The 142,484-nt window shown below is 45.9% G+C and overlaps 4 protein-coding genes across 9 annotated transcripts; 3 read left to right on the top strand and 1 right to left on the bottom strand.

Annotated features, from left to right (window-relative positions):
* The first annotated feature begins 7,992 nt into the window (after positions 1–7,992).
* Positions 7,993–55,512, top strand: LOC114435410 (uncharacterized). The gene is made up of 64 exons (XM_028405078.1): positions 7,993–8,020; positions 8,409–8,514; positions 8,557–11,095; positions 11,948–12,009; positions 12,155–12,193; positions 12,273–12,602; positions 12,681–12,934; positions 13,018–13,247; positions 13,331–13,483; positions 13,599–13,697; positions 13,772–13,818; positions 13,966–14,753; positions 14,848–15,033; positions 15,115–15,149; positions 15,334–15,480; positions 15,674–15,802; positions 15,889–15,927; positions 16,051–16,179; positions 16,272–16,398; positions 17,825–17,995; positions 18,082–18,116; positions 18,203–18,367; positions 18,447–18,581; positions 18,673–18,711; positions 18,795–18,935; positions 43,147–43,235; positions 43,322–43,345; positions 43,440–44,431; positions 44,577–44,762; positions 44,949–44,977; positions 45,256–45,408; positions 45,494–45,622; positions 45,727–45,765; positions 45,882–46,010; positions 46,107–46,239; positions 46,770–46,922; positions 47,005–47,039; positions 47,152–47,316; positions 47,388–47,522; positions 47,604–47,642; positions 47,728–47,868; positions 47,942–48,030; positions 48,130–48,153; positions 48,448–48,869; positions 48,968–49,002; positions 49,110–49,262; positions 49,364–49,492; positions 49,637–49,675; positions 49,981–50,106; positions 50,206–50,332; positions 50,432–50,602; positions 50,680–50,714; positions 50,811–50,975; positions 51,047–51,181; positions 51,263–51,301; positions 51,384–51,524; positions 51,845–51,930; positions 52,015–52,038; positions 52,134–52,599; positions 52,754–53,575; positions 53,647–53,725; positions 53,974–54,090; positions 54,186–54,307; positions 55,003–55,512. Exons 1-64 carry the CDS (start codon positions 7,993–7,995, stop codon positions 55,063–55,065), a joined length of 12,333 nt encoding a protein of 4,110 aa, XP_028260879.1. The 3' UTR covers positions 55,066–55,512.
* LOC114435585 (uncharacterized) lies at positions 27,164–35,016 on the top strand. Its single transcript, XM_028405376.1, has 3 exons — positions 27,164–34,750; positions 34,851–34,883; positions 34,965–35,016. The coding sequence occupies exon 1, from the start codon at positions 31,150–31,152 to the stop codon at positions 32,506–32,508; it is 1,359 nt and encodes a 452-aa protein (XP_028261177.1). The 5' UTR covers positions 27,164–31,149; the 3' UTR covers positions 32,509–34,750; positions 34,851–34,883; positions 34,965–35,016.
* Positions 55,513–56,710: 1,198 nt separating the features above from the next.
* LOC114435411 (alpha-tectorin-like) lies at positions 56,711–61,867 on the bottom strand. The gene is made up of 20 exons (XM_028405079.1): positions 61,756–61,867; positions 61,554–61,622; positions 61,380–61,451; positions 61,196–61,269; positions 60,807–61,028; positions 60,633–60,704; positions 60,433–60,529; positions 60,213–60,342; positions 59,676–59,904; positions 59,311–59,467; positions 59,104–59,191; positions 58,931–58,993; positions 58,588–58,790; positions 58,373–58,504; positions 58,100–58,284; positions 57,860–58,008; positions 57,512–57,757; positions 57,231–57,393; positions 56,994–57,074; positions 56,711–56,757 (listed from the first exon to the last, which is right to left on the bottom strand). Exons 1-19 carry the CDS (start codon positions 61,865–61,867, stop codon positions 56,994–56,996), a joined length of 2,544 nt encoding a protein of 847 aa, XP_028260880.1. The 3' UTR covers positions 56,711–56,757.
* Positions 61,868–64,472: 2,605 nt separating this feature from the next.
* dysf (dysferlin, limb girdle muscular dystrophy 2B (autosomal recessive)) lies at positions 64,473–113,057 on the top strand. 6 transcript variants are annotated; one of them, XM_028407023.1, is made up of 57 exons: positions 66,503–66,911; positions 69,203–69,258; positions 69,476–69,567; positions 69,816–69,921; positions 70,904–71,027; positions 71,185–71,441; positions 71,513–71,641; positions 71,712–71,774; positions 71,857–71,907; positions 71,994–72,024; positions 72,098–72,213; positions 72,289–72,415; positions 72,758–72,861; positions 72,949–73,017; positions 73,117–73,160; positions 73,267–73,349; positions 74,232–74,264; positions 74,501–74,616; positions 74,768–74,881; positions 74,964–75,141; positions 75,226–75,350; positions 75,911–76,017; positions 76,099–76,294; positions 76,752–76,898; positions 76,971–77,102; positions 77,203–77,369; positions 77,501–77,615; positions 77,707–77,812; positions 77,911–78,053; positions 78,312–78,485; positions 78,557–78,641; positions 78,732–78,809; positions 80,172–80,353; positions 80,437–80,577; positions 80,894–80,923; positions 81,011–81,046; positions 81,201–81,242; positions 81,700–81,801; positions 81,884–82,045; positions 85,901–86,047; positions 86,172–86,237; positions 90,382–90,441; positions 97,780–97,878; positions 100,479–100,607; positions 100,821–100,976; positions 101,082–101,173; positions 101,439–101,609; positions 101,689–101,831; positions 103,307–103,446; positions 103,525–103,613; positions 103,992–104,087; positions 104,170–104,311; positions 108,838–108,937; positions 110,004–110,176; positions 110,257–110,366; positions 110,452–110,599; positions 110,748–113,057. In XM_028407023.1, exons 1-57 carry the CDS (start codon positions 66,839–66,841, stop codon positions 110,802–110,804), a joined length of 6,354 nt encoding a protein of 2,117 aa, XP_028262824.1. In that variant the 5' UTR covers positions 66,503–66,838; the 3' UTR covers positions 110,805–113,057. The 6 variants fall into 6 exon arrangements, with proteins under 6 accessions (XP_028262820.1, XP_028262821.1, XP_028262823.1 ...); XM_028407019.1 differs by lacking the exons at positions 66,503–66,911; positions 90,382–90,441 and adding an exon at positions 64,473–64,812 and having other exon boundaries at positions 85,901–86,081; positions 86,167–86,237; XM_028407020.1 differs by lacking the exons at positions 66,503–66,911; positions 90,382–90,441 and adding an exon at positions 64,473–64,812 and having other exon boundaries at positions 78,315–78,485; positions 85,901–86,081; positions 86,167–86,237.
* Positions 113,058–142,484: the final 29,427 nt, after the last annotated feature.

Raw genomic sequence — 142,484 nt, forward strand, 5'->3', positions numbered from 1 at the left:
AACGTACATGTAAGAGATGAAGATCATTTTATGTTTAAAATTATTTTAAATGTGTTTAAACCACAGATATGAGGTAACACTGTGATGGTGAACTCTTCCTCATGATACATGTGATGAAGTGTGACCCTCACAGATGACCTGTAGTAACTGTGGAAGTTTTCCCGCCTCGCTCTTGCCTCTAGCTGTCTCTCTCTCTCTCTCTACTCGCTGCTCTCTTCCTATTCCTGTCCCCCTCCTCCTCCTCCTCCTCCTCCTCTTCCTCCTCCTCCTCCTCTTCCTCTTCTCTCCAGCTGCTGGCTCAGAGAGTCGGGCTGACTGTAGCCCAGCGTTCCTCCTGATTCGCCTTTCAGTCTCTCGAGGCTTTAAATCCTGCTGAGCTCACTAATGGCTTAAGCCCTGTAAAACCTGAGATGCTTGGATCTCCTTGATTCTGGGATGCTTGAAATTCTGGAATACAGGCCTAATGGAGGACGTTTGGGAGGATTTAACAACTTAGTTTAGGATTGTTTTTAACCATTTATCCAGCAGCAGAGGAGCCGGGTGATGATCTGCCGCTGACAGCCTGTGAGAGCAGATCAGTCGCTGTGATTCCCCAGAATTGTTCCTCTGGATACATTTCCTGTGGGATTACACGTGGATTACACTTCGGATTAGACATTTTACTTTCACTTCTTAATTTTTGGATTGTTTTATTGATCAAATTTCAACAAATTAACATTTTCTACCACAAAACAAACAAACCTATAGGTGTGTGCAGCAATAAAACGTCGTCTGGTCTGTGTTGGTCTGTTGACGGCCATGTTGGAAGAAGAGAAGGCCGCGGCTTCTCAGCAGCAGCAGCAGCAGAGCGAACCATCAACGATCGGCACCAGCAAGAAAAACACCCGCAAAAAAAGGACGGGCCGCACACTCAACAACCCGGCCGCCACGGCCAAACGGTGAGAGTGTCGATCTGTGTTTCGTCTGTTTCACTGTTGAATCTGTGCACTCAGCAGAAGGTCAGAGGTCAGAGCGCCATTCAGAGAAACAGCTAAACTAGCAATCTGCTAATTTTTCAGATTCGACTGAAGATCTAAGCAAATGTTAGCGTTAGCCTCCCCCCCCTGTTTCAGCTCGAAAATCTGACATTAGCAGCAGATGCGTGCATGTCGGAGTGAATGTACAGCGTCCACGTTCTCCTGTGCTCAAGTGGAACAATTAGCAAGTGTGAAATAGTCCTCGGGTATTAACCCCGGCTCGCCCTGTTGAATCCACAGCTAAAACAAGACAACAACTGCATGCGACGGGGTTATTGCGACTGTTTCATCTGTCAAAGGCCAAGGCTTGAAGGGTTAACTCAGCTGTGCATGCCACTCTGACACATGTCCAGAGATTTATACCTTAATTGATTCCACTATTATTATTCAGTGAATGGATGAAGATGCTGCCTTGTTGTTTGGACAGAGCGGTGTGCTAAGACCAGCAGACTCTAAGGTGTTGGGACAGTTTGACGGTTGCTCAGAGCTTCGTTTGTCTACTGTTCAGTGTTTATGATCCATTCATTCCTTCACATCTTCATTTCCCAATGTGTCGCATTCATGCGTTCATCCAGTGTATCCTCATCTTGTCCACGATGACAGAAGTCTGCACGTCGTCTTTACTGTGATCGTTTCTTTGGCAGTAGTCATGATTCAAGCATGAATCCCTGAACAGAGTTTTACAGTTTTCCCCCGGGCAGCTGACACACCAAATGAGGCGTTATTACTGCGGCCGTGTATCACATGTGCAGGAGCCATCATGCTCCTCGGCTGAGATCTAATGACATAAGGAGGAGATCCTGTGTGTTGAGAGCAGTGGAGAAAAGGTTAATTAAGAAGAGCTGTTTTCACGTCTGCACTCTTTGACATCAGATTCAGCAACTCCAGGTGTTGGTTACATCACGCTATAGTCTGAGCATGTTTGGATAAAGGAGATTGGACCATTCTAAATCAAGCTAACGTTAGCTAGTGTCACCTACGGAGGATGTTGGGGTGTGAGCATAAACGTGAATTCTTTTGGATTCTAACTGAAAAAGTAGCTTTACTGAATGTTAACCCTGCCGACACTTAAAGCTCTTTCTGTTCAACAACACCACTGACCTTGTATGCAACATTTAGCCTGCACACACACACACCACATAAAGGTTTGAGGGGCTTTGGGTTTTGGAACAGGTGGATTTAACCCCCGCAGCTTCTGCTCCCTGTGTCTGTTCCTTATCAGGATGTCTTCATCGCTCCTTCCACATAAAGTTACACATTCTTCTGAAGTTCACGCCCATGTGTCCTGTTGGACGGCGGCACGGCTCGCTAGTCCACCTGTTGATCGTTAACACTTTAACACGACGTTCCAGCCAGTCTCCCTCAAGTACATTTTACTGGTTTCAGTGGTTTAAGTTTAGCATCACACGGAGACTGTGTCATAAAAGTGTCGGTGCGGCAGAGGAGCTAAACAAAGACTGTGAGCGTACACAGGGATCGGAGAAACCTAACAGACCTCCACAAGCCCAAAAGAAGGCTCGTAGATCTTATATACCTGATCCTAACTAAACCACGAAAGAGTCCCAGCGAAGTAGTTAACTTCCTGTTGAGCTGGATCATCACAGTAATTCTCTTTCGTCATCTCCTTTCTAAGTCTGGAGCTTAATTAAAAATAAAAAGCAGCGTGTAATCTAAGACTTAACGAGCAGCCAGGTGAGAAAATGTTGCGTTTTGGTATTTCTCAGCCGTGTGTTTGAGCACAGACAGTCGGGTCACTCGGTGTTGGACTGCATTAGTCCATCCAGTTGTAAAAAGAGCTTCTGGGTCAGCCAGCCTTAGACTCAGGTTGTTAAGTGTGATAACTGTGGACAGGACAGCGCAGAGCGAAGCCACGGCTCTGTGACGGGATGTGGGGTTAGTCGTCCAAAAGGAACCGTCGACTGAGAGGGAATCATTTCCCCGTCCCCTCTGTATATTTAGCCTCCTGAAATAGTCTGGAGGTGAGCTCGCTGCATCGGTTAATACAGTGTCAAGAAGTGTGTGAGTGCGTCTGAGACGGCGACACTGTGGTGATGAAAAGTCTGGCTGTAAATGCAGCTGAGAAGTGATGATGAAACTCGAACTGGACACATACACACGACTACATGATGCAGTATCGCTGTCATTTTCCGCTGCATGATCTCCCGGTGAGGTCAGTCCAGAGACATCTCCAAGATTTGACATTAAAGCAGTCAGCGTGTCTCAGGGCTCGAACTTAAGTCAGTCAGCTTGAGCAAATTAGCGTGTTTAGAGAGGCCCGAGAGGCTTTTAAAGAAACTCGTCTGGTAGCTTCCTGTGGGAAATCAAACATTCATATCAGTAAGACTCGAAGTTCAAGGAGCACAATGAACAGCTTCATCTCTGTGGTCATTACTTCTTTGTCCTGCATCACAAAAATGTCATATTTATGTAGCTTGTGTCACCCTCAAGTGGCCACTCGAGGAACTGCACCTCAAGTTTTGGACACCTTCATATTGGCTTCGTTTTTCATCTCCGTAGGTTGTCGTGATCTCGTCGTAACTGCCGCCCATCCCTCCACTCCTTGTTGCAGACCTGTGTTGGTGACATGTGGGTGGACGGGTACTAGCCTAAATGCAGTTTACAGTTGAGCAGAAACTAGCTGGTTATGCTAACCTTACAGCTTTTCACAGGTGTTAGCTTACACAGTTAGCTGCCACTCAGTTACACCAGGAAGTCGTTGATATTTACCGACAACACATCTCCCTGTAAGAAGCTCGTTGTGTGGTGTAAGTTGGTTTTTGTGTAGCGACGCAGACATTTCCACCTAGTAAACACTCCGCTTATAACTTGGCCGCGTTTAAACTTCGAACAGCTGCTGCGAGCGGCTCCCGGGCCGCAGCCATGTGACTACAAGTCATAACTGTTAGTCTCATAAACAGTCAGGCAGTAAGGTTTGACCTTAGAAGACCTTAACGTGAGCATGTTTTCAAGAGTTCTGACTGGAATGAATTCAAACTGAGTAAATGTTTAGACGTGCATTAAAGTAAATGACAAGCTGACACACTTAATGCTGTTTCAGATACAGTCCAAGGACACATAGCCAGGTTCCCTGTGGAGCATGTTCGGACTGGCTGGTGCTGAGTGTCTACAGCTCTGTGTGAGCCAGCAGTGATTTATATTCATCAGCACTTAATAGACTGCTAAATGCTCCTCAGAGGATGGATACACATGCAGATACAGGCGCTCAGAAATGTAGAATACCTGGATATATATACTTAAATATACAACTGATGTCATGATAAAATGAAGACATGAAATGCTCATGATGTGTGGAAAACATCATGTTAACCCGCCGTATCTGCAGAGAGATTTATGAGCCTGACATGTGCAGCAGGAGGCTTCGCCCGGTGTGGGTTACTACTCTGTGCCTCGGCTGCGTGATGATTTGAACCCATCTGTCTGTCGCTGGGCGTGTCGCGGAGGACACGGGGACTCACCCAGAAAACTGCTGAGGTAACTGCATGCCCGCGTCACATGACCTGGAGCTGTCAATCTAAATAGGGCACGTTGGGTTAGCACCAGAGGCTAAAAACGACTATAATACACTGTGTACTGTGTTAGCAAATAGATACCAACAGACAAACGAGTGAAGAATTACTGCTTGATGAACTATATATGTTCTGCTCACAACTTGAATTGTGCTGTCTTCTGTCAGGTCCTAGTTTCCTCGACCTTTGACCCTCATTAGTTCATCCTTGTGTCTAGGTTAACATGGAGCCATGAGGCTGAACACGAACCGCCTTTATCTATGTCCCTGCAGCATAGATTTCCAATTTTTGCCACGTTGAGGAAATAAGAGCCTTTTCAATGGAAAGACACACACAGGGCTGAAGACAGATGCTAATTTGAGATTTTGCCTTATTCATCTGGTGTCTGGTGTGGTCGTCACTCGATGATCTGATGATCTGAGAAAATATGACCTGGTCTCAGAGGGCGGGGGAGGTGAACGCTGCGGATTCATGTGGAGACAGAAATCCATGTCAAAATAAGAGCTGTTAGAGTGAGAGACGGCTTCCATGAAGAACATCTGTCCTTATTTCCTTTGGTGGTTTACTTCTGTGTTTACTCACTTGACGTCAGAATGGCAGCTTCTGAGCCCCCTTTCTTCTTGGTGATGGAGGTTAAAGGATGGTCGACTTGTGTTCTTGGGTCTGTGGTTAGACCTGGTGGACCCAAATTTCATCCACGGTTACAAACTGCTGCAGAAGCCTCTCAGGGTCCACCTTAAACATGACACCATCTCCTGAAGTTACCTCTGTTGTTACATCATGTTTTGGATCCTGTTGATGGTGGTGGTGGCCTTTTGGGACAGTATCTGCAGGCTTCACCATGTTTGATCAAAAGGAACACCCTCACTACACCCTTGTGGACGTCTTTGAGACTTAGGTAGCGGACGACATTGTGACTTTTAATTATTGAAACAGAAATCTCAGAAAAGTGATTTGGTCTGTTTGTCTGTCCGCTCTTATATCTCTATGGATGCCTGTACGTCCATGCGTGTGTGTGCAGGCTTTGAGGTGAGGTCACCGTCATGAGCCTCCGTCAGCATAGCGATGACAGCTGAAAATAAATCCAAACTTCTTTTGGCTCAACCTCCCACAGACACACACTCTGACAGGCACAAACACACACTCACACACACTGCCAGAGCGATGCCAGGCAGCTGTTGCGTCGTGGTCAGGTGTTAAGCCCTGTGGTCCGGGGGAGGGGATAAAGGGGATATATTAGTAATTTGCTGCAATACCCAGCAGAGAATGATCCTTTAATGAAAATATTCATCATCGCCTTTTGGTAAACTGTTGATTCAACAGTCTTTAAAGTCAATATCCGTTGATTATCAGAGACTTATAGCTCACATGGGGGCTCTCCTGAATATAGGCTGCGTCTGGTTGTGCGTCACCAAATCTAGTTGTTGGAATATGTAAGCGTTATGCCGCAGTTAGAAAGAGAGCAAACATGGCAACGCCAGAGACATGTCTTTAAAAAATCCTGGCTGATTCATGTTTTTATTTGCAGGACGAGGACGTGTCCTCTTTTTTTAGGGTTTATACAACATGCAGGACAACACAGTCCACATTTACTCTCTCATGAGTTGGTGGAGACTTATGCACATTATGTTCTAATATTTAATATTCCTGTTTCATACTCTTCAGTAAACACAAATAAAAAATATGGAGAATTTGTTCAAATTTTCAAATACAGAATTTTAATAGTTACGATAAAAAAAAACGACATTCAAATATTAAAGAGTGTTTTAAATAATACAATAATAATACACGAGTTAATAAATATGCAATACTTTAATTTACTTTTTAAGTGCAGGCAGTAAAGTACTGTTGTGTTTTGTAGTATTTGTTTTTTTTTTAACTTTTTTAATTTTATTTTAATTTGGCATTTCTGCGCTTTAAAGCTTTTATTCTGACGATCAAAACCGGAAGCCTCGTCATAACACGTGACACACATCAACCTGCTTCCTGCTTGCTAGCGGAGGCAGCTAACGTGATTTAAGCCCAGGGAAAGTTTGTGCACATCGACGCTTCAAGACAAACACAAATAACGAACGGTATGTAACAACAGGTTGTCATAAAAATACAACAATTACACAGCGACGCACAACTACGATGTACTCGCTGTGACGTCGATGCTATCGGGTCCCGCAGACGACTAACGTTAGCGCAAGTTAGCAAGAACTTGCAGCCTAAAATGGCCATAGCCATTGTGATGGTGTTTGGCGTTTTGGCGTCGATACGTAGCGAAATAAAAACATCATGCACGACTACAGCATCATGCATATAGTTATTTATATCATGTTTTATCAGCAGCAGCCTGTAACGGTGGATGGTAATGGTGGTGTTGTGACGCAGTGTTTAAAGAAGTGTAGTCCAGTAATCTATATACTGCACACAATTCTGAATAGATGTTACTTGTCTCTATATCTGTGTCAGAAATAAATCTGTCTCTCCAAAGAGCACATCCATAAATGATCAGATGATCACAGGGGGTGCATCAACGTTCTTCCTGTATGGTAAATCTTTCACTTTTGTTATACAGTGAAGCCTGCTGTTAGGTAAACATTAACTAGACAAGGACATTTCACATGTAGGTTTGCTGTTTATGTTGCAATGAATTCTGGGAGAGGGTGACTGCAGCATGTTAAGGCCTGCAAGTCTTAACAGTTCATTTTTAATCCTTTATAATTAAAATCATTTACATGTAATGAGGCACAAACACCTGTATGTGCCTGAAAGGTGTACTGCTGTGAAAATCTACACATTGTTCAAGTGAAGACTTTGTGCAGCCCACCAGTGGACCACAGACCGTATAAACCAATGTGGACGATCCTTCCGTGATGTCATCCAAAGATTCTGGAAGACCCATTTTGTGTCCATGTGGGAAGTTTTGACCGTCGCCGCCATCTTGGTCTACTGAAATACCCAGACGTCCAAAATACAGGCAGCTCATCACACCGGACTCAGTACGGCTGTCCATAGGAGTACATTCAGCTGGGTTTGTGATCGGAGAGCTTTCTGAGGTGGCTACTTTGTTCAGTTGTGGGGTCACGCTGTTAAAATACAGAAATGTGTGAGAAGTTTTAGTTTGTGAAAGTGGCGATCCTGTGTGGAGAGTCTTTGTTTTGTCACAAGGCCTCTTCAGAACAGGCGTTTTGACTTGTCACTGTAGGAAAGGCACCAGTGTTATATTGGTAACTGGCCAAGCAGAGGTCACAGCATGGCGTTGTGTTGATTCTGTGCAGAGTGGGCTCCTCTTCCTTTTGGTTATTGATCCTGTTATGGTTTTAATACGCAGCCATCGAGTGTGTTTTCAACCTGATGTCCAGCCCACTAATTAGCTCTTTTGTTGTTTTGATTTCTTTGTGAATCCTGCTCCCCTCATCCCTAATCACCATTTGACCAACACAGTGCAGTGTCCCCCAGAAATGACCTACACAGTGTCAGTCAGCTGTGGTAATAATTCATCCTACCATATTTCATAATAAACTAAAAATATGTTAAACCTAAAACAGCTTTCTTGTTTTTCAAGCCTCTCCCTATGTGAAAGAAGGTCATGTACCCACACAGCTCTTGTTAACGCTGTGCATACCTTTTTAACCCTCTACTGATTTTTACCAACTTAATACATTTTTAATTTTTTTTTAAATAGTATTAAAATAGTTGAAAAAAGCTTTTCCATCTCTGGGTGCCAGGGTCAAAATCCAATAGGGAAGGAAATAAATCATTTCCTCATAGCTTAGCATCACGCCCCCCACCCCTCCTGACTGCCGGGTATGCCGTGACTTTGTTTTCCCTGTTTGTCTGTTCTTTGATGCTTTTCTGACTCTGTTCTCTCTGCTAGTGGAGACCAGGAGATATGCATTTATATCTGACAGGAAGCACCCGACTGAGGACATCCAGACGGCGCTTTCCAGATGGATTAAGAAGCTGAAGCCCAGTCCTGTTCAGTAACCCCCTTTCTTTGTATTTTTTTTTTTTTTATTTTCCAGCTTTTCATTGCGTGTGGAGCGTTGTGCTCCCCTCTCCCCTGCCCCCGGGACCCTAACCACCCCCCTACTTGGAGGGCTCCCTGGGAGCGCTCTACTGATCGGACAGCAGGCCGCATCCTTGCGGCTGGCTCAACTCAAAGCCCAACTTGCACTGAGTCAGATAAACGGCATCCTTGCTGCTCGGGGACAGACTGTGACCTTGACAGCAAACTCCAACACATCTACTCCACATATCCCCACGCCACCACCCTCCCCGACTGCTGCGGCCATCAGTCTTCTTAACCTTTTGAAGATTGCTAATACCATGTCCCATCCAATGTACAACCCCTATGCCTCTGGGAAACAAAGTTCCACCCAGGCTCAGTATGGACTCTCCAATGTACATGGCGACACAGATTCCCGTAGGGCATCTGCTCATGTTGGACCTGTGTCCAACTACACCTCTTCTGGACCCTCTGTACCTCCTGCCAGCTCTAGTAGGTCAATCCCATCACTGCTTTCTCTGCCAGTGAACTTCAAACCAAAGCAGAGTAATGCTGTGGTAGATGAGGACATTGAGAGGTCCGTAGACATGCATATTAGCAGAGCCAGGGAACAGGTGATGCACCAGCCTGTAGGCCAGGGCTCCATCTTCACCGGTACTCAAAGAGAAGAGTTTCTTCCTTCAAGGGCAGACCTGATGTCCAATGCAAACTCTTCAGCCTCTCAAAAACACAGAGTTTCTGATGTTGTTAGTGGCAGTAACTCACTGGACTGGTTGCCAAGCTACAAAAGGACCACTAAGGATGATTCCTCTAAATTCTTTTCATCATCTGCTTCATCCAGCTATCCGAGCAGTGGTGATGGTAGGGGTAATATCTCCAGTGAAAGAGAACTAGAAATGCAGTCCATTCCAGGTTTAGATTATAACTACCCAGCGAAAGTGCAAGACAAACCTGTGAACACTACTGAGGCCAGTCGCCCAAAGTACACTTCGGAATCAGCTGCTAACATCCTTCTGCATTTTGGACTTGAAAAAGAGGACTTGGAACATCTCATCTCGTTTCCTGAAAACCAGATCACCCCTGAAAACCTTCCATTCATCCTGCGCCAAATCCGTCTTAAGAAGGCCAAGAGAGACACCGCTGCCCCTCACTCAAAGCCGTACCTGGACTCCCAGCCCACTCCAAGTATGAGTGGAATGGACAGACTGAGTAGTTCGAGAGGGGTAGGGATGCAGCAGGATGAAGTATCATCCTCTATTCTTCAGCCAAGTAAAATTATTGACTATGGACATATTAGCAAATACACAGAAGTAGTTGGGGATGAGATTGGAAGGACCAGTGGCAGTAGAGCGCATGGTGGTGGAAGTGGTGGTATTTCGCTGATGGACACTCAAAATAATAGCAGCCACAATAGAGAACCACTACAAAAAACAGTGACAGAGGTAAGAAGCGCTCCGTTGGTGTCTCTACGTGACCAGGGGGACTCTGTTAGCCGTCTCAGCACTTCATATTCTTCAGTGCGGAATTCTTTGGCACCTCTAAGCACTGATACTACTAAACGATTGCAGGTCCAACCAACCCAAGCTCCTCCTTTCTCCTCTTTGGCACTGCCAAAGAAAGACACTGACTTAAGACATTTGACTGGAATCTCCAAAATCCCTGCAACAAAAGAGCCCGAGCCAGATCGCCAGTCAACCTCAAAACCCAAACCGACCTGCACTCTAGTCCGTGGTGTACATCCTGGGCGACCTGGCCTTGTGCTTATTGGCAAAAGTGATGATACCCACACTAAGGAGCAGAAAAGGGCAGGACAAGCATCGAAACTCAATGAGCAGATGAGAAAGCAACAGGCCCAGCAGCAGCAAGCGAAGCAACCGATCCAGCAGCAGCAGCAACAAGCGAAGCAACTGATCCAGCAGCAGCAGCAACAAGCGAAGCAACTGATCCAGCAGCAGCAGCAGCAGCAGCAAGCGAAGCAACCGATCCAGCAGCAGCAACAAGCGAAGCAAACAGTTCAGCAGCAGCCACAATCTAAGCAACAAGTCTACCAGCAGCAACAACCTAAACAACCAGTCCATCAGAAACAAACAAAGCCACAGGTTCAGCAGCAACACGGGACGCAACAACATGCTACACAGCTGCAGGAGAAACAGCAGCAGGCGAAGCAACTGGCTGCACAGCTGCAGGTGAAGCAGCAGCAGCAGGCGACGCAGCTACTGCAGGTGCAGCAGCACGCGCAATATAGCCAAGCTTTGCTGTCCCAGTATTTGTCAGCAAAGCCGGCTCCCCCATCGTCCTTCATCCCTGGCATCATGGATCCGTCGCGTTCCGTTGTGCATCCCGTATTTGTTCCCCCATCTACCGCTCAGTCCAGCCTGGGCTCGCTGAACATGATCCCAATGGGACTGCCATCTTCCACCCAACAGCAGCCACCCAAGGAACCCGCCACCAGGCTTCTTCCGATGACTGCCCTGATGCATGACTATGCTGCTGCCACACCAAGAACGTTTCCACATACCTGTTCTCTGTGTAACAAAGAATGTACTCATATGAAGGTGAGTAGAAGACCACATTCTGTATTCTCTCCATAAAACATTAAATGTGTTAAAGCTGTCGGACTAACTTTGATGTATTTAAATATTTGATGGATTCCAGTCATGGCAACATCTGGGTCTTTTTTTAATGTGTTTATGAGACAGATAATGGCACTTGTATGGTCATTACCATATTTTAGGTGACTGTTATGTTGTATTTATCTTCAAAATGGAACCTTGGACGGCGAGGAATCTGCCAACTCTGAAGAACGATGGTTCCAGAAGATGATAGAAGATTACTGTTCTTCTCCGTTTCCCACAGTTTATATTTCTATCGCTGTCGGAATAACTTTGTGGCATTTTGTTTTCGACTCAACCATAGACATTGTTTGAGGCAATTACCTCTACAGATATATGCAGATAGGCTTTTTTTCTCCCTGGTTGTTTCTTACAACTTACCCAAGGAGTAATTTTCTCAGGCTGAGTTTTTGTCCCGATCCAAGTCTGATACCTGCCAAGATGACCCCCACCAAACTCCAGGACATTTTGCTGCGTGACATGAGAATGAAGAACCAGCACTTGGGAGTATCCCAACCCCAACAAGACATTTTATTGTTATTATTTTACCACTTCTGTGTTTAAAATTTCATGATAAAGGCTTGTTAACTCTGCAGTAATCATAAAACTTACCAATGATTTAATCTTCTCAATAGTTTTACTCACAAAATGGTACGACTCAAGTCTGTATGCTGAGCTGTCTTAGTCACGGCACTTCTCACCTGAGGATGTTGGACAGTCTTCCCTTTGAGGAACATTTAGATGCTGTGATAGGTCAGTGAGGAATGTCTAAATCTTACTTGTTCTGACTGCTAGGATTGGATCTCCCACCAGAACACCTCCCTCCACTTGGAAAACTGCAAACTCCTCCGGACACAGTCAGTATCCTTTTTTTCTTTTTTCTTTGGAAAGTTGGCTGCTTGGTGATAAATGTCTTTGGATCGGCAGCACTGGAGAAACCCTGCTCTTTGCTGTTTTAGTTACTGCTTCTGATCTTGTTGTGTGTGTGTGTTTCTTGCACAGATACAAAGAGTGGGATGGTGAGGTGCTGTCATTGTCGAGGTAAATATTTTTGTCAGATAACCACAATCCACATGGAACGGCATCCCCCTTATTTTTTCACTTTTACTTCTCTTCTTAGCACTCCGGGTCAAGACACCAAGCCTTCCAAGCATGAGAGCCGCTCCCGCTCGCCCAGTCCACGCCGCCACCGTGACTCTGATAGTAGAAGGGCGAAGCGCAGGAGCCGCTCACGTTCCCGCTCACACAGCAGATGGGACAAACGCAGGAGTACTTCCAGCTCTTACTCGGACAGCCCCCACCGCCGCTATCACTCTGAGAGTAGATGGGACAAACGCAGGAGCCGCTCCCAATCTCGTTCATACAGCCCCCGCCACTACTATGACTCGGATGGTAGAAGGGACAGACGCAGGAGCCATTCACGGTCACCTTACAGCTCCAGGCACAGGAGGTTTGTAAAAACATAAAGGGAAAGTTTTTACAAACTCAAATATATACCATCTAATCTTTTTATCTACACTTCCATTAGGTCCCGGTCTCACTCTTGGTCTCCACGATATGACCGCCCCACCACCTCCCGTAACCGATCACGTTCAAGGAGCCACGAGCGACGTTCTTCACCGAGGAGGAGAACTGAGAAACGATCCTCGCCAAAGAGGGGCCGTGACCAACGCCCATCTCCAAAGAGGAGTGAGGAGCGCCAGTCCTCACCGAGGAGAAGCCATGAGAGCAGATCAGCAAGCAGCACAGAGCAACTGGCAAAGAAACTGCTGGAAGCCTCAGGTTTGAAAAAAACGTTCAAGCACAATTGAAGTTTACAAAGATAGGTTGTTTTTCAACTGTGACTTTCTGCTGTGTCCTTCCAGCTGTCCAGTCTCTCTCAAATCCCTCTGACCTGGAGGCTGTGGTGAAAAGTCTTGCTCCAGCGCTACTGGCTGAGCTAGCCAAGATGAAGCCATCCTCACCATCATCATCATCCTCATCCAAAGCAGGAGGAAAGCGCTCTTCATCGCCAACCACATCAAAAAGTTCAACGTCAAAGTCGTCTAAAGGGAAGTCTGTCAGTCAGAAGAGTGAGGGAAGTTCTTCAGCCAAGGTCGGTGTATATGTCAGTGGCACAGTGTCTGACAGCTAATGTCTTCTTGATTGTTATTGTTGATGTCCTGTCACTATTTAAAGCAGGATCCAGGGCATTCTGGCAAATCCCCTTCTCCATTCACAGTGAAGCTACAAGGAGTTCGTAGTACTCTCTCACACAAAGATGTGGAAGTTGCTGTGGAGCAGTTTGTAAAACACTTGTCATCAGTTGTGTTGTATCGGTCCAGACAGGAGGTGAGTGAGTTCTGAGCTAAGAATGACTATAGTGTACAGTTGTTCATGCTTTGTGTTATGAGTTAATAGCCCTGATGATTGTAGTAACCTGTTGCATGTGTTTGTGCACATGCAGGCAGTAATTCATTTTAAAAGCGATGAAGATGCTCAGATGCTGAAGAGCGTGAAGAGCTTTGAGATAAAAGGAATCCCAGTGACAGTGGTCAGAGACAAGGTATTGTGTCCTTCTGTACAGCTTTGTTACACCGTCAGTGATCACATGGCACTAACATAAAGTGTTAATTTCAGGAGGACAGTTCTAAGAAGTCAACAAAGGATTCAAATGCGCCTCAGAAGTAAGATACGCCTCATACAGACTCTTTACAACAGTGGTGGAGGGCGATCAATCATTAGAATAGGACTAGCTTACAACAAAGAGAACCTTTGCTTCCACTGATCCATTTTTCTGCCACTCAGACCATATAACTCTGTTCTCTTCATAGAAAAACTGCCAGTGTCTCCACTCCTGAAACCACGAAACCCACTTCAGCTGGAACAGCCATAACATCTGGAGCCAAAACATCTGGAGCCAAAACAAAACCAACAGGCAAGCTCGCCACAAAAGCAAAAGTTTTGGTTTCCAAAGCGAAAAATGTCTCGACCAAGCCGGCAGTCAAAACAGTAAAAAAGGTGGCTTCAAAAGGAGCTGAAATGAAGAAAGACGCTTCAAAACTTCCAGGAGTGAAGAAGGATCCAAAAAAGCAGCCTGCCGCTGCTTCAGAAACGGATGACAAGGATAGAACACCTGACGTGACGCCTCAAGCAACAAACAACACAAACAAGGAAACGGGAAATTCAGCAGCTGATCAGAGTAAACCTAAAGCGGAGGGTGCAACAGTTGAGGTGGAAAACATTAAAGATGAACCGTCAGAGGTCAAAGATGAACCATCAGAGGTGAAAGATGAACCGTCAGAGGTCAAAGATGAACCGTCGGAGGTCAAAGATGAACCATCAGAGGTCAACATAACAGAAGCCTCAGAGCCCATGGAGGTCGAAAGTTCTGCTGAGGTCGAAGAGGAAAAATTCACAGAGACCAAACCCAGCGAGAGAGATCCACCAACCTCTGTAACTCCTATTGACACTCCTCAGATTCCACAGCCCGCCCAAAACACTCCACAAACCTCAATTAAAGCTTCATCAGGTTTAGGGGCCACTGTGCAAAGACCGCAGATCAAGACAGCACAAGGCTCCACTGGATTCAAACGGGCGAAGCCCAGAAAAAAGAGAAAAGGTACCATAACATCTAAGAAATGTCACGCTTTTTCTTCTTCCCTTCCTTTGAAATTTTATAAATTTAATATACGTTTGTGATCCTGTGACTGCAGGAAAGGCAAAAAAGAAACCAGCGCCACAATCAGTCGGCAATGCCAAAGCCGTACCTGCACCTGCTGCTGCTGCTGCTGTGGCTGCGAGTGAACAGCAGCCAGACACAGCCGCACCGTCTTCAGCCGCCGGTACCTCGCTGACCGTCGGAGAGATGTTAGAAAAGCACCTGGGGCAGGGCAAAATCCGTAAGATGTCCATCTTTGTCATACATTTCTGCATGTGTTTAGAATTTGTCCTCATTTTTGACCAAATCCTTTCTTTTGCAGCGTTTGTCAATGTGAAAACCATCAAGTCACGTCAGGTATGTGTGAACTGCATAAAGACACATGTATCCACACAAAACCAATATAGAATGTATGCCAAGCCTATAACGCTACCACAGAAAAACAGCAAAAATGGAGAAGAATATGTGGCGCACACGCACAAAACTGGTGTAACCCATGTAGACATGTGCACGAGGGAACTCATTTTCTTCTTTTTTCCAGCTTCGGGATTACAAAGTGTTGTTAATAACCAACCTGCCAGAGTATCATGATGGATGCTACACGGCTGATGACGTCGCCCAAGTGCTCAACCCATTTGGATTTGAGTACATTGACAACAACATGTACATTATTCCTCAGACACGCATGGTAGGTGGACACTCAGGTGTTAATGTGTGTTGTTTTACTCTGTGTATCTTGCTTTATTAGACAGCTGTGGATGTTCTCATGTTAGCAGTGGTGTTTCTTGTTGTCTGCTAATATTGCCACCAGTCTGCAGCTTCTCATGGCACGAGATTTCGTTGCAGCTCTATAGGTGCCTAACATTTGTTTTTCCTTTCAGGCCTTCGCTCTAATGCCAAATGTCAACTCAGTGAAAAACATCGTAGAAACGTCCACGAAGACGGGCATTTATCTCAAAGGTTCTAGACTTGGTGTGCAAGCCGTTAAACGCTACATTTTTATGAAACCGGTAAGCTGCTGCACATTGAATCTGAAGCCTGTTGACTTTAGCTTAGCATAAACGCTAACCCTGCCTCTGTCATGTTTTTGTTTCAGCCTGAGTTCTATAAATCTCTGATGAAACTGATGAATTTAGTAAGTAACACAAACGCACAAAACATTTGTGTTTGTTCCTGTTTTTGTCTCAGCTGTCACATCAAACAGTGATGTGATGTATGGGTGTCTGCTCTTTGAATGCATGTCCTTTGTTTGTCACAGCAAATGTTTGACCGGAGCGGAGTCAGAACGATCTACATTAAGAACATCTCACAAAGCGAAGCTCGAGATCTCAGGGAAGATTTGAAGAAAATCGACTCTGTTAGGAACTTCCTGCCCCTCCTCAATGAGGTACAAACACACTCAAGTACACACAGGTTCATGTTTTTAAAAAATGACTTCTCATTTATCTTATATGGCCTGTGTGTGTGTTTTTTTTTCAGGTGTTCATTGAGTTTGATTCCATACGTGATGCTGATCGGCTTGGGGTTTGGCACAGCTTCCTGAAACAAGGCTTTGGCTACAAAGTCTACAGGCTAGAAGGACCTCATAGCGCATTTATGTCATCACGTAAGTGAGCAGCAAGCCTCATTTTATATGATTCAATTCAATTCAGTTTTATTTATATGGACTCGACTCACAAGGAGAACCTTCCTGCTGACAGTCAGCCGGGTAGAGGAGGAGAAGAAGAGGGAGACAGGACAGAGAGGATGAAGGAGAGAGAGGAGAAGAGGGAGACAGGACAGAGAGGATGAAGGAGAGAGAGAGAGAAGAAGAGGGAGACAGGACAGAGAGGATGAAGGAGAGAGAGGAGAAGAGGGAGACAGGACAGAGAGGATGAAGGAGAGAGAGAGGAGAAGAAGAGGGAGACAGGACAGAGAGGATGGAGGATAGAGAGAGAGAGAGAAGAAGAGGGAGACAGGACAGAGAGGATGAAGGAGAGAGAGAGAGAGAGAGAGAGAAGAAGAGGGAGACAGGACAGAGAGGATGAAGGAGAGAGAGAGAAGAAGAGGGAGACAGGACAGAGAGGATGGAGGAGAGAGAGAGAGAGAGAGAGAGAAGAAGAGGGAGACAGGACAGAGAGGATGAAGGAGAGAGAGGAGAAGAAGAGGGAGACAGGACAGAGAGGATGAAGGAGAGAGAGAGGAGAAGAAGAGGGAGACAGGACAGAGGATGAAGGGGAGAGACAGAGAGAGAAGAAGGGGGAGACAGGATGAAGGAGAGAGAGAGGAGAAGAAGAGGGAGACAGGACAGAGGAGAAGAAGAGGGAGACAGGAGAGAGAGAGAGAAGAAGAGGGAGACAGGAGAGAGAGGATGAAGGAGAGAGAGAGAAGAAGAAGAGGGAGACAGGAGAGAGAGAGAGAAGAAGAGGGAGACAGGAGAAGAAGAGGGAGACGGGACAGAGAGGATGAAGGAGAGAGAGAGAAGAAGAAGAGGGAGACAGGAGAGAGAGTGGAGAAGAAGAGGGAGACAGGGCAGAGAGGATGAAGGAGAGAGAGAGAGGAGAAGAAGAGGGAGACAGGAGAGAGAGGATGAAGGAGAGAGAGAGAAGAAGAAGAGGGAGACAGGAGAGAGAGGATGAAGGAGAGAGAGTGGAGAAGAAGAGGGAGACAGGACAGAGAGGATGAAGGAGAGAGAGAGAAGAAGAAGAGGGAGACAGGACAGAGAGGATGGAGGAGAGAGAGAGAGGAGAAGAAGAGGGAGACAGGACAGAGAGGATGAAGGAGAGAGAGAGGAGAAGAAGAGGGAGACAGGACAGAGAGGATGAAGGAGAGAGAGGAATGTTCATTTATTACAGAGAACAAACATGACAGGTTGTTGATGTTGGAGCAAGATGACAGTGATTACATTATAGTGGATATCTATATATATATCGTCAGTCCATAGATAATAATAGTAATTACATGGTAATTAAGACAAAGATGAGCATGGTGTGAGGGGACTGCTCAGTGGATCTTGTTTGATCATGTTAACTATTTGTTTTGTTTCTTTACAGCACCAAGACTGCCAGAAAACGCTTTCCCAGAGGGCAAGGATGTGGTTACCGGGGCAACCGTCCCTAGCGGAACAACCAGCATTCCAGACGGTACCATAGCGCCATTTTGGGTCACCATGACGACCAATCCCTTTCTGTTCCCCACCACGTCTCCATGGTTCATCATCCCGAGTAAGAGAAGCAAGATACTGTAGAATATAACTATGTCAATAAGTCATTTTCCACTCAATGCTGTTTTTGTTTTTAAACCCACGAAGAATTTCACACCATCAGGGGAGTGGAGGACATCGAGGTGAGCAGATTTGTTTCTGTGAAGCAGCAGTCATCGGAGGAATCGGGTCATTCTCCTTTTAAACTGTTGCACTTTGTGTCCTGCAGCAAGCCAGCCCTGAAGCCGCTCCGTTCCACACCATCATGCTGACCAATGTGCCGGAAGGAAACTATAAACTGGAGGACGTGGCTAAGCTGGTGTGGCGTTATTTCCCCAAACGGACTCTCCACACCCTGTACCACAACGTGATGGTGCTGACGCTGCAGAGGAGGGTGAGGAGTGGACGCTCATGGTTTCATTTATTTGAATTTGAACACGTCATGACACCTTTTCTTTCCTCTTTACCTCCAGGCCTTCGTGCATTTCCACAGCTGGGATTCATGCTGCAAATTTGTTCGAGATTTCATCAGAAATCCTGTTTCTATTGAAGACTCCACACTCTCCATACACTTCGTCTTACAGGACATACATCGTGGATGCAGCGAGGTATGCAGAGTACTAAAAGTCAAGGTTAATTGAGCAAGAACTGCGTTTTGACGGCATCCATAATGCTCCGTGTCTGACATTTTTTTAACAGGAGACCATGTACAGATCTCTGATGAAATGGAGCAACGCTGTGAGTGTTTCAGTTTAAATTTGTCGCCATGTGTGAAAGCTGCTCTGCTCATTAACTCTCCCAACTGTCGGCTGTTTTCTCAGCACGTCCCAGAGCTGGAGTCTTTGGAGGAGCGGCTGCTGTGTGTCGGGATCTCTGAGACTAGCGCCGAACTTGTCATGATGGTCATGGATGCGGTGGCGTCCGTTGCTTCTTTTGTCAGCTTCCTGCCGCTCGCCAACAGAGTACGACAACACCAACACTAAAGGATGTCTCTGACTGCTTGCGTTGTTGTTCATGATTTTTTTTCTACCTCAGATTTGCATCGAGATGGCTGAACCCAGCGGTGTAATGAAGGTGGTGGAGAAACTTCGCTCACTGATGGATTCATGCACAGATCAAAATTGGTACGTGTCACTAAATTTGGTGTAAATGACCCCATAGTCAGGTTTTTCACCTCTAATGTGACCAGTTTTTTTTTTTTCCCCTGCAGGAGTAAAGTACGCCGCCTTGAACCGTGAGTATTTCACATTTTCCCTTTCTAGCTAAGAGAGTCAAAACAGAACTTTTAATGTGTCCATGTACTGACACCTCACATACTTAATTTCAGTTTAAAGAGCCTAAAACAGCGCCTAGAAGAGTCCAGTGAGATCGCACTGCCTCAGCCTGCTGCACCTCCTGTTGACGGGGCACCAGCTGCTCTGCAGACCAGTGACCCTGCTTCTGCTAAGGCGTCAGCCACTGCTGGATCTGCCACAGAAGGACCAAGTGACGTAGGAATGGAGACCAGTGACAAACCGGGAACTGAGATCGCAGCAGAATCCACCATTGCTCCTAAAACTGACGATGTGTGTGACGCTGCACAGAAAGCAGAAGAGAGGGCAGAGGACTCGGCACCATCGGCGGTGACTACTGCTGACGAAAACGCCGTTCCTGCTGCTTCAGGGGGGAATGTCGCAGAAGTTCCTCGCATCGATGAGGATGTCTTCAAGGCGATTACAGCAGCTCTCCGCGAGCACAGACTAACTCGAGGAATCAGGACGCAGAGCGAGGAAAAGGAGGTGATGCTTATGATAACGTGTGTTGCTTTGCCTCAACAGTGACTGATTTAAAAATACTGACCCCCTTCTCATTTTTAACGTTTGTTGTTTAGAACTCCAGCAAAAGCAACACAAACCCTGAGAGTGAAAGAGATAAAGGCCCATCAGGAGAAACGGTAAACCACACGTTGCTCCTCCTTAAACATCAGAATCCTTCAGACCCACCAACACAATGATAATATTTCCTGATCTGACAGACCTTTGTAATTTTATTAACTGACCTGTTTCATAGGTGTTGGTAAATTAATTGTTTTTTGTGCTTCATCCAGGGTCAGCATGGTCCAAGAGAGGATGTTCCTTCAGACACTGACCCCTTTGACGAGCAAAATTTCAACTTGGATGACTTTGTCACTGTTGATGAAATTGGTGAAGACATGGGAGACGCAGCCCTCGACGAGCAGAGCTCATCTTTGTCCGAACCATCCCCCAAGAGGAAAAAAGAAATGAAAAGTCCTGACGTGTCGTCCGCAACCAAAGAGACCTCAAAACGATCCTCGAGAGACTCCAAGAGCTCTGCCTCTTCATCTTCCTCCTCCAAGCCAGCTGCTTCAGTAAAAAGCAGCTCCTCTTCAAGCTCAACCTCTGCATCACCAAAGAAGCAGAAAGATTCATCAGAACCCACCAAATCCCAAACCAGATCCTCATCCTCCTCCAGTGCCAGTAAAACCTCCACCTCTCCACACTCTGCTGAAAGAAAAGAACAGCAGAGCAAGGCGAAGTCTCCAGCCCGATCATCGCATACTTCAGCCTCCACTTCCAGGACCCGTTCATCAAAGAATGCTGGAGCTGGCAGCTCAGACACACAAAGGAAGGAAGCAAAGCACACAGGGAGTGCTGCAGTAGGAAAGTCTGACCACACGGGGTCAGCAGAGAGTGTTGCTGTGAAAACTGTTGAGTCAGAGACGAAAATAGAAACGCCATCAGAGATGCATCCACCTGCACAGCAGACTGTGCTGCTGGACAAAGATGTTAAGGATGGCACACTTAAAGAGTTAAACCAAAACGAAAAGACAGACAGCCGAGACGGCGGCACTGAGACCCATTTACTTGTACCTGAGCAAGGTCAGGACCTGGACAGCTCTGAAGATAAAAACAAGAAAGCCTGTTCAGAAGATTGCAGTAAAATGGAAATGGATTCTTCTTTCCACGTGATACACGACATAACCGAAGGCCAAGCTGCCACAGTTCAAGAGGACAGTCCGGCTGAAGTTGAAGGGTCCACAGTAAATCCTGAGGGCATGGTTCAAGATATTATCAGTTCCGAGGAGCCCTCCAAAACCCCCAAAGATGTCCCAAGTTCAAAAGACCAGGATGACAACGACCCTTTAAAGGATGTCCTTAAACAAGAAGCCTCTGAGATGATGACTGTAATAGAAAATGACAGCCCGCAACTTGAAACTGCCCATGACCAGGTACCTGGAGCAGACATTAGAACCATAGAAGAAGAGGAAGCCGTATTCCAAGTAATCGATTCTGTGGAAGATCAGCCACCAGAGGCGAAGCCAGACACTGACACCGAGGAAAAAAAGACCAAGAAGAGCAATGCAACAGATATAAAAAATGATGGACCGAGCAGGAGGATCAGCTCGAGAAATAGAACGTGTGAAAGTGAGGAGAAAGAGAGATCCCCCAAAAAACTGGACAAGGTGCAATCAAAGGACAGCTCGTCAGAAAAAGAAACAAATGCCAGCAAGGGTGCTGAGAAGGCGACCTGTGAGACTGTAGATTCTGTTAATACTGTTCCAGATGTCTCAGAACAGCCTGGCAGAAGAAGGTCTGCCCGAGGAAACAAAGAGGCTAAACAGACCACATGCACAGAAGCTTCAGCAAAACCAGATGCAGAAGAGGAGGCTACATATGAGGTTCTAGACTCTGTGGAGGAAGAGGCCGTCACAGAAGAGCCAACAACAAGAATTACCAGAGGAAGAAGGGGAAGATCGGCCAAGAAAGACACTTCAAATGAGAAGACAAAGAAAGAAGAGACACCAACGAGGAGGAGGCAGACGCCTGCCAGAGAGTCACGCGAAGGATCCAGAGAGAAAACTCTTAAAGAGAGCACACCTACCAGGAAGACTGATGCTGTTTTAAAAGATGAGACGGAGGAAGAGGGAACCTATCAAATCTTAGACTCTGTGGAGGATGCAGCTGTTCCTGAGGATCAACCAAAAACAGGACAGAAAGGAAGGAGAGGAAGACCGAGGAAAGACAATAAAACGACCAAAAAACAAACTGCAGCACAGAAGAAAGCTAGAGCGGCTGAAGAAGACGCAAATTTTCAGATTCTTGACTCTGTGGAGGATGAGTCTGTCGATGACCAGCATTCCACGGTCCAGTCTACAAGTCAGGAGTCAACTCCTAAGAATGAGCAGGAGGCGGAGGAGGAAGAGCCATTGTACGAGATCTTAGATTCTTTAGAAGAAGATCAAGTTCAAGACGAACTAGCGACCACAAAAGTGTCGGGTGAAGACATGGAGAGTACTACAAAGGATGAGTGGACAGCTAAAGACGGGGCACTAGCTGAGAAAGAAGACACGCTGACATCTTGTTGCACAGCTCCTGATAATGAAGTGGAAGCTGATGCTGATCCACATGGTGCAGGAAGCAATAAGAAGACAACTGATATCCAGAGAGAGGACACTTCAGGAAGTGCTGCAACACCGGATGAAAAAAAGAAACAGAAATCACACAATGAAAAAGATGCAACTGCTGCAAAAAGTGTTCTGGTGAGCCTGGATGAAGTCAGCGAGGAGGAGGAGGATTACCCTGACGATGAAGCCGAGAAAGAGGAATTGAAGAAGAAGCAAGCTGCTGCTAAAGAGAAGCAGCTCAGCAAAGAGCGGGAGGAGAGGAAGAAAAAAGAGAGGGAGCGAAGGAGTCGGAGCGGCAGCAGAGGAGGGGCGAAGGAGGCGAGGGAGGAGAAGGAGGTAGATGCTCAGGAGCTGGTGACTCTGGATGAGGTGGGAGCAGACGATGAGAGAACACCTGATGATCAGGAGTGGGATCCACAGACCACTGAAGGAGAGCTGCAAGGGCTCGTCACCCTGGATGAGATCTTCGAAGAAGAGGAGGAAGCGAAGGTGGAACAAAGCACACCGGAGGCCCACTCCGCACTCAACCAGGTGGACTCCTCAAACCCAGAGGTGAGGTCAGGACTGAAACTCTCCCGTTTGATTTTCTGTCACGTGTTGAAACATGGATGTGTCTGTTTTTAGACTTCCGTACAAAAAGATGGCGGTGAGGTGAAAGGAAAGGCGGACGAAGAGGAAGCGGAGAGAACCTCAAAAAATGCTAAACGCAAAAAAGAAGACGAGACAGGTCTGTGTTATTTTAATGCTCGTCCTCCCAGATTAGGTGGTGCCAATTAGTGTTCCGACTACTGAAGTGAATGTTAGAGGCCAGAAGATGACCTTATGAATATGAAGTCATAAAGGGGACCTTTGCATAGACATAGACGTGGTCCTGGACCCTGGGGTTCCTGCAGAATCCCTGATCCAAGGACATAAAAATGACTGGATTGGCAAACAAAAGGAGTTCTAATGTGGTTTAAGCCGGCTCCTGTCCTCATTAATCAAGCATCATTACACAGTCAGTCTCTCTGTGGTGCTGTTGTGCAGACGATGGAACGTGATGCAGCCTCAGGGGTCTGCAGTTAACCTAGACCTCCATGTTAAAGTCCAACTTCACGTCTTGGTCTCTGTTGATAAGAACGTAGGTCCTTCTGGTCACCACTGTTTGAAATCTGATCTGAAATTCCCTTTGGTTTGTTGCTTCAGAGGAGAGTGCGAGCTTTGTGACAGTAGATGAAGTGGGAGGGGCTGAAGAGGACGAAAAGGAAGCAGCACCTACCAGGACGAGAGGCCGACCCAGGAAAAAGAGCCGGCAGACTCCTGGTACAGACAGACACAGTCTCTGCGGCTGTCGTCTCTGAAACTTGAAACTCAGGTCTTTTACTTTCTTCTCCTGCAGTGAGGAAATCTACCAGAGGGAGCGCGAAAACGGAGAAAGAAGATGGAGGAAGAGAGTCGCTGCCCCCGGCTCCACTTGATTCCTCCTCGTCACTGGACAAAGGTCCATCTGTGTCTTCAGCAGGAGGCCAGCCGGAGGTCCAGAAGGCAGAGGTGGACACGGACGTGACCTCTTCTGTGCTGCAGCCGGAGTCTGAAGGCCCTGATGAGCAGACAGTGGAAGTGGGGGAAGAAGAGGAGGAGAGGGAAGGATGGAACCAGGCAGATGTTAAAGGTTCGGGGGGGATTTGGGGCTTCCAGGTTCCACTGAAGAATGCAGACTTTCTGTATTTTTATAGATGTTTCTGTTGCTAACATGTTTTTTCTTCTCCTTCCTTAGTTGCTCGTAAACGTACGAAGGATCTGGTCGGACCTGAGGCTAAGCGATCTCGTTCTCAGTCTCCTTCTGTTGCTTCAGACTTTAAACTGCAGCCGTTCACTCCCAACAACCCCCTCGGTGAGACACACACACACACACAGCAAATATAACCTCAGACTGAAATGTTCCCTTTACCTTCCTGGTCCTTGCTCCTCCTCAGGTCAGGAGTTTGTGGTCCCTAAGTCCGGGTATTTCTGTAACATCTGCTCAGTTTTCTACCTGAATGAGAGGGCCGCCAAGGACCTGCACTGCAGCAGCCAGAGGCACTACGACAACCTGCAGGTACGCACATTATACATAAGTTCATCACGACAAAAGCTCAGGATTGGTCTCACTTTGTGTTTGTCCTCCTTTTGGTTTTTCAGAATCATTACCAGAAGCTTCAGGGCAAACCTACAAGAACACAAAGTGCTCAGGGCTCCGTTTCGGACTGATCCAGTCTGAAACCGCTTCATCTGGTTCAGGATGAGAAGAGATGGGCCTGCTGCGGCCTTCAGTATTTAGTTTTCTAATCCTATTTCTGCAGAATTAAAATACGAGCTGTTACTTGGAGAGCCTATAACCTTCTTGTTCTTTTTTTTAAAGCTGTGTAAATGAAGCACATACTGTGAAAGGATCATGTAAAGCCTTATTAACCCTCACAGTCCTGAGAAAGTATTAATCAAGAAAGAAATGTACCCGAGTCAATTAAATACTGTGTAGACAGCTGTTTTTTGTTTATATGTGCACATCAGCATCTAGGGTCCAAATTTATTAGTTATTGTCATTTCTGTCCATTTAAACCCGAGTCTCACATGAGTTCTAAGAAATAAATGTTTTTTAAAAGCATGTGTTAAATGTGTCCTGTTTTGTCATGCAGAGGGTGTTTCTTGCTTTACTCAAGCTCCACCTCTTTGCCTGTATTTGGAGTTTAGGAAGACTGTGATGCCAACATGGTGACAGAGCCTCCAAAGGGGGCTTTTCTGAGGACATACAGTTGCAGGCTACTACAGATAACTTACACTGTCAGCACAACACACAGGTCTGAATAGATTCATATTTTTGTTATATAACAATAAATGCTACATATTGGTAGGGACTAGTCCCTATGGTCCATGCGCAAACCTACGCCCTTGCCCTGTGATGGACTGCTGACCTGTCCAGGGTGGACCCCGCCTCTCAGCAATAGCTGGGATAGGCTCCACCCCCTGTGACCCTGCACTGCAGGACGAAGCAGGTCCACATGATGGATGGATGGTTTGATGGCTAGCTGTGCTGGGTTGGTATTTCACCTCTTCTAATCTGTGGGGCATGTCGTGACCTTCCCTGGTCACCCCGGATTGTCAGACTCCGTCTTCTGTATTCAGAACATTGAGTGAAAGACAATACCCTGGGTTTGTAGTTTCGCCTTTGCAAAGGGAGAACACTCAGTGAACACAGGCCTTTCAGTCTGCTTCACTCCCCTCCATAAGTGTTCTGCCCCTCCCTGGACACAGGCTCGTTTTATTGAAAAGTGGAGTTACATTTGCATAATAGATAAACAGTTTTTCAAGACCTTCATTGGTATTCCCATATTGGGACATGTTGCCCTTTTATTCCCACCTACCAATTATAATAATTGGTCTAACATATTTCTGTGAAACACTCTGTATCCCTCCTATGTTGGATGATTTATCTTACGTCCGATGCCTCCCAGTGCTTCGGCCTTCACCGAACTCCCTGTAAGGGTGTATGTGTGTGTGTGTGTGTGTGTAGAGAGTGAAGACCTCCCTTTTTCTCTGAGTGTAAGCATACATAACTAGTAAATATATGCTCTGTATCATGTCAGTGCGTAGGTAACCTTATATAATTCCACAGGCAGCAAAGCATACTCCTGTGTTTTTCATTCTGCTGTCCTTCTTGTGATTTTTCTTTAAATCAACTTCATTTCTTTCTTTAACGTTTCTTGCTGCTTCTTCTTCTCTGTTAAAAAATTAATACTTCTCTGACTGGTGTCCTCAGCTTTACTTTTTTCTGCTTCTTTGCTTTAAGGTTTTTTGTGACAAAAATAAATCAATAAAGACACAGGAGCAAAGATAAGACAGTTCAACTTTCCTTTATAAAGACTACACACAACCCATCTGACACCACAACACACACACACACACACATCAGAATTCCTCAGCCTCAGGTACTAAGTCATGGATACCTGATCACACAGTGCAAGTCCTATTAAAACAAGTAAATTATCAAATAACTAAGTGTAGTGTTTGCAGATACTAGTGCAGCTGTGCGGCGTCATTCTTTTGGAATTTAACCTTGAGAGATGAGCACGGCCGTCTTCTCTCTGCTGGGAGGAGGATAAGAAACAGAGGCTGGGAATGCTGAGCTCCACGCAAGCTGACTCAGGGTAAGAGCTTTAAAAACTTGTTGTTATTGTCACACACTAATGCCTAGGAATAGATCCACCTTTATATATTCTCCTAATCACTGCGACTGTCATTGGCTGTGATGCTGTTCACTTCTCAGCCCTCTCTCCTTGCACTGTGTGCCTCCATGTCTACTTTGGCTGTGTGCTGTGTGTCTGTTGAAGCTGACGAATGGCATGGATGCCAGTAATGCATGTAAGTTAGGATTCTTCTAGAAAATCTTTAGTCAGTCAGTTACTTTATGAAGCAAGTAAGTGTGAATTGGTGCAGTCTGCCCTCCTCTGATTGGTTGATAAAGGTGCCTGAATGATAAACAATCTAAATAAAATAATAATACAATGAGGAGTTAAATAGAGAAATAACAATATGTACGTATGTACATCATAAAAAAATATAATAATATAACATGGCGAAACGTTATTAAAAGCCTACGTATCAGTTGGAAAAGTCGGTTTGTCCACATATTTTATTTTATTTTATTTTAGTTTATGTGCTAACATAAACCGGAAGTGACTTTATTTTGTAGTGTTTGCGTGCATTTCTTGCCGCCTTCTGGATTTTATTTTGTAGGATCTGCGCGCGCATTTCCTGTTTTGACATCACAAAAGATGGCGCTTTACAAACTGCCATTATAAACAGAAGAAGAAGAAGAAGAAGAAGAAGACACAGGAAGAGAAGGAGGAAGAGAACTTTCGTGATTTATTAGCGACGCACCGTCTGCTCTGCGCCAGCTCGGAACCGGACACACAGAAGAAGCGTCGGAAAGTTTGTAGGACTTTTTACCGCCGGGCGGGACGCGCGGGCTGGGTCCCGTCCGCCGCCTCTGAACACACGCAGCCGGAGCCGCGGAGGGTCGTTTCAGGTAAAGTGTGGGTGCGCGGTGACAGCTCCGAGCTAACACCTGTAGCTGCACCGCTTTAAATATGTCTGATATTACTGTCGGTGAATAAATCGATAAATACAAGTCTGGGAAGGAAAAGAAAGTGTGAGGAGAAGTCTTATCAGAAACATGTATTGATAAAGTTGGAGGAGAACCTGTGAATGTCAGGTGTCATCATTGACTTGGTGCTTCATTCTGAGGTGACCAGTCCAAACCTCCTGCGTCTGCAAAGTGTTTTCTTGGCAGATTAGTCTTTCAAGTCTCCAAATTCCAGTGATCAGCAGTGTAAGTCTTACTGTCAGGTGGTCTCCTCCTGAGGAATGCTCGTTTCTGGCACTGTGGAGCGTCACAATTGACAGTTTTGAAGGTTTCCCTCCAGTGTCTTCTTTGTTTCACCACCTTTGGACGTTTCCAGCCTTACACCCACTGTCCTGATCCCAAGTGGAGGTGGTGGAGCCTCAGGAGAAGTCGCAGCATATTCTTGGACATCCTCCACTACGGGTCGTGCTCCTGCCTTTTTCACTCTGTCCTTGGTTTCCATGACATTTATCAGTCTCCTGGGCGTCCCCCCTGAACAGTTGACACCAGACCAGGCTGCTCTGCTTTGCCTTCATGCCTGAATCTCGGATGTTGTCACCTGGTCCTGGTCCTGGTATGTCCTCACTTTTGAGGACATACATCATCCCTCATCTCAACCCCTGCTTGCACAACACACCCCATCCTATCCTTCTTCCAGCACTTTAGCCCTCGCACATATGGTTTACATCATCCTAGATAACCCTAACCTACTGACCCGAGGAACATCTGGAAGAAAGCATGCCAACAGTAATAGATGTAGGCAGGAGGCCCTTTGATCAGCAGCTCTAAGCACCGTACAGTTCCTACCACAAAGCCATGAAGTACACCTGATGACGACCCACTGCAGGTGAAGGTGCTGGGAGTCTCTACACACCAGCAGCACTGTGGCTCTGCAGTTAGATACACACAATGAAGGACAAGACAGACGTGTGGTTAACACAGGCTCAACTATTCAAGTAGAAAATACTTTCTGTGAACCTGATTTATATGTTGAATGAACACTGACCACACCACACATCTTCTTTTCAGATGGCTTTTCGATACCTTGCCATGTCAAGATGACACTTGGCTTTATTGTGTGTGTGTGGTTTGACCTCCAACTCCTGTGGCTTCAACAGTATTTTTGCCATGTTGGTAATGAAGGAATTTCTTTGCACCATTTGTTCTAAATAACAGGAAACTGCATTGGCAAAACATCAAGCTCATGGTCTGGGAATAAGCGGGTGCCTTGGTAGACTCTTGTAGGAACCATGAAGTGATGTGCTCATCCACCTCTGTGTGCTCCAACCTGTCCCTTAGAAGCATGTGTTGTTGGTCCTGAAGGCTGAAGAAATAATACTCAGCCCTTTGTCCTGCTTTGTTGCCTTACCCTGGCATTAAGTTTCTTCCACATGCCGTGCAAGTTCAGCTTGTTCAGTTCAGTTCAGTGTTCTCGTCCTGACACTCTCTTTGGTGTTTATGTTGTGGACAAGATGCCCTGCCATCGTTGGTTTAAAGCACATGAACTTTAAAGTTTGGGCATGTGATCAGTACAGTAACACTTGAGACTGGAGGGAACAGGAACTTTTGGTCACCATGACCTGACGGCATCTGTGTAGTTTTTTTTATGTAGGTGCAGTAGATAAAATCAATTTTAATTCTAGGTTATAAGGCAGCAAAAACATGAAATGCCAGGGGGCTGTGAAGGGTGAAAGTCTTTATTCTGCACTGTTACCATACAGTGTGGGTCCACATATCTAGAAGTGTGTCCCTAACATTAATCATTACTCTATACATACTACTGTAATATGTTTTTATGAGTGTTTATGTGTAGTGTGGAGTTTCCTTCTTCTAATAGACTTTGTACTTCACTCCCTCTGTCAGTTGTTTTCTGCTCTTTGGAGACAGCTCTGGTTGATATCAAGCTAAGGTTGTAAATCCAGAGCTTGACAGAAAGAATGTGTTCATCTCCACGACCCCATTTTGCAACGCGCCTTTCCTGTGAGTTTCTGTTCCTGGTCACCTCCAGATCTGACCCACAGCTTATGAGATTTCAGGATGTGAAGTTACTTACATGGGGGAAGAGGTGTAAGCTTTTATGGTGCGCCATAAAGTCACTCCCTAATAGGAAAGTGATCTTTCTCATGGAGAACTTATCTTCAACTTAGGTATATGATCAACAGAGTGGGACCCCCTTGTTGGGGGAAAAATGGTTCCCCCTAGTTCGGGTTGCAAACAGACTCGGAGACAGAGACAGGTTTACTTGGCCAAGGAGAAGTGCCTCACCGGAGTGCCGACAGTTCTGGCTTTTCCGGGGTTGCTTCCTTTATTTATACACAGTGTGAATATCATATGGGTGTAGACATCTGTAAGCATGTTTCCTGAGATAAGTATAGCAGAAAAAACGAAATTGCCAAATAGGGTAATAGATCATAAATGGGGAAGCATACATGGGGAGGGTCAGTACATTTATACTGAATCTAACATAGTTTTCTTCTAACACCCCTGCTATTTCCTTCCTGTTTTCTCCTGACTCTCAGGTTTAAGGCACTGTAGGTCATTAGAATGTGCACAAGAATGATAAATATTACACAGCTGTTAGCAGAATGGAGGTTGTTTTCGAGTATTAGGGCATCAGAAAGGGAACACTGTGGACAGAATGGGTGGCTGTGAGCTTATTATTCAACTGTTAAAGTTTGCTAATAAAGTTGAACCAGCAAAGAGACAGCTGGTATTTGGGCCACACCTAGGCTAAAAAGCTGGAAATGTTTTGCACTGTGCCCGAGATGTGACTTCATGGAAACCTAAATTCCATTCTATGTATGTAGAAATGAAACTGAACGCCCTAAATGACCCTAACAGCTCACCATCAGCAGCATGAAACTCAAAGAACAACAGGAAACGAGTAGAAGTATTTGACAGTTCTCAGTTCTTCACTGTGATGTGATTTACTGAGTTCACTGAGTTTCAGTTCACACCTCCTTACCGTATGTCTAGTCACAAATACGGGTCCTAAAAAGAACACTCATACAAGGCACAAGAGACATACTTTATAAAAAGCACACTCCAGTAAAGGTTAAATAAAAATGACCTCCTTCTTGTGCAGATGCAGACCTACGACCTGGTTTTTTGTGCGGGACAAGTTGCAGTAGGATGGAGGTTGTGGTGGCGCTGGACAGGGAATGCTGTAGAAAGCCTGGCTGGCCATGAGCTTGATGTTGAAAGAGGGGTTAGGTAGGGGTAGGGACAGTGGCTGTGTGCAGTGTTGTTTTTGCCCACTTTCCTGGCTTGAACTGTTTAATATGTGCTAAAATGGAAATTGCTTCTGTGAGTTGTTAAACTTTAAGTGTTGTTGTGGCGTTGTTGTTTTCACCCTCTCCTTTGATGGTTTTGACTTCCTTTGTTTTCTTTTACTAGTGAAGACGAGGGAGGTAAATGAATGAATGAAAATCTGAGCGGAAGCACCGGAGAAGGAAAACCAAGATGACACCTTCCAGATGACGGATTTAACCGACATGAGAAGCTGAAGCCAGTCCTGATCACCTTTTCAACTTTTAAGCTTTTTATTTTTTTGCCACTTGTACTGCCTCATGGCCCTTAAGGAGCCTTCTACCAAGAGGGCTCCCTGAGAGCTTGCTATAGAGTAGATGCCATGTCCCATCACATGTACAACCCCTATATGAGTGTGCAGGCTGAGGAGTCTCTCCAGAGAGAGACTTCTCACCTTGGACTGGGGTCTAGCCTCAACTCTTCTGGAGAGTCTTCTGCCAACTCTGGTGGAACATTCCCGTCACTGCAAACACTGCCCGAGAGCTCCACTCAGGCAGGAATTGATGACAACATCGAGAGGTCTGTAGACATACATGTTAGGACAGCCAGGGAGCAGGTGAGACACCAACCTCTAGGCCAGGACACCCTCTTCGCTAGCACTCAAAGAGAAGATTTTCTTCCTTTAAGGACAGACATGACTTCCAAACCAAAGTCTTCAGGCTCTCAAAGACACGCAGTTTCCGGTGTTCAAAGTGTCATTAACTCCTTGGACTGGTTGCCAAGGTACAGAAGGCCTACTGAGGATGATTCCTATGAATTCTATTCATCATCTGTTCTATCCAGCTATCCCCTCAGTGGTGAAAGAGAAGGAGAATCCAGTCCAGGTGATGATGGTTGTCCACTGCCAGACAAACCTGCTACCAGTACTGAGTCCTTTTCCACACAGCACACTGTGGAATCAGCTGAGAACATTCTTGTGCGCTTAGGACTTGAAAAAGAGGACTTGGCAGAGCTCAGCTATTACCGAGAAGACCAGATCACCCCTGAAAACTTTCCATTCGTCCTGCGTCAAATCCGCATTCAGAAGGCCAAGAGAGCTGTTGCAGAAGCTCGATCACAGCCCTGCCCTGAATCCAAGCCCACTTCAAGCATGAGTGAAAAGAACACACAAAGTACTTCTACATGGACAAGTGTGCATCTGGATGAAACAACATTGACTGTTGTTCCACCATGTAAAGTAATAGACTATGGGCATATCAGCAAATATTCCGGAGGAGTTGGTGATGATACTGAAAGGACCGGCCGCAGTACACCTAACAGTGGTGAAGGTGCAAATATGTTGCAGAGGGACACTCAGGATAATGCCAGCTGTGAAGGAGAACCACCGCAAACCACTATGACAGAAGTGAAAAGAAGTGTGTTGATGTCTTCATGTGACCAGTATGAGTCTGCTACCGATCTCCACTCACCCTACAGTTCAATGTGGAGCTGTGTGGCTTCTCCACGCAGCGATCCAGCTAAACCGCTGCTCACCCAACCTACCCAGAGTTCTTCAACAACCTTTACCAGAGTCAGGTCTGTGATTTGCAAACCACTTCCTTCAAAAGAAGAACGATCAGATTGCCGGTCATCAGAAAACCAAACGTCCTGTGGTCCGGTCCGTGTTGTGCATTCCAGTCAACCTGCCTGTGTGCTCCTTGGCAGTAAGGATGACAGCCACGTCATGGACAAAACACCCTGAGCAATGGTCAACGGTCAATCAGCCAACCATAAATCAGCCGGTGTTGGGATCTGCTATGCGGACTGTATTTCTTTCTGCAGAAAATTCCTTCATCCCCACCATCACAGTATCTGTCCAAAGTAATCCTTGCCCCACCATGGTTCCTCCTGCTCCCCCTCAGCCTCTCCCTGGCCTTGTCAATCCCACTCATAAGGCACCACCACCTTCTACCAAGCAACGTCCAACAAAGGGGAGAGTCTCCAAGAGTCTGCCAACACCTGCCATGACACATGATTATGCTGCGACAACTCCCAAAGTATTTCCTCATACCTGTTCTCTGTGTAACAAAGAGTGTACCCATGTGCAGGTGAGTGAGAGACTGGTCTCTGTTCTCTCTTCATCAGAGATTTTCTGGATTCTTTTTTGAATGCAAGATGTCTGTATTTTTTTCTTTTATTTGTTAAAAGTTTCCCCACTACCACAACATAAAAGTTCCAATGAAACTACACATACAAGGTTTGATTTATGTAAAATTGGATAGACGTTATTACGTCACATCAACTGTTTCTTCCTCCTACTGTCTTGGGTTGTAAAAAGGAGTAATTGTCCAAATCTTTTGAACAGTTTTGAAGCTTATAAGCTAATTACTTTATGTTTCATAGATCCCAGTTTGTAATTTGCCAATTATTATTGGCAGATGAAGGTGGAAAGTGATTGGTGTGTTATGGTCACTGGGGTTAAAATTCTCTGTTTGGACCACACACATTTACTTATGTGGCTGTGATCCACTGCGAACAAGTGGGACTGAGGCGAGCTACTGTAAATGCAGAAAAAAATGCACAGCCGTATATGCTGTAAACTCAATCTGCAGGTCTGAGTTTGCTTGAAGCCCTGTGATCATTGCCAGATCAATACTTTTTATAGGCAGTAGTCGAAAGTTGATCCAAACAAAAACACATCAGAATCTTTGTGTGTCAAAGAGGAACATCATGTTGTTGTAATAGAGTGGAGACACTGGTCTTACAGAATCAGAGGCCTGTGTGGAAATAGGGCTGAGCTGGTCTGCAGAGCAACACGTACAGAAAGTCAGCAGCTTTTACATGGTTCTGTTGTAAGAGTCATCCAAGATAACCAACATTATTGTACCCCTTGACTCGTAGAGACAATTTGTTGCCAATGAGTCTTTGGGTTATAAGTTGGTTACATCATCGTACATCTTTTTCACGCTGTGGAGCAGGCCCATGTATTGTTTGATGCTAAAAGTAGCCGAGCACATTCAAAACGTAGTGGCAGCTGATGCATCCAAATTTTAAGATGAACGAAAGAAAGGGCATTGTGGACCACCACTGGAAAAATCAATGATGCACCAAAAAGACATTTAAGAGTAGAGAAGAGTGAAGGTACCAGATGCTCCACAGCATGTGACCAGTTGAATACATAACTAATGCTGCTACGCAAGTAACACTCTGAGTCCAGTGGCTGTTTCATAAGTGTGTGACAAAAAGCAGGTAAATAGAACAAGTCTGAACTGGACAAAGCGACTTCATGCTAGGTTGTTCATGCAGATTTGCATCATGCAGATGAGTAAACAAAACTGAGTGCACTCATAGGGAGGGATAGGATGCTACTCATGGTGAAAACTATATAAAAGGCCTCTGATCCTGGCTGTCAGTTGCTCTGCAGGTTAATTCTTCTCTTCATTCATAGAGGTCACTTAAGGAGATTTGTTAATCTGAAAAAAATCTGCTGTTGTACAGTTTTGGTTTGTTCTGTTTTTTTTGCTGATTCTCCACATTTCAGCTTTGGCTCATTTAAAAAGGAAACACCAGCTTCGTCCTGTCCCTCATCATCCTCCTACATCAGATTTTTATCATGTAACCTTCACCAAACTTCAAGGAATTTGCTGCGTTGAGGACTGAAGAGCCAGACAACGCAGACCTGAAGAATACCCTTCAATGGTTTTACAACCAAGATGTCACTCCTGTGTTATCCACATGCTCGTTCTCATCCATGTTTTGGCTTTACAGATCATTGTACAGACTGTCTGACCTCTTAAATCGTTTTCATTTGATAGTGAGGGACAACCTTTGAAAGTCTGACCGTGGTTTGAGGCAGCTGTGAAGTATCGTAAATCAGATTTATATTGTCATGTGAGACAAAAGCTGCTGTGAGTCTAAATATGTGTTTGTTCTGACTGCTAGGATTGGATCTCCCATTGCTACACCCCTCTTCATCTCAATAACTCTGAAATTCTCAGGAAACGGTCAGTCCTTCCTCCCTGTTAACTTTATACTGCAGCAGCTCTAGAGCGATTTAACAGTGAACCGTGATCTTGGGGTATTTGTGTATTTATTTCTATACAGATACCCAGAGTGGGATGGCGAGGTTCTGCCAAGGTACTTTTTTTTGGTCTTAAGATTAATAACAACCTCAGCTGCTGCAACTAATCGCCATCGTTTTTGTACTTCACTTTTTAGCACTTCAGGTAAAGATGCCAAACCTTCACCTTCAGGTTCTGCCCAAACATCTGAGCTCCACCAGCAGAAAACGAGGCCCGCGAGCCCTTCCCGCTCACACAGCCCCCGCCACCACTGCGACTCTGACGGGAAAAGGGAGAACCGAAGAAGCCGCTCACGCTCGCGCAGCCCCAGACGCCGCCGCAACTTGGAAGATAGAAGAGAGCAACACAAGAGGCGTTGTGGCTCTAACAGTCCCCGCCGCCACCATGACTGGGGACAAAGGAGCAAATACAGGTGCCGTTCACAATCACCCCACAGCTTCCGGCACAGAAACAGGTTTGAGCAACACATTAATAGTAGAAAAAAATCCCAGAAAGAATTGTTTTTGAGATTTTGAATTGGTAAATTAACATTTTTTTTATCCGCAGTTCCATCAGGGGCCGCTCTACTGCCTTCCATCGATCACGTTCAAAGAGCCATGAGCGCCGGGTGTCACCAAGAAGGAGAGATGAGCGCTGGGTCTCACCGAGAAGGAGAGATGAGAAACGGTCCTCACCAAGGAGAGAAGAGCGACGGGTCTCACCGAGAAGGAGAGATGAGAAACGGTCCTCACCAAGAAGGAGCTGTCAGCAACGACTATCTCCAAAGAGGAGTGAGGAACATCAGTCGTCATCAAGGAGAAGCCGTGAGACAAGAGTGTTAAGCAGTACAGGGAAACTGGCAGAGAAACTGCTGGAAGCATCAGGTTTGACAGACCTTTCACAACTTTCAGATTTATTCACCTGTTGAACTGTAACATATTTGATTTAATGTCTTCACTGTCTTCTGTATCTTCATCTAGTCATCCCATCTCTCTCAAATCCTGATGTGAAGGCCATGGCTCAGACTTTGGCTGTCATGGCTGAGCTGCTAGTAAAAATGCAGTCACCCTCACCATCCGAACCTGAATCCTCACCATCATCCTTGTCTAAAGAAGAAGAATGTACCTCATCTTCTAGAAATGGAGAAAAGATAAGCCCGTCCTCTGCTTCCCCATTGACCCTCAGCACAACGAAGGTGGAGCTGGTGGAGTCCAAAGTGACGCCTTGCCTTCAGGTCAGCGCAGCAAAGTCTTCTGCAGTGCCTAAGGTTGGTGTGCGACGTCACTGTTCCTTCTCCTTGTTAATGTTGTCACAGAAGTTGGATTGGGTTACCAGATGTGTTTGTTAGCTTATATTTATTCGAAGTCTCTGTTTTTGTTTAGCTTTTTAAGTCTTCATGTCGAACCATGGTGTGGCTAGAAGGGATCAGTGATAATCTCTCACGCAAAGATGTGGCAGCTGCTGTGGAGCAGTTTGGAAAAACCAAGTCATTTCTAATGTTTAGGCATAAACGACAGGTATGTATCGTAAGGCAGTGAAGCAGCTGTCATCTGTCAATTTGTTATTGCCGTTTTATGAGTGCTCTGTATTTGTTGTATGTTATGTGTTTGGTGTGTGTGTGTACATGTTAAGGCAAATGTGTGCTTTGAGAAAGAGGAAGATGCTCAGAAACTGAAAAGCAAAAAGAGGCTCATGGTTAAAGAAGTGCCGTTAACTGTTGTCAGCGAAAAGGTACTGAAAGTTCTCAAAAAATCAATTCTAACTCTGTTAATAAGCATATAAAACTGATATAGGATCCACTTACAGGATACAGTTTCTAAGAAGCCCACTTCTGTGAAGGAGCATAAGATGCCTTTTAAGCAGTAAGATAATTTCACGAGATGAAGGATCAGCTAGTTCTCCCTCTTCTTCAACTTACTCTGTTTAACTCTTGTTTTTATAGAAAGCCTAGCGTCACTCCGAAAAAGGTTGTGCCTCCTCAGCTAAAGTCTTCACCTCAAGCCAAACGGAACATAACAGATAACCCTGTTACAACAGAAAAAGCTTTGGTTTCCAAAGCCAAATCTTTAAGGAAAAGTTCAGCCGAGCACTCTGAAGAACAATCGACAGGTTCAGAAACTAGTCCTAAAGAACCCGTGGAGGTGCCTAAAGACGCAAAGGTCAGCACATCAGTGAGAACTGATGCCAATAAATCAAACATGACCTCAGCTAAACCTGCCGCTGAGGCAAAGGTTCTGGATTCAAATTCAGAAACTGCTTCAACAAGGCAGAACCCCGAGGTTCAAGCAGATAACAAGGCATCTGTGATGACAGAGGCTATGGGTGCACTTGTGGAGCCTGATGTGGAGACTGTGAAACCTACCAAGTTGGTACCAAAGGTTCAGGCGGTGCTTAAAGACACAGCTGACGTCAATAAACCAGAAAATGTATCAGCTGGAAAACGTAAGCACCCAGCAGAGAATCCTCAAGATGATATTAAGGTAAGACCCACTAATAAAAAAACATTTAAAACAAGAACGTGGGCCATGGGACCTGATACAGCTGAGATCACTGCAGATATATTTTCATCTAAACCTCCTACGGATCCACCTCAGATACTACAGACCACTAACGGAACTCCACAAACCTCAGTCGAAGCTTCGTTACATGTCCACCAGAGCTCAGAGTCAGATCTAGAGTCCACTGCACAAGGGCTGGAGACCAAAAGAGATGTTTTCCAAAAGCAGCAGCAGACAACAGGAAGTGTATCTGGAGCTTCTGTGGAGGCGGAGAAGCCAGTTGGGGCAGAGAACAAAACAAAGCAAAGAAGTACATTAGAGACCATGAAGTTGATGGAAAATGCAGAAGATGCTGAACCAGCTGAGCTCAGAGTAACAGGACTTTCAGAGCCCATGGAGCCTCAAAGTTCTTCTGAATGCGAAGAGAAAAATCTGACCCATACAAAAACCACAACAAACAAATCCAGCAAATGGGACGTGTCACCCAGTAGAGCTAAGATCACAGCAGATACATCTTCATCTAAACATCAGGGACCACAGACCACCAGCAAATCTCCACAAACCTCAGTTGAAGCCTTATCGCAGGTCCAGCAGGGCTCAGAATCGGCTCCGGAGTCCACTCCACAAGGGCCGGAGACCAAGACCGAAACTTTGCCAAAGCAGCAGCAGGCTGGAGGAAGTTCATCTGGAGCTGCTGTGGAGGTAAAGAAGACAGTCGAAGGGGCAGCGGCAGAAACGACGCAAAAAGGTACAATGAAGTGATGATGGAGTTTTTGGTCTAATATCTAATGTATGTTCATAGAACCATAGATTAGAACAGAATCGATCGCCCATCCATGATCATGTGCTTTCTTTGCTGTGGATACTGTCCATGTCCTGAACCCTACTGTCCATCTTTGAAGATCCAACGAGTGCAGTGAAGACCCAGAAGGATCCGCCATCAGAAGCAGTCCGCAGCGCTTCGTCTGCCAAAACCAAACCCCAACCTGCAGCAGCGAGCAAACGGCAGCCGGCCCCAACTTCAGCTGCTGCTGCCTCCCTGACTGTCGGAGAGATGATGGAAAAGAACCTGAATGCAGACGAAATCCGTAAGAAATCCAAGAAATCTTTGTGTAGCGTGTTTTAGCCACCTGAACAATGGAGTAAGTCTGTCCATTTGCAAAACACAATCCAACCTTTCCTTGTTAGGCTAGACCTTTTCCCTGGCACTTATCCTAAACATCCCATCACATTTATTAGATTTATTGGGGCTCTTTTGGTTTTGTTAGTCCGTTGCACCGTCCCTCCTGGTACAATCGTGGGTTTAGAGGTGAAGGGATTGCTGCAGACCAGGTGCCGTTTTTGAACGAATGTTACCGTTTCATATTTCACTTTCTTTTTCTTTGATTCTCATTCACAGCCTTTCTGGATTTGAACACTGTCAAGTCAGCAGGAGTAAGCTTTTTCTGTATTTCTTCCTTGATAAAGACATGAATTATTCAATACTGTGTATCACTCTGACACATAAGAATACAACATTTACCTGGAAACGGTGCCGGTTTGTGTCTTAATCTGGCTCTCGCTGTGTTCCAGTGTGGTGCATTTGACAACAGGATGCTGTTAATAAAGAACCTTCCAGAGTATAGTGATGATTGCTACACAGAAGACGATGTTGCCCAACTGCTGCTTCCCTTTGGATTTATGTATTTGGACGACCGCATCTATATTATTCCCAGCCTGTGCATGGTAGGCACCGGCATCATGGGTTATTTATCCTGTCTTTATTGTGAGGTGTATCACATGTAGGGGGTTTTTGGAAATAAGAGCCTGAAGTCTGGAACCCACGGTCCTGACCAAATGGTGGGTTTCTGCCCTTATGGGGCTTTGCAGGCTTTTACTGCAGCAGAAAAGCAGAAACACTGCTTTCACCATGTCTGTCTGAAGATGTGCCAGGCTTTGGACCATGAGCTGTACCTTTCATTTAGTGTCCCAATATATACGACCCACCAGAAATGTGTATTTGTGTATGCAAATGGTTGTAATTTTGAATGGTTAATCGAAACCCTTCAAGACAAGCAGGAAGTCAAATGCCAAAAACCTTCATTGTTCTGATATTTATAAACCTGACTGGTTTTCTGGTTTGTCCCCTTCAGGCTTTTGCCATCATGCCAAGTGTAGAGGTGGTGCAAAATGTCATGCAAGGGTTGACAAAGAAGGACATTTTTCTCCATGGGCGTAAACTCTGCTTAGAGGTCATCAACGTCGACACGCCAGTATCACTGGTAAGTCACATGTTGACACAATTGTCATGGTAACAACCAGACTGGGCGGCAGTCTGATTTAAATAAGTTTATTCTGCAGAGCAAACCAATATTGTGTGTATGGGCATGTTGTTTATACCAGACTTCATTTCCCAGAGAAACACTGACGACAGTGGAACACTGCTTGGTCAGCAGCCAGAGTGATTTCCTGTTATTGTGAGATGTGTAGCCAAAAGTCTTACACAACCCGATGAAATTGTGGGTCATGGGCGACAATACAGAAACAGACCAGGAGAATATCACACCATGGTTCAGTGGGTTACCTGGCATCTGGTGCTCAGGCATTGCTGCCAGCTGTTGGGCTGTGTCAGGGTGAAAATCCTCTGGTTTCCTTCTGATCACCTCCTGGGTTGGTTTATGAGGAAGGAGCGGATAAATTCTGGTCTCAAGATTACAATTTTAGAACAATGAGGCAGATTCTGAGTCACAGAGCTCTGGGTTGTTGAGACACAACAGGCACAACAACTCCTGGACATGGAATTCACACATTGATATACCCCCATGGGCGTTCCTGCCTGCCAGCCCACAGGGGCATCTACTGCCCCCCCCCCAGACCCTGGGTCATACAGCGAATAGACCATTAGTGTTTATTCCCTAATAAGGTAAAGCTTCAATTCCTTAAATCTCATAGGTTGTGAGTCCGATCTAGAGATGACCATACCATGGGGCACTCAGGAGTGTCGTGACCTTCCCTGGTCATCCCGGATTGTCAGATTCCGTCTCCTGTATTCAGAACATTGAGTGAAAGAAAATACCCTGGGTTTTGTAGTTTCACCTTTTGCAAAAGGGAGAACACTCAGTGAACACAGGCCTTTCAGTCTGCTTCACTCCCGTCCATAAGTGTTCTGCCCTTCCCCTGGACACAGGCTTGTTTTATTGAAAGTTGAGGTACATTTGCATAATAGATAAACAGTTCTTCAAGACCCTCGTTGGTATTCCCATATTGGGACATGTTACCCGTTATCCACACCTACTTATTATAATAATGTTATTTATGACTGTGAAACACTCTGTTTCCCTCCTATGTTGGATGATTTATCTTACGTCCACCTTCACCACAAAAAGGGCTCCAGTAATGTAAACATCCTCCCTAACTCTCTGTAAGGGTGTATGTGTATGTGTATGTGTGTGTGTGTGTGTGTGTGTGTGGAGAGTCCCCCTTTTTCTCTGAGTGAAAGCATACATACGAGTAAATATGTGCTCTGTATCATGTCAGCGCGTAGGTAACCTTTATATACTTCCACAGGAGAAAAACACATTCCTTTAGAATCTGGCTTTTATCAGGTCAGAGGTGCTGCTGTCCTTGGTCTGAATTTATGACCATTTCGTACCAACCGGAGCTCCTGAGAGCAGAAAAACAAGAGGGAGAAGGAGTCAGCTACAAAACTAAGTTATATGAGAAGAATGACATTCCACACTTCTTAATACATTCAGTATACTTAATTTTCCTAACATAAAAACACATTATTGAGTAATAAACACTTAAAAATATAAATGTATAAAAATGAATAGGAACAAACTTCAATATATGTGAGCACACACTACATGGTAACACAGTGCAGAGTAAATACTTTCACCCTTCAGCTGCAAGAGGACCTCTTTAAGGCCTTAAGGCCTGTGCCACTGCTGTTTTTAATTAATAGAGTTCTTCGTTGAAAACCTGCCCGTTGCTCCTCCTTGTGCCATATTTGTTCTCTCTCCTGCACTTTAAAGAAAAAGAAAAAAAGATCATTGCACACACATCTGGCAGCCAATAATTGTGCAAGGAGGTGCTGTGACACCATCTCCAGGATTAAGAACTGTCACTCAAAGTGAACAAAAAGACACTTTCTGTTGACGGCATGATTCTAACGCAACCTGCTCTGATGTTTCAGTTTGGAGTTTATAAATCTCTGATGAGCCTGACACATTATGTAAGTAACACACCTGCAGTTTTTGAAGCGATTAAAGCACTGTTTTCAGTGTTGTCCCTGTCATTTTGGAAGCAGCAGGTAAATGAAGACGAAGCTGCTACGATCTACATCAGGAACATCTCTCCGAGCGAGGCCATGGGTCTGAGGGAAACCTTGAGAAAGATCAGTTCTGTCAGAAACTACCTGCCTCTCCTCAACAAGGTACCAACAGACACACAGGGGAAACTGTGAGTTTAAAGCAAAGACTTCCTGTTTTATTTGTTGTTTGTACGTCGTTTCAGGTGTTCATTGAGTTCCAGTCCGTACGTGATGCTGATCGTCTTGGAGTTTGGTACAGCCTCCTGAAGCGAACGCGTGGTCACACAATTTACAGGCTCAAAGTACCACAAAGCCACAGTACATCACCACGTAAGTGTGCTTCCGGTGGTTCCGGTGAAATGAAACTTGGGGAATTACATTATTGTTTTTTTTCTTTAGCCCCAAGACTGGCAGCGAAAGCTTTGCCGGACAGCAGGGATATTGTTGACGGGGTGATCATTCCAGCAACAAAGTTTGGTGTTCCCCAAGGCAGCATTTCACCATTTTGGGTCACAATGAAAGAGTGTCCCTTTGTCTTCCCCATCATGTCTCCGTGGTTCATCATTCCAGGTAAAAGAAATGTCAGCAAAGGATCAAACTCCAGTTTGATAGTCAGTTTGAGTGACTATGTTTATTTCTGATTCCTAGACTATAAGACAGTCCACAAAACGAACTTCAGTGTGGTAAGAGCACTTTTGCTTGTTAATATTACCGTGATATTGTTTTATCAAATATAAACCACAAAGATGTGAACCTGTCCTGCAGAAAGCTCCTCATCACGCTGCGGTCCACACGGTGATGCTGACCGGTTTGCCTGATGGGAGCTACAGACAGGAGGACGTGGCCAAGCTGGTGTGGCGTTACTTCCCCAAACAGAATCTACACACTCTGTACTACAGCGTGGTGGTGCTGATGCTCCAGAGGAGGGTGAGGAGTGGACGCTCACAGCTTTTTGTTTGAATTTAAACACGTCATGACGCTTCTCTCTTTGCCTTCAGGCCTTTGTGTATTTCAGCAGCTGGGATTCGTGCTGCAGTTTTGTTCGGGAACACTTAAAAAATCCAGTTTTAGTCAAAGGGTGCAGACTCAGCGTTCACCTGGTCTTAGAGGACATGCAGCCTGGATCCAGTGAGGTATGAGGTTTGGAGTAAATATGAGGAAACAGCTTTAAATGGTGTTTTGCTGATGCTCCATGTCTGACAATGTTTTCACAGGAGACCATGTACAGAACTCTGATGAAATGGAGCAACGCTGTAAGTCGTTTTTTTTTGTTTCAATGTGTGCTGGTGTGAAAGGTCCTTCACTCCTTGACACCAACTGTCGGCTGTTTCCTCAGCACGTTTCAGAGGTGGAGTCTCTGGAGGAGCGGCTGCTGTGCGTCGAGACCTATGAAGCCAGCGTGGACCTCGTCATATGGGTAATGAAAGCGGTGACGTCCGTTGCCTCTTTTGTCAGCTTCCTGCCGCTCGCCAACAGGGTACAACGACACAACCACTGAAGCTTTCCTCTGGATGTTTGTGTTGTTCTTCATGATCGTCTTTCTACCACAGATTTGCATTGAGATGGCTGAACCCAGTGGTGTAACAGAGGTGGTGGAGAGAATTCACTCAATGGTTGAATCATCTACAGACCAGACTTGGTATGTGTGTCACTAAATTAGGTGCAAGCGATTAGAATATCAGGTTTTTATGGGGCCATCTTTTCTTTTCTTTTGCTTCTATGCAGGAGTAAAGTTGGACGCATTGAGCCGTGAGTATTTCACTTTGTTTTGTTTTATTAGTTGAGATTTGAGTTGATCAGTTTGCTTGTGTTTCCTTCTTTAAGTTTTTACATTTATGTTTAGTTTAAACAGCCTAAAACGGCGCCTACAAGACTCTGCTGAGGTCACAATAAACCTTGAACAGACCTCCTCAGGCACCTCCACTCCTTCAGATGATGGAGCACAAGCTGTTCTGCAGACCTGTACCCCTGTCTTTGCTATACCGGGACCAAGTTACGAACTGGAAACTAAGATGGTTGCTGCCCCTACTCCTGTTGAGATAAAGTGCTCACAAGCAACTACTTCAGTCACTGCTCCTGATGGAAACATGGTCCCTGCTGCTTCCAGTCCTGCTTCTTTATCCACTCACACTGTGTTGCCCAGACCAGAAATGGACTGTCCAGCTGAGGCAGGAACTGGGAGAAAAGAAAAGGGGAAAGGAACTCATGCACAGGTCAAATCTACAACCTCTGGAAAAACACCTGATGTGGAGATTTGTCCACAAAAGTCCACAAAACTGGAAACAAAGATGCAAGAATCTGTGGTGGTGCCTGAAGACAAAGCCGATGTTCCCGAGCCCATGGAGGTTGACGCTTCTGCTGAGGGCAGTGAAGGAACACTGACAGATCCGAGGACAAACAAATTCAGTGAGAGTGATCCACAATCCAGGACAGCAGATACCTCTCCATCATCTAAACCTCCCACTAATCGCCTTCAGAAACTACAAGCTGCCAACAAAACTCCGGTAACTTCAGTCAAGCCTTCAGCACAGGTCCAGCAGAGATCAGATCCAGAGTCCACTGCACGAGGACCAGAGACCAAGAGAGATGCTTTGCAAAAGACCACAGCAGATACATTTCCATCGAAACCTCCTACTGATCAACCACAGAGGCCCCAGGCCACCAGCAGAACTCCACAAACCTCAGTCGAAGCCTTATCGCAGGTCCAGCAGAGCTCGAACTCTGGGCCAGTGTTGAGTGCACAAAGACTGGAGACCAAGACAGGAAGCTCTACCGGAGCTGCTTTGAAGCCAAAGGAGACAGTCGCAAAGGTGGAGACCCAAACAAAGCAAAAAGGTACAGTGGAGTCCAAGAGGTGTAGCAGACATGTCGGTGACGGTGTTATTCCATTCAGAGGGTTGGCTTTTGTTTTTATGTCCTTGTTCCAGATGTTTCTTGGTCACTGTATTTTTTTAACCTTTAAAAATGTCCTCTCTTGAAGATCCTGTAAAGGGACCAGTGAAGACCCAAAAGAATCCAGTCCTAAAATCGGCAATCTGCACTGCTGCCGCTGTTCCGACCAAAACCAAACCCACGCCTGCAGCAGAGAGCAAAAAACAGCCGGCTGCTGCTACGTCCCCGACTGTCGGAGAGATGATAGAAAAGCACCTGCGTGCAAACAAAATACGTAAGAAACACAAGACGCCTGTATGCTGCTGCTGCTGATGATGCTGCTGCTGATGATGCTGCTGCTGATGATGCTGCTGCTGATGATGATGATGATGATGCTGCTGCTGATGATGCTGCTGCTGATGATGATGATGATGATGATGATGATGATGATGATGACTTGTATTTCCTCTTTTTTTGGCAGGTTGTTTAAAGAAGAAGATGGCACAAAAAGTAAGCTTCTAAAAGGATTTTAGACTACTGTCCAACAGCCTCTGTGTTGATTTGTTTAAACAATGGTGGAATTCAACATGGCTGAAAAGTTAGCGTACATGTTAGCATTAGCCTTCTGTTTATGCTTAGAATGTTTTTATTAAGCCACTGTATTGACACAGTAGTTTGGGTAATACTGGTACTAGGCGGTTGTTGTAGCACGTCAGAGCTTCTTCTCATCTTCGGTCACATCAGACATCCCTTAACATCCAGTTTATTTCTCTCTTTTTCTCCCTCAGTTGAATTTACTCCACAGTAAAGTGGTGCTCATAACCAACCTGCCACATTATCGTGACGGTTCCTACACCGAGACTGACGTGGCCGATCTACTCATCCCATTTGGATTTTATCATACGGACAGCAACATCTATGTTATCCCCCAGATGCGAATGGTAGGCACCAGATTATGAATGTGCGTCGGATTATTAATCCCTCTGAGGCTATGTGTTAGGCATTAAATGTGTGTTGCTTTCTCAGGCCTTTGCTCTCATGCCGGATGCGACAGCAACAAGAAACGTCATCAACAACTCATATGATGTGGGCATGTTCCTCAACCAGTCTCGACTCTGTGTGAGGGCCATGGCCAATAAAATTTCAATGAGGCCGGTAAGCACAATGCTGGGACATGGGATTAGAAATGCAAGAGATCAGCCCCAGAATATGAAATGATTGATGAAACGCTGACTAATACACGCCGATGTGTTTTTCAGTTCGGGTTTTATGCGGGGCTGATGGCAATGATGAATTGTGTAAGTTATACACACTCATTTCCTCACCGTAACTTTGCATGTTCAGATACACGTTACCTTAACATCAGCAGCACTGCTTCTTTATGTTTCTGGTCATTCTTTAACGTTCTGAGAAGACGATGAATGATGATGGAGAAAGGACAGTCTTCATCAGTAACATCTCTACAAGCGAGGCCAGGAATCTGAGGGAAGCCTTGAACAACAAAGTCAGTTCTGTTAAAAACTACATGCCTCTCCTCAACAAGGTGCACACACACACACACACACACACACACACGTTTTTAAATGAATTCAATCAAAAGGGTTTCCCCTAGCCTCACCTGTCCTCTGTGTGTGTCCAGGTGTTTGTTGAATTTGGGTCCGTTCGTGATGCTGATCAGCTCGGGGTGTGGTACAGCCTCCAGAAACGAGCCTTTGGTCACAAAGTTCTACGGCAGAAAATACCAATGAGACAAATAGACCGTTCGAACCTGGGTGAGTCTCAAGATGGGTCTGGTACTTTCACGCTGTTCTTTGGCAGTCTTGTTTGTTTCCATCACAGACCACATGGAATGGTCAAATTTGACCAATGGTGGTTTATTTTTCGTCATAGTCTCCCCTGTGGTCCACACACTTCCTTCCCCCAACCTTCTTCCTTCCTTCCTCCTTCCTTCCTTCTTCCCTCCGTTTGGTGTCTGACTCGAAGTGGTGACATCTTGGGCGACATGGCCAGCCCGCTGTGCTTTTGATCAGGGGTCAAAAACTCTGGCAACCACAGCGCGGTGGGAAATGGATTTAGCGCATCAGTTCTTTTGTCATTCTTTCGCACCTTAATATTCAGTAAGTGCGCATGTACATGTGCTGCTCACCTGCTTGCACAATTGTGCAAATTCAGCAGAGAATGAATGACAGCTGATGGGGCACAGATTTATGTATTTCATTGTACCAGGAAAGCTGTTTCCTTACTGTTCACATGACGATAAACACTTTGAATCTTGAATTCTTTTTTCTTTTCTTCACTGCAGCTCAAAAACTGCCTGAAAGCAGCAAGGATGTGGGTGCTGGGGTGTTCCACAAGACAGCTTTGGAAAATTTCCATATGTTTGCACCATTTTGGCTCACAATGACAACAAATCCCTTCGTGTTCCCCACTGTGTCTCCATGGTTCCTTATCCCAAGTAGGAGAAACGGATACAATCAATAAAAAAACATGATGTCAATAAATGAATTTCACCCTGGGACTTTTTTTGACCCACACAGGTCATCAGACAGTTGATGGAGTGGACGACGTTGAGGTCAGCAAAGTTTTTTTTTGTGCTATAAAGTCGAGTTATTATGAAAGTGTTTGTATCAAAGAGGGCTCTGTGTGCAGGTCTTTATCTCCTCTTGTGGCTTTGTGTCCTGCAGAAAGTCAGTCGTGAAGCTGCTGCGGTCCACGCGGTGATGCTGACCGGTTTGCCTGATGGGAAGTACAGACAGCAGGACGTGGCCAAGCTGCTGCGCCGTTACTTCCCCAAACAGAATCTACACACTCTGTACAACAACGTGGTGGTGCTGATGCTCCAGAGGAGGGTGAGGAGTGGACGCTCACGGCTTTTTGTTTGAATTTAAACACGTCATGACGCTTCTCTCTTTGCCTTCAGGCCTTTGTGTATTTCAGCAGCTGGGATTCGTGCTGCAGTTTTGTTCGGGAACACTTAAAAAATCCAGTTTTAGTCAAAGGGTGCAGACTCAGCGTTCACCTGGTCTTAGAGGACATGCAGCCTGGATCCAGTGAGGTACGAGGTTTGGAGTAAATATGAGGAAATGGCTTTAAATGGTGTTTTGCTGATGCTCCATGTCTGACAATGTTTTAACAGGAGACCATGTACAGAACTCTGATGAAATGGAGCAACGCTGTAAGTCGTTGGTTTTTTTGTTTCAATGTGTGCTGGTGTGAAAGGTCCTTCACTCCTTGACACCAACTGTCGGCTGTTTCCTCAGCATGTTTCAGAGGTGGAGTCTCTGGAGGAGCGGCTGCTGTGCGTCGAGACCTATGAAGCCAGCGTGGGCCTCGTCATCAGGGTCATGAAAGCGGTGACGTCCGTTGCCTCTTTTGTCAGCTTCCTGCCGCTCGCCAACAGGGTACAACGACACAACCACTGAAGCTTTCCTCTGGATGTTTGTGTTGTTCTTCATGGTCGTCTTTCTACCACAGATTTGGATTGAGATGGCTGAACCCAGTGGTGTAACAGAGGTGGTGGAGAGAGTTCACTCAATGGTTGATTCATCTACAGACCAGACTTGGTATGTGTGTCACTAAATTAGGTGTAAGAGATTAGAGTATCTTGTCTTTATGATAGTGAGCTTCCTTTTAATGTCTCTCTTTCTTTTGCTTCTATGCAGGAGTAAAGTTGGACGCATTGAGCAGTGAGTATTTCACTTTGTTTTGTATTAGGTTGATATAAACAGTGTTTGATAACAGCGGACGTCTACAGTGTGCCAGGAATGAGCTTCTGGCCTGTGAAGCTGGAAAAGTTATCACTAAGACCTTTGAATGAAAAACTATGATTGATTAAAATGTTAATAATAAATGTTTGATTTGTTCTTTTTTCCAATTTAAGGGCCAATGTGACATCACAATAATGTGACAATTACTACATATGACGTGTTTAGTATTCTCATGCCGCCTTCATCACAAAGTGCTTCTGCTTTTAATCACAGGTTAAAGAGCCTTAAACATCGCCTACGGGACTCTAAAGAGATTACAATAAACCTTGAACTCGATTCGGAAGATGTGAAATCTGCAGTTGAGAAAGATCAAACGCAGTGTCCTCCTTCAGAAAATGGAGCACTAGCTGCTCTGCAGACCTGCACCCCCGATTCTGTTGAACCCATCAGAGCAGAACCAAGTGACAAAGCAGCAGAGGAGACCAAAAAGGAACCTCTGGTGGTCGGGGAAACAAGAGCAACAGAGCCAATGGAAGCTGAAAGTCCCGCTGAGAACAAAAAGGAAATGCTGACAAAGACCTTACCAAGCAAATCCAGTGAGAGTGATCCATCAGCCAACATGTCTTCCTCCACAGCAGCTACGTCCTTGACCCTTGGAGAGATGATAGAAAAGCACCTGCATCTAGAAAGAATCAGTAAGAAATCAAAGACGTCTGTACGCAGATGATACACTGCTTTATGTGTCCAAAGTTTGTGTTTAACTTTATTGACTTTGTGTTTTTTGTCCTGACAGAATGTTTAAGTTTGAAAACTGTTGAGTCATTAAAAGTAAGTTTTTTTTTTTTAAAACCCTTAGTATGAAGTCCTGCACTGCCAACATGTGTGTTGGCCTGTTACACTCAGACTTGGGTTAGTTACATACGTTTCCTCTCCAGCTCGATTCGCATGATGGCAAGGTGTTATTGATAACCAACCTGCCAGAGTATCACAGCGGCTGCTACACGGAGGAGGATGTCGTCAGTGTTCTCAGCCCATTTGGATTTCAGTACACGGAGGACAGCATCTACATTATTCCTCAGACTTGCATGGTAGGCACCAGTTTATAAAATCTGCATTCATTGTTTAGTTCTTGAATATTTAATGTTATATATGCCCGTCACCATCAGTGTTTTTCTGGTTTTCCTGTCAGGCTTTTGCCCTCATGCCCAGCGTGAAGGCGGTGCAATGCATCATCCACAAGTCAAAGAAGAAAGGCATTTTCCTCCGTAGGTCTACCCTCTCTGTTCGGGTTCTGGAATCCAGCTTTGCAGCCACACCGGTAGACACCAAAATGATTAAATAAGCATCCAGTTTCTCTGACAAAAGTGTGACTTGGGTGCTGCTCAAAGGTCCCTCAGAGACACTCTCTATTATCCTGAGCATTAAGGTCTGTAACACGTCTTCTCTGGTGCTTTTGTTTCAGTGTGACTTTTATTCATCTCTGATGAAAGTGATGGGGTCTGTAAGTAGCACACACACACACACACTTTTCTTTTTTTGTATGGATAACGCAGATCTGTAGGTGGCAAAAATATGCAAACTTGTAGGATTAGCATATAATTTGAAGGTGAGCACTTTACAGTTACCTGCAGAGACTAAAAGGCAGTAAACGTACTTACTTTGTCTGGTAAATGCAAAATTAAACATTTCCGAAGATCAGGCCCAAAAAATGTGCTTCAGCTGATTGTATGATGGGGCTGAAGGAGGATAGGGATCAAAGGGATCTAATTCTACAGACTTTTCTTAATGGTGAACCTGTTCTTTAAGCAGCAGATTAATGATGGAGCATGCACCATCTACATCAACAACATCTCAGCAAGCGAGGCCAAGGATCTGAGGGAAGCTTTGAGAAAGGTCGATTCTGTCAGAAACTACCTGCCCCTCCTCAACAAGGTGCAAACCTGCAAAGACATGAGTTTATTTAAATAAAAAGATATATATATATATATAAAAATATGTTCGCTACTCATATATGTCCCGTGTGTGTTTCAGGTGTTTGTTGAGTTCGAGTCCATCTGTGATGCGGATCGGCTCGGTGTGTGGTACAGCCTCCTGAAACAAGGCCGTGTTCACAAAGTCTGCAGACTGAAAGTACCACGACGCAGCAGCACATCACTGCGTATGTCTCCATTTTAGGAAATTGCCAAAAAAATACCAAATACATTCTCATATATTTAGATGAAATAAATGGTTTGTTTGTTTGTTTTTTAAACTGCAGCTCCAAAACTTCCAGAGAAGGCTTTGCCAGGCACTAAGGATATGAGTGTCACAGCGACCATTCCAACCGCAAAATCTGGCGTTCCACAGGGTACCACAGCACCGCTTTGGGTTACCATGACAACAGAGCCCTTTGGGTTCCCCACTGTGTCTCCATGGTTCGTCATCCCAGGTGAGAAACTTTTTGACTTTGCTGACGTCAGTAAATGACTTTCACCGTGTGACTTTGTTCATTTTTGTCCCACACAGATTATCAGACAGTCAGCGGCGTGGGTGACATTGAGGTGAGCGAGTTCCAAGTTCCTTTTAGAGTTTTTTTTTTGTGCTTCAAAGTGGACTTACTGTGAGTCTTTTCTCTTTAAATGCTTTGTGTCCTGCAGAAAGTCAGCCCCAAAGCTGCTGCGGTCCACACGGTGATGCTGACCGGTTTGCCTGATGGGAACTACAGACAGGAGGACGTGGCCAAGCTGGTGTGGCGTTACTTCCCCAAACAGAATCTACACACTCTGTACTACAGCGTGGTGGTGCTGACGCTGCAGAGGAGGGTGAGGAGTGGACGCTCACGGCTTTTTGTTTGAATTTAAACACGTCATGACGCTTCTCTCTTTGCCTTCAGGCCTTTGTGTATTTCAGCAGCTGGGATTCGTGCTGCAGTTTTGTTCAGGAACACTTAAAAAGTCCCGTTTTAGTCAAAGGGTGCAGACTCAGCGTTCACCTGGTCTTAGAGGACATGCAGCCTGGATCCAGTGAGGTACGAGGTTTGGAGTGAATATGAGGAAATGGCTTTAAATGGTGTTTTGCTGATGCTCCATGTCTGACAATGTTTTCACAGGAGACCATGTACAGAACTCTGATGAAATGGAGCAACGCTGTAAGTCGTTTTTTTTGTTTCAATGTGTGCTGGTGTGAAAGGTCCTTCACTCCTTGACACCAACTGTCGGCTGTTTCCTCAGCATGTTCCAGAGGTGGAGTCTCTGGAGGAGCGGCTGCTGTGCGTCGAGATCTCTGAGGCCAGCGTGGACCTCGTCAAGATGGTCTTGAAAGCGGTGACGTCCGTTGCCTCTTTTGTCAGCTTCCTGCCGCTCGCCAACAGGGTACAATGACGCAAACATCTGCGTCTTTCTTGTTTATTCATGCAGAGCAGTGCTACAACAAGGCTGTGTAGCTACAAAACGCTACTACTAGTTGTCCACAAGAGGGAGCACACACACAGAGATCACTGGGTACAAGAAAGGTTGCATTCAGGAGCCCAGATGTATCAACAGTGTAACCGACAGACATCGTCTTGCACTTTTAGACCTTGACAAATCATCAGTGTGATGTTATCTTGTTGCAAAACAAACATAAATGTGCTTGTTTTGATTTGCCCTCATTTCCTCCACCTCTTGTCTCCATGACTCTGCCCATACCTCAGATTTGCATTGAGATGGCTGAATCCAGCAGTGTATCAGGGGTGATGGAGAAAATTCACTCACTGGATGTGTCTACCAACCAATATTGGTATGTGTGGTCTTGATTTAAGACATATGATTAAATTTGTATGTGTATATCAATGAGAGCCAACTTCCCCCCCTCCCTACATAGGAGTAAAGTCCCACGTGTTGAGCCGTGAGTATTTCAGTCATAGCAGAACTCATACATGGTGTCAGTGTTCGGCCATTTTGTGAGAGCATCCTTACTTTATGGGCAACTTTTAATTTCAGTTTGAAGAGCCTGAAGCAGCGCCTGCAAGACTCTAATGAGATCACAGTGACCCTTGAAGAGGACAGCACGGATGGCAAACCTGAAACACTGCCTCCTCATGCTGGACCTCCTGATACCAGCGACCCTGCCTCTGCTAAACCAGCAGCCACCGTTGGATCTGGCACAGCAGGACTGAATGACAAACCAGGGACAGAGATGGCAGCACAGTCCACTGTTCCTCCTAAAGGAAGTGAGGATACAGAGAATCCAGATGTGCGGAGAGGGGGCTCAGCATCACCGTCGGTGGCGGCTGCATTTGGAAACACTGTCCCTGCTTCTTCCTGTCTGGATCTGTCAGCCATAAGTCAGGACAGTTGTGCTGAAAGCATCATAGACCTCCCCCCTATTGACAAAGACATGTTCGAGGCATTTACAGCAGTAATCCAGCAGTACAGACTCGCTCAAGCAGCCGGGACCCAAAAACAGGTGATGAAAAGGACTCGATTGGTTACTAGGCTATAAACAATCAATAACCAGTGTTTAGTAAAGACATGCTGTTCTTTGTTGTTGTAATGTAAAGCTAACCTGTTTCTTAATGTTGTTTCATTGCATCAAACGTTGTTCTTTGCTCTCTGTCCAGGGTCAGAATGATGATGGAGATCAAAGCTTGACCATGGAGGACATGGTCACTGCTGATGAGACTGACCGCCATTGCTCCTTTTCATCTCAGCTGTCTTCCCGGCAGAAGAGACAGAGCTCACATCAGTCTACTGCATCTAAAAGACCCTCTGAGAGCTCAACCCCATCAGACTTCTCTAAAGACTCTTTGTATGGCAGCTTGTCTTCAAGCTCCTCCTCTGCGTTAACAAAGAGGCTTAAAGTCTCATCTGAGACAGACCATTGTTGCTCAGACAGATCCGAACATGAAGGGAGGAGGTCTGCCAAAAGAAAGCTGTTGACTCACACAGAAGAGGCAGAAAACCCAGAAAAGGAAGAGGAGGCTACGTATGTGATTGTAGACTCTGTAGAGGAGGGAGCTGCCACAGATGGAGACGGACCGAGTGTGATGGTGAGATCTACCAGAGGAAGAACAACTAAAACATGTGCACAACACAGAGAGAAAAAGACAAACGAAAGGACGCCGATAAAGAAGACGGAAGTGGTTTTAAGAGACTCAACTGAGGAACAGACAATCGATGATGGGGACAGGTGGTCTCCAAAGGCCAAGAGGGGAAGGGGGCGGAGCAGCAGAGGAGGGGCGAAGGAGGAGGTCGACGCTCAGGAGCCGGTGACTCTGGATGAGGTGGGAGCAGATGGTGAGAGAACGCCCGATGATCAGGAGACTATGGAGGGAGACCTCGTCACTCTGGATGAGATCTTTGAAGAAGAGGAGGAGGAGGAAGTGGTGAAGGCCAGCCCACTCAGCCAGGAGGGCCAATCAGTGTACTCCTTACACCCAGAGGTGAGGTCAAACGTTCTAGATTTACCGTCTTTGTACAGATAGAACATTTGACAACAAAGATTTTGTTTCAGACTTCAGATGAAGCAGGCGGGGTGCACAACGAGGACACCGAGGACACCTTGAGACGTACTAAACGTAAACACAACTCAGGTCTGTGTGTTCTGTCTTATCAAATACAAATCAGTTCATTTATTTTTAACCCTGTCAGAAGAGGGGTGAAGGAACAAACTGGATCAGATCCTCCTGCTCTGATGGACAAAGCTCCATCTGCACTGTTGAGCCGGCCTGAGATCCAGACCCAGAAGGCAGAATCTAGAAAAGAATCACGTTTTATAACCTGGAGCACAGGAATATGTGTTTGGAGGCTCATCCAGTTATTTTTTTAATTTCTCCTGAAGATGTTGGTCAATGGACAAAGGATCTGGCCGGTCTTGAGGCGAAGCGACCCCGTTCTCAGTCCCCATGCAGAGCAGCTGACTTCAAACTGCCGCCGTTCAACCCCAACAACCCGTTAGGTGACAAAGACACACAATAAGCACAACTTCACTTTCAATCGTTTTTGTTTTTTTTTTTTGTCACATTTTTCCTTATTTCGTCCTTTTTTTTTCAGGCCGGGAGTTTGTGGTCCCTCAATCTGGGTATATGTGTAACATCTGCTCTGTTTTCTACCTGAATGATGACACGGACGCGGACCTTCACTGCAGCAGCCAGGAACACTACGACAACCTGCAGGTACACACACACACACTAGATTAATGGGGAATAGTGTTCACTGCTGAGTTGTTGTCTGGAGTCTGGGACCACATCAGAAACTCTCATACGCCTCCCCCTGTATCTTGATACAGCTGTTCAGGCTAGTGCTGATGTTCTCGCTGCCGCCGTGCTCACTTAATGTAAGATATAAGACAATATAATCTGAAGCACCACAAACAGCTGTTGGGATATTACAGTATCTGAGTGTATACAGTGACATGAAATAGTGCAGAATCCGTTGTAATAGAAGAGGCTTAGAAGAGCACCAATCTATTCCTGAATCAATATGTATAATATGTCCTCTAATGGCCGCTTCAACTGTGCTTTAAGTGTTCATTACTTAGTTAAAAACCACCAGCAGATCCTCCATTGTAGTCCCTGATGGGTTCTTGGCCCTCAAACCTACCACTGACCTCGTAAAGAAAACCTGGATTTGAGCACCCCTCTGAAAGGGCAATGAAACGTGTGAGGAGAAGGGGGATGCTCCAGGACTCCTGGCTAAAAAACCGGCTGGACGCAGGATCCTGCTTCTGTTTGTGTTCGCATCTCTAACATGACTTAATGAACGACCAAAGCGGCACTCAAACTTTGACAAGATTCAAAAGAACACATTATTGCTCTGTTTGTGATCCTCCTCCTCCTCCTCCTCCTCCTCCTCCGCTGCCTCTTTTCAGATTTATTACCGGCAACATCAACGTGTCCCTTCAAGAACGTCTCGAGGCTCTGTTCCTGATTGACCCCAGCTTCAGCTACTTGGTTTTTTATCAAAAAGGTAAAAACAACAGCTTGTGTTAAACTAATGAAGGTGATGGTGATGGTCACAGTTTAGAAGCTAATCACTGTCTGCCTCTGTTTTATAATTAAATATACATACAGATATTGTTTGTATTTAGCCATCATGGTTCTCAGGTCTGCCCACCTCTTTGGATCCTCTGGCTGTTTTTTATGTAAATATATGTGTTCACTGTGTTATTATAATCATTTCACAACAAATGTTTGTATACCTTTTTATCCAAAGAGAGAGTTCAATTAATTCAGTTATTTGAACCTGAAAGTCACTTTTTTTCCTTCTTAATGCTCTGCCACTAAAATGCTGAATTACTTCTGGGACATTCCTTCATGTTTGCTGGCTCATTTCCAGTTGGATTCATGCATTGTTTTTCATTTCAACATGTTTAATAAAAGATTAAAACACAAGAAATGTGAAAGAGTATGTGAAGAAATACCAGCCATGGCCTGCACAGTCACATGTTAGCATCTTAGCCGAGGGAAGCAGAAGCAGATGAAGTGATCCATGGTGTGTGTGGTGGCAGTGAGGTCCAGAGTTTTGGAGCCTGGACACAGAAGGATCTGCCTCCCAAAGTGTGCAGCCAGGAGTTTCATACAGGACTTTAGGTGGGTGTGTGGGTGGAGAGAAGATCAGAGAGGAAGTGTATGGACTTACATATGAGAGTGAGGGCTTCTTGTCACTGAGGACCCTAACAGCAGTCCTGGATGTGTTGGAGTCTGTTCAGGAGTTTCTTGGAAACCCAGTACAGGACTCCGTTACAGTAGTCCTGTCATGTGATGACAGAGTGAGTGATGAAGGCGTGAGATGTTGCAGAGGTGGAATAAAGTAGCTGTTTTTGTGACTGAATTAATGAGCTGTCCAAGAAGGACACCCAGGTTCAGGACGGATGGTGAAGGTCACCCAAAGCTACCTCGGCCTGCATGACGGCAATCCATCAACGGAATGAATGGACTGAGCGGTACAAGGTAGACCTCAGTAAGTAATACTGAGTAAGTAAAAGTAAAATAATCCTTTCAAAATGAAAAAAAAAATCAAAATTCTTTCTAAAGTTTTAGTTTTAAATGCAAATTTAGTTAAAGAACCAAGTGCAGCAGAGTAAAAGTATACATTGGTTGGTTCATATTTCCCAACAGTCTATAATGTTAAGACACAGAAAGGATCACACAGGAGCTGAAGGTGAGCGGTGTCTGCGCCCCCTTGTGGATGTAAAGAAACACTGACAGAAGACAAACTGGTATTTTACCAACATCCTTTTTATTTTAATCTTTTTGGTCTTTAAATGCTGAACAGACAAGAAGAGAATGAAGATGGATCACAGCAGTTTGTCTCAGCGTCGACTGAACTTGACGATTTTTGAGGAGTGCTCGTGTAGCATTGATATATCTCCGTTTGATTAAAATAATGATGGCGGTTAATACTCCCTTTACCATGTGACTATGCATATGTTATTGAAATGTCCCCACAACACGTCCACTTAAACAGCTGTTTATTCCAGCTGTGTGAGGCCACACGACTTCACAGCAGCAGGACTCGGCTCATCCTTTCACACATCCAGCCTCTGGATCAGGACCGCTCAAACACCGGGATCATGATGGTGGTCGGCAGCCTGTCGGTCAGTCCGAGTCACCGTGGAAACCACCTGAGAAGACAACCAGACCAGACTGTGACTGCTGTGTCCTCTGAAAACCCTCCTGTCCCCCCTTTGGCTTCTGTTCAGCCATTCAGCTCCCACTTCTGATCTGCTCATCATCCGTCTGTGAGGATGGACCTTAGTCCTGATCCTGGACTGTCAGGCACCAACAGCACTAACAGTCATTGCAGACACACTCATGTCTCAGAATGACGGTCATGGACTACAGCAGAGGAGAGTCTTACCTAACCAGTCCAGCCCATGCTGATGAAGGCCTCAGCTTCATATGTGGACCTGGAAGATCTGCGTCTCCGAGCACCACAAGTCTGGAAGTTACAGAGATGAAGAGCAGACTTTAGAAGACCTGATCCTTTCACTCCTGACTGAAGCTTACATTAGACCCTCAGTGCCGGACTGCTTCACTTTGACCTTTGACATTTTTGTTCTTTATATTTTATTCAGCAGTTTCAGACGAGACGTACCGGGGTACAGCTGTTCTGGTCTTTGACACACAGCTTCAGTTTGCAGTGCAGGTAGACGTCAGTGGAGCTCCCAGAGAACTGGAACATGTTGAAGGAGAAGTAGTTGGAGGTTCCCACTCCATTTCTTACTAGCCACACCGTCCGGTCGGCGGGGTTTGCACATCTAATCAGAAAGCACACAGGAAAACACACATCAATCAATCAGAGTGATCAGAAAGCACGTTTATCAATGAGCTTCTGGGAGCCTCAGGAAGTGACTGGCACCTCTGAGCCCAACTCACCCTCCAATGATCAGGTCGTATCTCTGACTGTCATTTGATGATGGCTGGTCGGTTGCCCAGCAGGAGTCGGTCACCACGGCGACCACATCTTTGTCCAGCCCGTCGGTCTCCAGCTCCACCCAGACCTTCTGGTTCAGCATCACTTCGGTATTTGAGTCCACAGCTTGTGTGAATCCGCTGTCAGTGTAGGTCTTCATGGTCAGAGTGTAGTTCCAGGGTCCAGATGAGATGTGCTGGACCACAGAGCTGCAGAGCACACAGAAATGTGCACATTTGGTCTGTCTTTGACTCACAACAGCAAGATTAATCAAAAGCAAAAAGACAGAGAAGCTCACAGCCACCACACACCTGTCTTTTATTTTGAAGGAGACAAACTTGATGTCCGGCTGAGTTTGGACGCAGGAGAAGTCGATGTAGAACTGGTCATGACGGGTGATGACGTCAGAGGTGTTGGCGACCCTGATGGTGTTCTTGTAGGTGACTTGGCTGTTGTTGGCCTGCAGGGTCACATGTTAAAGTGCTGTTACTGATAAGTTCAATATTTTTTTATATAAAATGTGAGAGTAAAGGTGCAGTGTGAGAACCCACTGTGACCACCGTCCCACAGTTGCTGCTGTTGAAGCTGAAGGTCACCATGTGGGTCAGCTGGTCCATCTGACCCCTGCAGTTCTGGTCGTTGAGGTGTAAGACAGAGTAGTCGACGTCTTTCTCCTCCAGCAGACAGCCCACCAGAGTAAGTGAAGCAGAGTTCTCCCTGCAGACCGTCGGATCACCTGAACAATGTGGGTCAGAACAATGACGGTTACAGGTTTTCCTCCAATCATTCAGCCTGTCGTCCTGCTGCTGTCACAGCTGTCCTACCCAAAGAGTCGGTCCCTCTGTAAGGGGAGGCAAAGATAGCCCGACACAAGCAGCCAGTTCCACCGCTGACCAACTTCTCACCGCAGAACTCATGATCGCTGCAGGTCCTATCCTGACAGAAGGCCTCAGGGGCTGCAGAGGGACACACTGATATGTTATTCTGGAAACAGAAGTCAATTCTATAAAACGAGATGGTGGAGCGTGGCGGGTCTTACAGCAGCCGGCCTTTGACCTCCAGCCCTCCAGAGAGGTGTTGCTGTACAGGCTGCAGACTCTGGCGTAGGCCTCCAGGAACTGACAGTTGAGACCATCCACTGCAGGATATGTGCACAAAGTGTCGGTGCAGGCGGTTATGTAGGGCTCTGGGTCCACGTCACCATTACAGGCGCTGAAGGGCGCCTCCTTCAGGAGCTCACAGCTGTTCCACACATGCAGAGAGAGAACATGGGAGATAATACTCTGATCCTCTGACGTCACATGACATCAAACATGTGATGTAACATGTGATTCTGCACAGAGATCACAGTGTGACACAGACAGACGCTTCCTGCTGCTCACCGTTCAGTCGCCCTGGTGCAGTTGATGGAACTGTCAGCAGTGTCGTTGTACTGCGTCTCACAGCTAGGGGGGGCGACACACAACACAAGTTCAGGACTTGTTCACACAGACAGAGTGCAGCCCAGTCATCCAGCAGCAGTCAGGGGGACACTGAGCTCCTGATGAGGTCTTACCTGGTGGAGCTGTAGTCAGAGAGCCTCAGTTCACTTAAAGAGCTGCTGGAGTTTCTACACAGACCCTGCAGAGGTGTTTTAGCAGGAACTGGACAGGTTCAAGACAGAAAGTGAGTCAGATCAGCATCAACATTGGACCAACACAGCACCTGAGGGACAGCACAGTCCACATCCCCCTGACCAAAGGACACGTGTCAGTTCCTGTACCTTCCACGTCGATCTGTGCGGTGGAGCCGTCAAAGAAGACAGACGTGGTGATGTCAGAGAGCGACACCTTGGCGGTGACTCCAGTTTGGTCCTTAGAGAGCTCCACACCGTGGACCAGCTGAGCCGAGCTGTTGAGGGTCAGCACCGAGCCGTTCAGCTGCATCAAAGTGAGGAAACACTGAGTGAGACATGTCAACCACAAACAGGCTGTTTCCATAGCAACAAGCCCTGAGCTCAGCATCATCACAGGAAGTGCTTCAAATGTCTCTGAGAAGAAAGATGAGAGGAGACCCAGCAGAGTCTGAGGGGAGGATTCTGGATCAGACTCCGCTCTGACTCATCAGCTGTGGCTGCAGGCAGCTTACCAGAACTCTGCCTCCTTGTCCCAGGTGAAACTCCAACCCGCCCAGTTTCAGCGTCACGCTGTCCACAAAGCTCACATCTTTACGACGCCGCTCCTGGAAGGTCGCCAGCACGGTGAGGTTTGTGACGGACACCAGAGAGTACGCACAGCGGTCCTTCACAGAGTTCACCTGGCCGTGAAAGTCGATGACAGTGGGGCCGGTCACAGTGCAGACGGCATCAAACCCACAGCTGATGGAGGCAGAGAGGGACAGAAACAACCACCAACAACATCAGCAGCTGCTGCTGAAGGCCACCAGGGGGCCCTCTAGGGTCCAAGATGTCTGACTGAAACACACCTCATGGTGGCGATAGAGCAAACATGAGGTGTGGATTATGTGTGTCTACATTTAAGACGGCACATGGAGGCATCATAAGATGTTATTTGGATTTCTAAAACCAGGACAAGCCCACTTAACATCACTTGAAATAACTTTAACTCTTTAAATGCTTTGTTCAATCACAGCTCCTTCCTCTGAGGATAAAGGGGACATATTTACATGTTGTTGCCTAAGCAAGACTCCTCAGGACCGCAGGTGGAGGAGACATCCAGGCTTCCAGTGGCATTACAGCTTACAGCGATGCAGGCTTCTGGAATTATTTTCCCATAATTATATCCATACAAAGCACCTGTGAAGGGAAGGGTTACATTCAATAACTCTTATATCATAATCAACAGAGCAGTCAGAGCTGTACAGATGCCTGAAGTGATGTACCGACCTGAGTAGCTGCATGATGATGAGATGTCTGCGAATGCTTTAGAGGGGGATGCTGTTAAAGATTGTACTGTAGCACCATTGACCAGAGCATCAAATGTCTAGAGAGTAAAATACAGAAAGAATCACATGACGACAGAGCCGAGGGAGCTGAGTTCATACGTTCATACAGAGGAGACGTGGTTGGGAGGTGCACACACTTACCAGTGGGCTGGTAATGTTTGAAGTCAAACCCAAAACTGTTTGACTCCCAGCTTGAAATAGATAAAAATAGAGCTGTAAAGATTGAAGAAGAGGAGCGATGTTAGAAACCTCAACGTTTAACCACAGTGTGTATTAACCCCTAGAACATCAACATTCATCACCATCATGACTCACATCGACATTGTATGACACTATGAAATAAGAGTTGCATCCCAGGCTGTTGGTAACGGAGGGCAGGGCTGCTTGGACAGCGCTCTCCCAATCACTAGAGGATGTGGCCGTGTTAAAATCAACCGACGTCTTTTCTGGCAAAGGCCCCATGATGCAGTCCCCTCCAGTGTCGGTGCTGAAATAGCCGCCAAAACAAAATGCGATTTTGTTGCTTGTGATGTTCATCTGTTGAAATCAGAAACACAAGAACAGGTTAGTGTGGAGGCAAAGCTCCTTCTCACACTCTGTTTAAAGACAGCGTCTCTGCGTTAGGTGTTAAAAAGACGAGCAGGAAGCATCAAGTCCAAGTGTCCTCTGCAGACACTGAGGACTCAAATCAGGGTCCTACTCACATAGACTCTATCATAGGTGTTTCCATAGTAATTGACGGTACAGGTCAAATTGAACTCTTCAGAGAGTGCAGCACCTGAAGACATGGAGAGACATGAGAGGTCTGAGCTGCTTAGAGCAACAATAAGGAAGAGAACACCAATCAGAGAAGACTTTGTCGATGACATCATCAGATCTGATGCTTACCTGCCAGCAGGCTGAGAGCAAACAGGTGGAGCAGGGGGCGGGACATGGTGGAGGAGGTGGTGCAGCTCTGATCTGAGATGACCTGACGTTTGTATTCAACATGACATGAGTGTTAAAGCAGCTCTAAGGGTTGATGTGAGCAGCATGATGTGTGGGTGTGTGTGAAACACAAACCTGTGCTGTGTGAGGATGACTTCTTGTTTCTGTAGAAAACCGGAGCAGAGCGCCTGATCTTTAACGTTCCTGTGTAATGTGTGAGCGTAAACAGAATAAGGACTCAGAGTGTGATGCTGAGCAGCAGTGCGACATGTGAGTGTGTCTGCTGTGTGTTAGAGGAGCAGAGTGAGAGTGAGGACAGGTGTGCAGCGTGGCTTACCCTCTGCAGCTTGGACCAGGAGAGTGAAGGCGACTCCTCTGCAGCTGTTGGGCGGTTGGTCGCTGCTGGCTCTCTTCTGCTGGCCTGGATCTCTCCTCCCTTTTATCTGCATCCTGGCTGATGGGGAGGCGGTGAGGGTGGAGTTCACAGTGGAGCTACCTGCACCTAGCTTATTACACTTTAGATTGCGTTAGTAACTAAATTCACAGAGGAAGATTTCAAAGCATTCTGAAATGATCAATTTGCATTTTATTGTCTCAAATTCTGTGTGCACCGACCAGAAATACACAAAAGTACTTGAAGTATGTGTTTCTGCCTAAAATAGAAAATGTTCCTGCCTTTGCCTGAGGGCTGTGACCCACCAGTCAGCTTAACTAAAGAAAATCATTCACATAATAATAATAATAATAATAATAATAATAATAATAATAATAATAATAATAATAATAATAATAATAATAATAATAATTGAGTCAGATCCAGGCTCCAGATGTTGCTCACACACTAAAATCAACAATAACAACAACATCTATAATATTCAGATCTCGGCTGCCCCCCGTCCACACAGACCGTCCCTGATGGACCCTCTTCAGACAGACTTCAGACAGACATCATGTCATCATTATCCTCTGCATCATAGGTTTGTTCCAGTGTGAGTGTTGTCATTGATCCTCATTTTGTTCTATTCTGGTCCACTTTGACCCCCGGTCGGCGTTTACACAGGACAGTCAGGGGTTAAATTAAATTCCCCAAAAATCTGAGCAGGAAAGCTGACACAAAGGGTTTGAGCTGTCGATATGACAGACATTCCATCAGAGGGAGATTCTTGTACTTTTTTCCCACATCTTCTAGATTCCTGCAGCTCAAAGTGTTCTCCTTTAAATTTAACCCTCGGGCGTCACTTTAATTTACCACCCTTTAGTGTCATTAAGGACAAAACTGTCCACCTCCAAATAACTGCTATAAAAAGAGATTATTTATTGTTATTTTATTTCTGCTTTTTTTCCTCAAAACTACAACACATTAACTCATTTTGAGGAATTTAATAACCCTTTAAATGCCAGTATGATTACAGCACATGTTGACCTAAATCACAAATTCTGTGGCTGATCTTCAGATAAATGTTTTCTAACTGCTAAAGGCTTCCGATTGATTCAGCATTTTATTGAAAAAACTGCACCTGTTTGGTGGGTCAGGCTGAATCATTCTGTCAAAGGTCGTCCTGTTGCACTACATCTGCATTTATCGGTCTCGTAATCTGTGTGTTAACCAAGCAGAAACACAACCTTAGCTTAGCTGTCAGCCAAATGACAAAGGACAGTTTATTCTTTGTGTTCTCGTGCACCTGTAGGTGGGTCTGCATCTGTGGTGGAGCCTCCATGTCTCCTTGGAGCACAATGAGCATGTCATGAAAAATGTCATGTCATGACAAAGACAAACCAGGACCCACTGGAGGGACTAGATCTCCTCGCTGGCCTCGGAGTGGCTGCTGTCCGCCCTCAGGAGCAGCTGGAAGTACATGCTGGAGGCAGGTAGGTCTGGGTGTGTCTTCTCCCTCACTTGCTAGACTCATGGGACTTATGTCTTATTTTTATCCCCCCTCCCGTCCTGAAGTTAGCATGCTTCCCTTAACACACACACACACACACACTCACACACTCCCTAAATGTGTCGATGACATGACTGCAGCCCAGTGGGTCCGACTATAAATAGAGGAGCAACAGAAAGTCCCCCCCAGTGAACACTGAACCCAAACCACATTCCCTGCCCTCTACAGACTTTCATTAAGAGTGGACATGGGGACATTCAGCCAGTCAGGCTTTTTCAAGGCGGCACAAAGACTAAGAGTTTGTCAGCCTGTTCTACCTGTGGCTGTATGTCAAGAAGAGACTGTAACGATCAGCCCTACACACTATGTTTGAGGCAAACTATATACGTTACTGAACAAAAAGGGTTAAAAGTCTGGTCTTAAATGTGGAGGCGGTGTCTGCTTCTAGAACCCAGATTGGTAACTGGTTCCATGGTAGAGGTGCCTGATTAAGATTAAGATTAAGATTAAGATTAAGATTAAGATTAAGATTAAGATTAAGATTAAGAAAACCTTTATTTGACCCACAATAGGGATATCATTTTTTTCAATGAAGATAACAGTAAAGTAATCAGACATACAGTGTAGACATTGTTAATGTGGTAAATGTCTTTTCTAGAAAAGAAAACAGATTTTTAATGGAATACATACAAAGGTATACAGAGGCCCTTTCCAGCAGCCATCACTCCTGTGTTCTAATGGTACACTGTGTTAGCTAACCGTGTTAAAAAGGCTCATTGATTAGAAAACTCCTGTGAAATGATGTTGGCACAGCTGAACTATGCTGATCAGAGAAGCTGTAGAACTGGTGACCCCAAACCTGTGAACGGTAGAGTACATAAGGTTATTTTGATGAACACATCTTAGCTTTCGTGCTCTCCCACTGTGTCCGCTCTGTCCACTATGGATTCTGGGCTTCATATTTGGCCCTTACAGGCCCATTGTTGAGGCCCCCACGTGTGACGGTTTAGGTTTGGATTGTTGGTTGTGTGCAGGCATGTGTGGTCTGACCTGAAAATAAAGGCCTCTGTGTGTATGTGTGTGTGTTACTGGCTCTTTAAGCCAGTTGTGATTGAAGGGACAGTGTGTGTGTGTGTGTGTGTGTGGGCATGAGTCAGCCAGTGCGCCGCACTCGTGGTGTGTGTGTGTGAGAGAGAGAGAGAATGGGGGGTGAGCGAGACAGCTGAGAGCTGCAGCTCCAGCGGCCCCTCTCTCGGTCCTTATTTGTTCTGTCTCTCATTCCCCCTCTTTCCCTTGGGCTGTTGTGGATCTCTGCTTGTTTTAAGGATATTGTTCGGACGTATTGACGGCCATACATGGACACAGTGTGTGTCTGTGTGATTTGACAGAGCTCCTCTGGATGTATATGTGTGTATGAGCCATGCTGCGTGTGTTTATTCTCTGTGCCGAGCGTCTACAAACACCAGACGACGACATCAGTGATGCCTACTGCAGCGTCACTTATGAAGGTATGGACAAGTGATGGGCGTGCAAACCGTGTGCGTCTGTGTGTAGACCTAGGACTGAACAGTATTGATCTGGTTACTGAAAGCTCTCCTGCAGCTCAGAGGTTATTATTGGAAAGCCTGTGCCAGTCGTCAGTGTGTGGGGTGGGGCTCTGACAGGACGATGGACTGTCACACTGTCTGCCTCATAGTTTTGTTTTGGACGGTGTTGGGTTGGTCAGTTGCATGGTTTGACACCTTCTCCATCACAGATTTATCTCAGAATCTACTTCCTGGATTGAAACAAACTAGATTGTGATTCCCTGGTGAGGGTCGCCAGATGATGAGTCAGCAGTCACCAGAAGTGAGTCGGAGCTTTCTGACTTAAGTATGTCATGAACTCCACTGACAAAAGTTTCCCTGTGCAATATAGGCCAGTGCCTGCAGCATGGCTCCACACACAGGCTCATGTGGGCCGCTCCACATCTAGTGGTTAGAATTTCTACAGAGATGCTTTTACATGTGTGGATCTGCTGTAAGCTTGGATATTTTAACATGGATGTCTATGGGGATGGACTCACATTTAGCCTCCCCAGAGGCCACAGGGGGAATTGCAGTGTTTTCTACTTCCACATGAGCACCCCCCCTTCCCCTCCCCCAGAGGTTGCCGGGTAGATTAAAGGCTTGAAAGTGTGCAGAATGAAGCTTCTCTGAGAAGGTTCTACCAGGTAATTCAGGAAAAATATGCCAAAAGGAGCATTTCCTGTGTGTGCTGTGCAGTACCACAAACCACGAGGATGTCATGGTGCCTTGCTGATGTTCGATGGGACGGAAGCCTTTTTAAAAACAGCTGATATCACAGGCTGATATCTGATCTTTATTCTGCTTTAACGCCTCGGCTCCTCCTGGAAGCTGGACGCTGTCTCTGCTGCATCATTGGTCTCATGTAGAGCTTGTAGAGCAGCCTCTACAGAGCAGTCAGCTGTGGAAAACCTGCAGATCAGCCATTACTTGTTGTCATGTGATGAGCATGTCAGTCAATCAAGGCTTCTTAGACTTCTTTTATAGAGTTGTTGGCACTAATGCTTTTTTTATGGTGAATCCTTGCACACAGTGGTTTTTGAGCTCATTGTATATTGTGTGATGCGTTCAAGGACCATGCAAGGATTGGAAATGACATTGTTTTTGATTTTTTTTCTTTAGCGATTATGGCAATTTTTAAACATCTAATCCTGCCAGGTGTGTTTTTTTTGTGTATATAGGACTTAAAAAATAAAGTCCTGCTGTGTGTCTGCAGGGGGCGCTGTCACTCTGGGCAGTTACAGGTCATTATGTGTCAGTTTTTAGGCCTTCTTATCTTAAATGTTGGATTATTATAATATTAAAGTAATGCTTTGATGCCACTGGTTGATAAAATTGTTGAGAAACTGGCACAAAATGAACTCTTGGAGTCTGAGGTGACCGTGCCTCATTGAATTTTGACCAATCAAAAGCCTGTAATGGAACAAAGAAATTCACAAACACAGAGCAGAAAGTGACAGATTGACTGAAAACATCAGATTAAAATGTAACCGTATAAATATACACACAGGCTCAGTGGGATTAAAGGACAGGCGGAGGTGTGGGGGGGCACAGAGGGAAACAACCAGGAGACAAGAGAGGAAAGGAGCACAGGAAATGTTGGGATTTCCTCTGCTTATGAGGTGTGTGTGTGCGCTCATTGCTCTCTCTGTCTGTGAGAGTGTAGAGTCACAAAGAGAAAGAAGCCGGCGAACACACACGAAAAGACGTTTTACAGTTTGATCTGTGGATGATCTTCCAGATTCTCAGCAAAGGACCTCAGCTGCTGATTGTTTCACTGTTTTTGTTCCAGTGGATTCTGTTTGTGTCCTTCACGTCTGCCTGTTTCAGTGGTCGTCGCGGTGCTTACTGTCATTACAAAGCTCCCATGGTGATGTAAACTACTTCACCGCCCTTCATCTGGTGACCTTGATCACACGGACAGATCTGAGCTGAGCTCCTCCAGGTCTGGTTTGAGGAGGTTTCAGACATGTTACGCTGCATTCTTCAGCGGGCCAATAACTTGAGACACTCTGACCCTCTGGCCAGCATCACCTTCAGAGGTAAGATGGAGATCAAGACGCTGTTTTCTGACCTGCTTGAAGGCCACATGGGGGCAGCTTGACAAGATACCAATAGTATGTGATTTATTAATGCTACACCTGCGTTTAGCAAATGATTCAACTAAAGCAGACCAAGCAGTTTCGTGTTAGGTGGTGCTGCTGGTGGTTCTGCTGCTCCCTCCTGATGGGTGTGGGTGCAGGTGTGGGGTGGTCTCAGAGAAGGCGCCCTGGCTACCTGATGTCAGCGGCTGTTTTTCCATCATGCATTTGTTTTTTTGTTCTTTCCACGAGTCGGTGTGCGCCTCATTAATGAGGTGAGCTGTGCTCTTAGCTTCCTGCCTTTGTCCTGAACGTGGCTTCCTGATGCCATCACACACATGCTCGGATCGCCCTGTTCACCAAACCCTGAACCTTCATCTGCTCAAGGTTAAAACGATAAGAAAGATGCATTTTTTTCCTTCATCGTGTGCTCCTAAAAATCACACCTATTGCAGTTTGAGTGACCTAACGTTAGCTTCTTTGTTTAAAGTCTTAGAGCATCATCGTCTCTCAACATTCGGGGGCATTTTTTTTCAGAAATCAGTCTGTGGGCTGAAACAACTTCAGGAATTCAGAGCAAGCAGAGAGAGAGAGAGAGAGCATTTCCTCCATTTATAGAGATCAGAGATAAAGGAAGGAGGAGAGAGAAACTCCAGCAGATTTGGATAAAGTGAATGAAGGAGAAAAGCCTTTTAAAAACAGCGACTGTGCTTCAGAGTGATGATGTGAATGCTGATAGATGGACATGATCGTTTTCTGTGATTAAATGTGTGGTCGTGTTTGTGTGTGCTGTAAGCAGGATGTCCGGCCAAAGTGTTGTTATTGGAACAGTAAGTGTTCTCCATCGAAACCACACATTAAAAAAAGCTGCACTAATTATAGGCCCAACACACACACACACACACAAATGAGTCAGAAATGCTACAAGGTCAAGTACATTTTCCGCGTAAAACAGGCAGAACATGTGATTGACAGACGTAAATACGATGGATGAACTGTCATGAACGTCAGCTGGAGTGCTTTTTGTGCATTGCAGAGGCCCCATTGACTCATGAAGCATGCACACTACGCACATCTTGTTGGAAAAATGTGTGAGGTTGATGAGGTTTTAGAGCCTCCCTCAGGGGGAGCCTGGAGGAGCTGGGTAAATCATGGCTTCCTATCTGTGATAAAGAGCACAGAATGTTTTGTTTTTTACAGAATCAATTATTTTTAGAACAAAAGTGTTAGAATGTCACCCAGACACACCTGTATGTCAGGCTGTGCATTCGTGTACATCCCCTCCAGGACCAACGACGGCTTGAATTAATACAATCTAACTAATTTATCTTCAGCTTGAAGTCATGATCCGAATTGGACGATTTATTTTCTACACTTAAATAGACCACACACACACACACACACACACACAGTGCGGGTCTAAACATAGGTCTCCCATATGTGTCTCACAGCCCTGTGAACCACAGTCTGTTCTATTCTCGGCTCATGAAAGAATATATGCCAAGCTGAGCCAACCAGGAAGCTGACGCGGTGCCACTTCCTGTCTCTGAGATTCACACTGAGATACAAGCCTCTGACACACACACACACACACACACACACACGTATTGTAACCTCTTGACCTGCATGTGGAAGGGTGGTTTTTTAAGACATGGAAGTACACATACGTACAAATGTGTGTGTGTGTATTTGTGCATTAGAAATACATTGAAAATATGAACCATGTTTGCATGGTCAACTCGAACACAGCGTTAGCTATGTTAGCTCTGGCTGATCTGCTGAATGGACTGGTGTGTTCTCATTGGTGGAGCTTCTAAAATCAAACAATAGTCATTGTGTGCGTTTCCCTTCATCTGGAAAGAACATCTCCATCTGTCTGGGTCGATTCCTCTTTTTCAGAAAAGCCTCATGTCTTTCATCGTGTGAGTCTGTTCTGTGACCAGTGGTCCGTCATATATTCATACAGGAAATCAGAGCTCAACCGTCATGTAACAGGAAACCTCAGAAAGCTAATGTGATGTTTTAATAGTTGCTGCACCAGTGTGTGTGTGTGTGTGGTCCAGTGGCTGCTGGGTAAATTGCCTAGAGGCTAAGCACTGCATGTTTTTAGTCCTTATTGCAGTTATTACCATCTTAATAGGATGTTAGCAACTAGCAGAGTGCTGAATGTTGAGGCTTTCCCACAGACACAGTTACATCTTCAGCCTGTAATAATCTTTAAAATCTCTCTAATGTGATGGTTTCTGCCTCAGGGTCAAAGAAGAAGACAAAAGTCATCAAAAATAACCCAAACCCTGTTTGGAATGAGGTGAGTCCTCAGGCCAGAATGACACTGCAGGTTTCGGGAGGGCAGCTTTTCAGGTTTTTTGTTTTGTAATTTTTAAGCTATACTTTTTAATTTAGAGTGACAAAAGAATTCATCAAATGTTGTTGTTGATGTTGGCTTTCACAGACATGAATGTACAGAAACAATGTCAGGATGGGGAAGAGTCAGTGCTGTGAAAATGTTTCTGTCTCATTGTCAGGGGTTTGAATGGGACCTGAAAGGGATTCCTCTGGACTCTGGGGCAGAACTTCACTGTGTCGTCAAGGACCATGAGAAAATGGGAAGAAACAGGTACTGATCACTGCTGTGTGTGAGGCTCCTTGAGGTGAATATGTGCAAAGATCTTTAAGTTTCCAGGCACTGGTTGTCGAGGCTGACCCCCTTCTTATCTGGTGTGTCTGTAGACACTAGAAAAGACTCTTCCTGTATTACAAATCTGGGCTGTATGCATTACTTCTTTGAGAACCAGGGATTCAGTCTTGGGTCCTCAGACCGACAGGCCGGGTTATGAATTAACAGGCTTTTTTGTGTCTGTCAAGGTTTCTGGGGGAGTGTCGACTGGCTCTCAGAGACGTCCTCAACTCTCCCAACCTGGCGGCCTCCTTCACCGTGTCCCTGCTGGATACCAAGAGGAACAACACCGGGGTGAGCGCCGTCAGAGCACAGCAGCAGCCACACCGTGTCAGGAATCACTGACAAATTATAATTCATCCAGAGTTTCCTGTCTGCTGCTTAAAATAGAGAGTCTCGGCTGAGTAACGCACCCCCCCCCCCCCTTTCCTCTCTCCGGTTTTCTGGTCTTAATCTTTTCGTCCATTGTGTTTTTTTTTGTCCTTTTCCTGATCTGGGCCGGTTGATGTATACATTCTGAGAAGTCTGGTGTATCTGAAGGTTTAGGCATGCTGCTGGAAGAGTCAAGCGTTGGTCTGGCACACAGCTTGGTGGTCCACGCCTACGGTGACCTTCTGTTTTTTAGCTGCAGATGAAACGACATTTAATTTCCTCCCCTTGTTTCCTAAAGCCTAAACAAAGCTTTCCTGTCAGTGTCAGAGCAGGTCTGATTGATGACACACACACACACAGCGTTTATCTCAGAGTGGGTACAATGTGTCCGGCACATCAAGCCTTCAACAACACAAAGCTGTTAGAAAACATAAACACATGCTGAGAATCTAACGCTAAAGGCTGCCCCCAAAAGTGAGTCAACCTCTGTGAAGGGTTAAATATATTTTCAGTGGCACCATCCTCACCTTTAAACCACAACAAACCCACTGAACATGTGGGACTGTAGCTGCCGCAAACACCTTTGTTTACAGAAACATTCCAGCTTATCACTTAAGCTGCTTTTTCCTGCTATAGGAAGCTACACCTTTCACTGCTCCACCCAGCTCTGATACTAGAGGGAAACCTAGTCTTGCTCTCACAAACACTGTGACACAATCAGACATAAGTACAGTGGAAATCCAAAGGGCTCGTCCAGGATTTTGAACCCGGGACCTCTTGAGAATCATACCCCTAGACCAACGAGCCACAAAAACAAACGGCGACAGCACCTCAAAGATCACGTGACATAAAAGAGTTGGATCAGAATGGCACCAGTCATACTGTGTTTTCATTCTCCACCCAGGCCACGCTGACTTTGCAGGTTTCCTACATCCCTCCTCCAGGATTGGCTCCCATCTTCCAGCCTCCTCCCCATCAGGAGGTCCTGCCACATAACAACCCCGGTGTGGAGCTGGACACCGTCACAAGTAATCTATCACTTAACTCATCAATGAATATCTTCATTCTTTTTTTGTTTATTCCACCTAGTATAGTCAATCAATCAATCAATCAATCAATCAATCAATCAATCAATCAATCAATCAATCACCAGTGGAACTATTATCGATCTGTCTACCCATGCAGTGATTTCTCTGGATACTCTGGGTGAGGAGGATACAGAGAGTATGTTGATGCTGGAGCCCCCTGAGGATCAGGGAGCCGATGATGGACGCTCCATGGTGATAGTTGGCCCTCAGGGGCCCCCAGGGCAGGAGTCTCCCATGGCCCAGACACCCAAAAGGTCACCTCCATCCTACCACACCCATGGAGGCCTGAAGAAGAGGAGGAGAGGAGCCAGCAGTCAGTCCAAACCGCTACCCAACAAACCACAGGACATACAGGTAGATACTGTGTCCAGGCAGTGCCTCTTTGGCTATATGTCCACTGACTGTCCACATCTCTGTCTGTCCAGATCCGTGTACGGGTCATAGAGGGGCGCCAGTTGCCAGGCATCAACATAAAGCCTGTTGTCAAGGTGACGGTAGCTGGGCAGACCAAGAGGACCCGCATCAGGAAGGGCAACAACCCGGTCTTTGATGAGGTAAATGAATACATTTACCAAGCTGTCTCTTGGTCCAGCTTCGTTGACAACATTTTTTCTCCTTCGACAGACGTTCTTCCTGAACTTCTTTGAGACTCCCTCAGACTTGTTTGATGAACCAATCTTCATCACTGTGAGAGTGCATCTTCATTTCTTTTTACAGGCCGGCTGCTGTGAATCAAACATCAAAGTGCTTCTCTGTGCTTGCTTCACAGGTGTGCAACTCTCGCTCTCTGAGAAATGACGCAGTGATCGGTGAATTCAAGGTAAACTGCTGCTTTGTGTGTGGACGTTACGCTGGATAAATGAGCTGTGGAACGTTAATCTAATCACCTTCCATTGTTTTCCACAGTTGGACGTGGGGACTGTCTACAATGAGCACAGTGAGTAGACATGTGTGGTGATTGCTGGTTGGTGGTAAAGCTCTGATTGTGTCATTACATCCCCTCTCTACAGGACATTGCTTTTTAAGGAAATGGCTGCTGCTGTGTGATCCAGACGACCTCTCTGCGGGGGTCAAAGGTTATCTGAAGGTCAGCTTGTTCGTCCTGGCAGCTGGAGATGAGCCACCGGTGAGTCGCACTGACTGAAGGCAGAAACACGGTGAACTAAGAACTTGCTCATGTCCTAGATGTGTCTTTTTATAGGCTGATAAACGAGAGTGTGTGGAAGACAAAGAGGACATAGAAGGGAACCTGCTGAGGCCAGCCGGCCTGTCTCTAAGAGGAGCCACATTCACCCTGAGGATCTTTAGAGCTGAAGACCTGCCACAGAGTAAGCATCCTACTGTGTCACATTCTCAGGGAGTAAACCAGATTTTAGTCTTTTGGTCATTACCCAGATTTTATGACCAAAGCTGAGGACATGGAGCACCCAGCCTAAGGTCCCTAAACTTCTCCACTTGGGATATACCCTCTCTCTATTGACCCAGAAGTAGCCTGCCATCCTTTTTATAGTCAGAGGACTACAGCCTCAGATTGTGGTGCTGATCCGATCATCATCCGGTCATCATGTTTACCATCAGTGTCAGTTTCTGAGGTCTTCAAATCTCAGATTGTTGTGCATGTGAGATGTGTGGACTCTAATCCGAGCACATAATCTGATTTCTCCCTGCAGTGGATGATGCCTTCATGGACGGGATGAGGCAGGTATTCGGGTTTGACAGCAACAGGAAGAACCTGGTGGATCCACTGGTGGAGATTCACTTTGCTGGCAAAACGGTGACTCAATTCAATTGAAACTGAAATGGAACCATCTTGAGACCATCCTGACCAGCCATACATATAACGGTGTGCTTTCCTTTTCAGGTCTGCACCAAGATTCTGGAGAAGAACGCCAATCCACAGTGGAACCAGAGTCTGTCCATGCCCATTAGAGTGAGTGACATATTAAAAAAAATGCCACCAACATGTATCATCATGGAGTTTTATTGTGATACCAGAACCATGTCTGTTGTTTGTTTTGTTGCTTCTTAGTTTCCCTCCATGTGTGAGAAGATGAGGATCAGAATTCTGGACTGGTGAATCCCAGCAGTTTATTCAAAATGATTATGAAATGATTGTTTCATTGCTCTTAGTGGATCTTCATGGTTCCTGTTTGTAAAAGTTCCATTTGACTCGTTCCAGGGACAGAGCCAGTCACAACGACGTCATCGGCACCAGCCACCTCTGCATGTCTAAGATCTCGGCCCCCGGAGGAGAAATAGATGGTAAGTCATCTGAAACTGGTCTGAGCCGGACTCTGCTGACCTGTTTAGGATGTGTTATGACCTGAGTGTTCTCACTGATCATTTCTGGTGTGGTGTACGACATCCAAAGGATGCAAAGTTGTCTGAAGGAGTTCAACTGTTGTTTACGTGTCTCTGTCCTGACTGTCGAGTGACACATTCAGACTGCTGTGCAGACCTTTTAGATTGTTGTTGTGTTTGGGTGCTGATTGGACCACGTTGACTGTAGACAACAGTTTTTAGAGAGGAAGGTAAAAGGCATGCTACAACACAGATCACTTCTACTTGTGAATGGAAGCAGTAAGCATCAGCTTCTAGCCACTTTTCCTGAAGCCTTCAAAGATCTTCTTTGGACGGAGGGCGCGTGGTTTGGGACCGAGCATGATGTTTTCAGGTGATGTGCATGAAGACTAACTAACCAACTAACTGGACGATGACACTGTTTCAGGTTTCAGACTTTGAGCTGCAGTGTTCCAGATGAAAACAACATGCATGAGTTTTGCTCACGGTTTGAGACGATCGCCGTTTTTTTTCTTTCTTTAAGCAACATATGTGATTAGTAAATATTGATTAGTGTTCTTTAATATGAAGCACTTTTCAATGAGACTGGTAGTACCTGATCTGATCTGCATCACCATTTGGCTTGATTAGACAAATCAGAATCAGAAAATGTGTGTGGTGCATTCCAGGGCACTGGAAATGTGCCTCATGAACCAGTCACATTGCGTTTGATTTACTAGACTAGACTTAAAGCTTGTTTTGTGCCATCCTGCACTGAGTGTTGTGTTTGAGGTCCAGTGTTTCTGTTCACCTGTTTCCTTTCTGACTGTGACTCTGAACCATCCTTCCTCTCTATGCATTCAGATGACTTGACCTCTCGGACCGTCCACCCCGGCAGTACGTCCATCATCCTCCATTCACCACTTCTGTTTTGTGTGAAACAGCTCGACTGTTCGTTCGGCTGTCTCACTTCATTCCTCTGACACCTTCTCTCTTTTTAATCATGGCTTAAACTCAGAAATGTAGAAAATACCTGATCATATTTTATCACTTTACAATCACATTTTCCTCATTTCTTTAATTTAAAGTTTACTTTTTATCTGTTTATAATCAAACTTTCTCTCTCATTGCAGTTGATGACAGTCTCGGTTTCCTCCCGACGTTTGGCCCGTGCTTTGTCAACCTGTATGGCAGCCCCAGAGAGTTCACCGCCTTCAACGACCCACATGAGGCGCTCAACCTGGGAAAGGTAAACTGACCTCTTTATCTTTTAAAATAAAAGGTCAGGTCTGCACAGGACCACCTCCATCTGCGTTTGTAGACTGAAGGTGTTTGCAGACCTCGTGAGGCTGCAGGATTTAAGGGTCACAGTGTTTAGTGTCTGTGTCTCTGTCTGTCAGGGCGAGGGTGTGGCGTACCGAGGCCGGGTCCTAGTGGAACTTACCACGAAGCTGGTGGACAAGCCGGAGCAAAGAACTGAGGACATACTGTCAGATGATCTTCTGGTGGTGGAGGTGAGAGTGGGTGGAGAGGCGGGGTAAAGACGTGTTGTAGAGAAAAGGATGGACACTGAAGCTCCTTCTCTCCATCTCACAGAAGTTTCTCCGGAAGAGGAAGTTCTCTCTCTTTGTGGAGTTTTACTCAGCCACACTCCTGCAGGACGTAGACGATGCCATCCAGTTTGAGGTCAGCATCGGTAACTATGGCAACAAGTTCGACTACACCTGCCTCCCTCTGGCCTCCACCACACAGTTCAGCAGGGCGGTGTTTGACGGTGAGAGAAAAGTCTCTGTGTGTTAAAAAGGAAACATTTTTATGTTCTCCGTTGTGTTTATGATTCTCATATGTGCACTCCAAGGCTGCCACTACTACTACCTCCCGTGGGGAAATGTTAAGCCGGTGGTGGTTCTGTCTTCAGAGTGGGAGGACATCACACCAAGGATCGAGGCGCTCAACATGCTGCTGGCTGTCATCGACAGACTGGTGCGTCTCTGTCTGTGTTTGTGAGGACCAGCTGTAGTTGCAGTGTCACAGTTAGTAACGCCAGGTCACAACTAGGGCTGCAACAAATGAGTATTTTGATACTCGGATACTCGCCGATTATTTTTGCAATTACTTGAGTACTCGAGTACTAGTTTTCCATAGATACAGCTGCATCTAGCAGCAGGTGGATACCTGCTTTGGACCGCTGCAGTGTGATTGCCATGGCTCACCTGCGTTTCTAAGGCTGTCCAAATATGTAGTGACAATCTTGAAGCCATATATTGTGTACTGTGTATCCCACAATGCATCATGAAAAGTGTTGCATCACTACATTAGCGAAGTGGCTCAATTTTCAGCACCAAGAGAATGATGAGAGGGTCTAAAGGTTTCTTCTTTTCTGCAAAGGTCTTGTCTCCCTCTACTGGTAGAGACGGTAACAGTCACTGTTACTTTAGTGCTTTAGCATCAGCAATACATTGAGACACATTGTGGGGTGTTTGTTGGACTTTATGATGTTCTATTCGGTTGTTAGCACTGACCCTTGTGAACCTGTTTTTAAGGAGTCCAACCTGCAGCGGGTGCAGCTGCAGGTGAAGGCAGGCAGCGATCTGGAGGAGGTGGAGCTCCGAGTGGTGGAGCTGTTGGATCAGGTCATCACAGACTGCAGGTGAAGCTTTTTTATCCAGAGTCTTGAGCCCTCGTGTAGACCACGTGGCTTTGATGCTGCTTTTGATTTGCCTTGTTTCAGTGAGCAGCTGCCCTCTCTCGACCACTGGCAGTGCGCCACCCCACTGGATCGCTCTTTGAGGCACATTCGCAGTCTTCACCTGCAGCAGATCGTCGCAGCGGCGCTGGCTCTCAAACACGGGCAGGAGACGGAGCTCTCTACGGTGCTGGAGCAGGCGGAGGACTGGGCCAACAGGCTGAGGACCATGGCTGAGGAGGTAACTGTAAACTGACTTTAGAGTAAATAGGTCATTTGATGTCACAATCTCTATAAATTCATATTTTAGACATTTAAAGTGAGGACAAATACAGCTGCACAGCTGTTTTCCTCATTCACTTCAAGTATGGCGTGCTGAGGTCAGTTTCCTGGATCAGAGGACGAAGGACTGAGGAGACGAGGACACACAAATTAGGGAAATGAGTTGTCACCTAATCACAGGTGTATCCTGCAGCACCCCATCCAACCACCAGATGTCCTCAAACGTCCACTCTGCCTGTGTCCTCACCCGCCCTCTGTGTTCCAATCAGCTGCCAATCTGATTATTAGTGGCCCCTCTTCACTTTGTCTGCCCGGTTCAGTCCTCCTCTCTGCAGTCCGTTACATTTGTATAAGGTATATATGTGTGTTACATGTTGCCAGACTGAGTCCATTTACATGAACTGTCTCATGCCCAGCCCCAGAACAGTCTCCCGGACATTGTGATATGGATGCTGCAGGGCGACCGCCGTGTGGCGTACCACCGCATACCAGCACACACGGTCATCTTCTCCCAGCTGCACCGCGGGAAGCACTGCGGGCAGCTGCAGACAGTTTTTCTAAAGGTACGCACAGAAACATACACAGACACACACTTTTCTTCTGTAAGGTGTGACCTGTGTGTGTGTGTTGTTTAGTACCCGCAGGGCAGTGGTGGAGAAGCCAAACTTCCTGGTCAGCTGAGGGTCAAGGTGTGGTTTGGATTGGGAGCTGATGTCAAACACTTCAACCAGTTTGCTGAAGGAAAACTGTCCGTGTTTGCAGAGGCGGTAAGACGCGCGGCTTCGAGGACACATTGTGTTGCAGAGAGGGGCTTTTAACACGGGTCATCTTCTGTCCAAACCTCTCTCTCTCTCTCTCTGTCTGTAGTATGAGAACCAGACTCGGCTCGCCCTGGTGGGCAGCTGGGGAACTACAGGTTTAACCTACCCTAGCTACAGCGACGTCACCGGGAGAGTCAAACTGCCCAAAGAGAGCTTCAAACCCTCGCCTGGCTGGAGCTGGGCTGGAGATTGGTACATCAGCCCCGAGAGAACGTGAGTGTCATCACAGAGTGCAGTCAGGGGGGTCCTGGGCCTTGCCTCAGGGAGTTTTCTCTGTATTTTTTCCTCTGTCTCTGTCTTATTACATTTTTGTTAGAGCTTATTTTCTGTTGATTTCCTGTCAGGCTGCTGTTTGATGTGGACGCCGGTCACATGACTTTCACAGAGGAAGTGTTTGAAAACCAGATGAGGTTGCCAGGTGGACAGTGGATTGGCATGACTGAAGGATACACTGATGTGGTACGTGTGTGTTTATGTGCTCATCAAGGCTTCATTTATCACAGTGAATCTAATGTGTGTGTGTGTGTGTGTGTGTGTGTGTGTGTGTCAGAATGGGGAGAAAGCTGTGCCAAAGGATGAGGTGGAGTGTCCTCCTGGCTGGGTGTGGGAGGAGGTGGAGTGGAGTGAAGATCTCAACCGGGCTGTGGATGATCAGGGTACAGACACACACACACACACACACACACACACACACGGACACACACAGACACACACACACACACACACTCATAAACCCCGCTGTGTGTGTGTTCAGGCTGGGAGTACGGCATCACCATTCCTCCAGACCGCCGTCCAAAGTCGTGGGTGCCAGCAGAGAAGATGTACCACACCAACCGACGCAGGCGATGGATGCGTATGCGACGACGAGACCAGCAGAAGATGGAGGCTCTCAGAAAGGTAGAAGACACAAATATGTTGCAATGATGCAATGCATGCTGTCACACAAAAATCAGGGTTATTATTTTATCTCTGTTATCTGGCTGAAGTTGCCCCCTCAGGCCACTAGATGGTAGTAAAGTTGTACAAATGAGCAACAGATGAGCCAACAGAAACTGCAGCTTTACCCATCCAGCCTCACTTTAACTCCAAAAGCACTCAAGATTGGATCTATTAGGCAGGTGTGGTAATTAAAGAATGGTGTGTGTGTGTTCACAGCAGCGCCCGGATGAGGCAGAAAGGGAGGGCTGGGAGTACGCCTCGCTGTTCGGCTGGAAGTTCCACCTGAAGCCCAGGAAGACGGACAGCTTCCGGAGGCGCCGGTGGAGGCGCCGCATGGAGCCGCTGGAGAAGACGGGGCCGGCAGCCATCTTTGCTCTGGAGTGTTCTCTGGTGAGGGACACACAAACACACAACAAAAAATGCATGTTTTGGTCTCTGACTGACGTTTTGTCTTCTCACAGAGCAGCATCGAGGACAGGAGCGATGACAAGTCTGTCACAACTACATTTGGAGTCAACAGACCCACCATTTCCTGTTTCTTTGATCGTAAGACGGACACACACACACTTTTTCTTCCTGCTTCTCTCTGTTTTTTTGGGAAAAAAATAAAACATAACTGTGTTTGTGTGCACACAGGTGGCACCCGCTACCACCTGCGCTGCTACCTGTATCAAGCCAGAGACCTGCCAGCCATGGACAAGGACAGCTTCTCAGGTACTGGTGCCTTCCAGGGCTACGAGGTTAAGCAGAAACTGCAGTTCCTTTATTGGCCACTTGAGGGCTGAGTTCTCAAAGGCCAGGCAATCCTTATAGACCAACATGTTAGATCTTAAAGTTGACCTTCCACGAACACAAAGGACACTGAACTGACTGCTGTAGAGTGTGTGTGTGTGTGTTGTGTGTCTGCGTGTGTGTGTGTGTGTGAGACGGACGGCTGGAGGCAGAGGAGTGATAGATGGGAGGCTAGTTAGAGCATCCAGACTGAAATGATCAATCACTATCACTCTCAGCCTCGTTAGCTCGCTCACACACACACACACACACACACACACACGTGGTGTAACGGATGAGTAGAGTTGATGGATGGGCTTCACTTGTGTGTTAATCTGATGTTACATGGCGGCCATGATTAAAGAGTGAGTCAGCTATCAAACACTGAGCTCTTTCTTTCTGCCTTTCTTCATCCTTTTTTTCTTTCTCTCGTCTTCATCGGTTTCTTCTGTCTGCCCGCCTTGTTTCTTTTTTCTATCAAACCAGCAGGGCTGACTATTTGAATTAATTCAGCTGTCGTCATGCAGCTGCAAGTTTAAACTTCTTTCTTTCTTTCTTTCTTTCTTTCTTTCTTTCTTTCTCTCTCTTTTTATTTATTATATATTTAATTTGTGGTCTAAATTCCTTCTCATCTTCCCTCTCCATCCCAGTCCTCATTGTGTTTTTGTACCTCTGCTGCTCCCACTGGGGTCCCGGCTACTGCTACTTGTACACACACACACACACACACATCACCCCCCTGGGCTGTTTGTATTGCTGTTTATATGAGCTAATGGGCTGTTGGGAATAGACAGTAATTGAATAGGTCACCATGGGTGGTGTGTGTCTGCTGTGTGTGTCTGCTGTGTGTGTGTGTGTGTATGAGTGTGTATGTCAGCTACAAGGTTAATTGAGGGCTGGTGGGAAAATGCATCTTAAACTTGTGTTTACTCTGATGCTAACGGCTCCACAGAGACTCTTTAACCGCTCTGAAATAACAAACTATTCAGCCTGTGTAACTGTACATGCATGTGTGCGTTTGTGTGTGTTACATGGAGGAGAGTGGTTGTGACCTGGAATAACAAACCTCTCTGAGCGGCGTTCCCAGCCCTCCGTCTCGGCATTCCCAAGCTGCTGATGTCACTGCTCTGGACGCCAGGATAGTTAGGAGACACACACACTCACACACACACGTGCATATGTTTGTTGCTGTGTGAGGACCCTCATCGAACAGCGTTCCCTGGTTCCTCTGCACTTTTTATGGGGACAGCAAGGCTCATATTGACCGTCTCAAACAAGTCAAAGTGACCTTTTCTTCTCCACCAGACGCCTACGCCATCGTGTCGTTCCTCCATCAGTCCCAGAAGACGGTGACCGTGCGGAACACCCTCAATCCTACCTGGGACCAGACCCTCATCTTCTACGAGGTGGAGATTTTTGGCGACCCCGATGTCACGATGGAAAACCCTCCCAACGTGGTGGTGGAGCTCTACGACCAGGACTCATACGTGAGTGTTTACGCTCAGAGAGAAATCTTATGTGAATGTAATGTTATTTTTTTAATGTCCGTGTCTTGTTTTAAAACGTCCAGGGAGCGGATGAGTTCATGGGCCGCTGCGTGTGTCAGCCCTCTCTGACATCATCGCCTCACCTGGCCTGGTTCCCGATTCGCAGAGGAGACAAAAGCAGCGGCGAGCTGCTGGCCGCCTTTGAGCTGATACGCAGAGAAAAGGTCAAAGTTCAACCCTCCACTTTTAGAGCCCTTCTAGTCCCTGCTCACACCAGTGTACCAAAAAATGGCTGCCATGTACAGTAGTGATTATGTCAAAGCTGAGCTGGGAGAAGATGAATGAACAGCTACGGCTATGTTGCTAGCATTCTGTTAGCGGATGCTGATTGGTCAGTTCAGGATTTTAAACACTGTCATGAGTTGATACGCCGTCCAAATAATTTTCTAAACATATATTTGATACAAACCTTCTCTTGGACTCAGACCTGAGCTGGACTTTGGACATTAATCGACTCTTTTGTTTTTTTCCCTCTCGCAGCCAGCGGTGCATCATATTCCAGGTCAAGAGGTCAGTTAATCTCAAAGTGTTTATGAATTGTTGCTTCCTCTCGTCGTGGTTTTTTTGTACATTTTTCACATCTTATCTCACCCACAGGGAGACATCGTGACCTCCACCCATTTTCTAGATGAGGTAAGCGCCAGCCGCAGTCGTTCATGCTGTTTTTTTGTGAACATAGCTTTAACAGAATGTCCTGCAATTCGGCACAAACATTGACTTTGACTCAAAGTTCATTTGTTTTATTTCACCTTCACTCCTGTGTCTTTCTTTACCGTTGCTTCCTCAGCTGGTGTTTCCAGGATTCCTCTCTGAAAACCTGCAGCAATGGGTACACAAAGTCCGACCCAGCATGTCTGCTCCGCACACAGATAACACACACACTAACATTATTAACAACTTTCTATGGAAGCCCAAAGAGGACATGTCCAAGGATGTTCACAGACTTTTAGAAATACTGTGTGATCAAACAGTTAAATCAAGTGCAGACATGTCGTCTTTAGTCTTCCTGAGAGTCAGTTTCCTAAAGCCTGCTCGTCCTCACCAGAAAACCTTAAGAAGGGGTTAATTTATGTATATATGGCGCCTCCTTGTGGTTGAATTAGCGCTAACCCATACTTTGGAGCTGTGGTCAACCCATTCTGAAATTCCTCTGTGAGGACAGGTCGTCTGAACCGTGTGTAGCATGCTAATGCTAAATGTTGCTATTTAACATATTGTAAAATATGTAAAACTGTCTTCGATGACCCGCCTCTGACCCCGCCACTGTCCTCACTTCCTGTTGCCAGCCGGAGGAGTCGGACCTTCCGTACCCGCCGCCCCAAAGAGAGCCCAACGTCTTCATGGTTCCTCAGGGAATCAAACCGGTCCTGCAGAGAACCGCCATCGAGGTATCACTAAGATCATTTTTCTACTGCGCTCCTCTCCTTTTTCTTTAATCATTAACTTTAACCGCTGTTTCCTGCTGAAAAGATCTTAGCGTGGGGCGTTCGCAATCTGAAGAGCTTCCAGCTGGCCAGCGTCACCTCTCCGAGCCTGCAGGTGGAGTGTGGAGGCGCCATGCTGCAGAGCTGCGTCATCCGCAGCGTGAAGAAGAAGCCAAACTTCGACGTCAACACGCTCATCCTTGATGTGGTGAGAGACACTGTACTACACACACACACAGTATAATCAGTGCAGAGGCTGGTTGCTTTCATGGCTAATGAGAGCTCGGCTCTGATGCGGTTTGCTTCGGTCATTTATCTTCATCAGTAAAGCCACAATAATGGCGGCAGGGAGCAGAGGAGTCTTCTTCTGTTTTTCCATGAGCGGTGGAAACCTCTCAGTGTAGTAAAGCTGCTGCAGAGGTGACACACTTTAGAGTGAGTACAGCTCAGGGCTGTAAAGATGCAGGGTGTGGGACCTTCCTCATAACTACCAGCATATATATATTACAACATAAATACAGGGTGGAGGTTTTTATCATGGCTATGGCGAAGGTACAAATGCTGACTAAACAAGGTCATAAACTGAGTTTTATGCCTCATAAAGCAGGCGTGAAGCATGTTGGCCCAGAGAGGACGGTGATGCTCTGCAGGTAGTTTTCATCTTTACAAATTAAGACACAGGAAGCAAAAAGGGCCAAAGACTGCAGTTCCCCTAGTGGCCACTAGAGCTCCAACAAAGTGAGTCAATCCTCACAGACCCCTTCTTGACAGCATAGGAAATAAATGTGTTTGCAACCTGGTACATAGGTAACTTTGTAGTTCATGACAACTGCAGTGAAGGGAAGTCCAGCACTTTTCAAAGCCTTGTTTTCAAGGTACAGTTGCTTTTGGGTGGTTGGACACTTTCAGGTTTTTACTCATTTTTGTAGTTTTTACCCGACGCTCTTGAATCAGGATCCCCAAAACTCTCTCTATCGCTCTGTGTACCTGGCCTGTAGCACTACACTCGCTGTCTTTGGAGCGTCTGCACCACTTCCTTCTTTCTCATAGCGGTACGACCCTAGTCTGTCCTTGCGTGTGATGCCCATCAAAATAAATCCCGCCACCTCATATTCGTGGCTAAATATTCTCACACAGGGGAGTGTTCTTCTTCTCCGCTACAAAGAAGCCGGCTCGTTCACGAACGACACATCACAGGAAGAGAAATTCTGATGCATAAATAACAATGTGCTTTTCCAAACATGCTCCAAAGACACATTTGTAGTGGATAAAGTAGCACTGAGCCACTAACGCCTACTTCAGGAGATGGAGGAGGCAAAAAAGTGGAGCGCTCCAAGTGAGCAGCTTTGCCGAGTGTGTAAAGAGGCATGAAAAGAGGCTAAAGTGCTGATATGAACCACACACTCTCTCTCTGGCTGCAGCCGTGCTCCCTGGTGTTGTTTCCAGTTTGTACTGTACTTGTGTGACTCACAACAATTGGCTACTGCAGCTGAAACCACAGGAAGCTACAGTTTAAGCACTGAATGCTGTTTATGTGGCACCCGGAGGGATCAGGCTGCTTTAAAGACAGAATAGGTCAAAAGAAAACTCATGGTTACCGCAAGAGCAGCTGCTCTCTGCTTCATCATTATTCCAAAGAAACAGGCTTTATTTTCTTAATTGTAAAGCAAATAAATAATAACTGTGTGGCATTCCTCTGAAGTGCTTTGTTAAATTCTTCCTGGAGGAGTTTTCTAACTTTTCTTCCAGTCAGAGCTTTTTCTGCTGATTCTCATTGATTAATATGAGTTTGGGGTTAGGTAGGAGGTCAGAATATTGATAATATGATCATTCCACTACAGGAAGTTGGGTCAAAGTAGATAGAAAATATTAGACATCAATAAAAAACACAGTGACTTCAGAAGGCGGGTTCCTGTGCACCTGTTGGATGGAAGCCTAGTTCTCCCTCAGGCGCAGTTAAATCCCGCCATACGACTCGGACTCTTATGAAAATATCCTTTTAATACCAAATTCACAGTGTAGGTGTTGGTTGATAAACTCAGACTCTTGGTTACAAGAGTCTTGTAACTCTTGGTTACAAGAGTCTGAGTGAAGTTAACCATCCACGCTCCATCCAGGCACCTTTTTAGGATTCTTTTATTCGTTTTTCTTAAAAGGTTTTCTTAATCTTTCCTAATCTTAATCTAAACCTAAATAAGTGCCTGCCGGAATATGTATCAGACCTTATTACACTGCGCCGGCCCTCCAGAGCCCTTAGGTCTGCTAACCAAATGGTCCTGGAGGTTCCCCCGATGTCTTTGAAAAACTAGAGGCGACCGAGCCTGTGGAGCGCTCTGCCCTCTGCGGTGCGGTCGGTCACACTTGTTCACCTTGGCCTTTGTTCACCTTGGCCTATTGGCAGCTCTTTGGGGTCTTATGTCCTATGATTGCACCTTTGTTTTATTGTATTCTATTGCTCTTCATCTCTTTCATGTATTTCATTGGTCGACTTTATTCTAGGAATTTTAATGTTAAGCACTTTGGTAGGCTGTGCCGTTATGAATGTGCTATATAAATAAACTTGACATTGACCTTTTTAATAGTGACCTTACACTCTGTAATCTAATGATAGATAAGTGAGAATTATAATCAAACAGATGTGTTCACAGACAGTGGGAGGAGAGGACATTGATGTCTTCTTGCATGTTCTGATTTCAAACTTACCGCCTCTGACACACTGCTGGTCGCCGTGGGGACTGAACCATATCTCAGCTGTTTGTTCCTCCTCACTCCTGACTGAGATTGGCTGCTTGTTAGCATCGTTAGCTTCCACCAGAATCTACTTTTTTTGTTTCTTTCTAAAGCTAAAACAATCAGCTGAAAGACACTAAAATGCTGCAGGTAATCGTACGATTCATTGCAAAACCAAAATCACTGCTGCTTTAAATGTAAAATCTCCTCACCCTATATATGTCTTCAGAGAATATATTTCCACTGGCTTTACATCCCACCTAAGTGTTTCTTTTATGAAAACCTAAACTGAAATATGGAAATACTGTGCACAGTTTTCCTAACAGCAGCTCCAAAGAAACGGGCCTGAGAGTTTTAATGTTAACAATATTAAGGTCTGAAGTTGATCACCTCTGTGTTTTATTATGACAGCTTTAACTGGAGTATGGAAATATTCACATCGTTTTCCTTTAAATGCAGATCCTCTGCGCTGCGGCTCCCGCAGTTTTAATGTTAACAAGATTAAGGCTCTGTTTCTGACCACCGCAAAGAGAGTGACAGCGCCGGCCGGCCGGCCGAGCACTGGAAATATGCAGAGCCGCTGAACCCGGTCCAGGCGTTTAATGTTAATAATATTAAGGTCTTAAGTTGACTGCGTAAGTGTTTTCGTATGCCACAGGGGCAGCAAATGTCATGTGCATAGTTTCCTTCAAAACAAGTCTTTGAAGAGTGTAACCACCTCATGTTCGTCTCTCCGTTTATTGTGTGAGTTTAGCATCATTAGCCTGACTTAAGCCTCATTTTAAACCCAGAGATCGTTACTGTGAGGAGGCGTCTGTTTGGATACATGAGTTCATTTCATACCGAGTCAGTCAGAGAGGTCGAGTGAAGGCAAAGATTTAAAAAAAACCTGTAGACGCTGCCCGAGCTCTGCCAGCTCTGCCACCTGCTCTATCGGCGCCCACCGCAAGATTTTCAACATGCCCGGCAGGTCAAGTGATGGTCTGCTTGTCTTCTGAAGCCCTTTCACTGAACACTCAGGCGGAGATGTATGAAATGTGAGACGTACGACTCAGCGGCACTTAAACTGACAGAGTGGGCGAGCTCTGCTCAACGCAAAGTTCACCGAGGGGTTCTGCATGGCTCCCAATAAACAAACACAGAGTGTAGCTGGTCTGCACGAAGCACCGACAACACAGTGTTGACTTATTTAGGCCACATTCTTCTGTTAGTCTCACACAGTTTGACCATTTTTGGCCCACACAGATTCATTTGACTGAAATAATCATGATGGTTAAGGTGGTACTGGGTCAAAAGCTGTCAGTGCTTTCATCTTGTGTTTTCTCTCCTGCAGAGACTTCCCTGTGAGGAGCTTTACATGCCGCCCATCGTCATCAAAGTCATTGACAACCGTCAGTTCGGGAGGAAGCCGGTGGTCGGTCAATGCACCATCCGCTCGTTGGAGGAATACCGGTGCACCGAAGAGGAGGAGCAAGCCTTGGTGGGGGAGGAGGAGGAAGAGGACGGATGGAGACGTAAGACACAAAGCGAAGGATGGCTACGAATAAACACCCACACTGTGATGGTAGCACTGAAAATGTCTGTGCGTTCTGTGTGCAGGAGAGACGTCGCAGTTTTCTGGGGAGGTTTTTATCGACATCGATGATGAGCAGCCACTCGTGTCTGACCAGGTAAAACCGCCTTATCAGGGCCGCTCCGTGTCATAGTAATGCTTAAAAAACACACACTGAACCGTTATTTCATTTTCAATAACAAAACTACCAAAACAGCCCCTGTCAGGCTGAAGAAGCGGGTCGCAAAGACTGTTCTGTTTCTAAAATGTCTCCCTCTGTTCTCCAGTTGGTCTTCATTACAGTGAGTGCTTTGATACCTAATGATCCAGTGATTTTCCTAATGCATAGATGAGGAGTGTGTGTGTGTCATTTTTATCTGTGTGTATTTTCGGGGGGGCGTAGGGATTGTTATGACCAATAAGTGTAAAGGGCAAGTATGAAGCACTCATCTTTCCACAGGGACCGTGTGTGTGTGTGTGTGTGTGTGTGTGTGTGTTCGTTCAGTGGTACCAGCAGCATAAATAAACATGTTCTGACATGATGACATGGCAGCCATCGCTGTGGTCGGTGGTTGCTGCGGCAACCACAAGACCCGCACTCGTCACCAACCATTAACTTTTCTCCAGGCTTAGGACTCTTAGTGTTCTCTCCACATTTCTGTTCTCTGTGGGAGGACGGGCAGTTTTTGGGATAAGAAGGACGTGGAAACTATTTTCCAATCAGGCTAAGCCCTGCTCCTTCAGTGTCCACATGAACACTCACGTCCCCGATGTTAAAACATAACACCGACATACACATTCAGTTCAGTCTACTAAGGCCAGGCTCCTCTTTATGAAGACCAGACTACATGTTTACGAAGGCCAGTCCTCAGCCACCAGGCCAAAGGTCTATTAATGCTGTGCCTCAAGTCTGCGAGGCTCAGGCCTCGAGCCTAAGGTAAATGTGACTCTGGTCTACAAAGGCCAGGCTACATGCTATGAGGCCAGTCCTCAGGTCTAGTAAGGTCAGGCCACTGGTCTATTGATGCCATACCTCATATCAACACAGGCCAGGCCTCAGGTTTAAGGTGGACATGCTTCCAGTCTACAAAAGCCTGGCTTCTGAAGGCCCAGCAGATGCAGCCGTCGAATTGACAGACATGTTACAAAAAGATGGAAAAACAAATTAACTCATCAATACATTATGAATAACTTCACGTTAAGCTGCAGCCGCTAACCAGATCGCTGTTAGACGACTTAAAGTTTCCAAAAAGAATCAACCTCGACCTGACAAAGCAGCAGTTACCTTAAGACAATAATAAGTTATTACAGCAGGTTATTTAAATTTGACCCATTGTCTGATAATCAGCCTCTTTTCCAAATATACAAACTAAAAACACTCAACATCCAACTTTCAGGGGCACATAAAGACAATTACTGGGAAAGTGCTGTCCATAAAAACACAAAAGACCCTCTCATACCCTCACACACACACACACACACTGCTGTGGTTTATTAAGTGGTTTCTCTGTGTACATTAGAGAATGGAGGATTGTATAGAATTAGGAGACAACATAATTTGGTCTTATTGGTTTGGCAGACCACATGAGGCTCTGCTGAAGGGGCGGACATAAATAATGCAGCCCTATAAATACTGAAGGCACACTCGCAGGCCGCACTTATCGTTGTGTAATCACATCTGTACCAATGAGGACTGAAGGGAGCTCTTTGGAATGCACTGTCCTCCAACGGAAGATGTTGTTGTTGAATGGACTTAGAGTTTGAGGAGAGTCCAAGAAGTGTGATGTTAACTTAAAATAATACATCAGAAGCTCATGTGATAAAAATGGCGTAGAGCAGGTCTGGATGGATGGATGGGTGGGTGGTTGGCTGGGTGGATGGATGGAGGGATGGATGGATGGATGATTATTGTAACCATGGCGACCAAATCTGCTAACATTAATAAAGCTGTTATTTCCCTAAACCTACCTAACGATGCTGAGCTACAACTATCGTTCTGCACGTCCACACCAGTGAAACGACAACGCTGCTCACATTTTTAGGATCTGTGCGAACGTCCTCCTTCAAGAAGTCTTGATTGACTGTTTGCTTGTTGCGGTTCGACTCCAACACTGTCTGCGCTCTGTGGTGTTCAGAGGTCAGACCTTTGAAGGCCATGGATCCTTCAAAGTTAAACCAACCGTATGCTAACAGTAGCTTCAGATTTACGACACGAAGAGGAGAGGGACGATGATTTTCTTATCTAGCTCGTTGGTTTTTCTTGAACGTACATAGAACACTGAGCAGTCGTCTCTGCTGCTTGGTATTTGCTCTGAGCTGTAATTATGTAAAACCAGCGGTAAGAAATCAGTATAGACAGTGTGGCAGCTCTTGGAAAATGTTCTGCACTAATGTTTAAGTGTACAGCGTCTGAAGTTAATGAGCTACAACATGGAAAACCACCGGATTGGCTCTTTTAAGAAATCTGAAGTAACGTTTAAAGACAGTGAATCTGTGGAGGACTTCTGAGTTTTCAGGAAAGAATTCCAAGCTCGTGATTCCTGTCAGCCTCCTCTGAGAGCAAAGTGATTCAAGACTTCTGTTCTGGATTCCTGCAGCTTCTCTTCCACGTCCTTCTCCTCCTTTCTTTTACCCCTTCTCCTGTCATCAGTTGTCATTTCTCCTCATCTTCTTACTCTCTTTCCTGACTTCCTTTTCCTACATAATCCTCCACTTCTGTTCTCTTTGTCCTCCTTCGTCAGCTCCCCATCTTCACCTCCTGTCCTCTTGTTGGTCACGCCCCTCTCCTCTTCCTCGTGAGCTCCTGGTTTCTTCTTGACTTTACCTGTTGTGGATGAAGGCCTTACAGGGTCGGGTCTGGTGGTGGAGCTTTGCACAGAGACTGATGAGTTCTCTATAACCACATAGGCTCACCGGTTAGACTTCACTGACTGATGAGAAGTCGTTTCGCACCACCGTGAGCTGATGAGCCCTGATTTGTAGAACGTTTTCAAATGAGTATTTTAGTGAACAGTGTCTGCACTAGTGACCCTTTGGACTCACGACTGAGTCACACACACATGTAATTTAACATAAGGAGGAATCATGCAGCTGCCTCTGATATACTGCTGTTACCTCATCCTTACTCCCTCCACTCCTACACACACACACACTTTCATTTTCAGTTGTCTTATTGTGTTTTGGGGGTGGGGGTGGCGTTAACTGTTTATTGATATGGTTGGTCTGAAAAAAGTGCCGCATGAGCTCAGCTATGATCATCAGTGTGTGTGTGTGTGTCGGTCGGGTGTTGAAATTGTACACGCCCTGACAGCAACACCCACGTCCAATTAAAGAGCTCTGCCATCAAAACATCTCAGTGTGGACACAATAACAGTCACGCAACCAAACCCGAGTCATTGCAGATTCTAAGCGACGGATGATTTGAAAGTTGTAATTCGAAGGGCCGACATACACGCCATCAACAAGCTCAACAACAAGCAGGATTCTTTTATCGGAGTCCTCGAGCCGAGGTTGAACATGGACTGAACACTGATCAGAGTTTGAACAAAGTTTTAGCCCCACATGTCTAACAAGTTCTAATATCAGAGGAACATTTGTATACATGTTACACCGCTAAGATATCCTCAGGTGTTGTTAGAGGTTGTCCCCTCAAACCTGCCACTCTCTACTGACGGGACTCCCACAAGCTGAGGGCTGCATTCTGAAGCCAATACTCAACCAGAACATGTTGCCATGGTAACCAGGAAAACAGTAGAGAAGCTTCTTACAGATGGAACTTTTTTTTTTTTTAATGAATCTGGCCAAAATGAGATGTTTGTTGCTGCGAGTGCATCCTGTCTTCTTCTCCTCCTCCTCCTCCTCCTCCTCCATGTGCTCAGCTCCTCCATGACTTCATCTAAACACTTTGTCTTTCTAATCTGGACTCTGTCGGGCTCCATCAGCGTGAACCGAGCGCTGCTGTCTGCACCTCGCAGAGCGGGGGACCTCCCAGGGAAAGAAAATGGTAGCACGCTATATTTTTTTCCTTCCCAAAGTTTTTGATGAATCGTGGCCTTTTGGGAGAACACACAATGGTGACGATGATGATGATGTTGTTGTGTGATTGAGTCATGTGTGTGTCTGGTAATGTTGATGTGTAACGTCTAATGATGCTAGTGGTGTTAAAGACTTTTTCTTTGTTATTGTGATTTGATGCTAATGTTGTTGCTAACTCTAACCAGCTAACGTGGAAGTCTGTGTGTTTTTATGTGTGTGTCTTGTAGCTTGCAGATGGAACCACTTCAGCTATCATTAACCTTTCCACCTCTAGTTCCAGCCTCCATGTAGGTAACAAACTCATCTCTTAACTAATTTCATTACTCATTGTCACATATTGACCACATTGTTATATTATCCATGTCACTGTTTGTACTTTCACATACTAATGCTAGCTGACTGCTCACATTGGCAACAGGTACCACTGTTCATTTAAACCGGTCTGTAAACATTATATCATGGCAGACTAATGGTGTAAATGCTTCTGCACATGCTCACACTCCACATATACAAACAAACATCCTGATTGTCAATCATAAGCACAATAGAAACAAAGCTTAGCTAAATGTCAATAACGCTAGATCAGCATGTTCAGCTAGTTAGCTAACTGCCTCTGTCTTGCGTTGTTGTTGGCTACTTAGACATTGTTACACACATTTGCTTCATACTTTTAAAAAAAAATAAAAGATTTTGGAACATGTTAGCTGAGTGGCAAGCTAGCCAGCTAGCATAGCCATTCAGAGAGTAATACTACTGAGTAAGCATGCTTAGCTTAGCCAGCTAGCTGTATTATTTAAGGTACGTGAATGACAATCTGGTTAATTTGGCAGTGACTGGAGTTTAGATAAAATAGATGTTACATTAATTTGCTATATTATAGTGCTGGCTACTGTTAGGTAGTATTACAGAGGCACTATAGATGATCAAGGTTGAAGAACAATCTTTTTGTGTCCCCGTGGCACCAGCTCAATATGAACCAAACAACCAAAACAACATGGCTGATGTGATGTCATCCTTTATTGCAGACTATAGTCCTGCAGACAGTAGCAGTGATCTAATTTTAACCTGAGCCCGAGTTTATTTTAAGTCGGACACTGATGGATAACACAGCGATGAGGGCTGATCTGGAAGGAGCGAGATGAACTGAAGCTCAGATTCTACTCCAGAAGTCGGGGAGCGACACACGCCGAGCCCCACAGACGAAATGTGACGCCGGGAGACCGCGCTCCTCTTTACATTCTTCCATTTTTATTTTTCTAAGCTGGGTCAATTTGGAGACTTAGCTTGACCCGGACCAGGCTGTGCACACAAATACTCAGATCCAGTAGTGCTCCCTCCCTCCTCGCTCGACAGTAATTGGGGGTGATTTCTTTCTCTCCAAACAGAGATATTTGTTTTATTAAGGGTCAGATATTGAAACCAGTCAAATTAAAGGCTCGGCTTTCTGTCTGCCCGGGGCCAAAGTCAACAGAGCTGCTATAGATCCTCTATACCGCAACTCTCTGTAAGCAGACAGTTACTAAAGGACGAGGGAGGGATGGATAAATGAGAGAGGGCTAAAGAGAAGCAGAGAAAGAAAAGGTTTGCCTGAACGGAGGAAAAAGACGGGGCTAATATCTCATGGCACCACACAAAGACGCTCTCTCTCTCTCTCATGTGCCGTAAATCCTGGCTTCTTAATCTCTGGGTCGCAACCAAAAAAACGGGTCATGGGCGTATGTCTGATGATTACCAGATTACTGCAGCGGAGCGCACGCTCGGCAGAGGCGGATCAGTCAGATTTAGTTTCAGAGTTGGAAAAGTTTAAGAAGATCGGCTGTCAGTAGCGTCATGGCTCCTCAAAACCTCGAAGGCTCTGACCCCCCCTTTGGAGATATCTGAGATCTAACGTCGCTCAGATGGAAAATGAACATTGAGTGTCACGTCTGATCTGAGCAGCCCTGGCCTGATGACAGTATTTATCATGGATCAAACCGACCTCTGTGCTTTCTCATTTCCATAAGGTAGTTGCATTCAAAAAGCAAAACTGTCATGTCACTTGCATATAATGTGGGTTTTTGTGTCATTTTTCCACTGCTTTTATATGAATTTTGCCCCGCTCAAAAAAACGTGGTTGCACCGCGCCTCTCCTCTTCCATTAATTCTCATCGAAACAACTCCACTTTATCGCCAGAATCCCGTCGGTTTCGGTTAAAATCCCTCTCTGAAAATGTTGCAGCGTGCCTCGGCTTCCATAAATCCTTCCTGGCTGCTCGAGCACCAGAGAAACTAACTGACATGGCTTCATGCCAGGCGACTTTGTGGCATTTTTGTGGGGTTTATGAAACACACACATTTATGGCCCTGTAATGACACTGTGACCAGAAACAAGCTTACTAAATCATGATTGTTTTTCTTGTTCTGCTAATTTCAGCCACAGACTGATGTAAGCTGCTGTTCACCTCCAGAATCTGCACATATTTAGAATGTCAGGCACTCCTGGACTGTGCTTCTCATCTTTTCATTAGACTTTGACTGATATATGTTTAATACCAAGTCTAAAAAACATTTATTAGGTCGTCCTTATTACGACCAAATTAGCAACTAGCCTAGTGAACACAGTGGAGCATGTGTAGTTTCTACAGACCAAATCAGTTCTACATTAAGACGTTACTTGAAGACCAACTACTGCCACCATCTGTTTTGTAAGAGGCGTTACGGCCCCAGGTGTGGACCTTTCCCTTTTACGTCAGCGCCATGACGACAAGCGTTCCCAATTAGCCACAGCTGCGTTGAAGGGTACTGGACCAATCAGCAGGAGGACCGGGAGTTTAAGAAGACGACGCTGGTGTTCTTGAGGGGCGGTACGCAGTCCGCCTTCATTCTGTGTGTGCCGACTCGTTTTGTTTTACGCTATGCCTCTCGTTTTTGTTTAGCTTAGCGCTAGCCGAGGCACTCGTTTAATTTCTGTTGACCCCATGCGCCCTGATGTTTTTTTTGTTTTTGGTAATCCTCTGTTTTTTTCATTGATTTGTTTCATTTTCCGCCATGAAACACCTTGCCTAACCAAGTCCACCTGGGTCTATGTTACTTCCCCCATCCCTAGCTGAGCTGGGTCGTAACAGTGGCAACATTTCTACACAGCTCTAATCCTCATTGATCATCTGGAAGTGTATAAAGCTGGATCCATACTCCGCGAGACAAAGAGCGGAGAACGCGCTCCACGGGTGGTAAGAGATACAAAAAAAAGGTCTTTTCCGCACTGAGGTACCATACTCCGCGAGACGCGTGTGTGCAGAACTCCTCATACGGCCCGCCCACTAAACTATAAGGAAAGACTTTACTGAGTTTTTTAACACACCACAAGGACGTGTGCCATGGCAAGAGGGCATTATACAGAGAGGGTGCCTGCAACAGCGTGAGATGTCCGGCGATGAGTTGTGAAAATGCGACATTAAAAGTAACAATAGCAAAGATTCAGTGTTTGTGCCTTTATGACCACATTTGCACATCTACTGTGTTCCAATGTGCCTGCGATACTTCAAACTGTCCGGTGATGAGCTGTGAAGATGCGACATTAAAAGTAACAATAGCAAAGATATACAGACATTGTTAACGAGCCTATTATGCCCGGGTATGTAGGAGTATATAGAATGGTAATAACAGTCACCATCTGGTATGTGTGAACGGCTGTCTGGAGTTATTGGTGACAAATCACCCTGACTTGCCTTTCTTTCTTTCTTTTATTGCTCATCATGCAAAACCGGTATGGTCTTATCTAAATCTGTTGAATCAGCGCTCTTTATACACCTACCTATATACCTGGAGAGGCTCTTGCGCTTCTCCACTTTCATCACGCCCACAATAAATTCCGACCAATCACAGCATGGTTGCCGCACAGCCTTGAAAGACAAAGTTCGGCCCGGACCCTGTGCACAGGAGTGCGGATCAGCGGGCGGTCAGAGACAAAAAATGACGTCATTTTGTGGGCGTAACGTCTGCAGGGGGGGAAAATGTCTTTGTCTCGCGGAGTATGGATCCAGCTTTAGGAGCCATTTGTAAACAAAATGGTGTCGGGCCTGTGTGCTGATGTTTGTGTTACTGCAGAATTTGGGCAGATTCAGAGGAAGGATGTGGAGTGAATCCACTACTTCACAAGAAGGAAGCAGTCATTTGGAGAGCCGGAGGATGTGATTAAACATGCTTAGGAGTTCTTCGTGGACCTTCAGTGGATAAAGTCCAGTGGGTAGCAGCTTATAAAGTGGTCCTCCTGGTGGCTGTTGCTGCTAACTACAAACGAGTCAGAAATTCATAATGTTCCATGTCAGAATAATTTTCAAAGGAAAAAAAGTGGAGCCTGAAATTAGCACAACAAATGGAAAATCTTTCAGGATCTGGATGTAGATTGAGTCGGTCCTGTTTCATGTCAGTCAGTGATAGCGAAGAGGACATTTATTTATGTGAGAGTGCCGCAGATTCTGACTTGAGGTTTGGTGCTCTGCCTTCAAACCGCAGTGGAGCGAATGACAAACACACACTGAAACATCTACCCCAGTCTTTCCACAGTCTTCACATTGACCAGTTTATTTTGGAGATGCAGAATCAGGTCAGAGAGCTTTGGAGTAGATTTGGCTCATCGGTTCAGGAGATTCTCATTAAAACACTTGAGCTGCCCGCAGAGGAGGCTTCTTGGTTCAGGTGCCGGATCACCAGTGTGTTTTCACCAGCAGATCTCTGGGACCCCCCAGGATTACAAGATGATGTCAATAATCAATACATCAGCATCTGGAGCCTTAGAATCCAACAATGGCTGTCTTCAGATGTCCGTCTCATCTTGTTGTCTCTTCACCGCTGACTTTACCCTGAAAGATCTCCTGAAGAGGCTCAGGTAGACCCCTCAGTGAGCGGATATCTTTCATGCCTGCTGGTTGGCCGACATTGGACTCATTGGAGCGTCTTAGCCTCCCAGCTGGCCTGGCACCAGCTTGGGAGTATCCCACCACCCTCCATGACAGATAACAGTCTGCTGGCGATGTCTCTGTTGCACTGAAGCCAGTCTTTGTAACCTATTTGTTGCCTATCCGTCTCATGAGGTCAAAGTTCATGCTGTCTCTGGAGCTAGTGTGCACAGTTAGTCAGCACCCATTCCTAATGTAAACCCAGCTCTTATGTAAACCTTTGCTAGCAGAGTTCGTGGCAGTGCCAGGCTGGTTTGGTTAGCCTGGCTTTCCCCGCAGGGCGTAATGATAGGCTGCAAACCACACTGACACCCTGAACAGACCACTGCAGGCTGTGTGTGTGTCGCAGTCTGGAACGCTCCACCGGCGGCCCTAATCTGTCTGAATCAGGAGTCGTGGACTCCAGTGAACACACCCTCTCACACACACACTGGTGGGCACACACACACATTTTCTGGCGCCCCTGTCATCAATGGTTGGCACTGGCTGCACACAGAGGGCACATTAACACACAACAGACACTTCACACCTCAGACACACAGCGCCACGAATATGTGTGTGTGTGTGTGTGTCCCAGTTAAACGCCACGTGCTGCTCTTTTCCATGCCATGCTGCCACTTTGGAAAAAGCAGGAATTCCATCTCTGTGCATACATGTGTGTGTGTGGGAAGTAGGAGAAAGGGGATTCCACACAAACCCAGTGCCATAAGAGCACTTTTGTTCTACATTTATGCCTACACACACAAAAAAAACGCACACAAAGGAAAAAGTGGTGCATGCGTCACAAGTGTGTTTTAAGCTTAAGAGTGTTCCTTGGAGGGTTGAAGGTTACCGGGCGGGTCGGACTCGAGTGTGTGTGTGTGTGTGTGAGGGGACAGGCTTGATCCATCCCAGTGTATTCTCCATTTTTGTGGTCGTTGCGTCAGGGCTGCCGTCAACACGAACAAACACACCGAGACACAAGTTTTTTTTATGCTTCTGTGAGAAAATAATCAAAAATGAGCTTTTAAATAGCGCTCCAGTCAGCGTTGCCAATGTGAGCAGACTTTTAGTAAACGTGATGGATGAGGCGGCTTCACACTCGAGAAGGTCGGAGCCTTGATAAAAACACATAACGTGGCTTCGTTCAAAGATGTCATAACGCCCGCCTCCAAAAAAAATCACATCGCATAAATCAAAGTGACTCGTATCCAAACCTCAGAAAGCCATCAGTCAACATTTCAAAAACAAAGATATATATTTTACCCTCCGAAACAGAACGACATTGTGCGCGCCGGCCTCAGGATGACTCATAGCTGTAACAGTGAGACTTTAACGGCCTTTCCCTTCATGCCAGCAGTCTTTTTGTAACAGAGGGATTTCTTTCTGTTTCTTTTTTTTTTCTTCACTAGTGCATGTTTCATTTTGGAATGAACCCCTAATGTGAATAAGTATTAAGAACACGTGTTGAAAAGCTACTTAAAAAGTGTTAAACTCTGTTATTTTAATGTGTGGTTGCGTTCTGTCAGCGTTTGCGTGTCTGCGCTGAGTGAGAGTGCAGCGTGGGATGAAATGTAATGATGTCTTTTACTGTTAATGCGGACCGAAGCCGTGGCAGTGGGTAAGTTTCTGTCACTTAAAGTCCAAACTGTGCTGTTTAATATTTCAATGTGTCCGAGTGCATGTTAGCAGTTCAGCATCAGTTTGACATGCTAAGCTACGTTTACTGTACGTCTTCCACCTTTGTTCTGCTCACCCTTTTTGCACCCTTCCAGTTTCTCAGGGACTCGTTGGTTTGGACTGTTGTCCTCACGGGAAAAAGGTTCCTGGTTTGAACCTGGTGCATTCTCAATCTTGGTTGTTGTGATAGACTAGCAACCTATCGACAGTGTAACCTGCCTTTCACCCATTGACCCCCCCAATGACCCTGTAGGACAAGTCAAAGCAGGTTCAGTGGATGAAAGAGCGTAAAGACCTTGAAGATTCCCTGCTGATGGCTGCCAAAACAGGAGGTCTGGGTCTGTTTGGTGCAGGGTTTGGGTTGCAGCATTTGCACCAGAGTTACCCAAGTTAATCTAAATCTTACTAAGTGTGTGTGAACACACCTTAGTAGTTGACACTGTGATGGAACAGTCATGGAAATGGAAGGTTCTTCTTGAGCACCTGTTGTGAAATTAAACTCTAGTCACTTTTGAGCCTTAGATGAATCCCTGTAAATTGTAATCCAAGACTTCATGTCACCAGTGTCCACAGGTCAAACATCACATGTGCTTTTCTGTCACAGAGAAATGATGGAAAGAAGGGAGCAGGATGGCTCTTTTCTTTATGCATAAACATACATTTTTTTATCATAACATGTTTCTTCTGATGTTGATTTTGTCCACTTTGTGCCTGTTCCCAACCCGACGTTGCCCGTTTCCATTGCCTCAGAACGCCCATATACCATGACCTTAATGCCACACAGCCACCAGAGACAATTTTTACTTGTGTTGACGTGAGTTGGCGGACTCTGTGTTGCTATGTGATCATTGGAAAAAATCATGAAAAGTTTTTTTTTTTTAGCCCGATGCTGCACTCACTACAGCGCTCAGTGTACAGTATGTGTCTGAAAGGTCAAAGGTCCTTGCAGTCAAATCAAAGCAGAACAAAAGCAAAAAAGCAAGATGGTAAAGTCCAACTTACAACTAATCCTGGATTTGTGACCAACAGGGAGAAGAAGTCACGGACTGGTGGAGTAAGTTCTACGCCTCGACCGGAGAGAAGAACAAATGTGGGACGTATCTGGAGAGCGGTTTTGACACTCTGAAGGTGAGACCATGTGTGATTTCAGGTAACTACCAGGGTGACTTGGATGCACCTTCGTTAAAAGCATCTTAAATCGGTTTATCTTAAATCGGTTTATTTTCCTTCTGTTTCTGACTTTGTCCTGGCAGTAATGTTGCAAGATAACGGCAGTAAGGCGGGACAAAAATGCAAAGATGTCTGAAACTGTCTAGCCAGCTAGCTACCAGCACCGCCCCACGCTGGTGTCTGTAAACCCCGTTGTTTGTGGTCCTTGAACTTGTCCAAAGAACTTGCCTAATGAAAAAAAGTCGGTTGTGTGTCTGGAAAGGTGGAAGCACATTAAAAGATGGTGAAAATGTAAAGACAGAAAGTGAAAACATGAGACAATGCCGCCTTTTTTCTTCCACCCGTTGCTCCAAATGTCACCATTTCAATCACATTTCTGCCGTCCTGCCAGCTCTCTCTCTGTGTCCCTCACCCCTTCCTCCCCCTCTCTTCCCATGCCCCGCGTCTCCGCAAGCCCGGCGGCGCCGTGACATTCCGTCCGTTTACCGAACTCCTCCGATGACTCATCCGGGGTGAATTTGCTTCGGGAACGCCGCAGTGGGACGGATTCAGGGGAAAAGGCCGCGCTCCGGTGTTGGCGAGCGATCCCGTCAGTCGTCATCCTCGTCTGCTTGTAGTCTTGTTCTTTCAGACTCTGCCGCCATCGCCCACGCTCTGTTCAACCCTTATCCCGATTCTCTTGGCCCAAGCGGCGACCTTTCCTTCCACCGGGACTCAAAGCACACGTCAGTCTTCTTGTCTGATGCCCAAACAAATGACTAATCATGTCAGAATGCGGCCTTTTTTTATTACTCTTAAATAAGCCCTCTAACCTCTCCCTTGAAAGCCGTTTCACATCAGCTCAGCAGCTCTCTTTATGCCCTCCATAATGAAGCTGTATGAAGCAAGTTTCCTGCATGGATCCTCACATAATGACACTTTTCTTATCAGAAACGGTAAAAACAGAACAAATCATCCACATTTGAACTGTCTGATGGTCCTTGAATGCATCATGTGTAATGTCTAAGCTCCAAATTTTCACATTTCACATTTTTTCAAATTGTGCTTAAAATGCACTGACTCACATGTCCCACTGCTGGTCTAACCCTAGTTTATGTACAGTTATATATATATATACATGTCTGAGTTCTCTGCTCGTAGCCAAAGGCTGTTTATATCCACTGTATGGTGAAACATTGAATAACAGCTCCAGCTGAATGGCACAGTGGAGAACAATAAGGACTGGCCCAGGCGTCGTTGACCCCTGAAAGACTCCTTCCATTTTTCTCCTGTATGTTTTTCTCTTATTAAACGGTTTCACCCGGCCGATGGAAACACATCTAAGTCACCTCGGAGTTTTTGCGACATTTCAAAACTTCACCAAAAATAAACTTCGACAGTTGGATGGAAAGCAGTGAAATGACCGACGAGCCTCCTCCTCCTCCTCCTCTGCTGTTCCCCATTACCCCCCCCCCCCTCAGATCTGCTACTGTCGCGGGGAAGTGAGCCACTCTTTCCAACCTTTACCTTCCCTTCAACCCGTCCTGCCACCTCTTTTCTCTCTGCCCTCTGATTACCTCCGCCCTGTGACGGTCTTTGCTACCGTCAGCCTGTTCCAGCCTCGCCTTGACCCGAGGAAAACCGGCTCTCTTAATATTCTCACCTTTGCTCTCAGCCTTTTTTCGGTGCCACCTTTCTGTTTGTGTTTCCATCTGTAGCCGTTGCATCATAGATGTAGCGCTCACGCCCACAGAAAGGTTCTGCTGAGTCCGCCCTCACCTAACACGTGGCTCCTCAGAGGCTTGCCGTTTCACCGTTGACTTGATTTGTTGCTCTGATTTAAGGTGACTGATGGTTCGTCCAATCAGCTGCCAGGTATTCCTTTAGTCCTTTGCAGTTTCCTAAGGTGACCTCCCACTCCGGCATGTTTACTCTAGTTTTTTTTGTCCTGTCTCCTCTGGCTGCCTTCTTTGGACGCTCACCCCTCCTCACCCACATCCTCACCTCTGTTCCCTCTCCACCACAAACATACAACTGTTCCCACCCATGCTGTGACTCCATCTGTGTCTCCTCATGTCCATCCTGTCCTTCCGCTGGCACCGAACGTCCTTTCCAGAGGATGATTCAAGCGGCTGTGTCCTGTCGTCGTTTTTATACTTCCTTTCTTCACTTCACAAGTCAGATCTCTGCCCTGAACATCATCTTGGACATACGCTACGGAAATGTCTGCTAAGATGTTAGCCAGCTGCTAGCATTCAAACAAAGAGGTAGAGCTGCTCCTTTAAAATGAACTTTGTTTAATTGAGTAGAATATGTGTGTTCCCCCTCTCCCTTGGTGCTGGGTTTGGTGTTGGAGTATTGAAATGAACCGCTGTTTCCACACTTTTCTTTTGGTTTACATCATTGCCGTCATCACGCCTCCATCACTAATGAAAACTAATGAATCTCTTTGTGTGTTTGACACATAGGCGTCCCTGCCCAGATATATGTATGCATTTACACACACACACACACACAGTGTGATGCCATGCAGTGTCTACAGTAATGTAGTAAAATGTGTGTGTTCTGACCTTTCTCAGGTTTATGACCGGGAGCTGGAGAAGGTGGAGGACTTTGAGGGTCTCTCTGATTTCTGCCAAACATTCAAACTGTACAGAGGCAAGACTCAGGATGAAGGAGAAGATCCCTCAGTGGTGGGAGAGTTCAAGGTAAACCCAGTTCTTATCTTTTAGAGGACAGTCAAACAACAGTGAGTAGCATGCTTTGCCATGTCCAGCACTGTCTCAGCAGGTCTTAGCACCTCAGGTCTTACCTCCTTAAACCTCACCTCAAAATGATGTCATCACATGCATACAGCCAACCAGCCAGCATCACAAAGTGTCCGTGGACCATGAAAACCTTCTTTCTCCCTCTTGAACCAGGGTATGTTCAAGATCTACCCCCTCCCAGATGACCCCTCCATCCCCACTCCTCCAAGAAGGTTCAGGAAACTACCTCCTAGTGGCATCGAGGAGTGTTTGGTCCGAGTCTACATCATCCAGGCTCAGGGCCTGCAGCCCAAAGACACCAATGGGAAGGTGTGTGTGCAGAGGATTATGGGTATATTAAGATAAATGGATGGATGTACTTGAGCTGTTGCAGATCTGAAGGCACTCAGCTTGTGTCCCACTTTGTGTTTTCAGTGCGACCCCTATGTAAAGATCACTTTGGGGAAAAAGGTTGTCAATGACCATGAAAACTACATCCCCAGTACACTGGAGCCGGTCTTTGGGAAGTAAGTACATTCATGTCCTCTCTTCTCTCATCTTAGGACACCGTACATCTGACACCAGTAGGGGTCACTGCACACAAACCAATCACAGAGACTGGAGCAGAGGATCAGAGCTGCTGCTGCAGCCTGTCTTAGCTCAGACACACACACACATTTCTGTTACCTTTATGGAAACTTTTGGACTAGCAGCTCACCTCATTCATCATATCAAAGAAACTTCTTCCTTCATCAAGTGTGGAATAATGTTGCTGTGGTTCTTCTTCTTCAGGCTGTTTGAGCTCACCTGTTCCCTCCCTGTGGAGAAGGACCTGCGGGTGATGCTGTACGACCACGACATGCTGACTAAAGACGAGAAGATCGGCGAGACGGTGATCGACCTGGAGAATCGCTTCCTGTCCAAATATGGAGCCCTGTGCGGCCTGCCGCAGTCTTACTGCGTGTGAGTACACTCCGAGTGGCTCCGTTTATTTACCTCTAACCCTTTATTCATGTTTCTGTTTTCTGTCTCACGCACTCAGATCCGGAGTAAACCAGTGGCGAGACCAGCTGACGCCCAGGCAGCTGCTGTACAGACTGTGCGAGCTGCAGAACCTGCAGAAGCCCGTCTATCAGGACGACACGGTGCGCTTCAGGGGGAAGGTGTACACCGCTGCAGACCTCGGTGAGTGGCGGATGCTACAGCATGTTAAAAAATACAGACAGAAGATTTGTGTCAAAATTTGAGAATAAAAGCTCTCATCCCAGCAGCAAGCTTTGGAGCAGAATTAAGCTAACAATGCCGACTAAGCTCACCTGGTAGAGCAGGTACTCTAGAAACTGAGCCCCCCTTTCTAACCCTATCCATCACTTAGAGCCCCACTAATAAAAAAAGAAAGTACCGAAAACTGTCATGTCATGTAGTGTCCAATATGCGGCTAGTGCCAAAAATGAGTCCGTCTGTCTGTAATGTTATAATGCCCAGCTCAAAAAATAAGCTTGTCAAAACTGCAGTTCTTTGAGCGTCAACTAGAGGGCTGACACCAAAAGTGAGTCAATTCTAAGAGAGTTAGCAGAGGACATGTTTACAGTCTTAGTGCAGAACTCATAGGTGTCTCAACAGGTGGAGGAAACATGGACCCCTGGTTTTCCCTGTTTAGGTTCTTATAGAATCATCTTCAATGTGTTTTTATTTGGATTGTTTTCTTCATCTTTTGTAGTTTGTGTGTGTGTGTGTGTCAGATTTATGTCCTCCACATGTGTGTGTGTGCTGGCAAATTCACAGCTGATAAATCACTTGCGCTGCACCTCTATCTATCTATCTACCTCATCCTCACCTCTTCCCTCCCTTTGTTTCCTTGCTTCCTAGTCTTCCACTGCTTCTCATCCTCATCACTTACCTTCATCTTCATCCTCCTCCTCCTCCTCCTCCTCTGCGTCTGTGAGGAGGAGTGTATGGAGGGGAGTGAAACCACAGGACCACCTGAAGAGCGGAGCGATGAGATAAATATTCAAGATTCATTTTCACTGCTGCACACCGAACCCACACATGTGTTCCATGGCTGCTGCGATGCGAGGTCATGGTTGTCGTTTTGGTGATTTATGGTGCCACAGTGTGTGTGTGTGTGTGTGTGTGTGGACAAGCCAACATCAACATCGTGGTCGTCTCTCTGTTAGTAAGGAGCGCCGCTGCCTTCTCTCTTTCCATAGTTGCCACAGTTACCGTGCGTCAGCCGGCTGTCCGTCAAAGGGTAGTTGCTAATTGGCCCTAAAGGCCGCGCTCCTCTTCCTCCGCCCTCCTCCGTCCATCCTCCTCGCTCTGATTGTTGTTTTTATTTTCCTCCTCCAGCTCCACATCGTTTTTTCTTTCTCTTGTTTTTGCTCATCAGTGATTCTTCCTCTTTTCCTCTTCTTCTCACAGTCAAAGTGACTGAAAGCTTTCGGTCGTAAACTTGTGATGTTTTCATTTTGCTTGGAGGCGAAGCAGATTTTCCTCATTTAGTTGTGATGCAGAGACTAACCAACAGCTTAAAGAGAGAGAGAGTGTGTGTGAATAATGAATAATTCCTGTGTGAACCGCTCTCCTCACAGTCCACTCTGGATTTCCATTCTGCACTCTGAGAGCTTTAACCATGTGTGTGTGTGTGTGTGTGTTTTCAGAGGACAATGATGTATCCAAACGTCACCTTGGTCCTATCAGGGAGCGACTGTCCCTCCACATTTTAAGGAAACTGGGATTGGTACCTGAACATGTGGAAACCAGACGGCTGTACAGCCCACTGCAGCCTGATATAGAGCAGGTAACACACACCACCACCAGCTGTCTCCCAGTTTTTCCCCTTCCTGCCTTCTAATTGGTCGTTGCTGCTGTCCGTCAGGGCCGTCTGATGATGTGGGTGGACCTCTTCCCCAAATCACTGGGACCACCTGGACCGCCGTTCAATGTCACACCACGCAAGGCCAAGAAGTAACTACACACACACACAACACACACAAACACACACGTACAAACTTCCAGGGCTGACAATCAGCTGATCAATCAATCAAACCAATCAAACAGGATCAATCAGTTGCATAATTATCTTCAATTGTTCACTAACTATCCAGTATGTAAATCTTTGTCAGTTGGTCAATCAATGATAAATCAGTAATTTAATCAGTAAATGAATGGGAAGTAACAAATCAAAGTTTCATAGTAAAAAAAACAGTGAATCAATCCAATAACTTGGCTAATTTGGCTAAAAAGAAACATAACAGTCAATCAATCAATCACCTGATGAACCAATGAGTCTTAATCAATCATTCAATCATTGATCCATGGATAATAATGAATGTTTCTGATCAGATTCTTCCTGCGCTGCATCATCTGGAACACCAGTGATGTCATCCTGGATGACATCAGCATCAGCGGGGAGAAGATGAGCGACATCTATGTTAAAGGGTGAGTAGTAGAAGAAGAAGAAGAGTCCTGCGTCATTGATCATCATCAATTAATCACGTCTGTGCGTCTGTGTGTCTGTCAGCTGGCTGGACGGACACGAACACAACAAGCAGAAGACTGACGTCCATTACCGCTCTCTGGGCGGCGAGGGCAACTTCAACTTCAGATTCCTGTTTCCTTTCCACTATTTACCCGCCGAGCAGCTGTGCGCCGTCGACAGGAAGGTAACCGCCGCCGCCATAACACACACACACACAGACAGGCAACCAAAGCAGGGATTCGCCACTGACTCCATGTTGAGTCTCTGAGGCTCGACAAAAACACAGAGAACTACAACATCAGTGCAAAGAAAATAAAGCTCTTCTGGCAGCCATTTGCTTTTTTTGGCCCGAGGCCGAGCCTCTTTAGCCGCGCACAGTCGACATGTTTTACGATGACGTTCGCTCGCTCGTAGCAGCATCCTCAATCAGCAAGCGGCCCAGAAGGCGAGAGGGAGTTTTAAATGAACTGCTGGGTGGAGCGCTGCAAAACAGAGCTGCAGCCAGGGACGGAGGTCATGACCCCTCAGCAGTGTGTGAGTCACAGAGATGGAGCGGCAGCGCGATCAACACTCACACACAGCTTCATTTATTCAGTCCCAGAGTGTCTGTTCATGACGTCTAAATGAAAAAGGGCTCTGCGACTTTTTATCAAAAATGTTCATTTATATTTAAAATTAATTTACAGCTAGCACGCTATTGTTAATCTGCACATCAGTTTCTATAATGCAGTAGCCTCGCTAAAGTAATATAGCAAGCTAGCTAGATGCTATTTTGCTAGCTAAAATGTTAGCTAAATTTAGCCGGCTAGCTTTCACGGAACTTGGTGAGATCAGAACTAGCTAATCTTTCTAAACTAATGCCAGCTGCCTCAAGCAGTCAATCAATCAATCAATCAATCAATCAATCAATCAATCAATCTGTGAGGTGATCTGCTGATTTGTCAACGTGTGTGTCAGTGGACCAATTTTGCATTATTTGCATCAATCAATGAACCAATCCACCAACCATGTGACCTAATCTGCTGATTTCCCAATTAGTCTAGGCTTTTCTGTAAATCAGTCATTGATCTGATCAGTGAGTTAGCCTGTCAATCAATCAATCAATCAGTCAGTTATCAGGTCAGTCAGCGCCTCAGCCAATCAATCCCATAACCAGCTGATTCGCTGAACTTTGGCTAATAAGAAACATAACTGTCAATCAACTGAAGAAGCAGCTGCAGGTCTGTCAATCAGTCGTTCACTCGTGTCATATTGATCCGTGGATATTGATCAATCTTTTCTGATTATGTTCTTCCTGCTCTGCATCATCAGGAGCAAAAGTAACGTCCTCCTGGACGATGTTAGCATCTATTTAGCTATAAAGCTAAAGGTAGCGTGTGTTGCACACTGAAGCGAGGCATAGACTGTTGGAGGCGACTGAAAAAGTCTGATTGATTTAGTCGCGTCACAATCAGGATCAATAAAATTCTTAAATACCAGCATGCTACGAAACACCTGCCTTGTCTCTACAGTCTTACTGTCACACGTTTTCTGAGCCTTGCTACTTTGTTGTTGATTTGTAGTTATCACTCGCTCCTTTTTATATTTTTATGTCATTAACACTTTTGATTTGTGGTTTAATGTTCTGCATGGAGAACTTTAGAATCCAATCATCAGGAAATAGTCAAAGATTAAAATGAGCCCTAACAGTAAATCCTGGCTGAGAGGTGTAGCTCGGATTGTATCTTTTTTTTTTTTAATAGAGAAATCATAACGTGCCGCAGAAAACACATTGTTGGATTCCAGCTCTGGCATCAGTTGAGCTTCATACTCAGTCCATTAGAGCTCCTGTGAGTCAGAGAAAGATGGATGGAGGAAATGAGGGAGAAGACCGAACAAGTGTCTGTACTTAGCACTCTGGCAACAAAAAGGAAGCTGATTGATGCTGTTAGATATTGCAGAGAGCAGACACACAACAGACACACACACACTCGCCCCACCCTTGCTTGTGACAGCTGCAGAGTGATAACTTAATGTACTTGGAGAGTTTGTGGAGAAAGTGAGCCAAGCAGTGAAAACACACACACACAGGGTGTTGTATGTTTACTCTCAGTGTTTGTGTGTGTTGTTATGAAGTGTGAGAGCATGATGTGGATTTGGACTCTGATTCTTGAGGGTCAGTGTGAAGTTATTACGCTGACTGGAGAGAGGAGACGGTTAATCAGACCAACACAAAGCCAGCTTTATTCACAAAAATTAGATTTAGTCTCACTGCACACAGTGATTAAAAATATGAATCCTCTTCTAATTCTGTTATTGTTATAGAAAAAACACACAAATTGACTGATTGAAATGGTTGAGATTGAACCAGATTGAAATCTGGTTTGGGACCACAGGATTTTATCTCTGCTTTTTGCGGATTTTGTCCTGTTGGCTTCATCCAACCAGGACCCCCAGTGTGCACTGGGGCGGTTTGCAGCCGAGTGTGAAGGGGCTGGGATGAGGCCATGTTCCTTGACCGGAAAAAGTAGAGCCGCTGCTCCTTCACATCATGAGGAGCCAGCTGAGGTGGCCCAGGCATCTGTTTCGGATGCCTCCTGGACGCCTCCACTGGGAGGACTCCGGGGGAGATCCAGGATGCAGTGGAGAGACTATGTCTCTCGGCTGGCCTGGGAACGCCTCAAGATTCCCCCGGAGCTGGAGGAGGTGTCCAATGAGAGGGAAGTCTGGGTGTCTCTGCTTAAACTGCTGCCTGGCCCCAGATAAGTGGTTGAGGATGGATGGATGGAAAGAATCCTTGGAAGCTGATTGGATGAACCATCTGTCAGTCAAGCCGAGGAGATTCTTTGATAGCTAGCGGCTAGCGTATTGGTCAAGCAGCAACCTTCGGGGCTCAAAGTTGAAGCCCATGCGGAAGTGTCAAAACTTGTAATTCACGCTGCAACAGCTGGGGGCTGGCTCCAAAAGCGAGTAATTTCCCATAGACTCCCATGTTAAAATGGCCGACTTCACAGCAGAAATTAACATGTTTACAGCCTGGTACAAAAAACACTCTGGTCTCAGATGATAGGTTCTCTTCTAGTGTCAATTTTAGGGGGGGTGAATTTTTTTACAACCCACTCGTTTCAATGGTATTCGGACTTAAAATTACGCATAATTATGGGCGTTGCCGCTTGAGTGACAGACAGTTGACGTATCACAGCGTGAGTTTCCTGCTCCCACGATCGCCCGCCCCCCTCGCCCGCCCCCCTCTTTGTCCATATTTGAGAGTTTTGGCGGACGTGACGCTGTCAACATGGCGGCGGTCATCACGTCCCGGAACCTCCCACCGAGCCTCAAAACGGCTCTTCAGAAACAAACGGGTGACGTCACGGAAGCTCTGTCCATAGTTTTTACTGTCAATGGTATTGGTAGAGGACTGGTGTCAAAAACATGCATGTAAAACCACACCTAAAGCTGATTTGTGACGTTATGACAGCGCACATCCAACCATATCCACCCGTCCAGCTGCCTCACAAGCAATGGCAATGTTGACATCAAAGGCTTTGTTGTGTTTTCTGTCTCACCACGTTAGCACCACATGTGAAGTCGGCTTGGAAAACTGTTTAGAAAAGTGCGAGAATTATGAAAAAAATCCCATGTCATCACACAGCCACCGGGGAGCACTAGAGACACAGCTGCGTTCCTGCTAACACCCAGCTGCAAGCAGAATATGTGTGTTACTTGGTGTTGTACAGTCAGCTAGCCAACAGTCTGACGCGCAAGTGCAGCAACTTTAAAACACCAAGACAGACCCAGATATCAACAAACTGCATCAACAACATTTTCAGTCAGAAAGGTGAATAATTAGTCGCCATGTGACAGCTCTTAGTTTGTAGGAAACTCTCCTCGTGGGAGTTTATTTAGCCACATGAGGGTGCTGTGTTGACATTTGCTGCGAATCACAAGGGAGGTATTTTAATGCAGGTGTGAAAAGCCACATTCAGAGAGTCTGACACGCAGATAAAAACAGGACAACTGAGGGAATGGAAAGAAAAAGAGAGCAGCTGCAGAGAGAGGCCCGTCAGCACAAAGGTGAGGCGGGAGCAGACTCTGTCTGGCAGTTTAGTGTGAATGTACCAGAGGTGATAATAGGGATCACACACACACAGCTGCAGTGTGGAAGTGTTGATGTAGTGGCAGATGTGTCGACGGAGCTCCAAGTGGAGCTGAGGAGATAAAGGTAGAAATGAGCATCAGCGGATCAATACACTGTAGATTGTAAAGATTGGTGGTGTTATGTGGGCAGCAGTGGCGCAGTGGTATAGCAGGGTTGTCCAATAACTGGAAGGTTGGTGGTTTGATCCCAACTCCTCCCTAGTCACTGTTGTGTGTCCTTGGGCAAGACACTTTACCTGCATAGCCTCCAGTGTACTCACTGGTGTATGGTGCTCTTTGCTGGGCTGCCTTAAGCAATTTCCCCATTGTGGGACTGATAAAGGTTTCAATTATTATTATTATTATTATATTATATAAACGCCAAACGTGGACAGTTTTCTGTGTTTAATGTTATTGTTTTGTATTAATTGGCTAAAACATTATACTGTGAAAACAAAACAGCTGGCGGTGTCAGGGGGAACCACACCCTGAGTCCTGAGGGAACCGGTCCTTATGTGTCTTTAGTGAATGTGACGCCATGTTCATGGATGTAGTGCCAGACCTCAGCCTCTGTGTGTGTCCTTCTGTGTGCAGGAACATTTCTGGAGTTTGGATAAGGCCGAGGTGAAACTGCCTCCGAAGCTGACCATCCAGATCTGGGACAATGACAAGTTCTCCTTCGATGACTACCTCGGTATGAATTGCCTCATCTTCAGTATCAGTTCATTTTGAGTGACTTCCTGCCTGTGTAGCCAGGTCAGACGTGTCTGTGTGTTCCTCTCTGTGGTAGAAATACCCTCTCACTTCGTTTTGGTTTGACATCAAGACAGATTTCCCTCCTTTCCTTGGCCCGGGTTTCGGAGGTAAATCTATCCAGGGAACCATATGTGCGATGTACGAACAACTACTGTGATAACATTTATCTTTGGAATTAACACCCTTCCATTTCCACTGTGTCGGCACATTTCAGCAGGAGGAGGGGCAGATTTTATTTTTTCTTCACGAGACTCAAGCTGTCAAAATTCTGCCTTTCCTTCACCCCTGACGCTGCCCTGGCTCAGTCCCCTGTAATAACTCACCCCTGTGCCTCCCTCTCCCCCCTCACTCCTCTCTCTGGCAGAGAGAGAGAGAGAGGAGGGGAGGATGGTCTGCGGGCCGAGCGTCCCTCTGCGGTGCGAGACGAGGAGGAAGATGAGGAATCCAGAGTCCGAGCCGTTCCTGTCTGTCACCGTCTCGCTCGGCTGCAGCGTTTTCTCTGGTTGGGGTTTGTTCACCTCGTACAGTCTGCGGGTGTGTGGCCACCTCAAAGCATTTTTTCCGTGCCTGCCTGTCTTCAGCTCGTCGGTTCGGACCGCTGACTGTTAATCTTCCTGCGCGGCGTGAGGGTCAGACACGAGCCATTTTCCTACGGTTGTCAAACTGCAGCTAACTCTGGAAAAACACTTGCAGCGAACGTCCAGCTCCTCTTCAGCCCACAATCCCTCCATGCTTAATGTCAACACAGATCAAAAATGTACCAACTCCCCTTCACCACAGGGGCGTCCGTGACCCGGTCAGAGCGCGCTTATTGAGAGAAAGTGGCTGGTTTCCAACCGTAACCCTTCATTAACCAGTCAGCTGTAAATAAAGGTGGACAAACCTTCTGCCATCTTGGCTGTCTCCTGGGAAACCAAACCAGCCAGCGTAACTCCTCCATCCTCCTCCATCCTTTAGCGGTCCCAGGTTTGGAGTGATTGGTTTATTGATTGATTTGTTTTTAGGCCACCTGGTGATGGACCTGAACCACATGCTGCGTCCATCCAAGTCTCCAGAGAAATGTAGCCTGCAGCTGCTGGACCAGTCGACGGACAAACTGGTGTCTCTGTTCGAGCAAAAGACCGTCAAAGGGTGGTGGCCCTGCACCTGCGAACAGAACGGAGAGAAGATCATCGCTGTGAGAACACACACACACACACACACACACACACACACACACTCTCAGATGAAAGGACGAGTACGTGGTCTCTGTTTCAGGGGAAGGTGGAGATGTCTTTGGAGATTGTGACGGAGCAGGAGCAAGAGGAGAGACCAGCTGGCCTCGGCAGAGACGAACCCAACATGAATCCTCACCTGGAGGAGCCTCAGTGAGTCTCACACACACACACACACACACACACACACACACACACACACAGATGGCCTCTCATCCTTTGTCTTTTGTCCTTCCAGGCGTCCGGAGACGTCCTTCCTGTGGTTTTCCTCCCCCTACAAGACCCTTAGGTTCATCGTGTGGAGGCGCTTCAAGTGGTTCATCATTCTCTTTATCATCCTCTTCTTCATCCTCCTCTTCCTTGGAGTCTTCCTCTACTCCTTCCCGGCAAGTCTGGGGTGTTGGGCCCTCTGTTATTCATTATCCACGTCATGCTCTGGTCATTTCCGGAGAACTTTAATGACACCCAGCTCTGCTTCTCTAAACTTTTTTAAATTTGAGTGAGAGGATGAACTTCCTGTTTTCTGTTTTACAGAACTATGCTGCCATGAAGATGGTGGGGCCGTTTGGACCGTCCAAGGCGGCGGAGTGATGGCAAAGATCACAGGATGTAAAAAACGAGGCTGAACTCTTTATTCTGCTGACTTCCTGAACTCGATCGGACCCTCCACTCTGACCTGGTTAGCGATAGCTGCTCGTGTTTGCGTCCATGGTGCCTTCGCCTTCACCCAGAAACTCTGCACTACAAGTTACCATCAGATCTCAGCATGCGGCGCCTGCATCCTCGCCATCCCTCCTCCATCCCTCCTCCATCCCTCCTCCATCCCTTTCATCTCTCCCTCTTCTGCCCTCGTCCTGAAAAGAAGAAAGAGAATAAAACTGGAGGAAGCTGAATCAAAGATGGCGATGTAGCGCAGAGAAGAAGGAGAATAATCAGTTTAACCCCCCGCTGGCACCGGGCGAAGTCAGGCCAGGCAGCCAGAGATTCAAAATGTCAAACTTTATTCCTCAAACTGAAGATCCGAGCCGTGATGCCTTCAAGTACAATCAGTTTTCCAGTCCACATGCTGTCACGCATGATGCCTTCATGCGCTGTGGGATTCCCCCCTGCTTCTTGGCTCCTGAGCTGTTCTCCCTCCTCCACATTCACTCTGGTCGACCTTCTCCTTTCTCCTCCTCCACCTCGGCTCTCTCTGCCTCCTCTGTTTCCTCCTCCCTCTTTGTCTCCTCCCTCTACATCTTCTACTCTTTTACTTTCCCTCTGTCCTCCTGCTTCTCCCTCCATTCTCCTCTCCTTCTTAGTCCCTCTTCTTCTCCTCTCCCCTCTTTCCTTCTGCTGCCTCCTCCTCCTCCTCGTTCTTCCTCTTACACTCCTTCCATCACCACCCCCCTATTCTCTCTCCTCCTCCTCCTCCTCTTCCTCCTGCAGTGCTCTCAGGGTTCAGCAGGTTAAGTCTGGGATTTGCTGCTGTTGGTCTCTGGCTTTATTAGCACAAAAGCATGTTTTAGATAGATGATGTGGGCAGATAAGGCCGCACACACACACACACACACACACACACGCCCGAAACATGTTCAGCTGATAAAATCAAGTCATTAGATGAGGAGCAATAACATCAAACAGCACTTTCTTCTTCGCTCCTTTTATTTGCTTTTGCTTCAGACCGGAGTGGAAGAGTCGACTTTGGTTCACTTCAGGTTCACAGTAGTGGATTCTGAGGCCTGATAAACAAAAGTTACAGAGACTCAGATGTAGCTCACTTCATGCTTCCAGGTCATTGTCGGAGCTCCGCCTAGCGCCCGTCACCGCCCTCGCACAGCCTGTCCACTTCCTGCTCTGGAGGGCGCTAGACAGACCTCAGTGCAGTGCTGCAGGGATGGAGTGATTCTGTTCACATGTTGTTAACAGAGTCCAAAGTTTTAGTAGAGTAGAGTTGAATCTTCATCAATGAAAACCACTTCAGACCACCAAAACAACTCATGTAGCTCGTAAACAATCATCATCGGTCCTGCTGCACTCTAAGCTAACACCATATTCATAATGCATTACTATTTAAATGAAAGAAGCGTCCTTTGTTTTCATTTTGCTCATATGCTAGCCCTCTGCTAATCGTTGCTGATTGGTTGCTGCTCGCTGGATTTGATCGAAGTGAAGGATGAAAAAACAACAATGCGGCAGCTAGCTGAGCACGATCCACCGCGGACAGTTTGAAACACTGCACTGTTGAAATGTATGCACTAAAGTAAACCTTGATGTCTGCTTATAAAACACACGCTGACCTGTGGTCCTGTGGAGATCAGCAAACATCCCAAAGCTTCCCCCTTCTTAGTGTTCTGCTTTGTTACTTGTTGCTCGGGCTCATCTACCACTCAGAAACAGAGTAAGTTTACATGAAATGTGTGCAGATAACGATTATTTTCTTGTTTGCACCAGATTTCTGATTGAAGCCGGTGTTTTTGCCTTAAATTTGAACCAACAGAGCCTCGAGTTAGTGTCCAAAAGAGCGTTAAACGATGATGCCATTGAACGTGTCGTGCTTTCAGCCCTCAGCTTCGCTGCTTTGCCGTACACTGCCTTTCAGGTTCACTTTTCTTTGCAGTATTATTTCAGGTATTGAGCTGAAACAGGAGCCCGTCTCTGTGGCTGCTGCAGCTTCAGACTCTGCTGTTTGCTGCACTGAACATGGAGGAATCTGTGCTGCTGTAAAAACACGACTGACGCTGTGGGGGGTGTTTTAATGTGTTGTAGGAGACACAGACTGAATGTATGTGACTTCACATCCACAAAGATCAATATGGAGTGCACTGTATTATGTCAGTATTATCAATAAAACTGCATTTCTGACCAGTCTCTGTTGTTTTGGCAGGACTACACGACACAGTTCACACCAAATGTTCTGTTCTGTAATCATACACACTTTAAAATGGTTTTCTGTTCTTCTGTAGCCGTTTTGGTGAAATCTGAGGTTCGAGCTCCCCTGACACCGCGAGCTGTTTTGCCTTTGGCCATTTTCAGCTACTTAAAGGTACCAACCGTGCACATGTTCCATGCTCAAAGGTCCAGTTCTCTAGTAGTGGTCTCCAGTGTGCTCATCAGGGCCCTTAATACACCCTTTACACATCAGATCTCACTTTGCTGAAGGCCCGGAATCCCCGTAGTGTTCACTCTGTGAAGGATTACTACATTGAAGAATGAGATTACACAGCTTACCAGCGACCTCTGTGCGAACCTGCAGCGTCTGCAGAAGTCCAGCTGAAGCCACCGTTTGACCGATTTCTCTCCGGAGCTCCCACAACCCTAAATCATGAGTTTGCTTCCCCGCCCCTCTGTCCGTCTCATGTTCTGTCTCTTACTCTCCTTCCTCAGGGGTGTTGTTATGGTCAGTGTGAACTGCAGGTGAACCTCTGACCAGTGTGGGTGGGCTGTCTCTCCTCTCTCTCTTCTGTTTTGACCTTCACCGTCTTCCTCCTCCTCACCCGTCCCTGATCTCCCTCTATCGTCCATTTTGTCTCCTCTGTGTTTCCTATCAGTTCCTCCAGGAACATTAGTCGATTTGTGCAGCAGTGTGTAGCTTCAGATGAAACCTGGGTCCACCGCTTGCAAACAGAGACCAACAGTCCAAACAGAGTGCTGCAGTCAAACCTGTCCCCATCACAGGTGGTGTTCCTCAAAGTTCGATAGTGGGTCCTCTGGTGTTTCGTTACTTCCTGCTCACCCGATTTGTCCCCTCAGACTGATACATACTGTTAGGCTATTAGCTTAGAGCTAATATCAGCAGGCTAACATACAGTGTTTAGAAGATAAAGACGGTCTTAGTGTGCTAACATGAACAGTTTTAGCACTCTATTATGTAGCATTAAACATGTTAACACTGTCTTAGAATGCTAATATGTGGTATAAACTGTCTTCTGCGCCGTCCTTGGCCTTGTTTCCTTCTGAGGATCCTCATGCTGGACATCTTCTTTATGTGTTGGTCATTTAACCCTCCAGTCTAGCCTCTTCCTTTATGTTCTCCCTCAGAGCGGCTGTGCAGCTGGATTTAACTACAACAGAATCACTGGTTTCAGCCAAGCGGGGAACATCAGCGCTCACTGACAGACGGCTTCATCCAGGCAGGGCCTTGCCCTCTGCGCGGCCTCGGAGGTGTCAGCGCGAGCTGTTAACCAACATCTGTACACATGTGAGCGTTTGCAAGCTGATATCATATGTCTGTGTGTAAGCTGATATCACCGCTCTGAACTTTGGCAGTGTGAAGGATAGGCTCACAGGTACAGATGGGCCTTCCACGGTTTTACTAGCTGCAAGTGTTTGATGTTACAGGCCTCCTCGCTGCTGTGTGTGTGTGTGAGAGGTGATAATGAAACAACTGGAATTCTGTTTGCAAGCCTCCCCTCCGGTCATTTTCCATCACGTCTGGTGAATGAGGTGCACTTTGACCCCTCCATGTTCAAAGCTGCTCCAAACACACACAATCTAAAAATACAGATCTGTGTCATAAACAAAATATTTTCCAGAGATGTTTTGAGTCTGATTAACATAGCAGGGAGATGAGCTAAGATGGAGGAGGAGGGAGATGCTGGTGATGATGATGGTGAGGTGGACGCTGAAGCTAGTTTTAGTGACCTGCTCTAGGTTTAAAGGGCCAATTCACTTCAGTTTTTGTCATATATTTAATGATACTATGGCAACATCCTGGCTCAACATGCACTGCATCACTATGACCACAAGGGGGCGGTAGACAGAAAATATTGCCTTATTTTTTTACTTGCTGAGAAAAATCTAAATCGATGTTGGCACGCTGACCAGCGAGCTGTGAAGGCACCTTTGCGTTAAACCGCTTAGAACCACTAGATGGAGTAGTGAGTAAATCTGCTCCTAGTCTAAATTAAGCCAGAGGATTTCAGGCCTGACTTTGGGCCAAGCCAAGTGCTCCCCGAGGTTGTCTTTGCGGACGTGTTCCATGAAACATTCTGTCAGTAGGGAGTTCTGTTCATCAATTTTGGTGTTTGAATATTCTAGTTTCTTTTTTCAATAACCACAATTAATACCAGAATTTTGACAATTTAGCTACATTATTTAAAAGCAGCTCAGATAAAGTTCTGAAGACTGCAAAGTTCAAACACAGCAGGCAAGGCAGGCAACTGCTGGAGGCCCCAGGCTGGTCAGGGGCCCCAGGCTGGTCAGGGGCCCCAGGCTGGTCAGGGGCCCTCAAACTTTAAACTACAGCACTGACAACGTACAAAGAAATCCAGAGATGGAGATCGTGATTAAAAGGACTCCAACAGACGGCTCACCTGTCTGAACATGTGTCATCTGATCATTTATAATAATATAATGAAGTGATAAATGTCGCAGTATTGGCCGGCGTGTGTCTCTTGATGAAGTTAAAATATGGTCGACTGGACCACAAATCATTGAATGTACAGCCCGAAGCCTCCATGTGAAACCGTGCGGCAGTGCTGAGTAAACTGACAGCTGGTGTTTGTTTGCTGTAAACTCATTTTACACACCATGCTCCTCTCATTAGTGCTCGTGTTAACTAGCAGCCAGGAATGCAGCTGAACAGCTCAGTGGAAAAAGCTATATAATTTAACAAGATGCTAATCACCAGATTGTTGTGGGGTTTAGTCACAGCGACGTCAGCTCAGACGGGGTCTGCACTCTGAGGACGTCTCAGGTGGGTCCGACCTTTGACCTTCCAACATCCGTTTATCACACTGTGATCATGTCATTATGTCAGGTCGCTTGCTTGAGTTCTAGTTCTTTGTCATGTGACAGTCTTCAAACCAGGTAGTGCTTCTCAGATTTCTACAGTGCTGTTTGTGGGTCAGTTCTGGAGGATTCATGTCAGTTTGTCAGATTTTATCTTGGAAAATGAGTCTGTTGTTTGACACAGGAAACAGAAAACGTCCAGGTGTAGCGACTACAACCAGCTCCACCACTCTTATCCAAGCAACAACATTTTTTAAGATTGATTTATGTTTAAAAGTTAAGCTGTCATCATTCTTAGCTCAGGCTCTGAGGTCTGAGATTCGCTGCCACGACAGGCACAGAGGACCTGCAGCAGGCAGATCCACTCAGCTCAACAGTGGAGGCACAGGATGCACATTATTATTTATTAAGAAACTTTAGGGGCCACATTTACTTCTGTTATTTTAATCAACCAAACCAAAAGAATTCTGCTGATTAGCAGCTAGTAAAGCTGACCGAACCATCTGTGTCTTTCAGTGACATGCTCCTTTTTTCTGGACCTCAGAGGAGCGTGAGAGCGGACGTCCAGCCTTATTCTGAAGGGACTTTTAAAGGAAGCAGAAAGCCCCCCCCCTTCATCTTCAAGGTCGTCTGTGAAGGATGTCACTCACACAAACATGACAGAAGCCGCCTGTCCTGTCCGCTTCCTGTCACACACAGGAAGCTGGCCTCACCTTCACTTCCTGCTGTGTGTGTGTGTGTGGACCCTCGTCCTGTCTCACAGAGCCACACTAACAAAGCCCGTCTTTGTTCAGCCTGCTCCCCTCTCTAATGTTGTGTTTTTATCTGAAGACGGCCACACACACACACACACACTTCTCCAAAGCAGTTGATGCTATGATTGTAAATTAGCATCTGTGCTAATAAGATTTGGTTTTCATTTTCTCGTTAAAGGCTGCTCGTAACGACCTCTGAGGCGGACAGTAAAACCAAGTGAAATGAAGTGTGTGTTATTGCTGTGGGAGATGTTCTGGTGTGTGTGTGTGTGTGTGTGTGCGTTCAAGCATGCATGTTAGCGTTTATTTGCTCATTTGTTTGTTTGTTTTTTTTTTTGAAAGTGTGTGAATATATTTGTGCGCCCATTGTTTGCAGTGGTCACAGTTACACAATATCCCTCTGTGCAACAATAGATAGTAAAGTGAGTCTCGTACTGTGATGATTGCTCTATAAATCTGAGTGCATGCAGAGCGCAGCCTTTCACTGCTGCTCATTGTTCATTGTCTCGTACGTGAGCAGCGCCGGGCGGATGCTGAGCGCGTCACGTGCTGCCTTCATGTACCATCACTTCATGTGATCACACGTGTTTTAATAGTAATATTACTCATGTCTCTCTCTAACAGGCCAGCGGCAGAGCTTTCCTTCATCATTGCAACGTCAGAGCCATGATGGAGGGACGCTCTACGTCTCAGACATTTCATTATTATTCGTTTCTGTGCTCGCTCTGGTTTCCAGCCAACAGAGAGCAGCATTATATCATCTGCGTATTTCTATCATTACATTCGCCTCATACCTACCTCCTGTTTCTCCTTCGTTCTCTGATCTCTCTTTTAAATTTCTTTTCCTGCTTTCTGAGCTCTCCCTTTCTCCCTCCATCCCTCTTTTAATGAAATGTTCCCTGTATGTGTAAGTCCTAAAGCCGGGGCTTATAGCGCTGCAGTAAAAGTTCAATCGCTGTAGAATAAACATTCGGAATGATGGAAACGACCAATCGGATGCCTGGGATTCCATCCAGCGTCATGATGTCATATCCTGTTGGGTTAAATCCTTTTGTTTGGGTCTAGTTCTAATCACACACACACACACACACACATCCTTTCACTCGCCTCTCTGAATGGGACCAGGAAAAAGTGGGTTTTAGACGTCAGCGAGGAAAAACGGCCAAAACTTTATACCAATATGTTTTTATTGCTGCGATTATTAGATTTCATAAATAAATCCATTTTAAGCGAGGTTAGCGCTCGTTTCCCGCCTGCCTCAGAGCGAGGTGTGTGTCTGTGTGTGTACACTCTAACCTGTAATCTGTTTTGCATCTGTGTATTTCTGACATTTAATGACAGCTCTGTGTGTGTGTGTGTTTTTTCATGTTCAAAGGCGTCTGCTACAATAGAGCTATACATTAGCGCTAATTCTGTTCCACAGCTCGGCTCAGTTTCCACTTAACATTATTCCCCTCACTAGTCTGCTCTAATCTGCTGACCTACACCGTGTGTGTGTGTGTGTGTGTGTGTGTGTGTGTGTGTGTGTGTGTGTGACAGGAGTGTATTAGAATGTATTTTCCACATGTAAGTGTGTCAGAGGGCGGTTTCCACCATGCTTTCATTTTTAATTATGTCATAGTAGAAGTGTGTGTGTTGACCTGGAGGTTTTCTGAGGAGTTTATCTAAACATGCATTGAAAGTAAAAATATTATTTGCTAATTTATGCTACGCTAATAGATAAAAGCGTCCAGATTTTTTGGAGGCTGCGTCCTACAGAACCACAGGCTACAGAGGCCACAGGCTACAGAGGCCCCAGGCTACAGAACCACAGGCTACAGAGGCCACAGGCTACAGAGGCCCCAGGCTACAGAACCACAGGCTACAGAGGCCACAGGCTACAGAACCACAGGCTACAGAGGCCACAGGCTACAGAGGCCGCAGACTACGGAGGCCCAAGGCCCACACCTGAAGTGAGTATTCTCCTGAAGAAAAAAAATAATCCAGCCATCTGTTGCATCTTTTTCCATCACAGAAAAGACTTTGTCTCACTTCTGTGACGTGATCATCCTTCAAATATGTCCTTTGAAGGATGACGCCACTCAACTAAAACTCCCCTGATCACATTCATGTTTAGAAAGTCCAGAGGTGTGAAGTTTCTGTCACTAGCTGCACAGGAAGTGGACTGATGTGTGTCTGAGGTTACAGTATGTCTCAGTTCAAGGACTGCATCCTTTGTATATCGGCCTGTGTCACAGTGTAGTGACACAGTCTGTCTTCAAATGTGTCCTCTGAAGGACGCAGCATGGAACTCTTTGTCTGAGTTGTGTGTCGTTGTGTGTCCTGCGAAGGCCGTGGCCTTCAGAGGCAGCGTGTAAATGAAGGTGTGTCAAACATTTTCATGTTCATGGAGCAGCAGCAGCAATTACATTACAAGGACCATTGTGGCTTAGAAACCTCCTACTGTGAGGCCTATGAGTCTAACATATGTGCCAGACACACACACACTCACACAGGATGTTTAACATACTTTATTCATTTAAGGTTTTATGGTGAATGTAGACTGGGATCATGCAGCCATCGCTGCAGCACGGTTACATGTGTGTCTGTGACTGTTGTTGACTAAGGTGACCACACACACACACACACTCTGCTGCCCTGCTGTTTTAGGAGCCATGGTTTCGATCGAACAGACCGAGGCCTCTTACTGGTTGTTGGCAGATTTCCAGCGGCCAATCACAGGCCTCCGCCAATTAGAGCTGAAGGTATAGAGAGCAGAATGTTTTATGGGGGTTTTTACAGACGATGCTGTGTGTGTGTGTGTGCATGGCATGATATTTGTGTGTGTTGTTATGATGTTGCATTATATATAAGTAGATAAACATTTGTGTGAGTTTGTACTTTTACTGACTCAACTACACAATTACTGAGCACAGTGTGTGTGTGTGTGTTGTGTTCTGTGTGTGTAGTTGTGGCCCTCATCACAGTCCCAGCAGCTGATTTACCACCACCCCCCTGGCAGCGTGTGTTTTTAAAACCACTCTAATAACTAATATGGCTTTTCTGGTATGTCTTTGACTGTGTGTGGTTTTATTTCTGTATGATGGTGTGTGTGTGTGTGTGTGTGTGTGCGCCTCTCCTCTGTTTCATATCTTGTTCCTTCAGAGGTCAGTGGTAAATAGTTTGTGGTGTGAGTCAGTTCTGGAAAACAGCGTAGTCCCCATGACGCTCTCAGGGATCGTGTGTGTGTGTGTTCCAAGGCGGCGATGATGTCAGCACGGCCACCTGTGTGCTCGGCCTTTGTGTTGGATGGTGGTGGTGGTCATCGGTTTTCTCCTGTAGCTCTCTCACAGATCAAGGTAGTCGTCTTGTGTTTGACCCTTGAACCAGGTAAGGAAAGGGTCAACGGAGGACCTGAGATTGAACCTTGAGGAACCCCTCCTGTAGGAGGGGAGGACTGCAGTCTGCAGCTCTCTGTTCTCTGCTCTTTGGATCCTTCTTTGGTTTCTGGTGGTCCCAGATCTCTCAGGAGCCTGTGAGCTCACAGCTTTGTGTGTTGGTGATAAGTGCCTGGTCATGTTCCGGAGAGATAAGCAGCTCGTAGATTAGATGATGACCTTCCATACATCCAGCACGTTAAACTTTAGACTGTCCAATCATCTGACACAGAGGTCACATGTGAAGCCCGGGATCTTCGGTGCACTGTGGATTCTTCTTCCGAGGTGTGATCATTGGTTCAGATGACTATTTAATGATGATCCATCTTATTATCCTTCCTGTGTTTGTCTTGTTCTTCATATGTCTCTTCCTTTAAAATGAATGATGAATGGTTCCTCCCTCACTCCTCTCTATGAGGAACGTCTCAGAAAACACACACATTTAATATGAATTTATAATCTCCACATTAAAAGAGTCACAGACCTGCTGCACACACGTTCCCCCCGACTGCTAAAGACCGTTTGTTTTAAAAGGAGGAAAGAATAAATAAATGTTTTCAGTAGCTGGACACGGATCAAGTCCTTAGATGGAGGGCTGCACAAACACACACACACCAGTCTAGACCCTCACACGCACACACACACACAGCGACTCTTGCTCCAGCACCAACACAAATAACAGCACAGAAAAAAATCATCCTGGTAAAATGTACCGCAGACTGCCAAGGCCACGGTCCTCCCTTTTATCACAATAAATCATAGGAAGGAGTTGGAAGTGTGTGTGTGTGTGTGTGTGTGTAATATATGTGTGTGTCTGTCTAAGCACTGCCTTTGTTTTCCATCCCACTTATAAAGGTCAGAGCCCCCGGGAGTCATTATATCACCCCTGATATTAATGCCTATGAGCCCAGAATATTTAGTGTGTGTGTGTGTGTGTGTGTGTGAGAGAGCCATGTGTTTCTACTAATGTAATTTGTCTGCAAAGTACAGTTCATTATTTTGGTGAAGGTCTGTGTGTGTTTTTGTTTGTTGTAGGAGGAGGCAGCCTCTATGACTGTTTCTTGCCCTAATTTTATGCTAGCTGTTAGCAATGAGCTTGTAGCAAGTGTAAAATCCTGTTTCACTGTGGAGATGAAGACCAAAAACAGAGCTAAAAGGCAGTAATCCACCCACTAAATGCCAACGATATATATATATATATATATATATATATATATATATATATATATATATATGTATGTTGTTGGATTAAAGCTAATGGGGTTTAAAGAGGACCCAAGATGGACCCCTGAGGCACACCTGCTGTAACAGAGGAGAATTAGGGTCAGAATTACATGTGGCTTGTGTTATTATAGGTACCCACACCTGTAGGAGCCTAGCTCACAGCTAGCCTCCTAAAGTGGAGAAACACATGCAGTAAATGCTAACCTAGATTAGCATACTAACTCGCTAAAATTAGCCTTACCAACATTAGCTAACAAGTATTAGCTAGCCTACTGCATCCCCTGCCATTTTCATTGTCGGCTAAAAAGCTAGCTAGCATGCTGTACATGTAGCTTGGCATTTAAATGCAAACAGAACTTAGCTAATAGTAAATATAGCTGCAGAAATTTCAGCTTTGGTTTTCATAATCCTGAAACCATCCAAACAAGAATGTTTGTGTTTGTTTTACTTTTATAAAAACAGCATAGTTACGTGTCTTAAACTGAGCTCTCAGAACGCTCCGCCCGTCATGAGGATGAAGTCTATGAGCGCTCGGCTACAGGACGATGTCTCCAGCAGCCAGGTGGAAGTGCTCCTCCAGGCGATGTAAACGGAGGAGCGGGCTTTTCATTATATTTTAAGAGTCGCCCCTGTTCTGTTTTTACAGGCCAGGCTGGTACAATATAGCCTTTCTCTACAGTCAGTGAATGGAAGCCATATGGAAAACACTACTGTACCTGAGCTGCTGCTCCAGTCACACAGACCGAGTACTGTGCTGCAGGAGGATGGGAGAGGAAGGACAGATACAACATGGAGGAGCGAAGACCGTTAGAGATGTTCAGTCAGTGATCAGAACTCTGTGTGGTCGTCATTTGTAGTACCGGCTGTCTGAAATGGGGGGCGCTACTGTTTCAGTTAAATAGCCACAAAAAACTGAAGCGACACTGCTAACTCTAGCGCTACTTCTGACAGACTCACCAAGACCACCTAGTGGTTTAAAGCGGTATTACAAAGTGTGTGGTCCACACAGAGCATGCTAACCTAAGAAGATAGCATGTTAGCTTTGGTGGCTGCAGCCTTCAAAAGACACATTGTCCTTGTGAAGGATGCTAAAGGTACAAAAAGACAAAAAAATGCAAATCCAAATCCATCGATCAATTTTGAGATTACCACCTGTTCAGTGAAATATAAGATAAGAAAACATCTCCAAGGTGAAGTTGTGGTTCAGTTGTGTGACATAAACTGTAAGACGCTGACCACTGAGGGGTAGAAAGGACATTTATTCAGAGGAACAACATCAAACCTGCGAAGACTCTCTGACTCTGCATCGATCAGGGCGATTAGCAAACGAGGGCTGACGCACAAAAACACAGGAATCATGTACTTTATGCAGTGACGCACACAGATCACATCACACACATAATCACCCACAGTGACGCAGGCATGCATCAACATTTCCTCCGGAAACCCCACACACACACACACACTCGGGCGTGTATGCACTTGATCCAGTGGTGTTAGCGAGCCTTATTGGTCATTAGCTGTCAATCAAAAGCCTCACTGTGCACACTGTGTTTCTCACTTGTATCCACTTTCTTTCTCTCTCTCTCACAGCCCATCTGCCAGATGTGTGGAGTTCACGGCAGAGGATGGAGGAGGAGGAGGAGGAGGAGGAGGAGGAGCAGGGCGGGTGGAGGGATAATTTCACACCTGTCAGGTTCACAGCCTCTGAGAAGATGAGATGAGGTGAGGAGTCAGAGTAAGTGTCCTGTTTTCTCTGATTCTGTTCAAAGAACACGTGCAGACAATCTGCATGTTTGTATGTAAGTGTAGGCTGGATGAGCTCATTGGAGCAGACATCAGCCTTTGATTCTAACCATGACACTATCGCCACCATGCTCCAACACAGAGTACTGATGAGGAAGAACATACAGACCATTTTAGCTCAGTAGTGGACTTGAACGTAGCCTCTTTACTGTTTGAAATGTTAGTTTAACTGCTTCACTTCAAAAACTCCCAGCATGCTCTGCACACTGTATGACTGCAGCGTTATCATAAATACTCTTTCATCCCTATTTAAAAAAAAAAAAAAAAAAAAAAAGATCTCCGAGGTGGACCTCCTTCGAATAAAGAACACGATGGTTTTACAGTAAAACGTTGGCACGCCAGATAACAATATAGCTTTCAAAGCACCACGCGCTTTGAACATTATATCGCTGTCGTGTAGCAACGCTCCCACTGAACAGTATGAGACGCTAATGAGAAAAAGATTTTAATGTAATGAGAAAAATATATCAATAAGAGATTTTCTGTGTGTGGGATGAAAGCGGTGTGTGTGTGTGTGTGTGTGTGTGTGTGTGTGCTGAGCCCTGCCCTGCTGCTGAACTGTGGGTCTGTGCGTGATTATAAGAAGAGAGAAGAATGTGGTTCACTAACAACACCAGCCCCGAGGACGAGTACCTTCCCAGGCTGTAAAACACATTCTGTGCTGTTCAAACACACACACACACACACATAACATCAGTGAGATGGGCGCCCCGCTGGTTTCAAACTCAACAGCTGTCGGGGTGTGAAACCCGATAAAAGCTGAAGAGACTAACGTGTCGGCCGGCGGAGGGATCCTCCAACATTTGATAATAAGGTGATAGTTTACTGATCCAGCAGAGGTCAAAGGTCAGAGTTAAGCTTTAGTGCAGCACCTCTGGAGCTGGAGGGGATTTAGTGCCGTACTGACTTCCTCACTTCTGCGTCATGAATCAATAGTTTTTACGTAAGAAATATTTTTTTGGCTGTTCCTTGTTTATGACACAATCATTCTACTCACCTCATCTGATCTGATCCTTATCTTAATGCTCTCACCCTTTTTCCTACCTCATAGTAACACTTTTTATTGAAGTGTCAGGCTGGGACTGTCAGGCTGCTCATGTCATCCAGACTCCTTGGGGCAGATCTAAATGGTTAAATTAGCTTATTGTTTGCAAATTAGCTTATGTTGCTAAGTTGCAGTTGTGACTGTGACTGATCACACGGTACAACCGTGGCGCTCAGTTTGGGGTCACTTGATGGTTTTCGTGGTTTTATGAGAGCTCTGAGTGTTTGTTTGTTTGTTTTGGATTTGTCTTCTGCCCCCTTGTGGCCAAAAGTTGAACAATGCAGCTTTAAACACACATTTAAAGAACTTCTAATATTGTTTCGTGGCTCATTAGGACGTCTGGGAGACGCTGGGTGTGAATGGCGTTTCAGCGTGTTCAGTCCCGAACCGTGATGCAGAGTTACGGAGCTTTGCAGATCCTGACATGAAACACCTGCCACTTAAAAACACGCTGCCGTCCTGATCACATCATTCCAACTGTAAATATGCCTGACATTTATCTCTCTGTCGATGTGTGAATTAACAGTTAGGGACATATTTTTATGGCGTTATTTAAAACTTGGCCTCATAAACAAGCAACGTAAAAGCCTGTCTGAGGCGGTGACGCCATGAGCCAGAAGTCATCCGTCAGCTCGGGGCGGCGCGGGTCATTAATGCCCCCCCCCCTCCGACGCACTGTGCTAAGTGGAGGGTCGGGGTTCAGCTCCGCAGTCTGAGAGCCTGCTGTTATTATTCAGCATTTGATATTTATGAGATCGATAGATGGAGAGTCGGGCAGCGATTTACAGCTCGTCAGAGGTCACGGGGGGTCGTCGGCAGCGCGTGATGACATCAGAGAGGAGAAGAGTGTGTGCACTCAGAAAGAGAGAGAGGATGTTAAATCATCATTACTTTGAATATTTACACTTTCTGATGCCTTCTATCCACATGAAAACACAGAATGAAGAAATCAACATGTGATTTATACCTGGACCTGATGGTAAACATAGTGGTCAGACGAAGAGCTGCCTCCAGGAGGGTTCTAAAGACCAGGCTCCATGCAGGAGGGTCAGTAGAAAAATGGACTCTTCAGGAGATGAGACACATCAGCATTGATATCTTCAATAGACCGTGAACTATCTGACAAAAAGTGTTTTACAGTGAGAAAACATTTTCTCCATGTAAACGCTTTGGGATCCTCCCAGAGGAGCTGGAAGAAGAAGGGTCCAGGGAGCAGGGAGTCTGGGCGTCCCTGCTTAACTGCTGCTCCTGGGGATAAGTGTTTGAAGATGGATGGATGGAGGGAGGGATGGATGGATGGATGGATGTAGGGATGGATGGATGTAGGGATGGATGGATGGATGGATGAGGGAAGAATGGATGTAGGGATGGATGGATGTAGGGATGGATGGATGGATGTAGGGATGGATGGATGGATGGATGGATGGAGGGATGAATGGATGGATGTAGGGATGGATGGATGGATGGATGGATGGAGGGATGAATGGATGGATATATGGATGGATGGATGGATGGATGGAGGGATGAATGGATGAATATATGGATGGATGGATGGATGGATGGATGGATGGATATGAGCTCCAGAGACTTCCACCTCCACAATGGACTGAAAGTTCCCAGCCTGGTGAGATGAATCACTCTCTCCTTGTTTTCCCTGAAGTGGAGTCACTCCTTCAGTAGTTCAGTATTTGATGTGGAAGAACAGCGCCCTCCTGCTGCTCTGTGTTCAGTTCACTTAAAGCTCAGACGTTCTGGATCATTTACACGTCACAGAAGAAGACAGAAGCTTCTAACAAACAAACCAAGGAATAAAAACTGATGGATGGACCAAATAGCAAAGAGAAGGAGTCACTCAGAGGAGCAGCGTGTGGACAGAAAAATGGATAGAGCTGTCCAAACAGACACACACACTCACACAAACACACTTCACAGGGGTCTTAATATATCAGTTTGTAGTCATGTGCTCTGGTTTCGGTTGCCGCCGGTGATGACTGAATCACAGACCACGATGATGTCATATCTGTCTGGCCTGTGTGTGTGTCTGACCTCAGCGTTACAGTAAATCTCTCCCATTTTCTCGTTGTTGTTCAATTTTTCATCATAAAGATGAGACCTGATGCCACATGTGCAATTAGCGGCAGTGAACTCATATGGAGAATTACCCAGGATTACCTCGGGCCGCCATTATGGAGGGCACAAGAAGGGACGGCGTCATATTTAATCATGGAAATCATCATGTGCAGCCGTGTTTTTTTTTTTAAATGAGGATTTCAGAGATAATTAATGGAAGGACCAACATTTATGGCCTCCGTTTTAATGACATGGCGTGACCGGCGACAGTGTTCAATACACTGCAGGCACAAGCGATCAGTCTTGGATGGATGCACGACGCCATGAGGACGTTCAGGAGCTGCTAAACTGTGACGTAAATTAAAGCTCACAGTAGGAAAATATAAGAACAAGCATGTATTTTGAATACATGTGCACTGACAAACCGGCCTGTTTTAGTCTAGTTAGCATCATATTTAAATGTAAGAATGGGAAACAGTGACACCTGTGGCCATAAAATGAACTGCAGTTGGAGCATTAATAGCAACACATGTAGCAAAGCTGCAGCTAGCTGACTTGATAACACCCCTGCCTTGCATCTCTTAGCTAACCCTTGACACATCATTGTTTTGAATCCACGCTGTTAATACTACTAATAATAATAATCTCTGGGACACGTAGCTAGCTAGCTAACAATCTATTTTGATAGTAGCTAGCTATGAAAGTAGCAGTGAAAAAGCAAGCTAAGCTTAACCAGCTAGCTTTAACTTGGCACAGATCTGGTTAAAGCAGAAAACAGAAAGCTAGCCCATTAGCTTGTGGTCAGAATGGCCCAATTTTCAGCTAGCAAGCTATTGATAGCAACAATTGCTTATTCAAACTGAACTGACTGAACTTTGTTAAGCTAGTTTGTTGCTCAAATTCGAACAAGCTAAATCAAGACAGCGGTCATCGCTGGTGTCGTTGGTGTCGTGCTGCTACGATTTGGAGCCACAGTTGACGCAGGTTTGTTGCAGCATTGGACATGTGTGAGAACTGGATGAGAACTGAGATGTGGTCGATGTCTCAATTCCTTTAGCTTGACCCTGCATCAGGACCGTCTCTGTCCGTCCATCTGTCAGCGCCGGGTTCGCCCAGATGCAGGTGGTCCGTCCGTTATTGTCCTCCACAGGTGTCCAAATAGGACGATGCTGAAAGACGTGTCAGATTCCTGAAAGGATAAAGGCCGGTGTGGACACTCAGAGACAGATGCACACACTGATCGATGCCACAGAGGCCGTGTGCAGGTATTAAAGCCGGCGCAGCGGACAGATGCGTCATTACCATCACAGTCCTCCACCTTTTTAATCAGAGCGTCACTCATCCCTGGCACTCGTCCTCCTCGTTCTCTCATCCCTCTCTAATTTCCCTCTTATTCTCTGCACAATGTGGCTCTCTGTTTCACTCCAAACCTGCACCAGCAAAGAGAAAACGGACAAATCTGATTTGATAAATGCCTCCTCGTCCCTTCTTCTAACCTCTCAGTCCTCCGTCTCTCTGCACCTTCGTTTTAACGTCAGTCATTTGTGCTGTTGTGTGATCTTTGTTAGACATGTGGACATGGCGGACGCAGTAATTGCCTTCCTTGTCAGAGCAGTTGAACTTTTACAGAAATTCCTTTCAGCACCTTGAACTCTGGCGGCTGTTCGGCATGCATGTCAAACTGTTACTTCTGGTCCGTTCTTTTCCAGAGTCCTCCAGTAAAAGAGTTTCTGCATTTTGTTGATGCTTGCTACTTAAATCGGAATGATTTATTTGTGAAATGAATGAAGCAAATGCTCCAAGGGCCAAACTCAACCATATTTATGTATGGTTTAAAATGATGATGGCCTTAGCATCAAGTGGCTTGATGAACTGCAGTTTGTTATTTATTTCATCTGTCTTCCAGATAATCTGACAGGCCGAGTTGTACCTTGATACTATTCATATTATTGATAGTCAGTGATTAGTTTCTGTCCGTGGACGGTTACCGTCTTCATCCACTGGAGGTCGTGCAGCCACCTTCCCAGCAGCCTTTGCCACCCTGGACCCGGCCGTCCTCAGGGGTCACATGCTGGTTGTGTTTTTGTCATTTCTCAGCCTCCCCGCCTCTCTTTTCCGTTCCATTCTCTCTCTCACTCTCTCAGCAGAAATGCTTTATTGTGGCTCTTGGTGTTTTGGTGGAGTTATTCCTCTTTACCCCCTGAGCTTTGGCAAATGACGGAATAAGCCCTCGGTAATTCCTCAGCACTAACCACAAACATGCCCCCCCACCCCCTCCTCTCCTCGGAGTGTGTTCATCTGTGTGTGTGTGTGTGTGTGTGTCTGCCATCTATGGAAAAGAGCCCCCCCCCCCCCCCCCCACACACACACACACACACACTACATGCTCATATGTGTGTGACAGAGAGAGGTTACTCTAGTTCAAGCAGAGAGAGGTTGTGCTGTTTACCATTAGCTTTAGCTTTGGTGGTAACCTTTGAGCCTCTGTGACTTCATAATGACAACAGACGACTTTTCCACCAATCCGCTGGGTTGAAAATGAAAAAAAAGTTTTATGCACCAATCAGAGATCGGTTGTCAGGCAAGAGAAGAGGCGCCTGCTCTTCACGCTGATATGTATACACATGGTGCTATATTAGTAAGTATTGATAAAAACTGATGGAAAATTTTGGACTTTGTCGCCTCCTGGTGGCCACTCCTCGGTAGGCGGCTCCTTTAAACACCCTTGTATATTTTTAATTTGATTAATTTAGGAAAATTTTAATGATCGTTAGCACTTTATATAACAGTCACAAACTGAACGAAAGTTGTTGACAGGGATTTAATTTTTGCATTTGTTCATGGACCAAAAGAAAAACGTTCTGTCTCTGTAGAACTCAGTCTCAAGATTCATTTTAGTTTATGGATTCAACAGGAACGCTTGCCTGTGTTATCGATGCTAATGGGAGTCATGGGAATGCATTGGAGGGTAGACGCTCGTATAAATAAAAATTCGAGATGCTTCTCTCTTTCAAACATGTTTATTGTGAAGCTGAATTCCACGTCGGAGCTGCAGAAATGGATTACACGCCTTCATTCTTCTATTTTCTTGCTCAACACACGTTTAAAGCAGAGACGTGGAGCTTGATGGGAAAAATCGGTGTGTTTTTTTTGTCTGTTTAGATGAATTTACCTGGAGCAGAACATCAGACCGGAGGGTTCTTAGCATGTACGCGTTCTATGGAGGCGCTGAGAGCTCATTTGTGTCTTCGTATGAATGTGTGTTGTAAGGGTGTTGAAAGATCAGGCACAGGGTCTCATGCTAAACAACACCAGCTGAGGTCCACATCACACACACACACACACACCACCACCACCACCAACTGGGTTCTGGACACAACCCCTCTTCAAGGGGGGTTCTGGAGAACCAGAACCTAAAAATCAGGCAGAGAGTTCTTTGACCCCTGACCTTGCGCCTCCTTCTGTCTGGTGTGTTGTGTTGATGCCGCTGCAGGACTTGAAGCTGCCGTTTCACTCACTGTGAAATGTAAAAATGTAAGAATGTTAGCAGGCCAGAGAGCGGGTAACCCGATCCTCAAAGTGTTGGTCTCTGGGGCTCCATTAGGAATCCCTGCCCCTGAAAACTCTGAAGACAGGATCGTTCCGAGGGTAGCTTTAATGTTACTGTACAGCCACCACTCTGTGCGTGTGTGTGTGTGCTTTTATTTATGCAGGAACAGTTGATTGAAATACCATTTTTCTTACTGGATTACCACTGTATGATCAAACCATGGGGATTTGCTCAGGCTTGTTCAGCCTTTGCATCCAAAAAACATGAACCCCTGCGACTTTTTTTGGCATCACTCAAAAGCAGAGTTTAAGTTCTGGCCTTTGTGCGGCAGTCACAGACTGAAGGTGTGGAGTTTGGGGTGGTAGATGCACACGTATGACTTCAATCAAACCCTTGTGACTATGAAAATTAGATGGAAAATGTATTTTTCCAGATGTGACTCTCAACAATCTCATGTTGGAGGTCTTTTGGTGTACGCATCAAGACCAGGATTGGCCACATGGTGACCATCAGGAGGAAGGCGTAGGTGGAGTGAAGGTGAGGTTCAGGTCAGGCTGGAGCAGTGGAGTTCATGGTGATGGTTACAGATTGATGTAAAAGTCAAGGATCTTCCTCCTAACATAGATTCTTAAGAGTCAGATCCTTCAGGCCAGGCAAGACCCATACAGGGCCAGTCTACTGAACCAGATCCTTCAAAGGGCAGGCACTGACTAAATCAGGTCCCAGGCAAGTCCTTTTCTTGTCAGACCCTTAAGTGGCCATGCAAGACAATCTTTTAGACACCAGGCCAGACTCCATCCAAGTATTCAGTGTATGGGTGTATGTGTAAATCACTGAGAATCCCTGAAAATCCCCTGAACTAAGTCCTTTAGTGGGATCCTAGTGTTTCCTAAACATCGGAGCTATCAGTCCTTTGGCAGGATTTTACAACATTCCCGCAAAATGCTCCTAGAAAAGATCTTTCCTTGGTTTTCAGGAACAGCCAGAGGTTGTTCAGGTTCAGGTGGGCTGTGTGTTTTTGATGGAATGAAGTGCATGTATCCACAGGATTACCGTATATGTATGTGTGTGTGTGTGTGTGTGTGTGTGTGTGTGTGTGTGTGTGTGTGTGTGTGTGTGAGCGAGCACCACCAACCTCGCTCAGCCAGTAAATCTGACAGAACATTTGTTTGGCCTCTGAACCATGATCACCCCTCTGAGTCCTCTTTCCCTTTCAGTGTGTGTGTGTGTGTGTGAAACACTTGATGAGGCCTGTTTAAGCCATCAGCGTAGAGGAGAGACGCAGGGAACACACAGTGCCAGAAAAAGGAAGGAGGGATCGAGACCTAGAGGATGAAAACCGAACGATAAGAGGAGTTTTATCATCACTGCATGTAGAAGGATGTGTTTAGAGTAACTGTCCATTAATGGTAATGATACATATAATATTTAGCTCCAAGTAAAGCCACAGGAGCAGCTTTGGGATCGTGTCCTGCCTGGGTATCAAAGCACCACCAAGCACCTTCGGTTTGTCATCACACACTTTTGCTTCGTCTGGTCTTTGTTACACATTCTTGACATTTGAAGTGCTGACCAACACAAAGAGACGCCTGCTTACAGTACAGTATAAAGCTTACAGTGTCTCTCTGAAGCCCTTTAGTCCCCCACCCAACCCTCCCCCCTCTGGTGAGCATCCATAGCTCAGTAATGACCATGACTCCCATAGCAAAAAACCCCGTGCACTCTTCACCCCTGGAGAAGGAGAACGAAAAAGAAATTGCGCAGCCGGCCATGATGGGAGGAAAGTATGTAGAAGGAAATGAGAAAAGGAAAGCGCAAGACAAAAAGAAGGTCAGAGGCATTCTTCCTCTGCACTCTTCACCTCCAGGATGGGAGAGGTGAAAAGGGCGAGAGCCGGAGGAGAGTGAGGCTCTGAAGGTGAGCGATGAAGATCTGGAAAGAGAGGCTGAGGATGAACCGTCATGGGAGGATTTTAACAAGCGTGTTGGGGGTTTGAACAGAAGCAGGGGGCCCTCTTTAGTGAGAAAACCCCATATTTTTGTGGGTGTGTTAAACACATTGACCCGAGGTTTCCCATCAAGAGGAGGGGGCGATGAGGAGCAGGAGAGAGGCTGGGAGGATGAAATGAATGTACAAAGAATTGAGTGAATGAATCAGTCAAAATCTGAAAATAATGAGGTAAAGGAGGCTTGTCTTCACTCTTTAGCCAGGCTCATTGAATCATGGAGATGTTTCTTAACATAAATGAATGAAAACGATGTGGAAGAACAACAAGATGGAAGAACTGGAGACATTTCTGCTCCGCGAGGTCAAAAAGAGGCTGCAAGTTGGAACCCGCCATTAGCTTCTTGCAGAGTTCCTGACCTTCCTGTGCCTGTAACACCAGCCTTATGAACCCTCATCACTACATTACAAACCCTCTCCACCACGCTATGAACTCCCCACGAGCCCATCAAGGACGCTCTTACGAGCCCCGGAACGCTATTTAACCTACAATTTCCCAGGCAGGCCCTCGATGCTGCACAAAGGCCCTCCTGTCACCCAAACTGACACCGAAGCCTCTCCAATCACAGGGCTGCACATGGAGGAGCGGCCTTGTGGTTTTGGAGGCTCCACTGTAGCTGCAAGGTCATGGGTTCAAGTCTCCGCAGTGGTCAGTCAATAAGACGGTAGCCTCCATTTGACCCTTTGGATGCCTTTAACTTAATCACTTCCCATAACAAATGCCAATAATGTAATAAAACTAAATGCAATGAAGCTTGTAATACAATAAGAGGCAAATAATGCACGAAAATATGAAAACAATAATGTCATGCTGCTGTTGCCAGTATCGTTAAACTAATTTGTTGCTGATTATCCCAATTCTGGAGTTTGATGCTGAGTATTTAAGACCCCACAGCAGCGTAAACACATACTTGTACTAACATTAGCATTCACTTCAGTTCCTGAGCGCCTTCTGAAATGTGAAAAATGCAGCTGCATCGATGAGAAAATGAGCCCCGTTTTCTCATTTCCTTCAAAAGATTGAGTCATATAAGGTTTTTGCAGGATGCTAATGATTTGTTTAAGCAGTGGGGGGGGGGGGGGGGGGGGGGGGGCGGGCTCTACGGTTGCATGTTATGAATACCTTACGGGCCCCTTAGCGGCATCTTACGAGGGCCTTATGAACTGCTCGTGAACCCTGGGTCTTTTCCCAGGCATCTTAAAGTAAACAACACAGGGGCTCCTTGACGGGTGACTTACTTAACAAGACACATTAACATTGCTGAAACGTCCTGCTAACCTTACCTGCCTCTTTGTGTGTGAAAGGAGGATTTAGGGAGATTTAATGGCAACACAAGATGTTGTCAATTATAGCAAAAAATATTTTAGGTGTGGTTTACAGCTTTTTTGACCATAGGAACATTCTGAGGTGTAGAATACGAGGTTAGACCTCTTTAGCATGCTGTGCTAACAGACTGTGCTAACAGACTGTTAATTTGTGTGAAAATACTTCCACACCAGACAAAAGATCCGAACATCCCAAAAAACTGCACTTCCTCTACTGTCCACTCGAGGTCTGGCTCTAAACCTCCATCTTCCAACCGCCTGGTACAAAACCGGTTTTGGTTGCTGGATGAAGCTGAAGTTCTGGTTGTACCCTTAATTATGAAGATAGTATAAATTCACCTGATGGTGACGTCCAGAGCCTCCCTCATTAAAGGAAGGTTCATCCATCTTTATGTACGTGGTCACATGATTAACCATTATCAGCATCCTGTCAGTTATTCCACCGCACGTCCGTTATGGGGGCCACATGTGATATCGTTTTTTGCGAGTTCCTTCTTATTTTCGTCCTCTGCTCTGACTGCTGCACCGGCTCTCCATGTTACAGGCTAATTAGCCGCCTCCTCTGGCTCCCATTGGTGTTTAATACGCCCTGAGAGCCTTTTACATGCATGTTCTTTTTACAAACACATGAAGAGGGTGTGAACGAAAGAGAGGAGGATGTGAAGTCCATGTTCACAGTGTGGGAGACACGACTTTTCCCACTCGTATACTGACAGACTGTCAGACGAGGGTCAGCGACTCACTGTAACGTGTGTGTGTAGGTGTGTGTGTGTGTGTGTGTGTGTGTGAGTCACGCAGCTAAAAGGCCGATCCCTGTGCCAGCTCTCTGTTCTGTGTCACTGTTAGAGGGCCGCTCGGAATGAACACGTCATTAAAGCTCAATAAAAAGTCTTTATTCACCCTCAAATTATTACAGCAGCATGTGTCAACCCACTGGGCAATGGTGTGTGTGTGTGTATATATAAGTACGTGTGATGTTTTAAATCGGTGTGTTCTCTACTGTACACTGGATAAAGGGACTCGGGCAGTGTAGAGGTATGTTAGAGGAAGTCTGTGTAGTTGGCCCAGTTATTTCAGTCATAGTGTAACTGCTAGAAACGACCACTGAAAGGCACAGTTTGTATTAAATTAAACGTGGTTGTGTGAGGCACTCGTCCACAAGAGCGATGTGGAAAAAAAAAAAAATAAGATGGTGACACACCTGGTTCTGCATCAAAACATAACCAGAAGTTTGCGGCCTAATTATGGTCTTATTATGATTAAAACAAGTGAATTATATATTAAAAAAAATTTAAAATTAGAAAGCCAAATATTTTTTGGACCCGCCTCGTGTGAGAGAAACATCACAACACAGGCAGCCTCATTCATTCACTCTGTGTGTGTGTTCGTTCAATATGGATTTTAAGAACACGTTACCATGCCGACCCAGGTCAGCAGTCTCAGCACCGCACACTTGCTGGGCAGTGATCTGCGTCACAGCCTGCACTGTAAACTGTACCAGGATTTGACCGCAGCCTACGCAAAGCGCTGGCTGGGTTCAGAGAAAACACACACACAAACACACCCAGCAGTCCGGGAAGGCCTGGTCCTGAGCCGGGAGTTTGTGTTTTTGGCTCTGCTGCGTTCGTCACTCTTCAGCTCTGCTCGGTGAGGGAAAGTTCAGCAGCACAGTTTACTTTCCTTTTTTTTGCCATTTTGTTCTGGTCACTTGGCAAAACGCAGGGTTTACCTCCAAAGACGTGCACCTGACACAAGCCCGGTCTCCAGTCAGCTGGGACGGGTAAATAGTGGGAGGAGGAGTCCATCGACACTTAATTCTGATTATTTGTAGAAGTCTTGGACCTCCAGAAAGTAGTCCACAAGTCCTCACAGCCCCTGTAATAATGTCAGGTAGGGTATGCCCAGGTGAGGTGTGGACATACAGAGGACCCAAGATCAAACCTTGAGGTACACCTCCTGTGATGGAAGGAATGTGACCTCTTTGGTGTCTATGGCTGGAGGTTGTGGACTCAAGTCCAAGATCTCTGGCTACAAACTGCTGCAGAGTCTCAGGATCCACCTCAGAAATGACAGAAGAGGAGTTTAAGGACCCAGCGAGCAGGCCGCTAGATACCTGACAGACACGGTCCTGGCCTGGCCTGGCCTTCTAGCACCTGACTGCTGGAAGGATCACAGACCTCTAGTGTTACCACTATGACCTCCTAGACCTCTTTGAGACACTCAAAGACTTAAACCTGTACCAGGATCTCATTTACTTCTGCCATGGGACACAAACTTATCAATCACTCCTTGTACGTTGCTTAACAAACTTCTTAAAGTAAACTTTCTTTTGTTTATGTTGTTACTCTTTTGCTACTCAGCCTCCAGGGCAGAGCTGGAGCCGAAGTCTGAATCACCCCATCCAGGAGGCCCATCTCATCCAGAGGGCCCGCTGCTGCTGGTCCACAGGGATCACCTCCACCAGGAGGGAGCGTACAGATGGACTGAGTGTGCTACAACCAAATCACATGGAACGGTGCAGAGCAAACACACACAGAGAAAACACACACTAATGCATGCATGCAAACTGGCAAACTCTGTCTCTCTCTGACCCCGAGGCTGTCTCAGTCATGTGGTTGTGGGAATGTCGCTGGGATTTGTGTTTCAGTGACTGCAATAACAGGGATCAAATGGGAACATGTGGACAGAATTCCAAACCCGGGGCAGAACACAGCGGTGCTTGTTTAAGCCCATTTTTTGATGTCGCTGCTTTTCATGAGAATTAGTTTTATGGCGTTTTTGTTTATCATTAGAGGGAACGCGGCGAGGACGGGCAGGCCAAAGACGTGCGACAGAGATTGCGGAGGAAAGATCTGAGGCCCAGACGGACCGCGTCCTCTCTGCTAACCAGTCCGACTCCCAAAATATCATCTGTAATGAATTTTTATTTTCATGCTGCTTTCAGGGTTTTCACGCGTCATTCGGCCTTGTTTCTTTAAGCCGTGTGACCTCCGGCGACCTGGCGTGCTTCTCTTGTGTTCGTGAAATTGTGGTGTGGGTCTTGACAGAGGTGTGCGTTCCGTAGTTGTCATGCACAGGGTGGCTCGGCGAGGCGGCTGGGGCCGCCAGATCTTTAATGCATGAGCAGCACTTGTCGGGGAAAGCTGGCATTTCCTGTATCTGTACACAGTTGGTCCCCGCTGTCCTTTTGCCCTCTTTTTAAATTTCCTGAATTTAGACTTTTAGTTTGTGATGGCTGGATGCTTGTTTGGTTTGGTGGGGAGGGCAGGAGGGGGAGGGGGTGGAGGAGTTCTCATAAAGGACGTTACCTAAAGAATCCTTCAGGCGGGGGCGCAGTGCTCAGCTTGGATCAGGAAGAAGCTGCTCTGTAATGACTCCCCTCAACATGATGACAATATTACACAGTCCTCCTGGTCTGGGCTGTCTATCCACGTGTAAAGCCTCCAGCCTTTGGACTCCTGTGTCCTACAGTCAGTGAAGGCACCTCCAGTCAGTGAAGGCACCTCCAGCCAGGGAAGGCACCTCCAGCCAGTGAAGGCACCTCCAGCCAGTGAAGGCACCTCCAGTCAGGGAAGGCACCTCCAGCCAGTGAAGGCACCTCCAGCCAGTGAAGGCACCTCCAGTCAGGGAAGGCACCTCCAGCCAGGGAAGGCACCTCCAGCCAGTGAAGGCACCTCCAGCCAGTGAAGGCACCTCCAGCCAGGGAAGGCACCTCCAGTCAGGGAAGGCACCTCCAGCCAGGGAAGGTACCTCCAGTCAGTGAAGGCACCTCCAGCCAGGGAAGGCACCTCCAGTCAATGAAGGCACCTCCAGCCAGGGAAGGCACCTCCAGCCAGGGAAGGTACCTCCAGTCAGTGAAGGCACCTCCAGCCAGGGAAGGCACCTCCAGTCAATGAAGGCACCTCCAGCCAGGGAAGGCACCTCCAGTCAGTGAAGGCACCTCCAGCCAGGGAAGGCACCTCCAGCCAGGGAAGGCACCTCCAGTCAATGAAGGCACCTCCAGCCAGTGAAGCCACCTCCAGTTGCTGCTTTCTCTCAGCAGCTCAGCTTGTATATTGCCTCTGCATTTATTATGAAAGACACCAATCTGCTCACACGTAGGGTTTTTACAGGACAGTTCAGCTGGCTGTTGTCTGTCTAAACCTGGAAACCCCCCTGTAGACCTTCCACAAATAGCGCCCCCCTCAGTAAACACTTCAACTTCTTGTGGTACAATTACAGCACCTAACAGTCCACCTAAACTCCAAATACAGGCAAAGAGCTGGAGCGTGAGTGGAGTCAAAGTGAGAAATGAGAACTTAAAAGTCATGAAATAAACAGAATGAGCAAGTTAAGTAAAAATCCTTCCCATACAGTCGTCATAAATTCACACTGTAACAGTAAACGTGACTTGTATTTGTAGGGATTGACTTACTTTTGGAGCCAGCCCACTAGAGGGAGTTGCAGTTTTTGACAGTTTTTACGCTTGTATATTATAAGCCTTATACAAATATAAAGGAATAAAGAAGAAAATGAGTGATTATGATGTCTGAATTTAATCCAAAATCAATTTGTGTTTCTGTTTTGTGTGTATGTCTTCTTGTTCTTGTTGTTGTTGTTGTTCTTCTTCTTCTTTCATGCTTTTCTTTTACTTCCTGTATTTCTCCTGCTGCGTACATTCCCCTTCTGTTTCATCTCTCTCCCTGCTCCACTTTTCTCTGTAATTACAGCAGAAAATAAACATCACCGGGTCGGGGCCACATCAGTCAGGATCGATACACAGGAAGGGCCTCAACACAAAAATCGACACATGTAGTCACACTCACAAACACACACACTCATACTGTGAGCCAGTAACACCAGCGAGGAGTCGCTCTGAGAGAGAAATCATATAAAATGTGTTTATTTTTCCCTCTCTGGCCTTTGATGGCCAACTGGATCCATATGGGCCTCGGCTGCTCTGTTTAGCTGCTGGGACTCAAACCCGTAAACTGTTTTCCACATGGTCAGACGGGGTCACCAGTTCGAGTCCCAATTTAAACTTGTTTACAAGCGAAGGGCTATACGCGCTTAATCCCCATCTTTCTCCCACTTCTTCAGATCCTGGGCGCTCCGGGGTTCCAAACGAGCTGTTTGACTTTTTTTTGGTTTCGTGTTTGCTTTAATTTGAGTTTCCATATTTTCGCCAAATGTTTGGATCAAAAACGTCCAGCAGGTCACAAGTTAAAATCCTCCAGTTTGTTTTTGATCTTATGTAATTCTCTCAAATCTAAAGTTCTGGTTTTCATTTTGGATCTGATGTTTTATCTAACAGTAACTTTTTTTTTTGCACACACGAAAGCCTCAGTTGTGTCTCTCTTCCATCTTTACAGCCTCAGTAAGACATCACAGCTCTTGTTTTGAAAGCTGGAAGAAAAATTATTTGAGTCTGTTTTTTTTTGGTGTTTTATCCCTTTTTTCTTTTCATCTTTTTTTTGTTGGGCTGCAGGATGTCTGTCTCTCTCTCCATCGGCCACATCCATCCATCCTACTCAAATTGTTGTTCCGCTGTTGGGGAAAAACAACAAACTAATGATCGACGACAACTAATGACAGAGGCACAAAAATCGCTGCAGAAGCTCGTTTGTCCATCTTCTCAAGAACGTAAATCATTTTTCACACAGTGTTTGTGCTGCATGCTTTATTTATTTCTTTTCTGTGTCACAGCTAACAAAAATATTTCCACCTCATGTTACATCTCTTCTGGGCCTATGGCTACATGTGTCATATTTTTCAGACTTTAAGAACTTCTCTTCTTTTTGTATTTCTTTGAAATCACTCTGTGGAGCTGAGCGCCCTCTGCTGGCCATGGACTGAGATTAGTTTAGTTTAGCTCACTGCATAGCTACGCCAACCTACAGTGTGGACTCAAACTATGTGAGTAAAAAAACTGATTTATCTATAATTATTTTATCAATAAAACAGGGTTAAGATTTTAACTTGCAACATTCGAAAAACTTAGTATGCTAGCCTGGCGCCTCGAGTTGATACCACTTTGCACCACAAGATGGCGTCTGTGAGTGAATGTCTGTATAAATACAGGAAGTAAATGGTTAACAAGCTGGAAAAAAATAGCATGGAAGCCAAAGAAGTTCTGGTCTCAGTTTCAGGCCCGTTCAGTCTCATGTTCCCATTTTACCATGTTGAGATTTCTGGTTTCTGAAGATGAGTCAAACATTGTTCCTGTAAAGGCCGAGACAGACATGGTCGGCTGGGAGAACACAATCACTCTCATTAACTCCTCTCCCTCTCTCTCTGTCTCCCCTCAATGATGTGATAAACACACACAGATGTGGATGGCACTGACACACACACACACAGAGGACAAGTAGCAGCCTGTTAGTGGCTTTGTAATTGGTCGATTTATCTTCATGTTAATATAATGTGGTGGAGTGCATCTAATCTTCGATTGGTTTCATATGTGAGCCTGGAGCATCCTCACACACACACACACACACACACACACACACCTTGGCATGGCATTGAGTTGGGATGGTCTGATGGTTACATGCCATTTCACCACTCATCCTAAATTAGACGTTAGCGGTAGCTAACTATTTGTTTGCATTAAAGTGGAGATGTTCCAGAAAAGGATTAGCTGCACACGGGCTCATTATGGCAACAAATATAAACTTGTATTGCGTGTCTGCCATCAGTATCAAGTGTAGGGTGTATAAAGACGCACAAACTTTCAGTGACATGGAGCAGTTTTGTAGCTCAGTGTGGAAGTTTTTGCTGTTACCATGGTTACCAGGTGCTGCCTAACTCCCAGTTCATCCAAATATGGGCAAAGAAAAACATAAACATGGCTGTAAATGTGTTTATTTCTGCTGTACAGATGTTGTTTCCTGCATCATGTGCAGCATATGGTTTAGTTAGAAAACAGCCTTTGCATTACTGAGATTTTTTTAAAAAACAGAAAATTCTGCACGTCTTTCTACAACAAGGAAGCCATGCTTGTCTCACATGTGACCAGCATGTGAAAGTATATTTGGCTTGCTACAGCTAGAAGACAGTTAGAATGCGGCATGTCCATTAAAATGTGTGAGTGTTCTGCTTGTAGCCGTGCTTGTGCTGTTTCCATAGTGTGCCGGTCAACAATAATCCAACAGTGTGACTGGCTGTAAAGGATGGTTGGAGTGCAGCGGGTTAATGGTTAAATTAATGAACAAAAAAAACCAGCAGGTTAAAGAAATCCATAAAAACCCATGATCTTTAGTCCAGGTTAAGGGTTTGGAGGTCGCCGAGTTCATAGGATGTCACTGAAGCTTGTTTTTTTTTTATATAAAAATGATGCCCGGAGAGTTTAGCAGCAAATTCAAAGCAGCATCTCATTTAGGAGCGGACTTCATCTTTTGTGGAGCTTATGAGCTCAAATCATTTCGGAGCATTCACACACAAACCTGAATAAGAGCATTTATTGCCCAGAGGAAATTACAGAGCGCGGCCTCCAAGCCTTTTATCTGCGCTCAGCTTTCCTTTGGTTTTGACAGTCGGGCCCATTGTGTGCATGAATTTCACTGATTACTGTAAAAGTCCCGCCCTCGGCCCCGGTAACCATGTTGTGATTGGCCCGCTCCCCGCGCCGCTGCGTCAGTGCGGATTAAAAAAGACGACGACAAACAAAACAAGGCGGTTTTCTTTTTAATGGTAAACAGCGGCCCTCTGCTGTTTCCTCTGTCTGAGGGCAAAGAGACGTCGGGTCGCAACACGGCTTCGCACGGTGATGTGTAAACTGCACTGTCAAAACAAACCGAAGCCCTGACAAGAGGCTGGAGTAGCTGACGAGATAAAGCCTCGCCTCTCTCTCTGCTGGGTGGAGGCTCATCCTCATCCTGAGCGTAAATTCCTTCTTTTTCTTTGTGGAGTTTGTGGAGGCAGCAGCCTCCTTCGCTCCTGGGTGCCGGTACCACACATCTATCCATCAATATTTCAAAAACACAGATGATTCCATCCGAGCATCATCAGGGCCGCTACGAGCCAAAGCCCCGCCATGACTCACAGCCTTCATAACATCCCCCGTTGTGCCTCATTTTCCCGCCAGCGGTCGTTCTGCGAGAGTAGGTGTGAATTTTTTTTTTCCAGCGTCAGACATTTTTCTTATTTTGGAGCGAAGCCTCATGATGTCTTCGCGGCAATAAAAACGATTAAACATAGTTTGTTTTTACAACTTTGGGCACAGACGCGGTGGAAGATGCTGACGCTCGCCCCTCTCTCACCTTTTTTCAACTTTTGTGCAAAACTTTATTGACGCAGGTTTAGAGAGATGAGACTGAGAGGATAATAGCCATGGCCTGTTTGTTGACTGTGGTCGGCATGGCGACTGATCTCAGGGATATATCGCAAAGACTGTGGGGGTATCAATCACACACACACACACACACACACAGTGAACGGTGCTCCACGCTCGCCAAAGAACAAGGTTGGCAGAGCCTCAACGCAGTCGCCTTAAAGTGTGTGTTTCAGTGTGTTCAGTTTGACTTTTATGGTCTCAACTTGTAACAGGCCAACATTATTTTCTGTGTGTGTGTGTGTGTGTGTGTGATGGAAACAAGTTTATTAGTAGGTATGAAAGCCACCCGTCGATGTCTGGCCAGAACGACTGGATGTGAGCAGGGAAGCAAATTGCTGTCAAACTTCTTTTTCCCCCCTCCTCCCACTCACTTTCATTTATTTTCTTTTCATTTTTTTCATCTGTCAAAGATGAAGAACAAGGAGGACAGAAGAAGGTGGAGAGTGCGAGGAAACAACGGAGAGGAGGCAGACGAGAAGAGAGAGGGGGAGGAAGGAGAGGAACACGAGTGCTCCAGCAGGGTGGTCAGGACGGTGGAGGTGATGAGAGGAAGGAGGCGCGAAGACAAAGGAGGAGACAGAAACCGAAATGAGCTGAAAATCCAGCGAGAAAGGAGGACGGGAAAAGTGATAAACATTTCCGCTGTGGAACACGATGTTTCACCTCCAAAATCAACTGGAAACAAAAAACATGACCGTCCAGACCGACACTCACAAATTCAATAAAGTCGGTGGATAAACAGGGCTTTTATTGTGAAATATTTGCAGGCATCCTGTATGAAGCTGCTGGCTGCATTTACTGGACCGTTCACTCTACATTCACACTCTGAGTCCAGCAGCGCACAGATCCCTTCTGTGTGCAAGTCGGCATCTTGGAGGTCCAAGAAAGTTTCCACAGCCCTGACGATGACAAAACGCAACAAATGAGCTCCCTTTAAGTGGCCTGAGGTGTAAATCAGGCGATCAGGTGTTTGATAAAGGTGGAGTTGGGGTCTGATCTTGTTGTTTTGCTCCCCTGGCTGTCTGCAGGAGTTTCTGTAACACTGTGACCCT

Source organism: Parambassis ranga, chromosome 5 (genome assembly GCF_900634625.1).
Source record: "Parambassis ranga chromosome 5, fParRan2.1, whole genome shotgun sequence".
Classification (NCBI taxonomy): Eukaryota; Metazoa; Chordata; class Actinopteri; family Ambassidae; genus Parambassis; species Parambassis ranga.

Bases quoted from the DNA above. Each gene is read 5' to 3' on its own strand.
- LOC114435410 (XM_028405078.1), top strand. From the start codon at position 7,993: ATGACCTACACAGTGTCAGTCAGCTGTG. The intron at 12,010-12,154 runs GTCAGTATCCTT...TTTCTTGCACAG, and splicing joins TGCAAACTCCTCCGGACACA to ATACAAAGAGTGGGATGGTG. The intron at 18,936-43,146 runs GTACGACAACAC...TTTCTACCACAG, and splicing joins TCCTGCCGCTCGCCAACAGA to ATTTGCATTGAGATGGCTGA.
- LOC114435585 (XM_028405376.1), top strand. From the start codon at position 31,150: ATGTCCCATCACATGTACAACCCCTATATGAGTGTGCAGGCTGAGGAG.
- LOC114435411 (XM_028405079.1), bottom strand. From the start codon at position 61,867: ATGCAGATAAAAGGGAGGAGAGATCCAGGCCAGCAGAAGAGAGCCAGC. The intron at 58,791-58,930 runs GTGAGCAGCAGG...TGTGTGGAACAG, and splicing joins TGCACCAGGGCGACTGAACG to CTGTGAGCTCCTGAAGGAGG. The intron at 58,505-58,587 runs GTAAGACCCGCC...GTCCCTCTGCAG, and splicing joins GAGGTCAAAGGCCGGCTGCT to CCCCTGAGGCCTTCTGTCAG.
- dysf (XM_028407023.1), top strand. From the start codon at position 66,839: ATGTTACGCTGCATTCTTCAGCGGGCCAATAACTTGAGACACTCTGAC. The intron at 69,922-70,903 runs GTGAGCGCCGTC...TTCTCCACCCAG, and splicing joins CCAAGAGGAACAACACCGGG to GCCACGCTGACTTTGCAGGT. The intron at 81,243-81,699 runs GTACACAAAGTC...TCCTGTTGCCAG, and splicing joins CTGAAAACCTGCAGCAATGG to CCGGAGGAGTCGGACCTTCC.